At 42.1% G+C, this 118,508-nt stretch overlaps 2 protein-coding genes across 11 annotated transcripts; both read right to left on the reverse strand.

Moving 5' to 3' along the window:
* Nucleotides 1-51,242: 51,242 nt before the first annotated feature.
* Nucleotides 51,243-53,407, reverse strand: LOC115203056 (ras association domain-containing protein 10-like). The gene has a single exon (XM_029767364.1). It carries the CDS (start codon nucleotides 53,113-53,115, stop codon nucleotides 51,721-51,723), a length of 1,395 nt encoding a protein of 464 aa, XP_029623224.1. The 5' UTR covers nucleotides 53,116-53,407; the 3' UTR covers nucleotides 51,243-51,720.
* A 2,621-nt stretch (nucleotides 53,408-56,028) lies between these two features.
* On the reverse strand, nucleotides 56,029-113,378 carry LOC115203057 (transcriptional enhancer factor TEF-1). 10 transcript variants are annotated; one of them, XM_029767366.1, is made up of 15 exons: nucleotides 113,175-113,378; nucleotides 112,629-112,755; nucleotides 91,293-91,545; nucleotides 72,946-73,010; nucleotides 71,200-71,262; nucleotides 71,046-71,108; nucleotides 68,425-68,436; nucleotides 64,481-64,615; nucleotides 64,156-64,202; nucleotides 63,771-63,832; nucleotides 63,473-63,597; nucleotides 62,042-62,215; nucleotides 60,693-60,833; nucleotides 59,888-60,040; nucleotides 56,029-59,248 (listed from the first exon to the last, which is right to left on the reverse strand). In XM_029767366.1, exons 3-15 carry the CDS (start codon nucleotides 91,492-91,494, stop codon nucleotides 59,135-59,137), a joined length of 1,356 nt encoding a protein of 451 aa, XP_029623226.1. In that variant the 5' UTR covers nucleotides 91,495-91,545; nucleotides 112,629-112,755; nucleotides 113,175-113,378; the 3' UTR covers nucleotides 56,029-59,134. The 10 variants fall into 10 exon arrangements, with proteins under 10 accessions (XP_029623226.1, XP_029623227.1, XP_029623230.1 ...); XM_029767367.1 differs by lacking the exon at nucleotides 113,175-113,378 and adding an exon at nucleotides 112,882-112,963; XM_029767370.1 differs by lacking the exon at nucleotides 71,200-71,262.
* Nucleotides 113,379-118,508: the final 5,130 nt, after the last annotated feature.

Genomic DNA, 118,508 nt, shown 5'->3' on the forward strand with positions numbered 1-118,508 from the left:
CAATCAACATAAAGAAGTCTGTCTGTTTATTGACCTCATAGGCCTATCTACTTTGACATTTTATTAGAAATAGTTAGTTACAGTAATGACCTAATAATTACTGTTCTATTTCTTTAGGAATAACTTGATATGCTACTCTGTAACAATCTGGTGAATATGCAATTATTCAGAAATATTATGTTTGTGTATTCTTGGAAAACAGAATTACAATGCACCAAAGCAATGTAGTTCAATATAGTTACAATGTATAGTTACAAAAATATGTAGTTACAGAGCAAATATCAACAGAAAATAACGAATATCTAATCTAATAAAGAACCATCACTGCCTGTCTAAGTAAAATCTGTTGCCATACGAACTGCCTAATTGAAATATGAGCCACAAACAGTGCATTCTTACCACATCACATTCTAAGACAAGACAAATATCTATCAGATGAAACATGGAAAGTAAATGTTACCAAAAACAGAGAAACAATGCATATTCAAAGACCTGGCATGGTTTTCTAACATGTTGATGAGTGGAGGTTCTTAACTTTAGGGCCATTTCATGCTTCCACCACAGATGGGCAGCAGAGTATAGCGTATAGATGTGAACAGTGTGGCCAGTTGTCATTTCACATTTACACACATATATGGCTGGCCGCAGTATGTCTCCTTAAACAACTAAGCTATTTGCAGATATAGGCTATTCAAATGCAATAGAGATGTTTCATGTTCCCTTAGGATGGTTTCAGATGCATTGCAATATGACTATTTCTGAGGCTTGCTGAGATTTCTGTTAAAGAAAAGCTTACATACTCTATTTTAATTTACATAATAGGGGATTATGTTAAGCAGATCTCAGGTAGTACAGTAGACTTCTTGTATGGTAATCCCCAAATATGTCTCAATTTCAGACGGACTGGGCCAGAATTAGCCTGACTATTGGAGATGGGCAGGTCAGTGGTACTTGTGAAATTGTTAATAGATAACAGATTTGGTTTGGCATATCCACTGACATCCACAGATTCTCCTTTTGATCTCTGCACTGTGGAATATGATGACATATTAAACTGCACCTGGAGATCAGTTCAAAGTGTATCAGCTGCTTGGAAAAGGTGCTTGTGTCCCAGCTTGACTTGACGCCTGCTGCATCACTGAAGCATTTATTTTCATTCGCCCCATGTGAACCCTGTCCCTGCATACCCCTCAGCTCTCTCCCTGCCACACAAAGGGGGAAGGCATCTTGTCATCTCCTGCCCATAAGCAGAGCAGCTACAAAAGCTCTTCACAAGCAGAGCCTTGCTGTTATCGCCCAACCTGCAGCTGCCACCCAGCCACATATTCAGCACAACATGGGGAAAAGAAGAGATTGTGGAAAGATTTATTCAGGCTGCCATTGCAATGAGGGCATGAAAAGCCCCTGTTCCCCTGCCCTGCCCGCAAAACGGTAAAGGGGACTTGCTGATCCCTCAGTTGCTGTTCCTGTCATTTGTGCTGCCTGACAGTCTCTCAGGGGATTTGTGTCCCATCCGTGATGATTCAGCATATGTCTCTCATGTCTCTGCAGAATGAGTCCAGACGCTCTTCGTCCCAAGAGGCTTAGGCAGACTGCAGTGGATGAACTAATGTACCTTTTCAAGAATTAAGCTCTGTGGTGGTATCATAATGCATCCCGTGTTTAAACCAGCTTTTCGGTGCTCTTTCCCATCTCCCTTCCTCTCTCTGCTCAGGGCAGCTGGAAGGGAGGTGGAGGAGTGTGAACTACTGTATGTGTAGTGTGTCACACAGTTTAGCCTGGCGATGTGAAGCAGCAGAGCGGCAGGACGGGCATAGAGAGACAGCTGCGTCCAGCCAGGTCATGCAGACAGGGAAGGTTCAGGGGAGGTAGTCAAATTTCTACACCCCTTACCTGACTCACATCTCAGTGCGTTATTGTTCCTTGACAGACACAGCCCATAGTAATATCGTATCATGCACAAAGCTTTTTGTATGTGAACAAACCCAGATGAAAACATAATGCTAGATATGAGTGGTCCACTGCAATGACCACTCTGGCCATGTAAATGGTGAAGCTGTGTGGGGTTGTATGGCATAGGCCATGACCTGCACTGTGAAGACCTGCCCCTAATAACGGCCACCTAGATTGCACCTGTCACGTGCCAGTGAGCGCAACCTTCTGATAAGCTGTTTCCATTTTCTATCAATCAACCTTTCACCTTCTTGTGGTAGAGGGGTCTGGTGAATTCCCTCTCCAGTTGCATGCCTGTGCATTTCTCCTCCAGACCTCCATAAGGAAGAGTGTGGGAGGGTATTTAGCAAATCTTGGGAATCTTAGACATTCTCTGTTATACAAGATTTATGTAATGACTTAGGAGCTTGTCATGTTTATCCATCCACTAACTAAACGTTGGCGTTATAATGAACGTAACATTCAAATTGCAGATTGTGTTTGCTGTTTGTTATTAAGTCCGGGTTTCACAGCTCGGGCAGGTGATTTGTGCTCATCATGCATGACTGGTCTGCTGGAAAACCGGCTCATATTGAGCGCTGCTTTCTGTGCCACTGAACTCACACTCCTGAACTATGACTGTAATGTGAGAAACACTCATTTTATCAAATATATACTGTGTACTTGTTGTTCCACATAGGACAGTAGGGTGAGGGAGGATTGGGTTGTATTTCACACCCCAAATTTTTGGGGGGAGTAAATGGGCCAGTCTGTTGTAGGGCCCAGATGTTGGATCAGCCATATTAAAAGTACAGTGAGTAACAGGAGGCAGCAGGATCAGGTGCAAAATAGTATCCCTTTTATTCACAATGAAAATGGTGTACAACTGAAAGACGAAATCCAATGGATATTTACATAGGTCTAGAAAGCTATTTACAAAATAAACAGATTTCAAATACTGTTAAAACATTGAATGAATCAGCCTTACCCCAAGCCAACTATAGCAGATTGGAGTATACCATTCCTATTGACCCACAGCTGTCACGTCCTGACCAGTAAATGGGTCATTTTGTTATTGTAGTTGGTCAGGACGTGGCAGGGGTGTGTTTGTTTTGTGTGTTTTGATTTTTTGGGGGTTATGTTCTATGTTAATAGATTTCTATGTTTGTTCTAGTTCTTCTATTTCTATGCTTCGTTTATTGGGTTGACCTTCAATTGGAGGCAGCTGTTCCTCGTTGACTCTAATTGAAGGTCCTATTTACTAGGGGGTTTTTTCCATGGGTTTTGTGGGTAATTGTTTCTTTGTATAGCTGTGTAGCCTTTCAGGACTGTCGTTCGTTTTCTTGTTTTGCTTAGTGTTCACGTTTAAAAAATAAAAGTTAAGTATGGACACTTACCACGCTGCGTATTGGTCCGATAATTCTTACTCCGCAGAAGACGAAGATTATGACAACAGCTTCCCCACAACTCTCATACCTGAGCTAAAACAGAACTGAAGTACACCTGAAAACAGGTATCTTTATACAAATGGCCTCTCTCATATGGACCATACCATTAACTCATACCATACTCTTAACCAAAAACATTCATTACATTATGCAACAGGTATCTTCAATGTATCCACATTTAAATAGAAAACTTGTAACATTCTAGGAGTAAACTCAAAGTGAGAACACTTTTAATAAATTAATATACATTTCATAGTACTGCAGGACAATAGGCAGCAAGGTAGGACTATTACTAGCTGCACCTGTCAGAGCCCAACGTGTACGCTTATGCACAGCAGTGTTCTATAATATTGGACTGTTGGCTTTTATACTTTCGAATTCTCAGCGTGGCTCAAAAATTATTCCAACTGTGAACACATTCAAATGAAAAGAGGACATGTACAGTATGTGGAGCCGCGTTGGTTGGGAATTTTAGTGAGGTGCGTGGATGTTGGTCGAGCCACATAGCTTTCAGAAATGAAAACTTATTCAAACACCATTTTACCAGTATTATAATTGTCTTTGATTTGTCTAGAAACAATATCTGATAATGGTTGCGATCTTTCTATTCAGGAATTTATATATTTGTTATTTTTCCCAGACAACCATAGACAAATGCAATTTCCATCATGTCATTAAACATCCATTTTAGTTGAAAATAAAATACAATTTATTTATAACATATTTCTTATACATTTGTACATAACTTGTATTGAATATTCTTTAAAGTGATTTTTAAGGTTTTCCTAATATTAATAATTCAACACGACGCCTGAATGTATAAACTTGCCTTGGTGACAGCTGAAAAATGTATTTATCATGAAAAATAAGATATTTCCACCCAAACTTTTTGTGAGATCAAGATAACAACCATATTATTTCCCTATCTAAAATAAAAAATTCAATGTAAATTATACATAATATACTAATTTACTTCAAAAATATGGGTGTGGTGGAAATGACAAAAACGTATGAAAACAATATTTGATTGCAAACATTTTGAACAACCATTGTTAAACATTTCATTAATATAAGACAAAGTATGGTTCCATAACACTGGAACTAGCACCTTTTCAACATGAGAACAATGTTTTGGCTACACTGTCTGAAGAATGGGACCAAGGCGCAGCGTGTGTATCGTTCCACATTTTATTTTAACTGTGAAACTATGCAAGACATACAAATAAACGTATAAACAAAACAACAAACCGTGACGACGAGGTGCAACATACACTTACTCAAAAATAATCTCCCACAAAACCTAGTGGGAAAACCAACAACTTAAATATGATCCCCAATTAGAGACAACGATGACCAGCTGTCTCTAATTGGAGATCATCCCCCCCAAAAAACATAGAAACACAGAAACTAGAACCCCACATAGAAATACATAAACTAGACAAAACCTCCAACATAGAAAAAAGAAACTAGAACCAACATAGAACTAAATACTAGACAAAACCCCCTGTCACGCCCTGACCTACTCTACAATAGAAAATTGTTTTATTTAATGTATGATTTTATGTCCTGCTTTGTATGTACTGTATAGTGAGTTTCCAAGGGTATCTAGAAAGAGAGCTAAGTTGCTCCCAGACAAATGCATCCAGCTCCGTGTGCCTTTTGGTCACTGGATGGGGCTCAGGGACAAGTCCAAGCGCATGCTGTGGTCTGTACCATATGATGTCATCTCTCATCTGCCAACAAAAAAAAACCAGTTGGGGCCAACAAGAGCACCACTCTCTGCGTGAATGTCTTGCACAATACCAGGGTAAACGTTCTGATCATACTCCACCACACTACTTTCCGATCAATGCTTCACTTAGATCTTCAATGGGCTGGACGGCGCTGTGAGATGTGTTGGATTTTCCGTCTTGGTCTGGCTCTGTTCTTTTCAACCAGAATCAGTCTGTGGGCTGAAACAGCTGCAGTGATGTGGAAAGAAACAGAAGTATCCTCTAAGTTATCTCTCCTGGACTGTCGGTGACGATCTGGAAACACAGAAAATTCTAAAAGTTATGCACATTCGAAATATGTAGTGATCTAGTGATACATAGTGTAGTGATAATATGTTTGTATAACAAATGTGAGATTTGACATAAAATAACCCACAAATATTACCTGGTATATCTTCATTGTCCCATGCATGTTCTCCAGGTGATCTGGTAGGAGGGCCTCCATGCTCGCTATCTCCTCCTCTGAGTTATATAACTGCTTGATAGCTGACTGATCTTTTGACAGTTTCTCAAATACTGTTCTTCCATTTGGGAGGTCCTTGCCTTGTATCATAATTCCATTTGCTCTTCGTTTCACAGCTGTTCCTACCTCATCAGCTTGGCCTTTTCCATATCCGGCTTCTAGGAAATTCCATGTAATTCTTTAACTTTTTTTTTTTTTTACATTTAGCCTTTATTTAACTAGGCAAGTCATTTAAAAACAAAATCATATTTACAATGACTGCCTACTCTCTAGAAGCCCATTTCAAAGGGAAGGGTGGCGAGAGTGGCCCATCACTCACAAAGTGTACAGCAGTAGCCGATGGGCAGAGCTCAAGGAAGTAGGTCAGTGTTTTTGAGAGATGGGCCTAGATAGCAGAGAGGTCATGCCGCATAGAAGAGCTCAGTGAGCAAAGTGAAACTGTATCATTTGTGGTGTATCCAACACAGGTGTGGAGAATCTGCTTGTGATAATCACAACTACCTGGATTTCACTGGTGTATTTACACAGGTAGTTCTCTGCAAAGTCTATATGCATGATGATCTCCTCTTTCCCCAGATTCTCTTTTAACTTAAGGATCCTTTTTTTCAAATTTTGCCTACCCAAATCTGTAGCTCAAGACCTGAAGCAAGGATATGCATATTCTTGATACCATTTGAAAGGAAACACCTTGAAGTTTGTGGTAATGTGAAATTAATGTAGGAGAATATAACACATTAGATCTGGTAAAATATCAATTTTTGGGGCGTTCTATCATCTTTGAAATGCAAGAGAAAGGCCATACATTGAGATAGGATTCTAGGTATAATTTACATTTTATCCACAAGATGGAAGCAGTGTGTGTGCAAAGTTTCAGACCGATCCAATGAAGAATTACATCACTACACAATATGTTGTATCAAGTCTGCCAGGAGTTTGCCCAAATGTGCCAAATTGGTCAATTTATACATTTTCAAGTACATAAATATAGAGAATATACAAAAATACTATGGTAATACATTTTTTTAGTTTACACACTCCCGGGAATGTCATACATGATGGATCATTAGGTTCACTACAGAAAATACACTAACCTTCACACATCTAGATGGCCGGGCGGGGTGGGTGTGGAGCCAGAGACAGCAGTGGGATCAAACTCTAGAACCCAGTTCCTACATTTGAATATAAAAAATATTTTTTTTCAAACAAAACTACGCTACACTGTCAAATGTACAGTGAGGTTCTCCATGTTTCCCTCTTTGTTTTTCTTCTCTCTCTCTCTTCAGCTTTGTTTTCCACTCAAACCACAATGTCTGCTCACCAGCATCAAAGTCATATGTTTTAAGCTCTTTTGCTTGGCAAAGGGAGCACTCTCTATACATGCACTCCTTCTTCAGGTTCTCACAACACAAAGACTCAATAAGGTTCTCAATCTTGGACTGCTGGCTTGACAACCAAAAATGACGTATTTTTAAGAAATCATAGTAGGGAATTTGAATCTCTGAATATTCCCTCTTAAACTTCTGATACAGGTTCTGAATTGCGCCATTCAAGAAGCGCTTCTGCTTTTTTTCTTGTTCCTCATTAGTGTCCTTTTTCCCTGTTGTTGCTCTACTATTGTCATCACGTTCATAGAATCTAGTGATTTTCTTTTTGAAGACTTGATGGCCTGTTTTCATTTGCCCTTCTTGCTTTTGCTGAAAATCTAAATTCTTGACCAGTCCATACTAGCAATCATGCTAGGTAGTGCTACACTCTTAGGAAAAAAGGTGCTATCATATCATACCGTAGGAGAACCCTTTGAAGAACCCTTTTTGCTTCCAGGTAGAACCCTTTTTTGTTCCTTGTAGAACCCTCTGTGCAAAGAATTCTACATGGAACCCAAACAGTTCTACTTGGAACCAAAAAGGTTCTACCTTGAACCAAAAAGGGTTCTCCTATAGTATGATATGATAGCACCTTTTTTCCTAAGAGTGTAGCACTAGCTAGTATGATTGCTACCTTGCTAGCACCCGTATGAAGGTGAAGCTAGCGTAACTAGACGAGTTACTACTGTATATCACCAGAGATTTCCACTATCAGCGATAAATCGGATAGCCACGCTAGCTTCACCCACATTGGGGTGCTAGCAAGTAGCAAGAATGCTAGATAACGCTAGATATCAACAGCAATTCAGTAATGGCTGGAAGCTATTATTAGCTTTGATTGGTCAATCGCAACACGATATCACAGAATATTTGCATAAAGTTCAGCTTTCCCCAACAAACAGAGTATTTCTACATGACACGTTGGGGGGAATGAAACAACAAAGCCCCATTAATTTTCAATGGAGGGAAGGGAAGTCGGCGGGGGGACAATTGGGCGCTGGGAGCATGGTTGCGGGAGAGTGAACAGGGTGGAACCAAAGTTGGAGAAAGCTGAATTTATGCAAATACGCCGCGATATCGTAATGCTATTGACCAATCGAAGCTCACTATAGCTTCCAGCCCCTACTGGATTGGCTGTTGATACCTAGCACTACACTCTTAGAAAAAAAGGTGCTATCTAGAACCTTAAAGGTTTCTTCGGCTGTCCCCATAGGAGAACCCTTTAAAGAATAATTTCTGCTTCCAGGTAGAACCCTATTAGATTACATGTAGAACCATTTCCCCAGAGGGTTCTACATGGAACCCAAAATTGTTTTACCTGGAACCAAAAAGGGTTCTACCTGGAACCAAAAAGGGTTCTCCTATGGGGACAGCCGAAGAACCCTTTTGGAACCCTTTTTTCTAAGAGTATACCTAGCCTGCTTGCTATCTTGCTAGCAATAGCATAAGGGTGAAGCTAAAGTGGCTATCCAAATTATTTTGTTATGTGGAAATCCCCTCCCCTGTTCATGCTCCCTTGCCCATGCTCGCATCGCCCAATGGTCCCCTCGCCCACTTCACTTCCCTCCGTTGAAAATGAATGGCTTCATCTCCCTATCGTGTTCAACACAGATCGGTGGATCTCGGCAGTTGCTGACTCGCGAGCGCTCCTAGTACGCACGTGACAGACACTGACAGACATGGAGCTCCGAGATGCTCAAATTACAAACAAAGGAAACAAACAAACTGTATTTTTTGTAAGCTCAGAGTGTGTTCATGTGCACCTAAATATCACATCCACTTCGAGGATGCAAACAGGTAAATTACTGCATTTAATAATGAAACTGAAATGTGCCAAAAACTTGACCAACAATTTCCTCAACACATGTAAATACTCATGATATTGGCATGAAGATCAAAAGAACAGCAATATTAATTTGGGAGAAAACATTTATAAGGGGATGTATTAAAAAGCGTGCGAGCGAGCATACCATCCCCACTTCATTTTAAGTCCATACCCACTTAATCTTGATCCTACAATGAAAAATCTCAAAACGTAATTCCCATTGAAATATTTATTTTGAGTTTCTGACTAAAACCGGGAATAAGCTTACGTCATCCATGGTGTGTGATCTCTCGCTCTATCTCTCTCTATATCTCATTCTCTCTCAACAGCTGGGCAATAACAGGCTCTTATATCCTCTAATTCAATATTTCTTCAGACAGAATGATGAGAGCAAGCAACATTATACAGTTATTTGATTATGAGCTACTCTACCCATCTGCTCTTTTCGGAGTGAAAGTGTCATATTACTTATCAGGGTAACAGTGAATTAAGTGGCTTATATTCAGTTATAGATATTTTGTAACAGACCAATCATACCGACCAGAAGCAATATTTTGAATTTCTTGATGCAACTTGTTGCAGTCCATTTTATTGCCATAGATACACATGGCCTGCCCATTGCATTGAGAGGCAGGTTTACAAAACAAGCCAGTCAGTGAACACAAAAAAGGGATTGTTAGCTGCAAGTACTGCCATTGGGGACCACAGGAGAAAATGAGATCCAGTGCACTTATCCCATCTTCAGTTTCTTTTCTCTCCATTCTTACTTAGACTCATCTCTTGTAAGAGCGCCCTGAAAGAAATGGCACATCTGAATGGCCTCATGTAGATAATGCTCTCTTTCTTCCACCAAAATACCTATTAACCAAGACCATCTGAAGACGTCAAGTTTGTCGTTGGTAACTCACCCCTACCTTACCATGTAGTTTGTACACTATAGGAAGTATTCTAGGTAATGAGCCTTATAGCAGTACCTCACAACATGTAACCAAATACAAGGCTGGTGGACAGAAGTGTTAAAGTCTGACAGATGCAGCATGACATGGCCTGCTGTCCACACTTTTGTCTTTGGTGACCATGCCTTAGGTAGAGTTGACAAAGTCAAGCAATGTGTTCAGCAGGCTCTATCTTGTCTTTCTGTGGCTCTTTTCTCCCTGAGAAATGTTGAAGCCTTTTTTACATGACCTCTAGGGAGGCAGGCACAAAGCTGTCTCTGTGTGCACATTTGTTTGGTAACACCCAGCAGCACAATGGCAAAAGGTTGCCTCAATAAACCATGAGATGAAAAACTGTTCTCGCCATAAAGTTTTCTACAGAGCCAACAATTACATACGTCGTATGTGGAAATGATAACTCTGATATAGTATGTTGGTGTTTTTATCCTTGCATTTGATATTTTCCAGTCATAGCTTTGTAGCACAGAGGACCTGTCTGGACAGGTTTGTTTGAATACAATGAGGCCCTCAACCCTTTTAGACCCCCCTAATGTCCATCCTTCCTAAGACTCCTGCATTACTGAGGCCCTGCCTCCTTTCACCCCCTAAACCTGTAAATTAGGAAACATTTTGTTAGGAGAGATTTAGACAAGCTGTCAATAGAGATCCCCATGAGTTTTCAGGTGACTGCTCAGGTGTCTCTGAGTCTGCACATCAGCTGCTGACGGGAAGTAGAGGGACACAATAGTGCTTTTCTTCTCTCCTCATGTAGCTTGACTGTAGTTTGTATACTACTAGTTATCCTCCTTGTAGATCTAAAGGGCATTCAAAGCTACGATGACAACTCTACAGATGGATAAATGTCTGTGCATGATCACAAAACACACAGTTCAGACATGTAAATTGAACATGTTAAATTCATTTCTAATAGGAGCCCAGATTCCTGCAGAGCAAAGCTGTGTATGACTTCCATCTCCTTCCATAGAAGCTTCAAAGGCCATCAAATATATTTATATAAAGCTAAGGTTAGTAATTTTTCTATAAGACAGTTTTACAATAGGTCTAAAGAATTATCTATGCTAATTTTAACCTAACCATAGTAGCTTACCTCATATAGAAATAATTGAACACAGTTCTGATTATATATGATCCATTTACTGGTATTTTATATTCTCTAGCTTTGACAAACATACTGTTGCATCCCAGAGAAAACTATTACATCTTTGGATTTGGGCTATTCTATGCAGGAGTGCTCATGTATCATCCCACCCAGACAAAACATTATCTCAATGAATCCCTCTCATTCCATTTATTAAAAAGCCTGGGCGGCATTCCCCCTGATATCATTGTGGCTTAATCTTTAGCAGGGACAGCAGTTCATACACTGTCTAGACAAAAAAGAAAAGTCCCAGAGGCTCCTCTTGGAATCCAAGGGCATGTTGGGATTGTTTTGCTGAAAGGGTTGTGGTGCTAGAGGAATCCTGTTCGCACAGAGCTAGAGAAATGCCAGCTCTGGTAACTGGGCCCAAATTGTGCCCGATGAGTAAGCTTTTCCATTGTCTAGCATTGTCTGGCTTTGGGAGAACTCATAGTGATAAATAATAAATTGTGTCGTAGACAATCTGATAACAAGTCAGTCAGTCAGTCAGACTCAGTCATAACACAAACCTCTCCTAAATGAAAGTGCATTTGCAGACACATGCCCCACGGTTTGCTTTGTCTTTGATTTCTTCCGTATCATATGGAATGGAAACATTTGATTTCTTCCGTATCATATGGAATGGAAACATTTGATTTCTTCCGTATCATATGGAATGGAAACATTTGATTTCTTCCGTATCATATGGAATGGAAACATTTGATTTCTTCCGTATCATATGGAATGGAAACATTCGATTTCTTCCGTATCATATGGAATGGAAACATTCGATTTCTTTCGCATCATATGGAATGGAAACATTTGATTTCTTCCGTATCATATGGAATGGAAACGTTCGATTTCTTCCATCTCGCATGGAACAATTCTGATGCAAATAGATTTTTTTTCTCCAGAGGATGATCAATTTGTGTTTTTCCATACACGATCGCAAACAAGAATTTCATCCATCTTGGCTTCGGAAGATTTAGTAGATTTGATCGTCATATGTTTGACTATTGGTATGTTAAAACCAGAAGGAACAACGAGGAGTATGGTGATGAAGTTTTCAGTAGTTGCTTATGAGGCATGAGATGTAGTGTCGTTGATCTCTGTGCTCTGAGAGAGATGTCACATAACCCAGCTGCCAGAGAGACAGGACAGGACAGCCTAGGTCCCTTTCCTTCTCTGCTAATGGGAATTCCTGATGAGATCACTCAGCAGACCCTCTCCAACAAGCCAGCTTTTATCAGGCTGATTACAGCCAGGCCTCACCTGCTGTGCAACAGGTCCATAGTCTCTTTTGATGTCGGCTCACCTTGAGCCTGCATCCCTGAGCTCACTCGCTCTCTGGAAGGGGAGTGTTGACTCTAGATAGAGATGTTGTCTTTGACAAGTTAATGAAAAGTGAACCCAGATTGTATATTTTACTACGATCTGAGGATTTAAATAACAATAACTTTTTGTCAGCCCCATTATTTGCATATTTTTGTTTTCCTTTTTAACACACAGCTACACACAGACACACATGGTGCACACGCAACCAGTCCTTGCCACTGTTTATAACACATGTCCATTCTCTTCAGCATATCGGGGCTTGAACCTTTGCTTCAGGTCAGAACAAGGGCTTAAAATCTGCATTCTGCAACCTGCAATCTGTGTGTATTTGTTTCACAACACTGACATGACAGAAAGTATTAGCAATGACCCTGCAAATGCTATTGTTTTTGTTGGGTTTAAGTAAAGGATTTAAGTGAAGGTTATTGCTCCCAAATGAGAATGACGGAGATGTGCTGATCCCTTGGACATAATCAGATGTTAAAACGCTGAGAGAATGCAATCTATTGATATAATACTACTGTTTAAAATGGTCTTTCTCCCATAGCAGTGTAGGGCTAGGATGTTCACTCTTCAAATGTATCCACTGGGTCATTACTCCAGATGAGTATTTTGTAGTTTTGTTCACACACCAGTGTTTGTGAATTTGGTATAATTAATTAAGTGATAACGGGTCAGAGACATTGATATACAGATATTGTGAAAATATCCCAGCTAACGTGGTGCTGTTCGACCTCATACCAAAGATGGTTTAGTATGAAGATATGTAGAAACTGATTCTCCAACACAAACCCCTGATCACGATAGTAGCGATAGGTTCATGCGTAGAAACACATCATCAGGTCTAACGGTTGTTTTCCGCTGAACTGGGCATGTGCAGGCCGTTAAATCAAAGGTGCTCCTTCGATATAAAGGTGTTTTGACAAAAATGAAAACATGTCAGTTTGTCACTTTCACGAGGTTGGGGTTATAACATGTTCAGCTACTTGGCTCCAATCTAGGTTGTGCTTCATTGACTTCTCAAACCTCAAACCCCATTCTGGCCTGCCGAGTCTGCTTCCCAAGCATTCTTGGATTTTGGGCCTCTTGGTTTAGAAACTCTTTGCTACTGCTCATACCAAACCGCATTACATTTTTGTTTATTCCCCCATGGTGTCAATAATCCTTCTCTGTGGGGTGGCCTGTTGTCTACCAGTCCAAACATGTATAAATGCAGGTAGAAAACGCTCTATAAATACTGGGCGAGGCCTGAAATACAGAAAGTGACAGTTGAAAAGCCAAGGCTCTCTAAGACATACCCTGGATATTTCTCCGGACGCAATAGTAATGCTGATTTAAGTGGGTGGTGACCTTCTTCTCAGTGAGTGCAGGCCTTCCTTTTTTCAAATGTAGAACTTCTTCGGACACACATTGAGTAACCATTTTATTTAATCTCTTCTATAAGTTCTCACAGATGCCCAGACAACAGGTTGCCAGGACAACATGTTTGACCTTTTTACCTCAAAGGAGGCCTTGGCTTTTAATGACAATAGGGAGCTATGCACTCAAGCACATTGATCTGACAAAAGGTCCCAGTTCCCACTCTATATTTGCAATTTCAGTAGAAATGCTACATATGTGAGTCAAAGTTTCAAAGTATTTCTCAGCTATAGTATACTGGAGCCCGATCTTGAACTGCACTGTTGGAGTGGGCTTGTAAGTAAGCATTTCACGGTAGGTCTACATTTGTTGTATTCGGCGCGTGTGATAAATACAGTTTGATTTGAAATGTAGTACACTGTTTTTACAGAGGTGTATTTCCTCAAGTATATTGGTGTCTGTGAGACAGATAAGTCAGACTTTTGAGAAGTACTGAGATAAGTCAGATGAGTATTGAGAATTTTGTTGAACAGTAGAGCAGGATGGGGCGGAGCTGTTGCTGAAGTATCATCTCATTTCATGATTCATTCCATCATCAGAGAAACCAGCTCCGGATACCCCTAACCTTGCCCTTGCCTTTCACTGATTAACATGCACTCAGGAATGGAGATAAAATACTGTGTGGTACCAAGATTGTGAGAATTATAGGGAAACTCCCAGGTCTTCTTAACAGCTCTTTTAACGGGAGGGGGACAAGGACAAAGAGAAGGAGAGCGAGAGGGAGCACAGATTAGATCAATATCTTGGCACACGTTTCTGTTAGATGGCAGAATGTCTGAGGGCTTTAGATCAGGTTTAATAAAGGTACAGATGTAGGATCTTAATTTGATCACCCTGTTGCAGGAGGACTTAAAACGTGTAGTGTATTTGAGGTTTAAAAAGGCTTCTGAAGTTTATAATTTCCACTTAGACATTTCTGACTTGATTTTACCTTACGAAAAATGTATCAACCTCTCCAAAAGGTCCATTAATTATAATCCACATAATTATTCACATTTCCTGTTGCTGCAGAATGTTTTTTTTGCTGTAGCAAACTGGCTGAAATTAAGATTCTACATCTGTAGAATTGACATAGAATTTATTGTGTTTGACAGGGCGTGGCCTGTAGCCATTGGCCCAGAGAGTGCACACGGGAACAGTCTGCACTGTGCAGAGCACGTTCATTTCGTCCTCGAAGCGCTAGGCTACCACTGGTAAGACTGCCAAGTCAAGGTCAGAAATCATATTCGTATTTTCATTTACACAATGCAAGATTGATTCGCTCAGTGAAATGTCAAGCAGGCCCTCTAGCTGGGGGTGAATAATTCCATTGCCATGTGTTCTATGAACCTCTCTGTTGACTTGATCCCGGTCAGGTCAGTGTGTTTGTGAGCGTGTCATAGCTGGGGATTGGATTGCTTGTCTTGGAATGTGGAGTTCTCTAGAGTTTCAAAGAGAGCTGGAGATATGCCCTCCAGGCACTCAGGGACTCTTCAAGGAGGGGCTTGTGTTTATCTGTCAGAAGGCTTCTCTGAACTGGATGAGTTCAGGACCCTAATTAGTGTTCACCTATGGAGTACACATCACTAAATTTGAACAAAACAATGCAATGCCATAACGTTGGAGAATATTTTGCATTACATGTATTTGTTTAGGAGACACCCTTATCTAGACTGAGTTTTAGTGTCAGCGGTATGTTTTTGGAACTTGAAGGGAGTATTGTTGAATAGTGTCCTGCATACAGTTTTCTTATGGGACTAGTGGTCCAGCAGCCATCTGTATGTGAGGGATGTGGATGTGGGCTGCACTACCCACTCTTTGAGGGTAGTGTGGATGGAGGTACTACAAGGCTCCTGAAATCTGAAGTCACTTTGAAGTGAATATGCAGGCTTTGAAATCTTATCCACAACAGAGTTTTGTTTTTTCTTTAGTCAAGCCCACATGGGTACTTTAGATCTTTAACCATATCATTTTCACTTTCCTGCACTATTGAGACCAAAGAAATTAGGGTAGAGGATGTGTTTTGCCAAATCATTTCCAAGGATGCAAATGTGCTGTAGATAGTAGGACAACTTTTGTTAGTCTTCAAGGAGACAGATAAATGCATCATACCAGATCATCATTGGCCTTCTCTCTGCAATGCATCTATACCAGTATAGGCTGCTGAGGGGAGGACGGCTCATAATAATGATTAGAATGAAAGGTGAGTCTCTGATCCACCTCTACGCAGACGACACCATTCTGTATACTTCTGGCCCTTCTTTGGACACTGTGTTAACAACTCTCCAGACAAGCTTCATTGCCATACAACTCTCCTTCCGTGGCCTCCAATTGCTCTTAAATACAAGTAAAACTAAATGCATGCTCTTCAACCGATCGCTGCCCGCACCTACCCGCCCGTCCAACATCACTACTCTGGACGGTTCTGACTTAGAATATGTGGACAACTACAAATACCTAGGCGTCTGGTTAGACTGTAAGCTCTCCTTCCAGACTCACATCAAACATCTCCAATCCAAAGTTAAATCTAGAATTGGCTTCCTATTTCGCAACAAAGCATCCTTCGCTCATGCTGCCAAACATACCCTCGTAAAACTGACCATCCTACCAATCCTCGACTTCGGCGATGTCATTTACAAAATAGTCTCCAATACCCTACTCAATAAACTGGATGCAGTCTATCACAGTGCCATCCGTTTTGTCACCATATACTACCCACCACTGCGACCTGTTGGCTGGCCCTTGCTTCATACTCGTCGCCAAACCCACTGGCTCCAGGTCATCTACAAGACCCTGCTAGGTAAAGTCCCCCTTATCTCAGCTCACTGGTCACCATAGCAGCACCCACCTGTAGCACGCGCTCCAGCAGGTATATCTCTCTGGTCACCCCCAAAGCCAATTCCTCCTTTGGCCGTCTCTCCTTCCAGTTCTCTGCTGCCAATGACTGGAACGAACTACAAAAATCTCTGAAACTGGAAACACTTATATCCCTCACTAGCTTTAAGCACCAGCTGTCAGAGCAGCTCACAGATTACTGCACCTGTACATAGTCCATCTATAATTTAGGCCAAACAACTACCTCTTCCCCAACTGTATTTATTTATTTATTTATTTTGGTCCTTTGCACCCCATTATTTCTATTTCTACTTTGCACTTTCTTCCACTGCAAATCTACCATTCCAGTGTTTTACTTGCTATATTGTATTTACTTTGCCACCATGGCCTTTTTTGCCTTTACCTCCCGTATCTCACCTCATTTGCTCACATTGTATATAGACTTATTTTTCTACTGTATTATTGACTGTATGTTTGTTTTACTCCATGTGTAACTCTGTGTTGTTGTATGTGTCGAACTGCTTTGCTTTATCTTGGCCAGGTCGCAATTGTAAATGAGAACTTGTTCTCAACTTGCCTACCTGGTTAAATAAAGGTGAAATAAATAAAATCAAAAAACTGCTGTAAAGGTGGGGCTGCAGTATCAAGCTGACAAAATGAAACCCATCCCAACCTGGGACACTGAGTGCTTCTATGCACGTGTCTGCACGCCTAAACAAACACTCTTCTGCCATGGGCTGAGGACATTTCTGTGTGACTTGGATTAAGGCTGAGCAAGTGATAGATTTGTCTAACGTCAGACGAACCAATAGTCATTCCGTCCGTATGAGTGATGAACATGGATGTGGAGATTTATTCCTATACCTGTGCTGTTTTGGTTGTTGTTTCTATTGCAACATCGGGAAAAAAACTGTAATAAAACTGTTGTGCTGAAATGGTTGAGACTCTATATTTCCACTGTATTTCCACTGTGGGTGGAAATATTCTGTATTTCCACTGTGGGTGGAACCTGATAACAGGTGATAGATTCCTTTTTACATAATGTTGGTGGGAACCTCAATGTATGCACAGTTCAAGTCGGAAGTTTACATACACTTAGGTTGGAGTCATTAAAACTCGTTTTTCAACCACTTCACAAATTTCTTGTTAACAAACTAGTCGGTTAGGACATCTACTTTGTGCATGACACAAGTCATTTTTCCAACAGTTGTTTACAGACAGATAATTTCACTTATAATTCACTGTATCACAATTCTAGTGGGTCAGAAGTTTACATACACTAAGTTGACTGTGCCTTTAGACAGCTTAGAAAATTCCAGAAAATGTTGTCATGGCTTTAGAAGCTTCTGATAGGCTAATTTACATCATTTGAGTCATTTGGAGGTGTACCTGTGGATGTATTTCAAGGCCTACCTTCAAACTCAGTGCCTCTTTGCTTGACATCATTGAAAAGTCAAAAGAAATCAGCCAAGACCTCGGAAAAAAAATTGCAGACCTCCACAAGTCTGGTTCATCCCTGGGAGAAATGTTTTACGAACACCTGAAGGTCACACATTCATCTGTACAAACAATGGTACGCAAGTATAAACACCATGGGACCATGCAGCCGTCATACCACTCAGGAAGGAGATGCGTTCTGTCTTCTAGAGATGAACGTACTTTGGTGTGAAAAGTGCAAATCAATCGCAGAACAACAGCAAAGGACCTTGTGAAGATGCTGGAGGAAACAGGTACAAAAGTATCTATATCCACAGTAAAATGAGTCCTATATCGACATAATCTGAAAGGCCGCTCAGCAAGGAAGAAGCCACTGCTCCAAAACCGCCATAAAAAAAGCCAGACTACGGTTTGCAACTGCACATGGGGACAAAGATCGTACTTTTTGGAGAAATGTCCTCTGGTCTGATGAAACAAAAATTGAACTGTTTGGCCATAATTACCATTGTTATGTTTGGAGGAAAAAGGGGGAGGCTTGCAAGCCGAAGAACACCATCCCAACCATGAAGCACAGGGGTGGCAGCATCATGTTGTGGGGGTGCTTTGCTGTAGGAGGGACTGGTGCACTTCACAAAATAGATGGCATCATGAGGCAGGAAAATTATGTGGATATATTGAAGAAACATATCAAGACATCAGTCAGGAAGTTAAAGTTTGGTCGCAAATGGGTCTTCCAAATGGATAATGACCCCAAGCATACTGTTGCAAAATGGCTCAAAGGACAACAAAGTCAAGGTATTGGAGTGGCTATCACAAAGCTCTGACCTCAATCCTATAGAAAATTTGTGGGAAGATCTGAAAAAGCATGTGCGAGCAAGGAGGCCTACAAACCTGACTCAGTTACATCAGCTCTGTCAGGAGGAATGGGCCAAAATTCCCCCAACTTATTGTGGGAAGCTTGTGGAAGGCTACCCGAAACGTTTGACCCAAGTTAAACAATTTAAAGGCAATGCTACCAAATACAAATTGAGTGTATGTAAACTTCTGACCCATTGGGAATGTGATGAAAAAAATAAAAGCTGAAATAAATAATTCTCTCTACTATTATTCTGACATTTCACATTCTTAAAATAAAGTGGTGATCCTAACTGACCTAAAACAGGGAATTTTTACTCGGATTAAATGTCAGGAATTATGAAAAACGTTTAAATGTATTTGGCTAAGGTGAATGTAAACTTCCGACTTCAACTGTACAGTACAGCAGTCAGCTGAGATATACAAAATTCCCTGTTTCTAAAGATTAATGCGTCACAAAATGTCACCCTTTCTCCAGTCATTGAGCTTAACATTAAAGGAAAATATGAAATAACTATATTTTGGTATTTGTTTCATTAGTCTATTGTTGATTTAGTCCCAAAATGTTTTGCTTGTCAGCACTCAAGTTTTCAAGATATGTAACGCCGCAGCATCAAATGATGCAAAATGCATCATATGGGGAAGATTTCTGTATTTTGAGTGCTGACAAGCTAAACGTTTTGGGTCTACGTCAACAATAGACTAATGAAACAAATACCAAAACTTTTGGGAAGAATTTTCCTTCTGACATATACCAGACAGGTGCGGTGAAATGTGTTGTTTTACAGGGTCAGCGATAGTAGTACAGCGCCCATGGAGCAAATTAGGGTTAAATGCCTTTCTCAAGGGCACATCAACCAATTTTTTACCTTGTCGGCTTGGGTATTTGAAACAGCGACCTTTCGGTTACTGGCCCAACACTCTCACCACTAGGCTACTTGCCACCTGAACGGCCTAATTTCTTCTCAACACAGAGACCTACATCAGATTGAGCCAGAGGTGGATTGTGTTAAACACATCAAAGAGCAGGTGTGAAATTACAGTCATATAGAGAAGTGCCAAAGGGCCTTACTTCGACTTCTCTCTTCTCTTCTCTCTCCGTGTTTATTTATTTCTCTCACTCTCTCTCTCTCCCTCTCCACCTCAATCTTTTAAATTGCTTCTGTCTGCCTCTATCCCCCTCTCACTCCCTCTTCCTCTGAAAATGCAGGGCAGGCCAAACTGCCAGGTATTAATCCAGCTTTGTCGATGTGCCAGGTCCCCTCCATCCCACCCCCAGCCCAGCTCCCAGATGATATTTAGGATGGTGAAAATTACCCATAGCATACACAGAACAGATCACAGTGTTCCCACACACAGACAGAACATCCTCAGCCCAACACATCCAGACACTAAGAATTAGGACAGACAGAGCCCAACACATTAAGGTTAAATTATTCCAGAAGCCCAGCTTTTGCTTTTTATCCCACTACTGTGCAGTGTTGTGGCTATGGCTGCTGCTGTCTGTCTCCCAGAGCCATGCTGTGTGGAGAGGCTGCTGGGGGTGGAAGATACCCTGGTTGGGGATCAGGGGTCATTCGTCATCAGTCTCCCTGGATCCTTCTCTAAGCACTTTGTCAGTGTCAGCCATCTCCTATCTGGAATATGTACAGTATAAACAATCCAGTGCCATCCCTGCCTTCTTCAGAACAGTAATAATGATAGGAGTGATGGCTTTTTATCTTCACTGGCCTACTATAATCATTCTTATGATTGCATGACCAAGTTCTGTTTTGTATTGTATGTTTTTTCATTGTATGTTTTTCTATTGCTTTCATTAGAATGATAAGTATGTTATCAGAGTTTACAGAACTGTTTGGAATGTTCTGTATGCAAACATAAGGGGGCCATACTAATGTGAGCATTAGAATAAGTTTAAGTTTAAACTTTTATTCTGTCTCAAAATGCGCATCAGCCGATTAATTAAAAATCGTTGACGTAGTTGCACGTGATCAAACGCTATGTTAGCTGTTCCCATCAGATAACCTGGCAGATTTAGCCCTATGCTAACCTACACAGCCATGATTATATCTGGTTCAAATCCCGTGTCAGCCAATTAAAATTGTTTACGTAGTTGTACGTGATCCAACACTTGTTCATGAAAGCGTCCTTGTCCAACCGCAGGTTCTGAAAATTAAAGCAACTAGATCACGTGTGTTTGACTGACAAAAGGTCAAATAACTCTCTGTGTAGAGTGCCTAGCTCCATGTAATTGTCACAGATTGTGGCCCTTTGAAATGTAAAATTTGTATTAGTGTGTTGAGAAGAGAAGTGCAGCCAAAACCTTGTTATTTACATTTTACATAAGATTTCAAATTGTGGGAGTCCCTCTTGCAGACTGACACATAGGTTACTGACACTGCTACATAAATCATTTTCACTGCTATAGGCTATATTACATAGACGTGTAGGCTACACTTACATGCATAATGATTAATATGCATTATTATAATTATCCACTTTGTCACATATGCTTTATTTGATTTGAGCATCGAGGACCAGCAATGAACAGTGTTTTCCTTAACAAAAGTGGTTGATGCGAGGAGGGCTTGAACCCATGGTTAATGTGTACTGTCATTTATGAGTCAACCACTTTAGCTGTGTGTGCCACCAGGAAAATTTAAAATAGACCTCTGGTGGCCTATTTTAAGAAATGCAATTGGTTGGTGGATATAAAGCTTAAGATCTTTGATAGGCTTATACGGAATTTGTTACAGGAAATAATCACTGCCAGTTGGGTCAGGTTAGCTTAGGGCTATGTGGCAGGTAGCCTAGCAATAAGGAGCATTGGGCCAGTAACTGAAAGGTTGCTGGTTTGAATCCCCGAGCTGACTAGGTGAAAAATCTGTCTGTGCCCTTGAGCAAGGCACTTAACCGTAATTGCTCCTGTAAGTCTGCTAAATGAATGAAATGTAAAAAAAAATATTTAAAAAAAATGGCAGGTTATCTCATGGGGGAAAGCTAATATGTATCATAGTTGACCAAACTACCAATTACTTCACACTGGAAGTAGTTAAAGCTTCACGAAAACTACCCTTAATAAAAACATAGTTTACTTAAATAAAGCTACCTTAAAAATCAGAACATCCAAGCTACTTCATGAAAAATTATCATATTTAAATCTCAAATGTTAAATATTTGTTTTTCCATGTATGAATCTGTTATTCACTGTGTTTCTATGGGCTAATAGCAGTAAAGCCAAATTCAACGTTTTATCAAATATTTTATTTCTATACAGTACCTAAAAAAAATCTAAATCTAAATGCTGAAAGATCCTTGCTATGACCATCTTAAAACAATTCCATATGTTAGCTTAGACTCTTAAGGATTAAACACAAAAAAAATATGTTTCAAGTTAGAATTAGGTTTGATTAATACTGACAAATTATGGAAATTCTTGCCTACTTCACCCATACTTTATTTTAGCAAAAAAAGTAGTGTGTAGTTCCAGTAGTTAGCTACACCGCTACATGGCAATTAATTACTGAAAACACTGCCAAGATTTGAATTTAGTTCAACTAATTGAACTACGATTACTAATTGAACTACATGTAGTACACTACTCCCCACCACTGTCGTTTGATCACGTGCAACTACATCAACGATTTTAATTGGATGATATACATTTTAAGACGGAGAAAAAGATTAAACTTAAACATATTCTAATGTTCGCAAGTATGGGTGGGCTCCCGAGTGGCACACAATTGGCCCAGCGTCATCCGGGTTTGGCCGGTGTAGGTCGTCATTGTAAATAAGAATTTGTTCTTAACTGACTTGCCTAGTTAAATAAAGGTTAAATAAATTCAAATAAATGTAAAAAAAATGTGGACCCAAGGTGTTTTTATGGTCTTATCATTGGTTGTTATATTTCGACAGGATGTCAGTTAACCATACCAGCCTTTAATATATGGGGGAAGTATTATTGTGATGCATTTATAAATCTTTCTTGATCAAACAGTCTCCCTGCATGTCAACAACACAGCCCACAATGTATTATACTGTACTTAGATGTCTATTGACGTTGGCAAATATCTCAGCAAGGATGCTATGGGGTCAGTTATGCTAAAGAAGATCATAGGCAATGGACATCTGAGTTTTCCCTTTTGATGAAGATACTGTATATCATAGTTAAGCCACAAACCAAATATTGAATTTAGAGAGGTTTAATCTGTCATACACAACTTAAGTCTTCATAAATCTGTTGCCTTTACATAATTAGTTATACAAGCAAAGCTTAATGGTGTAATTTACTATTACAGATGTAGGATCGTCATTTGATCACCCTGTAAATTACTTGTAGTGTATTTGAGGTTTACCTTTGCTAAATTTGAGGTTTAAAAAGACTTCTGAAGTGTGTAATTTCCACTTAAAAATATTAGACTTGATTTTCATGAAAAATGTATCAATCCCTACAAAAATGTCCATTATTATAATCCACATAATAATTCACATTTCCTGTTACTGCAGGATTATTTTCCTGTTGTAGCAAACTGGCTCAAATTAAGATTGTACATCTGTACATTTTACCACATAAGACATATTTGACATGAGGCTTAAAATGGAAAAATATCTCATGCCAAACAGACATTAAGCTATTGTCTATGAGCAATAAGTTAGCAAACAGCCTCCTGAACAGCCAGTTACTGCCATTGACATCTGTGTATACAAGTACGTTATCTATAAAACAGCCCAACACAGCCCCTATTCTAACCCATTTTAAGTAGATTGTAAAGGGAAGATGGATATGAGATACCATTGTGTATTCATATGTGGAGGTGTCATGCCTGTGCTTTCTAAAGATATCTTTGTCTTGTCAGATGTGTTTGCTTATGACTGGGTGGGGTAGTCACCCTCTTTGTGGCTGGGATAGCTTGAGATAATATATGCTTCTTGTGTAAATGAGATCACTGCATATCAAAACTAGCCAAAGATTGGACCCCAATATTTTTTAGAGATTTTAGCTTCATTCAGGTTAATATCTTGAAGGTCAAATGCAGTTGTTTTTATCTCCCTATCAAATCCTTTCTGGGTAACAATTAAGAACATTCCTGTGATTGTTTTTCAATTAAAATGGTCAAAAAGAAACACAAATAGCTTCTTAGCAAAGAGCAATTTCTCAAGCAAGAATCTTGCTAGGACTATCTGGAAGTGGTCTGAGTGGGGAGGGGAAAACTGAAAACTAGCTGTTATGGGCAAAGGGTTTGGAACTCTCTTTCTTATTGGTCAATTAAACAGGCTGAAATTTCAGGTCGGTCTTTTCAAACAGCTCTTACACTAAAAGGCCATTATCATCATTTTCACAATAAGTTTCAAGTTTTGCCGTCACATGCAGTGTACAGTGAAATACCTTTCTTGCAAATTCAAAACCCAACAATGCAGTGATCAATAACAATGTACTACAAAAAAACGGTAGAACAAAAACACACAATAAATAAGAATAAGATATAAGAACACAATAAAGTAAGTAAGCAAGCATACTATATACAGGGCCAGTTTGAGTAGCATATTTACAATGTGCAGGGATACTGGAGTGATAGAGGTAGATATGTATAGGGGTAAGGTGACTAGGCAACAGGATATAAGATAAACAGAGTAGCAGCTTGTATGTGAGTGGGTGTGTGTGTGTGTCCCTCAGTCAGTATTAATGTATGTGCATAAAAAATGTAAAAAAAGATAAATGAATGAAATGAAATTATATGTATGCATTCACAACTGTAAGTCGCTCTGGATAAGAGCGTCTGCTAAATGACTAAAATGTAAAAATGTAAAAATATTATGTGTGTGTGAGCAAATTATGGAGCGAGTGTTTGTGTGTGCGTTGGAGTGACAGTGTGTGTGACTGTGTAGGGCCCTGTGAGTGTGCATATTCCAGCCTCATAGTGTGGAAATATATATAAAACACAGTAAAATCAAGTTTTTAACTGCACTGGGCCTTTAAGGTAGTTCACAAGTGAATATGTATTGTTTCATTATTCACTTCAGAATAGAGTATAATCATACACAAACATCAGCAGTATGTGTCTTGAAGATGTGGACACCTTAGGTTAGAACTTCATCAATGTCTTTTTTTTAATCCTCCCTCGCAAAGTCAACAGACAGCAAAGGAGGACGATTAGGCCCTGGCTTATGGTTCTGTGTTCAGGCAGCCCACAGTCACATTTAGATTAAGAGCTACTGAATCCTTCCACAGGTGCCTTTTGACCCAGTTCGTTGACCCATTATGACCCTTGACATGATTTACCAACCTTTTGTTATCTATTAGCACATTTCATTTTATTTTATTTATTTAACCCTTATTTTACCAGGTAAGTTGACTGAGAAGACATTCTCATTTACAGCAACGACCTGGGGAATAGTTACAGTGGAGAGGAGGGGGGATGAATGAGCCAATTGTAAGCTGGGGATAATTAGGTGGCCATGATGGTAAGAGGGCCAGATTGGGAATTTAGCCAGGACACCAGGGTTAACACCCCTACTCTTACGATAAGTGCCATGGGATCTTTAATGACCACAGAGAGTCAGGACACCCATTTAACGTCCCATCCGAAAGACGGCATCCTACACAGGGCAATGTCCCCAATCACTGCCCTGGGGCATTGGGATATTTTTTTAGACCATAGGAAAGGTTGCCTCCTACTGGCCCTCCAACACCACTTCCAGCAGCATCTGGTCTCCCATCCAGGGACTGACCAGGACCAACCCTGCTTAGCTTCAGAAGCAAGCCAGCAGTGGGATGCAGTGGGATTCATAACAAAAGTGTTAAAATCTACATGGCTAACATCAATAATTTACAGATAGAACAAGTTGAGTGAACACACCATTCATTTAGCTGAACTGACAATAGGCATATATTAGGCACCAGTGGGAACTGTGGTTGATATCCTGGCTCCAGCCAAGCTTTCTTATCCAGTTCCTTCTTTTCCAGTGAGGGCTGCTGGGATGTGTCTGGGGTGTTATCAACAGTCGCCCACCCATGCGTCAATGTAGACTAGATGGATGAATTGGTTGCCGTGGTGAAGGCATATCTGGGGCATTTACCCAGCAGGACCTTCCTCTCTCACAGATGGAGCAGATTCCCTCATTGAACCATCCATCAAAACAGTACAACCAGACTCTTACATATTCATAAAGAGTTGTTATATCAAATCTGTTATGTCAAGCTGTGAGCAACTGGGCTTTATTATCATGTGTTTATTTGGACTCAGTCTAACCGAGTCAAATTAGATTTTGTCATGGGAGAATATATTTTGATACAGCAACATAGACTGCTTGGTGCAGTCCAATGGTTTCTCTGTTTCTCTAGCCCGCAGGAAACAAGTTCTAGATGTCCCTCTTTCAGAGTATGCCCATCAGATATCCAACAGTTTGAAGCATGTCCAATTCCACATACCTGTGTTCTATCTCAGAGCAAGACTTTTCATGGACAGTTGATGTGTGATCAAAACATATTTGTAAGATAAACTATCTGAAATAGTTTGGAGAAAATATGAGAAACTCGTATGTTTGTACGAAAACATGAGTATCTGGGAATGTGTGTGTGCTTGAATGCACCTACATGGTTCCCATTACAGAGAACAAAGCCCTTATTTGTTCCCAACAGCCTCGCTCAGATGAAACTTCAGACAGTTATGAGAGCTACTGAAGAATTGGGGGCTTGGGTTAGCTACATGTGACTCTAGCTAGCAGCCTACCTTTGTTTCAGCCTATTGGAAAGTATGCTGTGTATTTACTGTAGGGGCGCACCAAAAGTCTTAGGATGCCTGAGAATGTAACACCTACCTATTAAACTTGACTATGTTCTGTGGTCAGTCTCAATGTTTGGGAAGATGGAGCCTTTGCCAACCAGCCATACCAGAGATTTTGGTGGTCTGAGCATGACATGCATGTCATATCCTCTCTATGACACCAACAGCACTGTCTGCCCCACCCCCAAACCCAGGAGCAGCTGGGTCTTAAATCCACCAGGCAGGCATTGGAAAGACTCCAACAATACAGCCATAGAGAGAGAGACGGAGAGCGAGAGATGGAGACGGTGTGTGGCGTGTCCCCCCGCCACTGAGGCCCCAGGCTCAGCGTGTCCCCCCGCCATTGAGAGGCCCCAGGCTCCTGGCTCTCCTGGCTTCCCTAACAAGCGACACAAACTTCAACTCAGATGTTTTCTCATGGCTGCTAAAGAGCTTTCAGCCTACTCTCAAATAGAGCCCTTTAGGAGGGAGCAGCGGGGTCCGATTTGTCGTCTGTAAATACTATTTGGCATGCCATTGTCAACAGGGGCCGGTCCATCTGTGGGAGGCAGAAGGTCTTGATTTATCCCCTTTGTTACCCAGTTGCAGATGCATTGTATTATTTTTAAGCGTGGGAACACCTCTATGTGGAGAACCTCTTCAGGAAAGGGCTCATTTGAATGGCTTAAGAGACTAGTCAAAATAAACAGTCAAATGAAGGTCCAATGTGGAGGAAACTGAACAGAAGTGTCATTCCACTGCACTGAGAATAGAGTTGAAGCAAAGGCAACGTCTCCAAGGAGCAGCCATGATGACAGCTCAATATGAATTTTGGAACACCAACATCATTCCACAGTTTAAAAAATATATATATATATTTCACAGCGGTTTAAATGGTACAATGATTCTTTACACTATACTTGCTTGTTTTGTCACAAACTGAAATTAGGTGAACAATTCAAATTTTAGCAACCAGGAAATGGTGGAGCGATTTCTGCATAGTGCATCTTTAAATGTATAAAGTGGATATTCTTATTTTAAATGTATGTAGTTCTGTCCTTGAGTTGATACCTAAGTATTTACTGATATGTGTGTGTGTGTGTGTGACTGGAGGATGCTGCTGGGTGTGAATGTGGTGTAGGGGAATGACAGTGGAAAGATGTGAGGTGGAAACCATTAAGTAGAAACTTTAGAGGGAGGAAACTACACACTTTTCAAGGTTGCTGCGTTCACGTCTGTTAACTCTGAGTCTATACTTTACCCCAATGTACCCATTAATGGCGCTAACTACGATAGCTATGGAAACAAGGCAGCTTTATTCACGTCAGGGGAATTTATCGAAACAAGGTTGCTGAGTGTATGCCTAATTGCAACGCACCTCCTTGTTATTGCATTCCCATTTTCCTTTTTGGGTGTTGCACTTGTATTCAGTAGTGTCTATGAATAACATGATTATGAAGACATAAATGTATGAGTGTGAATACCTATTTTTTTATGTATGTAGTTCTGTCCTTGTGATGTACCTGTCTATAAAATGTTATGTATTATGTCATGTCTTATGTTTTGTGTGAACCCCAGGAAGAGTAGCTGCTGCTTTAGCAGTAGCTAATAGGGATTGTAATGTAATACTAAAATACCACTCATTCACACACACGTACACATACAGTATTTCTCAAATAAAGAACATATGGATTATACACACAGGGTTATGACATCATTAAAGATAGACTCAGCGAAATGACGTTACCACGAGCAGCACCACAGATATTGAGATGAGCGAGATGCAAGACTTCGCTTTCACACAGTCACACACAGTATCTGTGCAGGTGCATGGGTTCACTTCACGCTTTTTTACAGCGTGGTTGCCAAGGTACCAAAACAGCGGAGAAGTTAATTCTCCTGCTTAAGAGCTCTTAGTTGTTGTGGAAATTGACCCACTATGCTGTTTACTTTCTGCATCTACATAATATCACTGAGTCTACCTATAGCTTAAACTCAAACGCTGGAACAACTCTGGAAGAAGCCTAGAGGCCATTTTACAGCGGCTGTGGCAGATGATCACACCAACCTGCTAATTAGAAAGTACATACCACAGATTTTCAACATGTTTTGCAAAGAGTTTTAGGGACAAATTACTTTACAAGCTTTAACTGAAAACACATGTTGGACGGAAGTGTATTGCAATCACCAATCACCATTGCTAGACAGCCATTATGGGGTATTGCGTGTAGGCCAATGACACAACATTTCATTTTCATCCAAGTCAAGGGGTGTGAATACTTTCTGAATACTTTCTGAAGGCACTGCAGGCTCCAGATATAGGCCTGCAGTAGGCTTAAATAGTTTAGTCAGTACAAAAGTCTGGTTAACTCAAATGGAGACCAGTAAACAACTCTATTTACCACCTCAGTGACATGCTTAACCTTTAGAGACAGCTCTGACCTCTAACCCTGGACCATACCACAGGCACCAACAAATAACAGCTTCTCTAAAATCACACCTGATTATTACATGAGATTGCATAACAATGTGAAATACTCATTATAGAAAACAGTTACACTGCCTTTACTTTGTCTGGGGATCTGAGGTGCTCACTCTCAGAACATGTTGTTTGTGTGTGTGTTTATGGACCTCATTTGCTCTTCATGGGTGGGGGTTTATAGGACTTGCCCTCTCTTTAAACAGTCAAAGCACATGCTTTTGCAGCTCAAGACACAGATGAACACGAACCTTCCACTCAGACGAGCCTTGACGTATTTGTCATGTCACAGAGCATGGGGACCCGCAAAGCACCAGTCTCAACGTCAACAGTGAAGAGGCAACTCCGTTATGCTGGCCTTCAAGGCAGAGTTGCAAAGAAAAAGCCATATCTCAGACTGGCCAATAAAAAGAAAAGATTAAGATGGGCAAAATAACACAGACACTGGACAGAGGAACTCTGCCTAGAAGGCCAGCATCCCGGAGTCGCTTCACTGTTGATGTTCACACTGGTGTTTTGAGCGGTACTATTTAATGAAGCTGCCAGTTGAGGACTTGTGAGGTATCAGTTTCTCAAACTAGACACTAATGTACTTGTCCTCTTGCTCAGTTGTGTAGCGGGGCCTCCCACTCCTCTTTCTATTCTGGTTAGAGCCAGTTTGCGCTGTTCTATGAAGGGAGCAGTGTACAGCGTTGTACGAGATCTTTAGTTTCTTGCCAATTTCTCGCATTGAATAGCCTTCATTTCTCAGAACAAGAATAGACTGATGAGTTTCAGAAGAAAGTTCTTTGTTTCTGGCCATTTTGAGCCTGTAATCGAACCCACAAATGATGATGCTCTAGATACTCAACTAGTCTAAAGAAGGGCAGTTGTATTGCTTCTTTAAACCTAACATTCCATACATCAATAATACTTTACTCTACTGAGGCAGGCCTTGATATCTTGATGTCACTGCATCATGTTCTTTAAACAACCTCAGACATTCTCACAACACCAGTTAGTCAGTGAGCTGAACAGACTATCATATCATTCAGAGCATGACTGAAGTCCTTACCCTACTGAGGCTTTGCTTACATGTTTTCTCTAAGCAGGCCCTGATATCCTAATGCCAAGGGCATATCTTATCTTTCATTTTAACCCAAACACCAGATCTGCTCGGGAGGGAGATGCTACAAGCTATTTAGGTCAGAGGCGTTGTGCTGTGATGTGCTGTTTTATTCCATTTTTAAAGCTGCTTTTGTTGCTTGCTTGAGTGATTTGAGATGGTAGGGAGGTCCATGCTATCATGGCTCTATATATTACTGTGCGTTGCCTTGTATTTGTTTTGGCTATAAGGACTGTGAAGAGAATTCCGGTTGCATGTCTTGTGGAGTATGAATGTCTTTCAGAGCTGTATGTTAGTTGATTGAATAGACAGTTTGGAGTTTTTAACACAATAATATTTCTTACAAAACGAGAAGTGTTGCAGACATTCTCTCCTCAACTTTGAGACAGGAAAGATCAACATGCATTTTGTTGACATTAGCTCTATGTGAACAATGCAGGGCAAGACGTGCTGTTCTGTTTTGGGCCAGCTGTAGCTTTATTATGTCTTTCTTTGCAGCACTTGGCCCTATTACAGTAGTCAAGATAGGATAAAACTAGAGCCTGTAGGACTTGTTTGACTGAGTGTGGTTTTAAGAATGCTGAGCATCTCTTTATTACAGACAGACCTCTTCCCATCTTTACAACCATTTAATCGATATGCTTTGACCATGACAGTTTACTATCTAAGGTAGCACCAAGTAATTTAGTCTCCTCAACTCGCTTAATAGCCACATTTTCCATTATCAGATCCAGCTGAGGCCTAGACCTTAGGAAATGATTTGTTCCAAATACTATGCTCTTAGTCTTAGGACTAATATAGGACTAATATAGTCTCAGGACAAATGTATTACTGACCACCCATTCTGAAACTAACTGCAGCTCTTTGTTTAGCTTTCGATCCACGATATGGCAGAGAGTGTAATGCCATAACACATACATTTTTCCGCTGACATTTTATGGTCAATAATATCAAAGGCTGCCCTGAAGACTAACGTTACAGATCCCACAATATTCTTATTATCAATTTCTTTCAGCCAGTCATCAGTCATTTGTGTCAGTTCAGTACACGTTGAGTGACTTTCTCAATAGACATGCTGAAAGTATGGTGTTCATTTGTTCATAGAGAAATAATATTGTATCTGCTGGTCAGACAAATAAAGTCTAAACATTTGCCAAGAGCCGGCAGTGGACTGATTGGTCAGCTGTTAGAACCAGTAAAGTGGAATAACTTTAGCTTCCCTCCAGGTTTGCGGAAGAAAAAACATGATCCAGGCATGATGTGTGTATGAGGTGTGTATGAGGTGGTGGTGTTAAGGAGGTGAGAACATGCCAGAGTAATTCAGATTACAATGTTCACTACAGGTTTGATGCCATGTCTCTGTTGTTTATGTCAACAACACGTTGTGGGCTCTGCTTGGAGAGATGCTCTACCACTATCACACATCTCAGATTTGTCAGAGCTGATGCATGTGTCTGTCTGCTACGTTCACCCCGAACTGTTGGCAGGAAGGATATGCAACTAGCCACCATCATAGCTGTGGTAGCTGACACTGGAGGAACTGCCTCAGGTGACCATGTGTCTGTTTAGTCTGTCCCTCATTGGCAGCTGCAGCCTCACACTCTGTGTCCATACAAGTGGATTTGACTCAGGATGTTTGATACCACAAGGGCGTTTTATTGTGTCTCCACGGTTTCCCCACGTACCAACAGACATGGTTGTTTTGGCCAGATAAGATCCTGAAAGAATATCCACAGACCAGGGCAGAGCTTCAGTTAAGCCACCAATAACAGGACCATGAGAGAGGCCATGGAGCTGCTTAGGAAGGGGTCATGAAGGGGTCACTGAAGACCAGTAGTTGGTGGTGTTGTTACTGCTGCACTGTGTACTGACTGTCATTACTGAAGCGTGCATTTAGTCATATAACCATTACTGTAAATGTATTTATGTTCTGCTATTCCTTTATTGTTCTGCGATGCTTTAGCATATTCCTCCAGTAATAACAGGTGTTCTCTGGTTGGCCGTACCCATCCTTCAGCTCCAAGGACTTCAGCCATGTAGGTCTCTTAACACCCAGGATTATGATTATCTCTCTGAGCACTGCTTTACAACTTATCTGATTTGTAGAACAACTGTTTCTGTATCTATGTTCACTTGTTAACATTTGCTTTCTTGTTGCATGCACAATACCCAGCTAGTCCTGAACCTCATTCTGAAATTGATCAATCCACAGGTGTCAGGAGATGATATATCTAAAATGCATAGCTAATATTTTCAAGCAGCTGAAAGGATATGATTTTCTCCTGTAATAAGAGGGTATGTTCATGCTAATGACTGATATTTCCCATGTCTGCATGCTCCTCCACAGGAGACCTGGTGAGGTCTGCACCTGGTTAGAAAAGGTACAGGAGAGTGTGTGTCGCTCCAGGGGTTTGACTTGAACCTGTGACCTCTCTATAATAACACTAATCACCTACACACGCAAGGATTTGTTCAACTATTCATGGCTTAGTTCTCTCACCTGATTAGAGACACAGGTGTAATAGGGTTGCAAAGGGAGTGTATATTACTGGAAACTTTCAAAGTTTACCAGTAAACTACTGGAATTTTGGTAGCTTTCAAGGTTTTTGGTGCCCGTTATTATTTCTGGCCCTCTGTGTGGCCTTATCACATGTACAATATATACAATAATAGAATAAGATGATTTTAGAATACAACATTGAATGACAAAGCTGTAAAACATTATCCTAAATATAAACCATCAACTTAGTGAATACCACTGGTGTTTAATATAAGGCTTTCAACATAAAATATCCTTTTTATTTTTTTTACACACTTTTATTTATTTTACTATGTCCATATGTCTTTATTGTAAATGTTATGTCATTAATTAGGCTATTTTCTCTATTAGCCTATCCACTAGAAATCCATGGACAAATATAACAAATGTATACTACATAAATTAGCAAAGTTACCATAGATTACTGAAGATTCTGTTAACTTTGGTAAATTACCGGTAACTTTGCAACCCTAGTCTGTAAGTAGGACACTTAAGTAGTGTCATAACAAATGCTTTTCCGCCCAAGTGCAGTTATGATTTCTTTGCTTGATTATGCTTTCCCCATCTGTGGAAACTTGCCTCAAGCAAATCCAAGTAATTTTGGAAGTCTGTTTTTTATATTTTATTATTACCCATATTTGAAACAGGGACAATGTACAGCTAAACATAAGTCTCAGAAATGGGAAGTGATGTGTTAGCTAACGTCTATTGTACACTGTGCATACAAAGTGTTTTATATTGTTGAAACTCTCAGCCTATCCATTGTAAGCCTGTCCCTTGCTCTTGTGTCTTTCTAAAATACACCTTCGGGGATGAGTGTCCCCAGTATCTGCAGCCAAAATACGAAAGCAACAAGGACATTTTCACTGGAAATCATCAAAGGTAATGACATTTTTATTTCCGCATTAGTGTTTAACTTTAACATCATAAAAAAGGTACCACATCCACCATTTTGGGATCCTATTTCAACCCTGCCTGCACATTGTCAATGTGCCTGAACGCTAAAAGAATGTGCTCCACAAAAATCTTTGCAACATGATACAATGCCATTGTGAGTGAAACCAAACTTTCCCCCATCAGGTGATAAACATGGGGGCGACAGCAATTGTTCAGGTGCAAAATCTTGTGAGTTTTGCCCCCGGACAGAATCCATTCACTTTTATTATGGAGAGGAAGATCATTCTGTGAGGTTGAGAAACACCCAGAAATGTTCATGCGTTTTTATGTAACTTATACCAAGTGCACCCATGGAATCCTCTGTTATGCATGATAAGAGTACACCTGTGTGTTATTGGAGGAGATAATTCAACCAAATGCTCAGCTGCAAATTGGCTACGATCAACCTTTCTTCACCCATAGGTGTGGTTACCAGTCTGTTACACATGTATCTTCCTCCTTGGTTATTGAGCATTTCCTTACACCACTATTCTCTCAGTGACTCCTTAGACAGTGCATATGGGCTGTCAATGTATGAAGTCTTTAATCTGACAACAGTCTATCAAAGAGAATCCATGTTGCAGCTGAACGCTGAACTCAGGAGTCTCTACAGAAGCGTCTGGAGCAGAACTCGTTTTCCATAGAGGCGGGATAGCTTTTGTTCTTTTTCGGAGTATTTGATCCTGCTAGCAGAGAATGGCCATAGCAGATGAGCCCTTTAGCCTTGTTGTACACATCAAAGAAGTTAGGTAGTGTCACTGGGTAAGCCAGAGCAAAAGCCTACAAGCTGCCTCAAGCGTGCATACAAAAACATACTGGATGTGTTTCAGTATTTAAATCTGATCTGTAACTCTGATCCGCAATATTCTCAACATTCAACGCTTGGGCAGTCTGACAACCCCAGTGAATAGGCTAACACAATAATGATGAGACATGAATAGGGCCTGGAGTATTTCCTTGTTAGGTCACAAGGTCAGGAAAGACTTGTGGCGTTAAAAATGATCAAATACTTCTTAACTGAGATCAGTACTACCCTTCCTTCTGCATGATTGAACATATATAGACCTTATGCATGCAGGTGTATTTTTTCTTTTGGCACAGGCAGTAACACTCTCTCACCATAGCAGACACACGTCTGTGAGCACAGACAAAACATCCAGAGTTGTCCGCTTCCGAAACAGGGCACATACCTGACATTCCCGCTCGTTCCCATGCCAGAGTTGATGAGTGGCGGAAATGTCCTAAATGAGGAGCGGGTCGCTAGGTGTCATGTTCAGGATTATTACATTGGGGGGAAACAAAGATTTAGCTCCTCTCTCGGCTCATTGTAGTAAAGCCTTACTTGCTTTTCAGCACAGTGGCAGTCACACAAACACTAATAATCTTAAGCGTCTTAATCGCTTCCGAGCATGCTGCCCGCTGCCATGGAGGGCTGGGCGACCACACAGTGACTTAGTAGGGCCTAGTGTACTAATCACAGATTACATTTACAGGAGAATGGAGAGTGACCACAGAGAGAGTTTGTGGAAGAAAACATTATTTCCTTAACCTGCCTTCAATGATGCTCATTTGAAAGAGGTCCTCTGTCTTTAGCTTTTGAGGTAAACTCTGGGTTGCTCACAAGCTTGGAGACTGGTTTATATTGAGCTCTAAAATACCCCCATAAACACTCCTCTCCATTTAATTCAGTAGCCTAACCTCTGGGTCTGCACCCACTGCCCTGACCAGAGCTGCCCAGTGAACGAGTCCACAGCCTGGGACACGACATCCAGCGTTGCAGGTGCTGTTCCTCCCTTCCGCCCGGGGGCCCTACATTGACCCCTGAGGCGGCAAGGGGAGGGTGTCAGTCAAGACAATGGTGAGAATGAGTCACGACCGTGAAACCAAGCGGTGTCTGTGTTTTGGTTGACCCTCACCTTGTTGTGGCTTGGGTGCCAGCTGTCATCTGTCAGCAGCATGTGCAGTTGATTAATTAAATCAAGCATTGAGAGACTTTGGGGTGGTAATCGGGAGCATTCAAACTTGTAAGTGCAGGTTACATCAGGTGAGCTCCACTTGGCACTCTGATGATGCTAGTTTCCCTGCAGCGGGGCAGTCAAGTGGATCTGCTGCAGTTGACATTCAGTCGTTGTAAATGGGGAGTGTTGCATTCAAACTAGGAGCTGTGCTAATTGCTCCAGGTAAGAGACTGTGTTAAGCTGATTAATATGTAATAGCACATTAGAGATTTGAAAGTCATCCTAACACGTGGCTTTTAATCTCCAACTGTCCTCTCATGGCTGGCATCACACTGCAACAAAGTTTCCCCAGCATCTCTCCCCTCTACGATGACAAAAAATAACCTTTGTTGAGATGTCCATTTTTTACTGTAGACCAGAGAATGAATGACTGGTGGAACCAGCGTGGTTGTGATGCTGTAAGTCAGTCAAAGCAATAGGGTTTTTGTCCCTCCAGTTTTGTAGACATGAATCACATGCCATCTTTATTTGCTTATCGGTTCAAAGTGATATGAGTCATTTAAAAAAGTTACATCACTACAGAAACAATGAAATCTGAGTCCGTATAACAGCATTACTGGGCCCTCATGTCCTGAGAGCTTCTGTAGAACTTTTATTCAGTACAGAACAGCTCAACAGTGTGTGATTTCAATACTGCCTTGCCATACCTATAAAACCCAGTGAGGCGTGAGCCAGTGGGCCTGGCTGTGTCGGTGGCAGGCCTGGGACACGTCTGCTCCTAACGGATGTGACAACCCCGGTGTGAGTAGGAGGGGCCATATAGCACCACACTGTGCAAGAGGTCAGAGGACACATCACAAACCTGCAGGATTAACACACCTGTCGCTGGAATAACTAGTCTTAATGAGCCTAGTACCGCTGGTCCCAGTCTGATACCAGTGGGCTCCTGAGTGCCTCAGCCCAGAGTGCTGGGGCAGAGTGGCGTTTGGTGGAACCTTAATGGACAGCTTGGCTCTCCAGTCCCTTCCTTCATTAGTGACTCCACCACAGGGCTCTTTCTGCAGGGGAACAAAGGGACCTAGCAACACAAAGTGACACATTCCAGGGACTAAGGAGCGTTGAAAGATTGTGCTGTTAAAAGAGACAATATTTCCTGACGTGAGAGAAATGTTTTTTATAGGATGTTCAGTTTAACACAGTTTTTTCTCCAATCTACTGTAATTTCAAGATATATACTATATATATATACAAAAGTATGTGGACACCCCTTCAACTTAGTGGATTCGGCTATTTCAGCCACAACCGTTGGTGACAGGTGTATAACATCGAGCACACAGCCATGCAATCTCCATAGACAAACAATGGCCATAGATTGGCCTTACCGATGAGCTCAGTGACTTTCAACGTGGCACCGTCATAGGATGCCACCTTTTCAAAAAGTAAGTTCGTCAAATTTCTGCGCTGGTAAAGCTGCCCCGGTCAACTGTATGTGCTGTTATTGTGAAGTGACATCAACCCCATCGAACACCTTTGGGATGAACTGGAACGCTGACTGCGAGCCAGGCCTAATCACCCAACATCAGTGCCCGACCTCACTAATGCTCTTGTGGCTAAATGGAAGCAAGTCCCCACCACAATGTTTCCACATCTAGTGGAAAGCCTTCCCAGAAGAGTATTGTAGAAGCAAAGAGGGGGCCAACTCCATACTAATGGCCATGATTTTGGAATGAGATGTTCGACGAGCAGGTGTCCACATACTTTTGGTCATGTAGTGTATATGCAGCAGTAGAAAGACTAGATATGGCTATCTGAGAGAGTTGTTATAGCCCTGTGGTTTTATTTTCTACCTCTGGATGGGCCTCAACACGGGAATAGCCTTTTAAAGTGTAGTTAAAACAGGACAATATGTGGGGGACCTGGGTCTCAGTAGGCCTGTATCTGCATCACTGTCCTGTGGCTGGGACAGGAAAGCTGTGGGAGTTTGGTGTGGTCGGACCAACCCTGGAAAATGACAACAATCCATCTTCCCATGCACTGATTTCCTTTTAAGTTACACCTCCATTAGATACTAAATGGACTTGGATTCTAAATTTAGAACCAAAGGTGACCTCATCCTACAAGCACCATGACTGACACAATGATTACCATAGATACTGGCCTTTTAAAAGCGTTCTTGAACTGAATTATGACATTTTCTCTCTGGCTGTCATCCTAATGAGACAGAGAGGTGCGTAAGAAGTTCCTGTCTCTCTTTTAAAGAGCTGATAAACTGACATGATGAAGTAGTGACCATGTGGACGGCCTGGCTCTGAAGGGCCAAAGTCAGAGGGGTCCTGGCCCTCAGATCATGCTGCCATTATACACCCCCATTTCCCAACTGTTACCCCCAATGACCCTGGAGCAAATAGAGACTCAGGGCTGACCTCTGCCTCTCAGACCCAGACCCCAGAACAAAGCCCTGGCCCGTGCCATTGTGTGCGCCTCCCATGTGTCCGTGTGTGTGGAAACTCGCGTGAGTGTGTGCATTAGACACAAAAGTCTGAGCTTATACCTGTGTGTGGGTAGAGTTAGAGTACAATGCCGGCAGACGAGGGGATGTGGAGAGGGCTATCAGAGAGCCCACTGGGGGAAACACTGTTGAATGTGTTTCGGTTGGAGGCTGCTGGGAACCCCAACCTCATTAAAGCAGCCCAGTTCAGTGGAATGTCTGAGAGAAGAAGACCAGACCACTCCAGATTCCTTCACTGCCTCTCAGGTTGCTGTAGTGGTCTGCAGCCCCTGCCATAAGGGACCACCCTCTCCAGTAGCGTGGGAAACAAACACCAGAAGAGTCACACCTGTAAAACAAAAGGAAAAGAATACACTCATTATTCGCGTGGGTAAAATAATGCATCCTAATCTGACTAATCTGACACAGAAAAGGTTTCCTTGTCAAGTTCTGTGACAAAATGATGTTCCTATGTGTACCAATGCGTGCAATGGAAACAGAGCCACCTGAGGGAGTTCTGCACAGTGAAAAGCGTTTGTATACGTTTTTTAAGAAGCAGGAAGACTACCATTCACATGCCATGTGATACAGTACTTCCTCTTGTCTGATAATGATGGTGCTCCAGATTCTCCACCTTTACCATGCATTTTAGATGGCTCAGGTTTCTCTGAGGAGGCAGAGAAAGGAAATGAGAAGCCTTGGTTATGTAATGCAATAACTCACAGGGCTGAGGAGTTCTCTTCAACGCAGACACCTGGGAACATGTACTTACTTTCTTCTCTTTATAAGTGCCAGGGAGAACAATCAAACTGCAACCATTGCAGTATATATACAGTATGCACTAAAAGTATGTGGTGTCGTGGAAAATTCAGTACTGAGAGAGACTTGGACAATTATTCAAACCATCACCTTTATTCAACATCGATTAATTATTGCAATAATGAGGCTGGTCGACCCCCCCATCCTTGAGTGTTGGACCAAGTAACCTAACTTTTACACAAATGCAGAGCACTATATACGTATAGCTTACACTAAAAATGCTTAGTCATGATTGGTTCCACCAATCCCATGCAGATTGGGGCATCAAAAGCCACTCTGGGTTCATCCTGTCATTATCTGCACGTGGGTTGTTGTCTTAACCCCACCCTGGCTTAGTTTCCCAGATGCAAGGAGGATTTTGAGACAATGAGGGATTGTTCTGTCCCTAAGCTATCCCTGGTAAAACACATTATTGTCTATGTAATGCAGTCTTTAAATCATTCGTCAGCTAAAGCCATCTCTGGTGACCATATGCCCAGATTAGCTGCAGGGAACTTGAGTGGAGCCCATGAAAATACAGACACTACCAGGACAGAAGTGTCTTACTATTAGTTAAATTTCAATTGTTCACCATTAATATCAAATAAACCAGGTAAATATGTAATTTTTCTTTCACAGTGGACACCTGCTCGACGAACATCTCACTCCAAAATGATGGGCATTAATATGGAGCTGGTCCCCCCTTTGCTTCTATAATATCCTCCACTTTCAGGGAAGGCTTCCCACTAGATGTTGGAACATTGCTATGGGGACTTGCTTCCATTCAGCCACAAGAGCATTAGTAAGGTTGGTCACTGATGTTGGGTGATTAGGCCTGGCTTGCAGTCAGCATTCCAATTAATCCCAAAGGTGTTCGATGGGGTTGAGGTCAGGGCTCTGTGCAGGCCAGTCAAGTTCTTCCACACCGATCTTGACAAACTATTTTAGTACGGACCTCGCTTTGTGCACAGGGGCATTGTCATGCTGAAACAGGATAGGGATTTCCCCAAACTGTTGCCACAAAGTTGGAAGCACGGAATCGTCTAGCCCGAACCATGAAAAACAGACCCAGACCATTATTTGGTCCCGTTCTATGAGCTTGTATGGCCTAGCACTTCGTGGCTGAGCCGTTGTTGCTCCTTGACTTTCCACTTCACAATAACAGCACTTACAGTTGACCTGGGCAGCTCTAGCAGGGCAGAAATTTGACGAACTGACTTGTTGGAAATGTGGCATCCTATGACGGTGCCACATTGAAAGTCACTGAGCTCTTCAGTAAGGAAATAGCTGAATCCACAAATTTGAATGGGTGTCCACATACTTTTGTATATATAGTGTGTATATATACAGTACCAGTCAAACATTTTGGAGACCTACTCATTCAAGGGTTTTTCTTTATTCTACATTGTAGAATGAAAGTGAAGTCATCAAAACAATGAAATAAGACATATGTAATCATGTAGTAACCAAAGAAGGAAAAAAAAGTTGCCACCTTTTGCCTTGATGACAGCTTTGCACACTCTTGGCATTCTGTCAACCAGCTTCACCTGGAGTGGTTTTCCAACAGCCTTGAAGGAGTTTACACATATGCTGAGCACTTGTTGGCTGCTTTGTGCCTTGAATTCTAAAAAACATCACTGACAGTGTCACCAGTAAAGCACCCCCACACCATCACACCTCCTTCTCCATGCTTCACAGTGGGAACCACACATGCGGAGATCATCCGTTCACCTACTCTGCGTCTCACAAAGACATGGCTGTTGAAACCAAAAATCTCAAATTTGGACTCATCAGACCAAAGGACAGATTTCCGCTGGTCTAATGTCCATAGCTCGTGTTTCTTGGCCCAAGCAAATCTCTTCTTATTATTGGTGTCCTTTAGTAGTGGTTTCTTTGCAGCAATTCGACCATGAAGGCCTGATTCACGCAGTGAATGTTGAAATGTTCCTTATTGACTGACCTTCATGTCTTAAAGTAATGATGGACTGTTGTTTATCTTTGCTTATTTGATCTGTTCTTGCCATAATATGGACTTAGGGCTATCTTCTGTATACCACCCCTACCTTGTCACAGCACAACTGATTGGCTCAAACGCATTTGGAAGGAAAGAAATTCCACAAATGAACTTTTAACAAGGCACACCTGTTAATTGATATGCATTCCAGGTGACTACCTCATGAAGCTGGTTGAGAGAATGGCAAGAGTGTGCAAAGCTGACATCAAGGCAATGGGAGGCTACTTTGAAGAATCTCAAATATAAAATATATTTTGATTTGTTTAACACTTTTTTGGTTACGACATGATTCGATATGTCTTATTACATAGTTTTGATGTTTTCACTATTATTCTACAATGTAGAAAATAGTACAATAGTACTTTTGACTGGTACTGTATTTCTGATCATATTCTATCTATTTATATTCCAGAAGAGGAGTTATAAGTTCCATTCTGGGCCTATCATGCATGTTTTACCACATTCCCTCTTCAGGCCAGGGTAGCACTCTCACAGGGCTGGGAAATATATTGTGAATACTTGTATACCGGTATGGATTTTGACAATACTGTCTATGAAAGTTCAACAAATTGGACTACTTCACTGTCAGTTTTGGCCAAGATTGGTTGAGAATAAAACCACCAGAATGGAGAAAGCCTATTAAAATCACTTAGAATTCATTTGTTGCCATTCTAGGGTCATGCACTACTCATAAAACATATTTGTAACTTGTATTATTCAGCAGTATAAAATACTGTAAAATAGCGCCATACTGTCAAAAACGGGGGGGAAAGATTGTCATATGATATTTTGGCCATATCGCCCAGCCCTACACTTTTAGGGTGAACATTTTCCCCACAGTCATCATAAAAGCTTCCCTGTTACTACCGAGCTGAGATGTTTTCTCTACAAAGAGGCGTAGTCCTACCTGGCTGTAGGATGTTTGAGGCATTGGAAATGTACATGTTATGACTACGTCTCCTTATCCACAGGTTGCAACCTTGACTGAACTTAAATACATGTAGCTTCCTTTCAAGATGAAGTCTGTCCTGATCACAAAGCAAAACAGAAATGACTATAAAGATCATGATGATTAATGGATTGAGGCATTTCTTGTAATACAGCAGGATCATTATTCATGGTTACTCCTCTCTCTGGTATGGTCCATCGAGGGTCAACAAAGATAGCGGTAATGTTCCTCTACTGCCCTGGCTTAACTGCCAGATTCAATATTTTGTGACCTGAGTTTGCACAAAGTATATTGGTTTATTGACAGGGTTATAATTCTCTGGGACTTTCTCAGGGACATGAAGATCCAAACAGACATCCCACCCTGTCTGCACTGCCTGTCCCAGTCAGATCACATATGGCCAGGGCAATGTGTTTGGGTAGAGTAGAACTGGCTTCTCTCCCCTCTTCCTAGTCGGTGGTAGGACCAGGTCTGTCTCTGTGACTCATTTCTTTTTTTGGGCTGTCAAAAGGCATTCTGTTTTCTGTTCTCTCATTTCCACCTTTTACTTTTCGTATTCTAATTCCCTTTCCATTTCTCTCTTCACTGAACCATTGGATTGGCTAGCAAGTTGAGCTGAGCTCCTGTGGTCCATTCAACAAGAGCAGATGTGGAGCTTCGCACTCATTCCATCAGCATCAGGCTGAGGTGTGTCTGGGGCTTAGAGTTTGTAGTGGTATTAGAGGCTGTGTGTATGGTCCATTTGCTTGGTCAATGGCCTGTCCTGCTTATCTACCCACAACGGGCCTGCACAGCCTGCAGCCGAAGAGCAGCTCAGGTCTGCATGGTCATTTCTCTTCACATACCGTGGACTGCCAGACAAAGGGCAGGCAGCCTGCAGCAGCTGCTTAACATGACACGAGGCTGCAGCAACTGCTTAACACGACACATTATCAAGTCAGAGAGTTGTGGCAAAAGAGTGTTTTTCCTCCGAGGCCAATTATTCATGAGATGCAGCAGAGGAAGCAGTCAGGTCTCAGCAGGCAGAGGGGATATTGGAAAATGTAGACAAACTGAGTGCAGTGCCTGTGACAAGTTTCCACTGCACATGGGTTGTTTTTAACCCAGCTTTTATGTGCGTGTACTGTATGTCACCAAACCACTTCATTCATAACGTAGGGCCATAAATGAGGGAGAACATAGATTGTCTACTGTAACTGTGAACTGTTGAAACGTGTTATACTAAACAGGAAAGTTGGTATATAAGATGTATATAATGTCAAGTTCCACCATCTTGTTCTCTCAACACTCTCACAGACATTAGTGCAAGTTTTATTGATTATTACACAAGTAGAAATAAGGTGAAAAACATCCCATGTGACAGTCCATCTAGATTCTAGATAAAAGCAGTATTATTATGACTAATCTAGGATCTAAGAGGAATAGTGGAGTGAACCCCAAATCCCCAAATAAACCACACATGATGAAATCCTGCCTTATACTCATAATTTGGTTCTTTATTTCCTGTTGCCTCCCTGAAAAAAAGCTCTTTCCTGTTGTATTTCTGAGCTGCATTTCATATTCAGTGTCTTTCAACTGCATTCTGCATTATGCTGAAGTGCTGTTAGTGCCTAAAGGGATAGGACACCTCGGGACTTCAGTTCTATGTGCAATGCGTCTTCTATTATTCAGGGTGGTAATGCAACCCTTTATTTCAAGCAACACTGAGACTTTTAATTGTCTTTATCTCTGAACTAAAATAACTGTTTACTTCAACCATCAGGTGCATTCACTATCAAGAAGTACAAAATACTGGACAAAAGATCCATGATACTCCAACAGGTCATTTTATTATGTTGTGTGTACTTAGAACCACTTAGAATAGAAAAGGAAATGGAATGAATTGATTACGTAAGGTGGATGTACCTGTTGCCTAACATTCACTTATTGTTTTAACTTCTGCTCTGGTATTGGTTCTGCCAGTGTGGGATCCTGAACTCTGACTCAGTCCTGCTTCACGTGCATTCCCTTTTCACTGAGAGGCACACACAGTATCTCGCTGGCGCCACTGAAAGCCACATTGTTTCATGCATGTTTGCCTGTCGCCCCTCTCCTTCTCCTACTTGCTCTGCCTTTAGCACACGTTTAGAAAGAACCTGCTTGCATGCACTGCAATCACTTCCTTTTTTGTCCCTTTTATACGGAGCTGTCACCAAGATGTCAATTGCTAAGCGAGACAAACAACACATCCCAGAATCCCCCAGAAGTCACAGCCTCTGAGACATGAGGGGTTCAAGACACATTGTTCAGTATGAGCTGGCCATTGCACACTCCCCAAACTCTTTTCAATTATACCACACAGTGAAGCTGCATTGTGAGGGTCCAGTAATGTAATCCCCCTAAATCAAAATGCAAATCAGGCCTATTCTCAATCCTGCACGCTCCCTTCTTTTTTTTGAAGATGGCTAGCTGGGATGGTGTTTTTGTGCTTTGTGTAGGAAGAAACCTTACTTTTACCATTTAAGTCAAGACACAAAACAGGCCATAAACTCTACAAGTTCACTCCCTATGCCACACAGTTGTCAGTATGGGGGAAAAAAACGAATTCTAGTACATCGTCTGGATGTATGGTAATATGATTATTGATAATAGCACATGTAAACAGTATATAATGTTACGGTATTGGAATGTTTGCCATAGAATGTACTATGGGACATAATATCACATTTTATTCTGTCACAAAGCGATTAAGATCAATATACCAATCATTTACTGCAGTTAACATTCCAATACCAATATAAACAAGAGATGTTGTTGTCCCCCATACAGCTCCAAACTTCTTCAGAGTGATAGGCCCACCAGGCTTCATGACATGCCATGCGAACACTGTAAACCTCCCATTCAGCCAGCCAGCTATTTACACAACTGACTGAGTGGCCAGGCCCGGGTGTTTTCATACACTGATAAATGGTGCAGAGACGAGGAGGAGATGAACCCTGCACCACCTCGTGTGTTTTTCTCAGTGGACCTCATGGTATATGGCACCGCTGGCAGCTCCTTACACTTGGGTCCTAATGAGCTCCATAAAGGGAGGGGCCCCTCCCATGCCTGGTCAGGTCCATAGGGTTTCTGGTTGTTGTTTCTGTGTGTGGGATGTTGTACCCACTGTAGCCATGTCAGAAGATCATTAACATGGAAGCCAGATGGAATGGATGTTATGCCATGACTTTGTAACCCTTTATGTGGGATCTGGGGTGGAATTCCTGTAGATTGTTTGTGTAAACCACTGATAGGATTAGATAGATTAGATTTGTTTATTAGTCACATGCACAGAGTCGCAGATGTAATCGCAGGGTACAGTGAAATTCTTATGCTCCAACAGTGCAGGTTAAAAAAAGAGATGTGAATGAGACAATAATAAAAAATGCAATACAAATATATACACATTTAGAACTGTAGCAATGATAAGTGTCCATTGGAGGGTGGGGCGAGGATAAATGTCCATTGGGGGGTGGTGGCACTGTAAGGGTCCATTGGGGGGTGGGGGCAGGATAAGTGTCCATTGGGGGGTGGTGGCACTGTAAGGGTCCATTGGGGGGTGGGGGCAGGATAAGTGTCCATTGGGGGAGTGTAGAATATCCATAGGGAGAGCAGCAGGGGGGAAGTGAGAAGTGGATGAGACAATAATAAGGGGGACAGGGATTTCAGATAGCTGCCTAGTGGTTATTCAGTAGCCTGATGGTCTGGGGGTAGAAGCTATTGGTGTGTCTGACAGTTTTTGCCATGATTCTCCTTTACAGCCCACGTCTGAGTGATGGAAGTGGGGAGAACAGGCCGTGGCTCGGTTGGCAAAGGAGGTTGTGCTGTCTAGTTCATGAGTTCTGGCTTTATGGGTTTGGGGAAATATTGCATTTGGTGGATTTGACAAGCACAGTGGATGGTTGTCTTCTCTTCTAATACAGCCCATATACTGAGCATAAAAACGTTCAACCTGTTTGAGGTGTGTCCCAGTCTGTTGGACCAGTCTGAAAACTGATTCATTGTTTTCTGAGCCAAAGGTATTAAAATGTCAACATTACCTCAGGGCCTGTGTGTTCTTTCAAAATGCAAAAGTCAAACAGCATAGTAAGTTATGAGAAATGGCAGATGAACAGAGAACTGTGAAAGATGCCGATTGCATAACAAGAGAAGAGGGGTCATTGTTCCATTTAGAGTTTTGGCTTCAGACTAATCCCCCTCTGACATGTTAATTTTTTTAAATTATTTTTTACCCCGTTTTCTCCCCCAATTTTGTGGTATCCAATTGGTAGTTACAGTCTTGTCTCATCGCTGCAACTACCGTACGGACTCGGGAGAGGCGAAGGTTGAGAGCTTTGCGTCCTCCAAAACCCATCAAGCCGCACTGCTTGGTAACCTGGAAGCCTGGACGACGCTGGACCAATTGTGCGCCGCCCCATGGTTCTCCCAGTCGCAGCCGGCTGCGACAGGGCCTGGACTCAAACCCAGAATCTCTAGTGGCACAGATAGTGATGCAGTGCCTTAGACCACTGCACCACTCAGGAGGCCCTCTGACATGTTCATAAGTCCGCTGGAGTGTCTGCCTTTGTCAAATATGCAAACACAAAGGAATCAAACTATGAAACATAGTATTTTCCAATACATTTGTTTAGACTGGTAACGTCAGGGTGGCTGTCTAGATCTTACAGATAGATGTCAGTTCTCTCTCTGGTTCTCTGGGCAGTTTGTTACAGTATCACCATTCCATCCCAGGTCTGTACTAGTAGTGTAAGGTGAGAGATATCAAAGCAGGTAACAATAGAGAGGTGGATGGGTGATGTACCTGTGGGTGAATAACACACATGAATAGGTTCCACATGGATAGTGTCTTGTCTCAACGCTAATTGCTGTCAAAGTATCAGATCCCATTTTATGGTTATCAAGTATCTTTGATGTTGGATAAAAGTTTTCTAACTAAATCTCAATGGAAGTATTGTGCATGATCGGAACATAACACCCCTCTGGTCTTATGTTCTACACCCCAAACGTACATACCAACATGCTCGTGTGACTTATTTAGCCAACTTAGAAAGAATGCTTTTAATGCACTCGTACACTCTTCATCCAATATTTTATTTTTATTTTATTTCACCTTTATTTAACCAGGTAGGCTAGTTGATCACAAGTTCTCATTTACAACTGCGACTTGGCCAAGATAAAGCAAAGCAGTGCGACACAAACAACAACACAGAGTTACACATGGAATAAACAAGCGTGCAGTCAATAACACAATAGAAAAAAATAAAGTCTATATACAGTGAGTGCAAATGGTGTGAGGAGGTAAGGCAATAAATAGGCCATAGTAGCAAAGTAGTTACATTTTAGCAAATTAACACTGGAGTGATAGATGAGCAGATGATGATGTGCAGGTAGAAATACTGGTGTGCAAAAGAGCAGAAAAGTAAATAAAAACAATATGGGGATGAGGTAGGTAGATTGGGTGGGCTATTTACAGATGGGCTATGTACAGCTGCAGCGATCGGTTAGCTGCTCAGATAGCTGATGTTTAAAGTTAGTGAGGGAAATATAAGTCTCCAGCTTCAGCGATTTTTGCAATTCGTTCCAGTCATTGGCAGCAGAGAACTGGAAGGAAAGGCGGCCAAAGAAGATGTTGGCTTTGGGGATGACCAGTGAGATATACCTGCTGGAGGGCGTGCTACGGGTGGGTGCTGTTATCGTGGCCAGTGAGCTGAGATAAGGCGGAGCTTTACCTAGCATCGACTTTTAGATGACCTGGAGCCAGTGGGTCTGGCGACGAATATGAAGCCAGACTGCATCCAGTTTGCTGAGTAGAGTATTGGAAGCTATTTTGTAAATGACATCGCCGAAGTCGAGGATCGGTAGGATAGTCAGTTTTATGAGGGTATGTTTGGCGGCGTGATTGAAGGAGGCTTTGTGGCGAAAAAGGAAGCCGATTCTAGATTTGATTTTGGATTGGTGATGTTTAATATGAGTCTGGAAGGAGAGTTTACAGTCTAGCCAGACACCTAGGTATTTGTAGTTGTCCACATATTCTAAGTCAGAACCATCCAGAGTAGTGATGCTGTCACAGTGTCCACAGAAGATGGCGCCCCTCCCCGGTCGGGTGGTGCTCGGCGGTCTTGTCGGGGGGGGGGGTATTTAGTTTGTCTTTTTGTTTGGGGAATTCGTGAGGGATTATTTCATGTCATGTGTGAGTGGCAGTTGGTATTCTGCGCTGCCTTTTACTACGCAGCGTACTTTAGATTATACATTCGGATTGCCGGGCTGCGCCCCGTGCGTTTTTTTTTAGTTTTGGAGTTGTTCTCCTATCGTGTGTTTTGCGCACCCTGCCTTGTGGCTACCTTATTTATACAGTGTTTAATAAAACATCTGTGTTAACGGACCTCCGTCTCCTGCGCTTGACTCTGCCCCTTTCCTGCTACCAAGGATAATGTTGACAGATGCTAGTCGGGCGGGCGGGTTTGGGCAGCGAACGGTTGAAAAGCATGCATTTAGTTTTACTAGCGTTTAAGAGCAGTTGGAGACCACGGAAGAAGTGCATTGTGCCATAATAGGCTTTGTCTGCATTATAACCTTGAGGTTCTCACTAGACATCCCAAAATAATTACAGAACTTTCTCATAGCACCTCTGTGCATTTATACGATACATTGAAAATATTGAATAGCCATTGTTAGTCCTCTGGTTTTGATTTATCCAATCATAATCAAACACATAAAACAGAGAACCTCCTGCCAGGCTTCCAGGATGAGGCAGTAATGTATACTGCTGCTATGTCTCAGATCCAACACCTGACACTGGATACCTACTGTATACAGGTACAGTGTGTATACTAAACACTGGTTGGTTTACAGTGTGTGTGGTATCTAGGAATCCATACAGTAAGGAGTTTAGTTTAGCTATAATTCGTCTTTGTAGGAAAACTGCTGGAACCACCAAAGTAGCCGACTGTATATGGTGGAAAATCAGAACGTCATAAGAACCTGGTCAATCTGGTCAATATTTAAGCCAACAGTGGACTCCTACTCCAGGATGTTAGAAACAAAAGAAAATGTGGAAAAACCTCAAGTAGTTTCTCCTTTTGAGTTAGTGCGCTCAGTATGCTTATGGATGGGGGTGCTTTCGTGGCTGCGTGCATGCTGTGCTTGGCTTGTATGTTGTTGTCATGGTTCCTGTATACAATGTTCAATGGCTCTGAATGCCAAATATAAATTCTATCCTACTGTAAAGCAGCCAAATCAGAGAGATGGGTGATTGTAGTGAGTGTCAGGATGATTGGAGCCTTGCTTATTGGTCTGGAAACTCAGTTTGGCGCTGACATTTTTTTCTCCCTCTTGTTTAAAACACAAACAAACATCCCCCCGAGCAATGCAGTGTCCCATGACCATGACTTGATTGACACCTGCGCCCTATTTTGGGTTCATTTACTCTGGAGTCACTGAACCTTCAAATATTGGAGTTCTGATAGTGTGGTAGTTCTCTCTCTCTCTCTCTCTGTGTGTGTGTGTGTGTGTGTGTGTGTGTGTGTGTGTGTGTGTGTGTGTGTGTGTGTGTGTGTGTGTGTGTGTGTGTGTGTGTGTGTGTGTGTGTGTGTGTGTGTGTGTGTGTGTGTGAAGAGAGCCTCATGAAAATAGTGACATAAGCTACAACAACAGTAAAATGTCATACTAGTTGGGTGGCCATTCTTGTGTGAGTAAAAATCGAACCTAGCCCCTATAGTGTATATCAGTGGAAGACATACACTATGTGTTCCTGAGCCTGTACAGCCAGGAAGGGGGTTTTACAGCATTCCTCCTCGCTGGTGCGTCACGGATCCTTGACTTTATTACTGAGGAGGGTACGAGAGGTTCCCATAAACTCTAGCAAGTGTTTCTGGACCGACATTAAAAAGGGATTAGCATTCTCTATCTGTTGTGACCTCTGAGTGCATCCACTAATGCATCCAGATCACGTACTAGTTCATTCAGTGGTGTGCTGGTGGCATGCTAATATCAATTTCTGAACAGATTTAATGTAATTGAGAGTGATTGGAATTATAAAATCATTTCTGAAATAGCATGGTTAGAGAGTAAAGTAACCCTACCACTGAGACTGGAGGTTTTCATTATGACTGGTTTTCGACCCACATTATAATCCAGCCTTATTATAATCTCATATAATTTTGTCATCTGGAAAGGCTATTGGCCAAACGTACAGTATGTTGCTTTAATCCATGATTACCCTGCCCAACCCGAGGTGTGGTAATACTTTAGTCCAGATGTTCACTGGCTGTGATAGATAGACAGAAATACTATTTGGGCCATTGGAACATATTACACCCTGTTATGAAATTCTGTAGTTTATACATATGTAATAACAATATTATCTGAATGATTAAAATGTTAATATCTGTTAAGTGTTCTGCATAAATAAACTATGTTGCTACAGTGGTGAATGTGAAGTAGAGCCAGATGTAATGCTCTGACGTTAGCTTTGCAAACAAACCTGATGATGTTATTTGTGACAGTCTGAATGCATCTGCAGCTCTGGTTTTATAGCTACAATCCTCACACTGCTCAACAGACAACACCCAGATTAACGCCAACAGCAGGCCTCTGATTACAGCTAATGGTGGTTTGATCTAGTGTTCAGGGATGTGTTAAGAGCGTACTATAGCAGGGGTACAGTAGGGGTGGGCAGGGGGGAGGAGAAGGGGGGGGGAGGAGAAGGGGGGGGGGTGTCTTATGAGACCCTGGCTGTGAGGGACTGGATCTGAAGCCTGACTGAAGACCAGTCAACAGTGAAATACAGTAGCATCATGTGATACCCCACCTGGGCCAGCCAGCCAGCCTCACACTCGCTATTGTGGGGAAATGCAATGTAATGCCATACTACTGTGTCTCTCTGTCAAAGGCATCTCTGCTGCTTCTCCCTGTGTGGTTTATGTCAGAGGAAGTGTTCACCCCTGGCCTCAGTCACATTGATTGGGAATCCCCTGACGCCCATGGATATGAGCCCAAATCCTTCATGCCCTCCCTGGCCTTTCTCACTCACACTGTGGCACAAACGTCCTGTATGTAACCCTGATCCATTATGTACTGTACAGGCTCTGGTTTGCGCTGTGAGCCCAGCAACTGCTTGGAGTTTTCATCCCATTGCGTAACACTGCATGCCACCCCTTACCCTACCCACCGTCTCTCTCAAGCACACATGCACGCAAGGGCATGAACACACACACACACACACAGTGATGCATGCATCCACACACTCTCACACATACGCACATGCATGTCACACATACACACACATACACACACACACACACACACACACACACACATACATACACATACATTGTTTAACATCATCCTATACTTTTCACTCTTCCCAAACTCTTTCCTGATGCATACAATTTGCAGACTTAGTATTGATTAGGCAAGGCAAAGTCATTTTCTGCACATTTCAATGAATCAATTGCACATAAGCTTTGTAAATGATGTTTATTTTAGTATGTCATACACCCTTCATATTTAAGACTCATCAGTGTGTCCACAGAATCACATTCCAACCAGAATTAGCACTTGTGCAGTGTTACACTTAGCATGGTCTATTTTAAGTCTGTTTAGTCTTGCAAACACAAAGACTTCCATCCCTTAACCAATAATAATCTGACCGATAACACTGAGGTGTGTCTCATCCTGGCACAGGTCAAAAGGTTTTTTTAGAGAGAAAAGGCAGCAAAATATGCGAATAGCTATAAGTGCGTATATTTAAGTGACCAAGTATTTTGACTCTGTATTGGGGTAAGCTACATATTAGTCAATACATTTTGGGACATTTTTGAATACATTGTATTGTGTTGTTCATTGTGGGGATATACTCTGTCAGATCCCTGAGTTTTTAGACAAACAGTAATAATGGCCCATAATTGTCAATAGAATTTGAAGCATCCTGGCAAATTATACCAATGACTCGCACACAGGTGGGTTATCTGAGTCCTGACTGTGCATGGAGCTCAGGCCAGTGTCTGAGTCGTCATCGTTGGCATTGCATGTCTTTGAAAGCCCCCTGGCTTGCTCCACCCACTCGCTTTTCGTCTCCAGGGGAGGCATCATTGCTGCCTCAGTAACCACAGAGTTGCAGTCATTGTCCTCGCCTTGTGTCTCGTCATCCTCTATATACAATGAGTTCACTTTCTCCAGCAAATCCCGTATCTCCTTTTCTTTCGCCCCCCAAATATCCTGGGTTACATTCAAATCATTCCTGATAGCCTCCAAATCCGTGTTCAAGCGCAGTCCAATGTATAAACTAGTATCCAGCTGCGTTTTGATCCTCTCCTCCTCCAGAAGCAAATCGTTCTCGAATGATGTGTCAGCCTCTAGGGCTAAAGTGTCTGTGTGTGTCGCATGGGCTGTTGATACCCACATAGCGGTCTCTCCCGCGCTGGGTTCCACCTCTTTACTTGACAGCTCCTCTTGCCTTCGCTTCATCCACCTCTGGTTAAGTTCCTCTTGGATCTCCACAGTAATGCTGTCCATGAGCGCTTCGTGCTCAGCCAATTCATCCTGAAGTCTAATCACCTCCTCACGCCGTTGGGCATACTCCTCAAACTGGGCAACATCCTCCGCCGAGCACGGCTTCTCACCCTCCTGCTTGGAGAGCCCGTCAGAATGCGCATCCACTAAGTATGTGTCCTGCACGTAATTGATACCATGCATTTTCATCCTGTCAAAATGAACTTTAGCTTCATACCTTTCTATCTCTCTGTCCAGTTCTTTAATTCTCTGGATCTGTTGGCGGATTGTGTGGTCCTGGGATATGACCAGGTGAACCAAAGTTTCCATTTTCTCCCCAGTGGGCGCATCCTTGGACACGGTTTGCGCCCTCTTTTTATTTATTTTATCCAACTTTCTGAAAGCTTTCCTAACAATCCGACGTTGTTTCTCAGGTGAGAAGCCCATGGTGGCTCTTGCTGTCCCCTTGTAAACGCACGGGCTCTCCTTGCTGAGCACCACACGGGCCTCTGCGCTCCGGGGTCCGTGGTTAGCCAAAGAAGCCTCATTTTTAACCAACACAAACCGCACGTTCTCCTGCTCCTCTCCCCACGCGCCCCAAAGTCGAAGGATCTTTGTTTTATTCGGCAAAATTCTCTCAGATCCTCTCCATTTTTCTACGATGCAATAGGATTGGGGTGATCCCGAGAGCATGGCTGCAGAGACACATTGTTGCAAGTTTTGATCCTCTAGGAGCACATTGACCACATCTGTACAGGTGGTGCGCTTTGACAGTCCGGAGACAAGCTTCTCCTCTCGGCAAACCCACACAGATATCTTACTTTCCTTGGACTCCATCATAAACTAAAACGAAACGATATTCCCCTTTAGATAACCATTCAAATTCCGTTGAGGCTGGAAACGGATTGGAACAGTTTTGTCATTTAAGTGCTAAATTAGTTGTACATCTGCATACGTTAGAATAGAAAGCAACATCCAACATTCTGAGATAAATTGTTCATTTTACGCGTTCCCTCAAGTAGTTGGTAGCGGATGGGAAGTCCTTGCTATCACTGTCTGTGTCCAAGTAAGCACACTCAACTGCGCCCTTTGCGCGCTGTGCTTACAACCGGAGACTCGCTCTGCTTTGATCACATGACAACTGTACAGTTCCAAAACACTACAAGTAACACCGCCCATACAGTTTGTTACTATCCCAGAGAACCTGATTGCGTATTTTGATAAAACGTGATAACAATTTATATTTAACTAGGCAAGTCAGTTAAGAACAAATTCTTACTTACAATGACGGCCTAGGAATAGTGCCTTGTTCAGGGTCAGAATGAGAGATTTTTACCAGATTTTTGTCAGCTCTGGGGTTCGAACTAGCAACCTTTCGGTTAATGGTCCAACGCTATAACCACTAGGCTACCTGCCGCCCCAATAACAATAACAATAACAACAACAACAACACTATTATCCATGAATAACAACAACAAACGACTAATACTACAACTAATAATGATAACAATAATTACAACAAGTACCACATCAATAACAATAGTAGTAAAAATTATAACAATACTTGTAATAATAATTGTATAAATGCACATGTATTATTATTTCTAATATTAATTTATAATAATTTACTCTAGTAAATGTTTATGAATGAGACCCAATGTGTAGGCCTATTCATCTTTCATTTCACCCCTCAGGTAAACATCATATTATATCATGTGGTACCTTGGATGATGCCAACAGAAATGCAGACAGCCCTGGGTTGTGCAACACTTCGAATAGTGACAGAGGAGTGAATTAAGGTACTGACATCCCTAAATCAGAAGATGTTATCTTACTGCTGAGCATCTATACTTTTTTTAAAACCAAATACATTAGCATGCAGTGTACAAGGTAAGACTAATTTACACACATCTGCATAGGAGGCTGTAGCCTAATACATTGCACAATGCGTCTTCTCTGGGTGACACACATATGTCACTTGACTAACAAACACCCCAACAAACAGATGGTAAAAGAAAAGTGGTTGTATTGAGCCAGCTTCGTGGTTCCACGGTACATTGCCTCATCTCACTTTTCTATTCCTACATGTTCATCATCAACATCAGTTTAACAACCCAGTGGGAAAAAAACAGGTTGAATCAATGTTGTTTCCACGTCATTTCAACAAAAACGATTCATTGTGATGACGTTGAATCAACGTGGGAAACGTAACGGAATGTCATCTTTTTTTCACCTAACTTTTCACCTAAATCCAATGACGTGACATTCTTTGTTGATTTTACGTTGACTTCTCATTAGATGACAACTCAACCAAATGTAAACCAAAACTAGACGTTGAAATGACGTCTGTGCCGAATGGGATGATCACTTCCTGGTTCATTCAGAAGGCAGCGTTCTAACCTTGATCTCAAGGATTTATCTGGAATTAGAGCGAAATTCTGACCCCCTGCTGGTACCTGTCAAGTGAGGACAGCTACACCATGAATCAAGACCATAGTAGGGAACATTTCACACCCATTATGAGAGTCCAGTATTCTTGTACTCTGATACAGCTGTGTAAATGCCTCCCTAGAAACAGGAAGTGTAGTAGTCCAAATCTGGCAGGGCTCTGACCCCTGGGAAGATTACACTGGTACACTGTGCATGGATTTAAACATGTCTCCATAATCAGATCCTCTCACACACATGAGCCAGACAGACAGACACACATCTGTTAGATATTATGTGGACAGTGTCAGTGGAGAGAGAGGATAGGGAGAGGTTATTCTGTAGACGGACGAGTTGTTCTGTCTGATTATTTAAGCACACTAAACTACTAATGTTACAGTCATTACAACGTAAAACCATTACAAGGTATAACCGTTGTGTGAGTGAGTGAATGAGAGAGCAATAGACATACCTAGGCTCCAGGTTGAAATATGCTAGCACTTTTTACAACAGTGTTACAGGATGAGCATGTCAGTGCAACAGCTAAACAGCAGCACCACGGCCTTCAGTCTTTTTTAAGTCTTTCATTTGATAATAGCTCCATCTGGTGTTAGCATTCAGTATTACCCATGATAACTGTTATTCAAAAAGGAAAGTGATACATTTTACAATGACACTAATGCTTCATAAGTTATTCACAAAAAATGTATATAATTAAGTGCAATAGTCATGCTAGATCTTATTCAAAATGAACGAAGCACAGAACTTTAGCTGAGAGAGAGCTGTGCTCTAGGGATAATAACATTGGGCGGCAGGTAGCCTAGCGGAACCTTAAGAGCTTTGGGCCAGTAACTGAAAGGGTGCTTGTTCATGTAGTCGGCTGGGGGATTCGAACCATCTGTGGATGTGCCCTTGAGCAAGGCACTTACCCCTAATTCCTCCTGTAAGTCGCTCTCGATAAGAGTGTCTGTTAAATGTAATCTTTATCAAAGAGTGCAGCCTGTGTAAGTGGCTTCATTATTGTTGTTATAGGGGCTTATTTTGTAAATTGTTGTCCCAGTTTATGAAATCTAGTTTCATATTTGAAAATACTGCCACATGACACACTGTAACAGTATGGAGATACTGTAACAAGGCTGGCACCAATACAAAAGTCAGGGAATAGCTCCCTCTGTTGTGTATTTGTGGTTAGTACAGCTGATGTGTTCTTACATATTATGTTTATTCATCTAAAGGCTTAGTTAGAATTCAAGTGTTAATGTGGAGATGCTCCGAATTTCTTTTTGTTGCATTCTCACTGTCAGTTGTTCACAGAATAAAAAGGGAGACCATATTTTTCCAGATTTATTTAACTTCAATATTGTATACATACAAAGTATCTAGAAAGCTACAAAATATCGACCACTTTATCAAGAAGGCATCAAAATGTTACGGAGCAAAGACAAGACCATATGCAGTAGAGAACACATACACATAGCAGGTTTTATTTTCTGTCCCTTGCTCCAACGCTTTACTGTCATGGATATGAAAAGATATCACACTTCTGTACCAAGAAAAGCCAGGATATATAATTTTATACAAAGCACCTTTTTACAAAAAAAAATCTCTGCACACAAACCCAATAGTTGTTTTTATGATACTATCTGAACTATTTAAAAGTTCACTTTAAAGCCAACATCTTAAAATGGTAATAACCAACAAAAAAGGTACCAGTACCTACATTTAGACAAAATTACAAACAAATAACAACAAGAGCTAAACTGCTGATATGTTTGTGTGGAGATTCTGTTACACATCCATGCTTTATGTCCATTTTATTCAGAGTGTCCTCTAGACATCCATGCTTTATGTCCATTTTATTCAGTCTCCTCTAGACATCCATGCTTTATGTCCATTTTATTCAGAATGTCCTCTAGACAATTCATCTGATCAAAGGCAACAGTCTTCTGTTCCCCAGAGATGTGGGAGGTACAGTCAGCTGTTCCAGCTTGGAGCTGACATGTCAAATGTACCAGCAGTGTAGCAGTAACAGCATCACCACCCTCTTGGGGCCTGGAATATACCCAAAATGTCATCACAAACCATCATATACATGTAGAACAATAAAACAGGAACACCTCAGTAAGTCATTCATTAACGTGAACTAGTACACAGGGCAAAAAGGGAGATAAAACAGTCAACAAAGAAAAAATATATATGCCTACTGAACTCCAGTCTCCATAGGGCTGTAGCAAAAATACTGAGCAATTGAACCAACTTTGTCTGTATCCACCAGAAACATTTTCTGCAATGACTCAGAATAAGACGTTCCCATAAATAATTTAGTAAGAATCAGAAAACATGTATCTCTTCTTAAGGTAAAGTTGTAAGCCTATGTGACTTCACAGCTGCTGGAATGAGTCACCAGCATCCATTCTATCAGTTGCTGTCTGGTCAAAGAGGCCTTTCACAGACTATAACTTTACACACATGTATAGTACAGGTACTCTTCTTAACAGATCATTTCTTAAAACCAAATTATATTAATATATCATTTATTTCACCATGGATCGACTCACTCACTGTCCCTTGTCATCTAGTACAAACCTTCAACAAGGCAATGTGGTGATTGGTGTCATTACATCTCTTTTTGGTTTAGCAACACTTAATTCAGAATATTTAGTATTTTCATTGCTGGAGATTCTAAACCAAAGGCACTTCCATGCTACAGTGCAGGACATGACTAGAGATCGTATGTATCTCTGTATTTTTGGTCTTTCAGAACAGGAAAGGCAAAGTCAGTTCTTATTTATGTTAAAAAGTAACTCAGTTTAACTCGTGTGTGTGTGTGGTAAAATTTTGTACCAATATGTATATTGGTGAGTGATTTAATATATTTTTTTGTGCGTGTTAAAAACAAAATACATTCTTAAAAGTGAACCAAGGCCAGTTTGACACCATACAATAAGGCACTGTACACTGTTACACTTTGGCAGATTGTACTGTAGTAGAATTCCTACAAAATGTGAAAATTAGTCACCCAGCTTAGGAAAGAGATCACAGCTTTAGTGGCATCTTTTGGAATTCACACGTCCGTAACATGTTTAAGGCTCGGAATTGGTGTAGGCCACAGATTCATGGGGTGGTGTGAACGTAAAGGCAGCGACATTGGCTAGAACTTAGTAGAAATAACACTGCAATGGCCAGAAAAAAATGCATCATCTGTTTAGAGACAATGAAACTGCATACTGAACACAGCCCGCTGTCTAAGAAGTGATCCATTTTCTCATGGTTATTTCAGGATATCCTAAAACCTTAAATCACACATCTAAAAGAAAAAGGTCAAAGTTAAAATTGGCATGTCCTAGAAGGGGAACCAAGTGCTTAGGACAAGGTGGCAGTCCACTCAGAGTAGCTAAAGTAGTGCGTTCATGGTTTTTAGAATCAAATCCATTTTAATGACTCCGTCGGACACTGGAACAGGACAGATGTTTGGATTCCTTATTGCAATGTAAGACTTGTAAGCCCTGTCTGAGGCAGAGACACAGGTTGAACTAGGCGTCCGAAGCGTAATCACAGTGCATTCATTCTGCTGTTAGTGTCTAAGACCGTGGATTGTCCAGAGGGATCGGTATCTTATTTCCCTGAAAGAAACAGATGTTTTTGTAAAGCAATAACTTCACTATCATGACGCCCACAATCACCTGCCTTCGACTAACTTTCGTGTAGCAATTTTATTATCCCCAAAATGTTTTTAAAAATGCTTTTCTTTGGAAAACCCATTGGTCAAGTGTATATGTACGGTTTGTATATCTACACCACAGGAGGCTGCTGAAGGGAGGACGGCTCATAATAATGGTTGGAACGGAGAAAATGGAATTGCATTTAACACCTGGAAACAGTGTGTTCGATGTATTTGATACCATTCCACTGATTCCACTCCAGTCATTACCACGAGCCCGTCCTCCCCAATTAAGGTGGCACCAACCTCCTGTGACCTATACGCTCACAAATCAACTACAGATATACATGTAGTTTACAGGACCCATGGGGAACAGACAACATTTTCCTAGTGTTTTCTAAGTGTACATTACAAGATCAAAGCGGAAGAAGACAACACACACATAATGTCTGCTGACCAAATCAAACCCAACCAACTGATTCCTTACATACTGCCTTTTTTATATGTACATCCTACAAACAAAGATTGACTTGCCATCCTTAAAATGAAGAATTTATCCTGTATCAAAACATAGAACAACTGTACCGCAATTCACAGCTGCAGTCAAACATCAAATACATACATTAATATACAAAGAAATTAATAACAATAGGCCTCGCCCAAAATGTGACCGAAAAGCAGTGCATGTGTGATTTTCAGCTAGAGGCACTGTCACTTTGTTTTGAGGTTCTTTAGTCTATGTAAAGGGAGGATTCAGGGGGTTCAGGAGTCTCATTCCTTCACCAGTCGGTAGATATGATGCTGCGCACCGTGCTCGCTGTTCGACACCTCGAACACACACGCCATACACAGCAGAGTCTCCTGTGTGTCCCTGTTCGTCACCACCTGGAAGAGACAGAGATGTCATGTTAGTCATTCGGGACCTAACGCAATCCCACTCCATGCAATGCAATGAGCAGTCTCTGGAGAGGAATATGGGTCTCAGGAAAAGGACTTTCCTATGTTAAAAGGCCCACGGACAGATGTCAATCAGCAAACAGTGTGACAAAAACAAGTACATTTGTAAATCTAAGGAATTTAAAGGAGTGTGTGAAGAAAATGAAACAAACAAAACCGGGGCAGGGTTGAGAGTGCACACCCACACATGCATTAAAAAGAGCTCTCTATGCAGTGGAGAATAGGACTTTAAGCCCCCATGTGATGGCTAATAACAGGGGTCCCCACCCTCTCTGATCGCTCCCCCCCCTCCTCCTTTCCTCTCCCCTGCAGATGATAAGGCTCCTCACACTGCGTTCCATCCCCTGTGGAATGTTAGGAATGCAGGAGCATGGAATGATGCTCATCTCAGGCCCCAGTCAGAGCTTCTCTTTTCAGGTTCGCTGGAGCCAAAGGAACCCAGCAGAAAGCTAGCATAAAGGAAAGGGAGGGTCCTAGCCACAGGTTAGAGTAGTGGGAGACTGGCTTTTGTATTTGCCTGCTTTAGGAAGCAGTAGTAGGACGGACAGGACAAGAAGTAATCCTTACCAATAGAATGGTGAAGTTCTCCAGGACACTGTTCATCATGTATTTTTCAGGCAGGTGTTTGAGCTTGTGGATAAAGTTGATCATGTATTCACACATGGGAGACCGGCTTATCCTGTACACAAAGCGTCCGTTCTCAAACCGGGCATACTCCGTCTGGAGAGAGAGAGAACCAACATCCAGAAATGTGTGCCGCATATACTGATAGCTATGTCACACATACTGTATACCTTCACTATATCTGCATCGAACACGTCACCCTCCCTAGGAGAGGGGGTGACCTTGACAATTTATTGTTAAAACGAGAGACCGCCTGGATCTTTAATTTAAAGACACTTGCTCCCTTCGGTCTCATCGTAGAGTTTGATCTGAAGCCATTCCTGTGATGATTGTGTTTTTGTTATCCATTGTAAATAAAGTGTTTGTAGGCCTATATGATATAGCCTAATTGTATCTGTGATCGTATGTAATCCATTCATGCTTTTTTATATGTTCTATTGATATTTGTAAATCGACCAATGAAATCATGCCACAGCTGACCAGGATTACAGACACCTGTGTGTGTCCTTCCAAACTACATAAACTAGTGACTCGCAGTGTTTGTCATGAAATCCTGATGAAGACAGCTTGGCTGTCGAAACCTTGGTAATAAATAATTTCATCTGAACTCCTAAGAGTGTGCGGCTCACCTGAGAACCTCACCTAACCAGGTGTGCGCTTCTTCCATCTACACATATACTGATGACTGAATATGTAATTTACAGAATACGATCATTTTTTGGAACAATAAGACTGGTTGAGTACCCACCTCCACCTTCTCGACCACCTGCTTGCCAAAGGAGCACACCTTAGTTGAGCAGGTGATTGTCATGTTCTCGGAGCTCTCATACTGACTGGTCACTCCATAGAAAGCCCCCGCTTCATCCTGAATGTTGCAGTTCAAGTCAGCCTGGGAACCACAAATAACACAATATAAGTTGTTGGTAAGACATAAATGTGTTCCATTTCTTCATCCATATGAGGTGAGAGAAATGTGTCTTAGCTCAAAAATGGCCATCATCACAATACTGCCCCTCTAAGTGAGAGGGCAATGAGATGACCATTTAATGGAATGCAGAATGTTGTATGGATATGCACCATGCAATGGAAAAATGACAGTGTAGATTGAAAGTCGTAATTTATCTTAAATAAATAATGATCTACACCTGTGAATGTATGACCATCTAGTGGGGTATCAGTGATCAAGTGAACGGATAGTCTTAAATAAATAAAACACTTCTTAGCCACCTCTGAATGACTATGTAAATGTAATCCATATTTGGAACTAGATTATAAGGGAGATTAAATGAAGTTATGTTAAGAGGATGATTCATGCTAGTGAAAAGGAGCAGTGCTCTGAGGGCAGCTCTCCAGGTCCAGGACATCATGTTCATTATGGGGACAAAAAGAGCACATCTCCTTCTATAGCATCCTCCTCCTTCATTAGTCAAAGCAGTTACACTTTAATTATTGTGCAGATTGTGCCTTTCATTTGAAATTCAGATTGGCCGGTCACTTCAAAAGGAATTTGAGCGGGCTGTTCTGGCTGCGATGGCGAGCCCCACTTTGTTGGCTGCCGCTAGTTAGCATTTTCCATTGGGGTAAAATACATGCAATGTTTAAACAGCCATTAAGAGTGCAACCAGGTCACTCCATTGTTTTGAGATATTACACTGAATTAGCGAGCGCTTTGATCACAAGTTCTCCTGCTATGCGAGGCCAAATATAGCAACATGCATTCTGCAGCCATCTTCAGTGTTTAGCCTCTGATTAAACCCGTTCACTAGAGATGAAACCAAACAAATTCCGTTTTCTCTGGGTTGTAAAACAGGAAATGCTTTATACCACAGAAACAACATGAGAAATGATATACAATATATATTTATGGAGATACTAATGTAGAACAAAATGCATTCAATCTCACCCGTTTCATTTCACAAGCTAATTAATAGTAAGTAGTTATGTGAACATATTTGTTTAAATATCTGTTTGAGTTTATTTTTCTTCTCCATATCTTTTCTTACTTCTTTCTTCATACAAACACACTGGCCTACTGTACACACTCAAGTGCTATTCAGTCACCAGACCAGTGCAGACACTTTGCAACGTGACACTCACCCAAAATTTTATGAGGAAGAAGGAATTCTGGGGACCCTTGCCAAAGAGCTCCTTCAGTCCTCCTTTCTTTTCAGGGAATTTATCATAAATCTGACGAATGTCCACTGACTCCAGCAAGGCATCGCTGTAGGAGTGGTTCGTCTGTCCGATGTGCACAAAGAGGTGCTTGTTGTACTGGAAGACAGTAAACATGAGGATCTTACACAGCTAATATCAGAAAGACACATATGTAAATCATAAAAAAAATGCTTTTGAGTATTGATCTCTCATGCAGAAGTTGCAGTTTATTACTGTTCTGTTTTCAATAACTGTAGAACATCTGGCTGGCTGAGATCCTCAGCAAAACTATTCTAATTTACAGTACCAGTCAGTCTGTTGTCCATGTGTATGAGATATAAAAATATAAATAAGATATATAGTCATAAGACAAAAAGGAGAAATGCCAGCAAATCCGGGAATATCTTCACAATTAAATCTGTACTATTGTCCTAATGCTCTGGTTGTGAGAGAGTCAAATCTTATCATGAGGGTTATTTCAAAGTCACTGTTGCCCTTTACTTCAGTACCAGAGTGCTGCATGGCCTCTCCAGCCTAGCCTTAAGGCCATGTAACCATCTCAAATATTCAGCTAAATACAAGATTAATGGCTGTTGTCATGCGATATCAATAACAAAATAAAATACTCGGGGGAATGCAGACAAACCAAGACAGATCGCTCACGTCCAAACCAAACAATAAAGAATGTGAGGCATGAGCTTAGGGCTGCTGGTCTGTGTGCCTTTTCACATGACGTGACATTGGTCTGTGGTCCATCTTACTTTCCCTAATCCCAGTGTTCTGTGTTTGTGTATGGTCGGTCAGAACTAGCGAAGGGAATTCAATCTAGTGTGTGCATTCATTCTCGTCTCTTTGATCCTCGACAGTGTGCAGCTAGACCCTCTGTGTGGTGAGAGGGGGACAGAACTGGCCGATAAGAGCTGGAAATGAGTGACAGCTATGTCTCATGAGAGTGGCCATGAATACGGACAATACCCTCCCTATCTTGACATGCTTTTACATGCTTTCATGAAAAAGAAGAGCTATAAGAGCGAGCGGGTATTTTTTCCCTCAACATTAAAACCCCATAAAAAACCCTGAGGTAGTGCCAGTCTGGATACAGTGAATAGGTCAGTGGCAGGGTGTAGTGGTGATGAGTAGCCTGGTAGAGTGGTACATGAAAGATACATATGCAGTGGTGATGAGTAGTGGCAGGTAGCCTAGTGGTTAAGAGCGTTGGGCCAATAAACAAAAGGTTGCTGGTTCCAATCCCCGAGCTGACTAGGTGAAAAACCTATTGATGTTCCCTTGGGCAAGGTACTTAACCCTGATTGCTCCTGTAAATCGCTCTGGATAAAAGTGTCTGATAAGTGAGTATGGGGCCCTGATACTCACTGAGTCTTGGTCTCTCTGCTGCTCCAGGAAGGCAGAGAACTCCACCAGCCGGAGCTTGGATGTCCCGATGGAGCGGCCATGCCACGCTGGGACTGTGGGGGCTGGGGCTGACGTGGGCTCATAGCCTGCATCACAACCACCATGAGCAACACTCAGATAACACAACTCTCTCTCTGACATATCATCAAACTGAATTTATCTCCATAACTCATTATAATGTCAGATTTTAAACAACGCTACAGGTCTACGTATTTAAAAAAAAAAGGAAATTGGTTGTAAGCATGCGTGAAAGCCTTACTGGAAATCGTTGTTGTTACTCCTGGCTGGATGGGATATGCTTGTTGGGTGAACGGCTTGATGCTAAAACAGAGGGAGGATCCCATTAGAAAAATGCAATGGTCTGGAACTTCTACAGAGCAACATATTGAATATATCACTACTGACAAGCATCGAGGAAGAAAGAAGGCTGACTGAAGTATTTGTACGAGAGCCCATTCATTTCTATCTCTGGAACATATAGACCCTTCAACCACTGCACCCACAAAGAAAATATTGGCGAGTACGTGACATAGAGAGCGACAGAGCGAGAGAGTGAGCGGAACAGCAAGAGGGTGACAGAGAGAGGGAGAGAAATGGAAAACAGTCACGTTCCATGTTTTCTGAGATTAGAACACGATACTCACTCTTGTGATGATCCAGGTTGGGCTGTCGATATCATGCCCTGCCAAAACTAGAGAATTAGATATATCAATACAAAACAAAACATCCAAACACATCACTGAAAAATACATCCAAGCAGCACAATTAACACATGTAGTTATCTCGACTAGCATTCGTTTTGATTGTGTGCTTATCAGATGTGGTCAGTTTCCATAAAGCCCTGGTGTGTGTAATGTGATTTGGATGGGACGTCAGCTGTGTTGGCTGGGGAGCAGGGGGCCTGGTGGCTGCCCTCTGTGGTGTGCTGGTCTGAGTGGACCGATAATGCGTTGCCGGCGGGCCTCTTACCCCTGCCGCTCCGGGGAAGGCTGGGCGCGGGATGCCTGGCAGGCCCAGCTTGTTGTGGATGGCGGTAGCAGAGACGATCTGAGCCGAGGACATGGAGGCCATGCTTTGGAGGGCTTTGTCCTTCACGGTCTGATCCTTCAACAGCCGTCACAAAAGGCTTAGCACTCACAGACGGCAAGATGGGGGACATAGAACAGTGATAACAACAGCCACACTTCTAAACACACAAGCACACACACTCGCCTCCAACAACGACGGACAGCATGCATGTTAAAAGCAAACATATTGCGGCAGCCATTAAAGAAGTGGATTGTTTCAAAGGAATGTGCCACAGAGTAAAGTGAAAATTGAATTCCTGTATAAAATGGTAAGTGTAGGCATGCACTTAATAAAAGCAAGTTTCCTTGTTGACAAATCTATCACTAACACACTTCCAACCATATAGAATAGGTAATGGAGTGATTAATAATAACTCCTTTCTCTGTTATTCCTTGAATATAACATAATTCAATAGTTCTTATGTCAAGGTTGGATTTGTCTGCCTGACAGAACACAGTTAACCATAGAAAGAGAATGACTAAAGTAAGTCTGAAGGACGAAAGCTTTGGTTAAGAGTTCCTTTCATGGCTCCTCTCATCAAGTCCCCCCACTCTTCTCCTTATGACCAAAACTGGGATATGCTTAACACCCCGGCCGTCCTACAATCTAAGCTAGATGCCCTCCATCTCACACAAATTATCAAGGAACCTACCAGGTACAACCCTAAATCCGTAAACACGGGCACCCTCATAGATATCATCCTGACCAACTTGCCCTCTAAATACACCTCTGCTGTCTTCCACCAGGATCTCAGTGATCACTGCCTCATTGCCTGCGACCGTAATGGGTCCGCGGTGAAACAACCACCCCTCATCACTGTCAAACGCTCCCTAATAAAACACTTCAGTGAGCAGGCCTTTCTAATCGACCTGGCCTGGGTATCCTGGAAGGATATTGACCTCATTCCTTCTGTAGAGGATGCCTGATTATTCTTTAAAAGTGCTTTCCTCACCATCTTAAATAAGCATGCCCCATTCAAAAAAAATTGAACTAAGAACAGATATAGCCCTTGGTTCACTCCAGACTTGACTGCCCTTGACCAGCACAAAAACATCCTGTGGCGAACTACATTAGCATCGAATAGCCCCCGCGATATGCAACTTTTCAGGGAAGTTAGGAACCAATATACACAGGCAGTAAGGCTAGCTTTTTCAAACAGAAATTTGCATCCTGTAGCACAAACTCCAAAAAGTTCTGGGACACTGTAAAGTCCATAGAGAATAAGAGCACCTCCTCCCAGCTGCCCACTGCATTGAGGCTAGGAAACACTGTCACCACTGATAAATCTACGATAATCACGTATTTCAATAAGCATTTTTCTACGGCTGGCCATGCTTTCCACCTGGCTACCCCTACCCTAGTCAACAGCTCTGCACCCCCCACAGAAACTTGCCCAAGCCTCCCCCATTTCCCCTTCACAGATAGCTGATGTTCTGAAAGAGCTGCAAAATCTGGACCCCTACAAATCAGCCGGGCTAGACAATCTGGACCCTCTCTTTCTAAAATTATCCGCCGCAATTGTTGCAGCCCCTATTACTAGCCTGTTCAACCTCTCTTTCGTATCATCTGAGATCCCTAAAGATTGGAAAGCTGCCGCGGTCATCCCCCTCTTCAAAGGGTGAGACACTCTAGACCCAAACTGTTACAGACCTATATGTATCCTAGCCTGCCTTTCTAAAGTCTTCGAAAGCCAAGTTAACAAACAGATCACCGGCCATTTCGAATCCCACCATACCTTCTCTGCTATGAAATATGTTTTCCGAGCTGGTCATGGGTGCACCTAAACAATATCATAACCTCCATCGATAAAAGACAATACTGTGCAGCCGTCTTCATCGACTTGGCCAAGGCTTTCGACTCTGTCAATCACCGCATTCTTATCGGCAGACTCAACAGCCTTGGTTTTTTAAATGACTGCCTCGCCTGGTTCACCAACTACTTCTCAGATAGAGTTCAGTGTGTCAAATCGGAGGGCCAGTTGTCCGGACCTCTGGCAGTCTCTATGGGGGTACCACAGGGTTCAATTCTCGGGCCGACTCTTTTCTCTGTATACATCAATGATGTCGCTATTGCTGCTGGTGATTCTCTGATCCACCTCTACGCAGACGACACCATTCTGTACATTTCTGACCCTTCTTTGGACACTGTGTTAACAAACCTCCAGACGAGCTTCAATGCCATACAACACTCCTTCCGTGGCCTCCAACTGCTCTTAAATGCAAGTAAAACTAAATGCATGCTCTTCAACCGATCGCTGCCAGCACCTGCCCGCCCGTCTGACTAGCATCACTACTCTGGACGGTTCTGGACGACTGTAAACTCTCCTTCCAGACTCACATTAAGCATCTCCAATCCAAAATTAAATCTAGAATCAGCTTCCTATTTTGCAACAAAGCATCCTTCACTCATGCTGCCAAACATACCCTCGTAAAACTGACTATCCTACCGATCCTTGACTTTGGCGATGTCATTTACAAAATAGCCTCCAACACTCTACTCAGCAAATTGGATGTAGTCTATCACAGTGCCATCCGTTTTGTCACCAAAGCCCCATATACTACCCACCACTGCGACCTGTATGCTCTCGTTGGCTGGCCCTCGCTTCATATTCGTCGCCAAACCCACTGGCTCCAGGTCATCTATAAGTCTTTGGTAGGTAAAGCCCCGCCTTATCTCAGCTCACTGGTCACCATAGCAGCACCCACCCGTAGCACGTGCTCCAGCAGGTATATTTTACTGGTCATCCCCAAAGCCAACTCCTACTTTGGCCGCCTTTCTTTCCAGTTCTCTGCTTTCAATGACTGGAACGAATTGCAAAAATCACTGAATCTGGAGACTTATATTTCCCTCACTAACTTTAAGCATCAGCTATCTGAGCAGCTTACCAATCATTCCACCTGCACACAGCCCATCTGTAAATAGCCCACCCAACTACCTCATTGCCGTATTGTTTTGTTTTTTTGCTCCTTTGCACCCCAGTATCTCTACTTGCACTTTCATCTTCTGCACATCTATCACTCCAGTGTTTAATTGCCAAATTGTAATTATTTTGCCACTATGGCCTATTTTTTGCCTTACCTCCCTAATCTTAATACATTTGCACACACTGTATATAGATTTTTCTACTGTGTTATTGACTGTACGTTTGTTTATCCCATGTGTTACTCTGTGTTGTTTGTGTCACACTGCTTTGCTTTATCTTGGCCAGGTCGCAGTTCTTAACTGGCCTACCTGGTTAAATTAAGGTTAAATTTTAAAAAATAATTTTTTTTAAATGAAAGGCTTCAGCTCAATACAGTACACGAGGACTACTCTCAGCCTTTTTGTATCAGAAAAAATGTAATCACATTTAATGTTGATATCAAGCAAGGTTAATTAATCGATAGCAGGTGTAGTGAGTTAGGGAGTTAGTGTCTGAGGGAACGGTGGAAAAGTACTCGCTAGCATCAGTTCCACCCAGTAGTCTGCTGTATACCATCCAGCTAAACCGTATCTATGGCATTCTGTTTCTACTGTGTTTTCACAGCAGCACAAACGAACAGAAATGTCGTTTCTTATCCCAACACAAGTAGAGCAGTATACAGTATGACTTCTGACCCATCCCTACAGAACTAGGACCCCCATGAGAACACATGCAGAAGCTGAGGGTGAGGGTGAGCATGCTGGCAAGAGCTGTACAGTATCTGTAGATGCAGTGGTGTGAAGCTATGACAGAGGCCCACAGACTAGACAGTCACTGGGCTGCAGCAGCAGCTATGGTACTATAGCAGAAGCAAAGATACTCAACCAGCTGACAGGTCTGGCAAGAGCAGAGCCAGGAGCTTGGACGGATAATTGATACTTACCATGCTTGTAACCTGAATGCAAACAAACAAGGTTTTATTGTAATTTTACAATCTATCTGGACAACAATCCTGCTTTAGCAAGATGTAAAAATTTATGTTTTATCAATCAGCATTTTGATTTCAATGATCCAACACACAATACCCTGATAACAAAGAGCATTTCTAGAAATCACTTTAATCAATTTGACAATGTAGGTGAAAGTTGTATGATTTCATTCAATTAATAAGATTTCAGTTAATCAGATTTGATTATAATAATGCTTGCAAAATTATATGAATTCTATTGAATCATATTTTAGGACATTATATCCTTTGGTCGTAACAAAAATGTAAGAAAACCTAGACTGACAAAATACCATTGTTAAATGGTATAAAATATTCAAATGTGTATTCAAAGCAAACTGCACTTTGAAGTATTCATGCCATGTCCTCTGTCAAAACATTACACTGAAATAATGTATCAGTACAGGAACCTCAGACTCATTAACAACTAGCACTGCTGTCACACTGAAATTTGGATAATAATAATGTGGGGTGGAACATTTTGGAGAATGTGGTGGACTTGGAATGTCTGAGGATTTGATCACTATGGTCAGCTATGGTTTGAGAGAAGTAGCACAAAGAATGGCACCATAATGACTGTCATTTCACTCAACATGTCTCAGATAAGAAAAGAGACAGAGCAGATTTACAGAGATGTTCCCTGTAAAATGGAAGGGGACGCGTGCCTTTCTCTTTGCTGCTGATCTCTAATTTGCTTTAGATGAGAGTAGACAGAGACCCGTACAAAAGATGGCTGTTTTAACTCAGACAGCCGCACTGTGCCTGAAAGACCAGGCATTCACAGCTGGCTGATACTCACTCTCTCTCTCTCACACACACACACACACACACACACACACACACACACACACACACACACACACACACACACACACACACACACACACTAATGAGGGGTCATTAATCCATCTGAACACTGGGAACAGGGGAAAGTCAAAAGATGTAGTCATCCCCTCATAAAGACGAGAGAGAAAGAAATCTGGTCCTTAAACACACATACATTACCAAATGACCCTTGGGGAAAAAAATTGAATTACAGGTACATGTATTACAAGATTACACCTTTCACAATATATTTTATTTCACAAGACATTTTTGAAAAGGTATGTTTGGTGTTAGCCCATGATTTTCAACACTGATAAAATGAGTCACAGAGGAAGAATGTAATAGGACAGCTACACATGTACACAGAGAAAAGAAGGCAACTGATAGCCATGTCAATGTGATAGCCTAGAGTTATCAATATGGAGGGTTGGCACAACAGCAGAGAGGGCAGTTGAGATGCTGCTTCCTCATGGTCTTAACTCAGCATTGACAGGGGAAGATGATTAGGTTAAAACAGAAAAAAAAGAGACAAAGGTTTTTTCATAGACCACCCTTAGTCTTTGAACCTAAACCCTTTTAACATGCAGCACATCAGTGGCTGATAGTGTGTCTGCTTATGACATGTAAACAGACTTCTGCTGATGACCTCTGAACTTCAGCTCTCAGCCACTCACCAACAGCCAATGCATCTTGCCAACATGCTTTCCCACATACAGTACAGATAACACCAGTACCAACCTCTGATTCTGGGTTCACATTGTCATGCCAAACAGAAAGAAAGAAGCAACAAAGTCTACAAACTGTGAGTGCCATTTGCTTTGAGGGTTTTATAAGGATCCACACAGTTGGGCTCATTTTAATTTAACTGAGGAAATGATGACATTGCCTTTCGGATGTCTGGACTAACATGAACATATTTTTCTTGGCAAAAAATACAGAAGAAAGTGAAATTCTTTAAGCTCTTATTAAGAGTGTCAACTCTGAGCTCTGTGGAACAGATTTAGAATATTTAGCAAGCCTTGCTCTCATGAGAATATTGAATTTCTCATTCACATTATATCTATGTATGCTCCCGAGTGGCGTATCGGTCTAAGGCACTGCATCTCAGTGCTAGAGGTGTCACGACAGACACCCTGGTTTGAATCAAGGCTGTATCACAACGGGCTGTGACTGGCAATCCCCATAGCGCAGCGCACAATTGGCCCAGCGTCGTCCGGGTTTGGTCGGTGTAGGCCATCATTGTAAATAAGAATTTGCTCTTAACTGACTTGAATAGTTAGCATTTTAAAATTTATTTATTTATTTATCTATTTTCAGACTTGCATTATGGACACTAGTAATACTATATCTTATATTTTTCACAAACCTAAAATATATTTCTTACGTTTTTGAACAGATCCTTACAATTGTTTTCAAAGCAAATTCACTTATTGTTCAATGACAATAAAGAAAATAGAAATAAAACACTTATGGAGAGGTGTGTGTGTGTGTGTGTGTGTGTGTGTGTGTGTGTGTGTGTGTGTGTGTGTGTGTGTGTGTGTGTGTGTGTGTGTGTGTGTGCGTGTGTGTGTGTGTGTGTGTGTGTGTGTGTGTGTTATATTATGAATTCTAATCATAAGCAGGGGATCTAGGCTACGGGAATCAGAGCGTCAGGCATTCACTCTGTCACCACGGGAAACAGGAAGTAAGACGACGCACAGCAACCACAAGCCCAAAAGCAGAAAAGCGCATACCTTTAGCTTGGAATGAAACTCACGAGATTTCCTTCTGGCAAGAACCTGAATGTGACTAGACACCTGCGGGGTAGGGGAAGGGAGGAAAACAAAGGAACAGCCTGTAACCATGGCGATGAAAAGCCCCCCTGCAACTGGGCAAAGCCAGACGTACCTTGATGGCAGCTGAGATTTCTCGAACTTTCTTTCTTGCTAAGACCTGTATGTGACTAGACACCTCCATTTTTTAAAACAAAAGAAGAGAGAAAAAACAAGAAAACCAAAAATACAAAAAGGATTACACATCTCTTTGTTGAGAACACTTCAGGGGGATTTGAGTTGCCCAATAGGATAATAGAAGCATCTCCAAGCCACACACCAAGCTCACAGCCACAAAGCATTGTGTTGCCTGTTGTTGTCACTTAAGTGAGCTGATTAAGAAGGATGCAGGCCTCTTTAGCACACATTAACAGGGCGCAGATGTGATCGACTGTGTACTGAATGAGAATCGGCCAGTCTTGTATTCTTAAGGGAGCCGGATAAGGTGTTTCAGAGGCCCATGCTGCTTTCAACATTCACACAGACTTGGAAATATGTCATGCTTTTGTATAAAATATTCAGTAGTGTAAATGGTTGGCTATAGTAAGATAATGTGTGGTCAGTCTGTATTTCTGACGGGGGGAGGGACGAACACTTGGTCTGAGGGGGATTTCCTTCCTCTCCTCTCGGTCTTAATCAGGCCAATCACACACAAGTGGCTGTTGAGGCAGTTCACCAGGGAATGATCAACGCCTAAAAGCATGTCTGTTAATAGGGGAGCAGGGTGATGGAGAAGTGCTCTGTTCCATCTTGCCAAAATAAGATTACAATTACAATTCAATCTGACATTCCTTATTTTAATCAACCTATGTCTTGATATTGTTTTCTCTAGTCTCATACAGAACAGGGCTCTTTAGTTAGAACAGTGAATGTGGAAGTAATCATCATATTTCAAATGATGTTAATTAACTCAAATAAATTACCATTATTTCTGATTGAGACTGATTTATTAACATCTCAACACTTCAATAATTAAATATCAAATATTTGTGTTTTTTGGTTGTACCATAAATTACAGCAGGCAAACAACCTTCTATCTTGTGTGATCCCCCATTGAGAGAGTGAATTACAGAGACATAGCACACATGACTTTTCTCTAGCTGGCTGATCAATTCCCACCCAGCTATAGAGTGTCAGTCTGGACACAGTGGTGTTTATCATGGACATACGAGCATGACTTCCTGCTCAACCAGACTGATGGACCTCAAGGCCAGACACCTTCCCACCAACTTATATTATGGGAGCTTATGGGTAACATCTATTTATATCTACAGTCTGTTGCTTACATCAACTGGAAACTTATAACAGACAACAATAATGTTGTTATTAATCAATGTCCTATCATCTATGTCCTAATCCAGTTTCTGTTGTGATTATTTTAAAATACTGAATACATTTTTTTACAACAAATATTGAGTAATGTATATATCTTATAACACTCTTCCGGACGGAACGAGTGTGTTATAGTTGCGTTACTGTAATGTGAGGGTGTCCAAGTCTGTGTGTGTGTGTGTGTGTGTGTGTGTGTGTGTGTGTGTGTGTGTGTGTGTGTGTGTGTGAGAGAGAGAGAGAGAGCTTTTGCAGAGGCATCTTCTCATGCAGGATAACTGTAAGAAGACTAAACACATCCAGGGTCTGGTAAGACAGCCTCCCATCAGACCAAGCATGCAGCAAAGCTCCATGCAAGTGTGTGTGTGTGTGAGTGTGTGTGTGTGTGTGTCCTGTGTTCTCTCCATCAGAAACACAGGCAGCAGGTACATTCAGGTGTGATGGCCTTCTTCAGTTTTAACATGCCATGCAAACGTTTCTGCTCCCCTCTTACCTGCTTCCTCGTCCTCGTCTTTCCAGTCCGAAGCTTGATGTATCGGGCTATCAGCTCATTCCGACCTGCAGAAAGCACACAGCAAGGAGAGAGAGAAAGGTTAGCACAAAATAAGCCATCATTGAGATCCTGGATTTCACGTGTCCTTTTAATTTACAATGACACAAATGAAGCACACAATAGTCAAATATGCTTCATACTGTATAATCATCAGACATTAACATCTCACTATATACATCTCGACAAACAAACAAACAAAAATCCAATTGAAATGTAAAAGCCGCATGTTGCATTAGCATGCGAAAGCCTTACAACAAGCATACAGCCTTTCAAACTCATCTAATTGAATCCCATTCTCTTCAAAGCCTCACGCTATGAAAAGAAACTGACCCAGACATTCATACTGTTACTGTAAATAATGCCACTGGAAATATATTAATTTAAGCAGTGCTGTTCTCACTAAATGATTATTAAAGCATGGGCTTTGTAGTGATTTCTAATTAATGGCAGCTCCAAACATTCTTCTGCCCTCAGCTCGCCTCTAATTGCTGCAGTGATGCACAATGACCCCTGCTTAGCCTTTTCATATGGTAATAACATACCGCCACCCCAAAACTATTACGCAAATTATAGGTAAGGAGCCACTCTAATTATGTGTCCAGCTGAAGGCAACCAATGCCATGGACCTACTTCTCCCTCCCATGTAATGCAACACGTCCTTTAAACAACCAAACAGGCTTTTTTTCTCCAGCTCAATGAAAGGCCGTGTCTTGATATTTCACTTAGCGTCATCAATATACAACGGTACATTGGCTACGGAGCAGTGACTGTGTTCTCAGAATGGAAAAGCTACAACATGTCCTGTGAAAGGCAGTGGATGGACCGCCTAATGCAGATGCTGCACATGAGGATGGTGAATAAAGTGAAGTATAGAACAAGCGTAGTGGAGGTGGTGGCAGGCAGGTCTGGGTTGTTAGGCTGGGGCTGTATGTGCTGCCTGTTGTTTGTGTAATGTCACACCGAGGCAGCCAGGCAGAAGCCTCCACCTGCTGTGAACCCAGGGAGCGCGCTCTGTTCAGGTGTGCCAGATGAAAGGACGTTCAGTCTCGGTATTGCCCCTTGAGTTACTGCCATTAACAACACCTGTCAACGGAGAGGGTCTCTCTCTCTCTCTCTCGCTCCCCCTCTCTCTCTGGCTGTCTCCCTCAGTGTTATTTTTGGATGCCAGAGGGGTTTGGATGCCAAGATGTTTGCTTTCACTATTTTATCAAATGTATTAGCCCCTAGATTCACTACTGGCTCTATATATAAGCATTTCAAATGTTCAGTTTCTTTTGAAAGAAGACACCCTGATGTAGCAGATTTACTAGTGCCTTTTCAAAATAGCACATTTAAATCAACGCACTGATAAAACTGAAGAAGTTAAGTAAACACATGTTGTGTAGCACAACACCTTGCTCCATGTGTCTGGCACACCCAGACAGGTGTTGCTCTGCTGCGTGACGGGGGCTGGGGATTGTTGTGGGCGAGGCACCAGGAGGAGGGGTGTGGCAAGAGTCGTGACCCAAGTCTCGCCTCCTCACAAGGAGCATTTAGACAAGGCCAGGGTGACTGAATCAGGTCTCCTTCCCCTGGAAAAATAAACAGCATCTGGGGATTTCAATCCCGGCCCGGGCCTCCCAGCATGCCTGCACTGTAATCTCTCCCAGATGAACCTCGGGGCCGCGCTGTTTTCAATAATTCACACACTGTGTACACATAACATGACAATAAGGGCATTCATGCAGACGCCTGATTCCTAGATCAAAGCACACAAATGCTTACTGCTGAATTTTCTTTTTTTTCTTGACCAGGCTGAAAAAAGACTGCTCAGCGGGTCTTGGCGAACCTGCTTTCTTTCCTGTGTTTCCACTGCAAAACAACATTTGCTAAAACAGCAACTGGCCACATTCATCACTCTGAATCCACTTTATTCAACCGCTCTCCGACCTACTTAAAATGTTTCTAAGGGGCAATACTGTGTCTCCCGTAAACTAATCAACACTTGTGTTTTACTCTGAGAGATGTGGCGCAGTGCCTGGAGTCGCACGGTAGAGAAGTTACCCCTGTTGAGAGTTCTAATTCAACGTTTTAAAGTCTGGCCTTTTCATTTCCCTGGAACCTAAGCAATGCCAGATGACTTTCTTTCTCCCTCTCTCTCTCTCTCTTTCCTTTTCATTCACACTTTTCAAGTACAGTTGTGTTTTTAATTTCCTCTTTTAAAAGCACATAACATAATTGGAAACAATTGGCATTGGATCAAACAAGCTTTTCGATGCCATGAACGTTTTTACTTAACTAAAGTGAAAGAAGCAATTCAATTCATACAAATGAGAACAATCAATTCAAAACAGATTAGCAGATTATTTCAATAAGAATCAACAGATTACTATGCCCTAAACAGTGAGAACCAACAGCATTCAGAGAGTTGAAAGTTGTTGTGAACCAAGATGACCCTTTTCTCCACATGAACATCAGGCTCCCAGCTCTGCTTCATCACACATGCTTATTTCAACTCTGTGGGAGGTAAGAGTCTGAGCTGACGTGAGCTGTTCATCTTATTTAGTGAGGTATACGACTGGGATGAATTACTACCCCTAAAGACGCTGAAGCAGCAGCCTGTTTTACTCCACTGTCTGTCAACACGTTGGCCAACACCTTCTCCCAACGCAAGACCAGACTTTTACGCTGGTTACGCTGGCCTGGCTTCTCTGCATCTCTCCTTCAGAGGTTTCCCGCTCGACAAAAGTAACCCTGCATCGTAACCGATGATGCCCTGGGCATCCGCCTGAGTTACAGAGCGCTGGAAGGGAATTGCTGAGGGTGAAGCTCTCAATCTTTAGGAGTTGGGACCATCGTAAGGACACGTGATTTCATTTTCACTCAGGTTGACGGGTGGATAGTTGTGCCCCACTGGAGGAAAACAGGGAAAGTAATGGCGAAGGGATGGGGGTTGACTGAGGGAGTTAACTCTTGAAGGAGGGGTTTTGTTGTCACTCAAAGCAGCAGGAAAAGGATTAGATATTTATGGTGTGATCCCCAGAGTAGAGTCATGCTAATAGGTATGCTCTGTGGATTCCTTCCCCCCGGTAAGAATGGTCTCCTCTGAATCTCAATGACCCTGAAGGTCCTGGGCCATATCAATGGCACTCAAACCACCGCACCACAAAGAGCCAGTTGGTCCACTCTTCCTGGGATTGTCCCCCAGAGCTGATTCTTCATTCAGTCAGAAATCTAATTTGGCCCTGAGCATCCTTCCTCCCTGGGAGGATCCTGGAACAGCCTCACCCTGGTCCCTAGCCCTGCTGGGTGTTACAATAGTAGTAGAGAATAAAGTCACAGTCCACTCAAGCCTGACCACAGGAATGCACTTTTTCTGCCCCTGCAATCAAAAATCTAATCAAATCTTATTTGTCACATGAGTTGAATATAACGGGTGTAGACTTAACCATTAAATACTTGCTTACGAGCCCTTCCCAACGATGCAGAGTTAAAAAATAATCATAAAAAGAAAAAATGTAACACAAGAGGAATAAAATACACAAGAATGGATCTATATACAGGGAGTACCAGTACCAGATCAATGTGGATCTATATACAGGGAGTATCAGTATCAGATCAATGTGGATCTATATACAGGGAGTATCAGTACCAGATCAATGTGGAGCTATATACAGGGAGTATCAGTACCAGATCAATGTGGATCTATATACAGGGAGTATCAGTACCAGATCAATGTGGAGCTATATACAGGGAGTACCAGTACCAGATCAATGTGGAGCTATATACAGGGAGTACCAGTACCAGATCAATGTGGAGCTATATACAGGGAGTACCAGTACCAGATCAATGTGGAGCTATATACAGGGAGTACCAGTACCAGATCAATGTGGAGCTATATACAGGGAGTACCAGTACCAGATCAATGTGGAGCTATATACAGGGAGTACCAGTACCAGATCAATGTGGAGCTATATACAGGGAGTACCAGTACCAGATGAGGTATTTGAGGTAGATATGTACATGAAGGCAGGGTAAAGTGACTAGGCATCAGGATAGATAATAATAAAAGTAAAATAGTGTGTATGTATGTGTGTGTGTAGTGTAGTGTAGTGTAGTGTGTGTGTAGTGTATGTGAATGTTTGTGGGTTTTGCGTGAGAGTGTCAGTGTCAGTGTAGTGTGTGTGTGAGTGAGTGTGTATATATAGTCTTGTGAGTGTGCATAGAGTCAGTGCAAGATAGGGTCAGTGCAGATAGTCCGGGTAACCATTAATTAACTATTTAGCAGTCTTATGGCCATTTAGCAGTCTTAAGGCTTGGGGATAGAAGCTGTCTCGGAGCCTGTTGGTCCGAGAGCCAATGCTCCGGTAAGGTTTGCCGGACGGTAAGGGTGTACAAACACACTTTTAAATCAGTATGTGGTGGATGACCTGCTGCTTAGGCCTATTAGCTGTCATGGTTCATACAGCAGCACCACTTCTTTCATGGTTTGAAACATCTCAGGTATGTAGTTATTGTAGCACATAACACGTTCCACCATTAAACTGTAAAAATGTTTTTGAGTGAGACTGCAGTAGTCAATGAGGTTAACTGGCCTAGCTGGAAAGTCCACCCCCCCCCCCCCCCCCCCCCCCCCCGCTCTATCCCTCCCTGGACTGTTGGGGTTTACACAGCTGCTGTGTCTGCTTGCTCCTAGCCCCCATTGAACACCCCCCTACCGCCAGCCCCCATACTGCCTCTACCCCCACCCCACTCATACCCCCTCTGGTGCTGCTGGAGCCTGCTGCCCCCAAAAATAACAGACTCCCAGTTTATTTACAACTCCTCCACTTTCCCTAGGCGTATTCTGACAATGTTCCATCACACTACTTTGAGTAACATTAGCATTACTCTGAGTTGAACTCCCTCTTCAGTAATAATTTCCTCTGACCTTTATAGTCTTTCTCAATGTTTCAAAAATCCCCACTGTGTCATTTTTTGTCGAGCGCTCCAACTCCTTTCTACCTTGAATGAGTCCTTTTGGAAGATTTTCTTGGTAAGCCCTTCGCATCATTTATATGTCTTGACTGTCTCTCCTCTTCCGTTCTCATCACATTACTTTCTCTGTATTCAAACTAATCACTGCTAACAAAACGTCCATCATTAGCTGTTCTATGGAAAGGAGAGAATCTGAGTCTTGCAGGAGATACAGTATATGGATGTTTGAGTTGAAGTTAGTTCATCCCACTTGTGTAGACCACATGTCCTTCTGCTTCAGCCCATATTCTAAAGTGTCCTGCTACTTATGAGTGGTGAGTGACACCGGGGAAAGACAGGTGGTGCTGTGGCCTGACTATTGTCACCTGCCAGGAGAACAGCAGTGCTAGAGCCTCATCTGAAGAAGGGAATGAGATAGATCAATAGCCTGGGTCATGTGGCCATAATATCCACAGAATATATATGGCATGAGATATTAATTTAGCTCGAAAATGGTGCTGACCCTCCAGAACTTGAACTCAGCCCAGACACACATGTTCTCACCCATGGCAGTGATGAGATACATTTCTCCAGAGGGTGAGCTGGTCAATTATATAAGTATAAATGAACTTGATGTGCATAAATTTGCCATTGATCACGCACCCAGAGGCTATTGTAAACGAAGCATCTCCACTGGCATATCAATGAAAAGATCATAAAATCTGAAAAGGCCCCAAAGCAATGCACCTGCACATGATAAACATTGGAATAATTTAGGTTATGGTGTATTAAACGTTTTAACTGCCTTGGTTACGTCCTTCGAGTGGTAATAACAACGCTTTGCTGAAGGTTTTTTTCCTCCTTTTCAAGGCGCTCATTTCCTGTAGCAGCACTTTTGTTTAATGCAGGCACAACCACAGTCACATCTGGTCCGGCGGTGGGCGATGATGTCAATGGATGTTGAGACCGTGCTGGGCCTGGCTCCATGTCAGCCAGCGGTGCGCTCACTCATGTGGTTTTAACTCTCTCCTCTTAGTAGGAGCACAGGACACGCCTTGAACAGCACAGGGGGCAACCTCTCGCCGACATGCCCCGCCCCACCAAACACGTCTATCCTTCGTTCTCATTACAATGTCATTTTCTCAAGTGTCACTTGTCAAGGCCCAAAAGGAACCACCAATGTAATTTCGCCCAGGCTTAACCAGAATTAGACCTGTGAAAGCTTAACACGCTGTAAGATGTTAGGGCACTGCTCAGTCATTATCTCAACCCAATATTTAGAACCTTGTGCTGTAGGAAACTACTGGGTAAAGCACCTATTACACATTCCCCAGTCTCAAAACATTAATTTGTAAGTCAGGGAGCACTACAGGGGACTTTCTCAAACCAGAGAAAGTGCTTCTATCCTATCCTATCCTATCTCTCTCTCTCTCTCTCTCTCTCTCTCTCTCTCTCTCTCTCTCTCTCTCTCTCTCTCTCTCTCTCCCTCTCTCTCTCTCTCTCTCTCCTCCTAAAGACACAGGCATCTATGTAAGTATTGATTACATGAATGCCTGTCAATGTAAATGGCTTGACAGTTTTCCTGTCTGGGCAGAGTTAGAGCAGCATTGATCCTTTTCCGTTGGGTTTCCTGTCCCAGAATGCAGTGTGGGCCAGAGGCCAGCCTCTCTCTCTATGTGGATGGAGTAGCAGGTTCAGATAATAGGCCTGAATTCCTTGTCATCCCTGATAGATGACTCAGGGGTTTCAGGCTGACATTAGCATTACAATAGACTAAACCAACAATCTGGAGGCATTCAGCAGGATGGGCCCTGGCTGGGTTAGGGTGTGGGTAGAGGAGGCAGAGAGCCTTTAACTTGACAAGAACAGCGGCACACTGGGAAACAGCGCTTGCCAAGAGGAGAACCTGTCACTACACTAACAATAAAGGAGACTTGAGGCCTGGAAGTTGAACAGGTGACAGACAATGTTGTCCTACGTTTGGCTGTCAGTTTCAAGTAACCTACATTTGAATATGTACAAAATAATTTTTTTAAATGACGCAACAATAGCCCAGTTTTATAATCATTAAACATAATCACACTACAAAAGTATGTTGTTTGTATTGGTGTTAATTGTACAAAAACAATTATTGCTGAGCTGCCAAGGTGAACAAAACAATAGGTCTGTCCTTTGAGCAAGAGGCTAGCTGAAACAATTCCAGTGCTTCTAAAAAATAAAGGCTTGAAGTTGCTAAGATCCTGCAGGTGTTTCCCCATGAAGGTGTGGCTCAAAGAAACTCCCTCCCCTCCCCTCTTCCTCCTCCCACTTTTCTTCAAATCTCTGCTCTCTCATCAGTAATAATTAGGGTCAGAGGGAGAGGGGGCTCAGCCCCTTATGCCAGTGAAATCCATTTAGAAAGAGGATAGCGTCTGCTGATCCCAACATCTGACTCCAGCCAACCAGCTACTTATTCAGGTGGCTTTACCCCCCCTCCCCGTATTTAAAGCGTGGGGCCCTAAGAAAGACTTCAAGGCCAAAGTTGGCACGTCGACGTTCACACACACTCGGGCCATTCTTAGGGTCACAATAGTTTACCCCACCCCCCACGATGACAGACACACACGTCCCACCCATCCCTCCTGGCTTTTACAAACTGAAAGTTTAAGCCTATATATCTTCCAAAGAGGCCGTCTGTGCGTGCGTCCATCTGCCTCCTGCTGAGAGGGCAAGGTCACACGCAAACACACGTATACACATCCTCTACATTCTACTCACTCAGCTTGCTTTAATAATCCATCGCATGGTGCCATGCTGCTGGGTAAGAGGAAACAAGGATTAATAAAGACCATATGTTCGTTTTTTTTGTGCAAATAGTTTTCAAGAATGTTTTTAGGAATTATTTTAAGTGAAATATAGTAAGGGATTCTGATTTGTCATCTGCAATCTGTACATTCATTGTAGCCTCCACCCAAAATTCCACAATCCATGATTTGACTATTTGATTTGTAGAGCCTGCTGTGTGCCTGTGTAAATGTAGGGCAGGCTCCTTAATGTCTCTGGGAGAAAAAATAGAACATCAGTGGCTGTTTGCTTTCGGCTCTGACCTCGGCCCCAACACTCAACATGTATTTCTCATTCATACAGCCACAGATCACAACAATTCAGAGCTCATTTGAAACAGAAAAAAAATTTAATAATGAAACCAATCCATGAGGGCACTTAGGTAACACTGAAGAAGAAATGTGGTTGGTTGGAATACTCATTAAGTAATGTGTCCCCCTCTTCAGGACTTCTGAAACAGGCCGGTAGGGCAGACAGAAACCACAGAGATTCATATCACCCATTTACAAAACATGAATGTCCTCGAATAACTCACTAAACTCACATATGGGTTTACACGAACAGATTATGTTTTTAAGATGATGTTTACATAATATCATGTTTAATATTAAAAATGATGTATAAAATGAGCTCCACAAACAAAAAGGCAAAATCCAGTCCACTTTCAAAGACATAGATATAATGATGTTCCCAATCTCTTACATAACCTTTAGCATACAATGTGAAATGACAGAAATAAACATTCAAATGTAATGACATGATTGTCATTTTAGAAACAGGCCTACTATTACTCAAATACATTTACAGTATTTCACTAAAAACGATGTGCTAGTAATCTGTTGCAGACAAATACGTTGCAAAACTACCATAAACCTATATTTTAAATACTTCTGTCTAAAATGTATGTATCTATGAGAAGACAAGATCTTATATTTGCTGAGGTATAACCTCATTTCCTCTTAGATACACTATGATTTCAAGTGATTCATTTATCCCATTTCTGCAGTTTGTTCATTTGTGGTTTCTAATGTGAGGACTTTGCTGATTGGTTGAGAAAATAGAAGCAGTTCCTTCTGATGATTAGGGCTACAAAGGGTGAGCTCTTCTATGGAACGGCTAGGCTATATTTGTGGTCATAAGCAAACAAAGAACAAACAGAGCAGCAGACCCCAAACCTGAGTAATGTTTCTCATTCAGTCGTCGAGCCGTCCAACAATATCCGCTACTTAATCATTGTCATGTGATATAACTGTTGTTCTACAGTGAGTAACAGCATGGTATGCAACCAGGATCTACAAGCATTCAGTGGTAATAGACCATCACTTTCACCCGCAGAAAGTGGCCAGCTGAATAGGCTTCGCCAAGTTCTCCCGACTCCTGATACACATTCATAATTCAACCCAGTGGAGGCCGGCGCTCACAGACACTCAAAAGCACTGTGTTTAGTCTTCAGGCCTGATTAATGGATAAAAAGTCTCATTCGGTGGCTGGAAATCTGACTGCTGATCAATTAATATCTCCTTATAATGTCTTTGTATGTAATTAATACCTCTTTAAAAATCTATTTATATCTGCCAAAACCAAAAAGAAATCAATACTTAACTTTAACTGACCTTAAAGTGGGGTAAAAGCCCAGTGAGTGGTTGAGGTAATGAGTCAGGTTAACCGTGAGAGATTAAAGGTGGGGTATTTTCTCTCAAGCTAACGGCACATCAGATATCAACAGGTTACTGACCCGGGTCTTCATGGAGACACAGAGAGGATTACACCAGCTAACCTCTGCTAAATGGCGACTATGTTTCGGACAGGGGCAAGGAGTTAGGGGCGCCACCCATCACGCAGTGGCCCTGGCTGGCTCTACGTCCTCTCTCCCTGACCTGTACTGCTTAGGCGAGCCTGCGGCTCAGGCCTACTCCCCCCTCTCAGAGCAATACATACGCTCACCGGGGACCAATTAACGCAACCAGCACTCGTCTGAATCACTCTATCAATTAGAAGCCACTGAGTATATCATCACATACATTACTGCAGAGGCAGGCCTGGCCGTTGGGTCGGGGTGTGTCTTTCAGGAGTAGTGGGGGAGGAGGAGAGAGAGGAGGGAGGGATGAAATAAACAACCAGGGAGTCAGGCTACAGTCGGACTGGCTGCTGGACTAATCTGTGAGGGCGGCGGTAATTAGGAGTCCCCTGAGGAACTTGTAGCGGAGCGCGGCCGATGTGTGAACATGACGCTGGCTGGCAGGCAGGGAGGCACCCCCACCTGCCCCCTCACAGGGTTAAATCAATATTTTCAATCTCTCAGGATCAATCCGGCATCTGAACACAAAGAAAAACCTGTTAGCGGCGACCAATATGTGTAAATGAAAAGCCCAACTTTGTGGCCCTGATGTGGTCTGCCTCTCCTTCTCCCTGTTTGCTTCTCTTTAACTCACACAGGCTGAAAGTAAAAACCTTATCTCTCAAAGTTGTGAGGGAATGCTATCATTTTCCAACAGAGAAATTGCACACAATCCTCTCTGTCAAGGCTGTAACAGTCTGACAGCTCCAATCAGTCTAGAAGAGATAGCTGCCTGTGATACAGACCAAACACGATAGTAAATGACAATAAATGATAGTAAATGATAGTAAACATGCCCAATGTGATCATTTCTCTGCTGTTGAGATATGAGTATAGAAGTCTTCTAAGAGCAGCTCCTTTGTCTGCTTCTCTGCAAAGAACACTGTGCAGTATTGGCAAGGCTAGCATATCTCCTACCTGTTCTTCATGATCCTCTCCATGAACAGACTTACAGTTTCTACAGTTGAGAATCCTATAGGCTTTACCTTGGACATACAATCACATGCTTCAACATCTGCTGCCAACATTAAATGACAGGCTTTAGGAGCACTGGTTGAAAAATATAGAGGTACAGTACAGATTCCATTCTTACATTGATTACACAGAATGGTTTCATCAGTGTAGAATGGTTGGTCTCATCAGTAGAAAGGGTTTCATAAATATAAAATGGTGCCATCATCAGTGTTAAACTGATGCTCTACATGAATGGAGAGCATAAGACACTGCAACTTTAAGAAGCCCAGAGTTCCAGCGTTTTACTCAAACAAAAGCAGCCAATTGGGAGCGTGCAACCTGAAACCAGCCCAGCTCTAAAGAAACTCACACAGGCTTCCCTGCTGGGACACACCCCATAAAGTCCCTGACACACACAGGCAGCAGAATATTCCCTACTAACCTAACCCTGCTCTCACATGCAAACATTTCCTGATAAAACGTTGAGCAAACCTCGCCATGGTCAAATCACAACTGAGCACACTGTAAGCCTCTGTAGTCTCTCTTCCCTGCAGGTCAGGAATTACATGGCACCTTTAGAAAGCGCTCTTTCTTCTCTTGTTAGAACAGGATGGGACTTGAAAACCTGATTGTGTCCTTTATATGGGAAAAACAAACATTGTATTTTGCACAATCATTTAATGACAAAAACAACCTCAGTGTTGATCATTTTAGGACACAGATGTCCGTGTTTATGTGTGCGCTTCTGCGTGAATGTGTGTGTGTTTAGCCTACATGCATGTATGTGTGTCTGCTTTGTCTATGTATAAATGTGTCTGGGTTCTCACAGTCTCTAAGAAAGCCATCTGAGATTCCATGGTAGATTCCATTCTGATGAGGAGCCTGTGTCTGGACATTGATAAACCAACTGAGATCCTGACCTACAAAAGACAAACTGAGACTGCTGTTCATAACAGACATACCAGCTACTGTATGCTGATGGATTTACATGAATATAACAAAAAGTCCCTAAATGTCACGAAACAAATCCAGCGGAAAGAGATTTACAAGGATTTTCCTTCGTCTAACCCTGACATATGGATACACCAAAAGTATCCCCAATATTCATAAACGTTGCATGCTATCTCAAATCAAATCTCCGTTCCTATTTCTGCGTCTGCGAGTAAGCCGCCTCTTTAGCACTAGTTAAGCTCCTGCCAATAGCATCCCGTCACCCACTGGTCAACAAATAACAACAACAAGAGCCCAGGGCCCATTGTTCTGGCTGAGCAGCCAAGCGTGGTGCAATACCCCAACAACCTGAGGCTGGTTAACGCAGCAGGCAGGCAGGCAGGAGACAGGAATCTACGACAAGCGCCAACATGCCATGCCTGGTCACACCTCACACACAGGGTCACTTCAATAACAACACAGGTTAACACTGGGGTCTACATGCTGGGGAGACCCCTACTAAAAATAATAGTACTGATCATCAAAAAAGCGGAGAATCTCGATGAAAATCCATTCGAATGTAAATTGATTACATTACGATTACATAAGCGACATGAAATCCAGTTTTAAATATAACTCGACCTGCTTGTATCACCTGTCCTCATACTCTTCGAGCTGGGCGTATGGAACGAACACATACACACACGTCTCTCTCTTCATTGCCACGGGCACAAAACAACAACAGGTGCAGGCAAGCAGCAGCAGGATTGTCAGCGTTGAGCTTGGTTTAAAGTGACAGCACAAAGAGCACATATAAAAGGTACCCTTCCTTGAATTTTAGAGGCTGAAATGTCATGTGCCTTTGAGTCTCGTTATACTGCAACAATCTCCCTTTGAAAATCCGACAGAATTTTAAGGAGCAGACAATTGGAAGCATTGTCCCTGAGAGTAAACTAAATATAATGTAGTGAGTGGGGCAGGGCGGACGACAAACAAACAGAGAGACGGGCAGATAGAAGCAGAAACATCTTTACTGACTGACCCAGAATGACTACATAACTTGGTGTGTCAACCTATGAACTCATGACCTTTAAATCCTTTACATTATTCAACACAACCCCCTGCTAGTCTCACAATGCCAACATTCAGTCCGTCCAGACTAAACTCAGATTACACTTCAAGAGTTCCTCTTATCAGGAGAAAAAATATAATATAATATAATTGGAATTTTTCCTTCATGTGTGTAAAAACACAGCAGTGCTCCATTGCCACAATGGCTCAGGAACAAAGAGGGGATTATTGTGGAGGTGTCTGATGTCTCTCCGGCCTGAAGTTCCGCACACTCCAATCTGTGTGAATGCAGGTGACTCAGGGAGCCTGAGCTGATCCCAGAATTCCTCATTATCCGCCCAGTGGGGGATCTCAGGTCCGCTCGCTGTCTCTGGAAGCACTGCAGGGCCGGTAAGGCGGGCCCCAGAGGAGCACAGAGCTGGGCCATCGGGGGTGAGCCAGGTCTGCTCATTATGCCTAACTCATCCTTGGCATCCCTGCAAACCAAGTGCCACTTAGTGCCCATAGGAGGGGCATGGGTCGGCCCACTGATGAGATGACAGAGCACACAGCATAGCAGTAATGGGAAAGCTTTGTTTCAAAAGACAAGAAGGACAAAGGCATACGTGGACTGTATGTGGACTGATAGTGTCGCCAATCTCCAGAATCGTATGTAAAGCCCCGTCTTACCTGTACCTTAGTCATCAAGCTGAAATTACAGAAAGCCGTAACATTTTCCACCTCTAAACTCAACAGATGCAGTGTGGTGACTGACCAGGGTCAGATAGGGCTCAATCAGACAGCCTCCAAGAGCAGAGCACCTCTGAGCTCCCCAGACAGATGGTCGTTTCACACATCATAATCATTACTGTTACCACGGCTTCACTGCTCCAACACAAACATATTGTGATATTTAGACTGGTTTATGATAGCTGTGCCAGTGCTTTGTCTACATTGATGTAAAGTGGAATCATTTGCTGTGGTATGTAACACACACACACCAGAGGAGTTAAACAGCTCTGCTATGGAACACAAGAATTAGATACAGCCATCCTTTGAAAGTGATGGGTGTAAAATACAAGAAATGTCCCTATAGGCAACACCTGGGAAAAATGAATGAATTCAGATATTCTTTGCCAGCAGTAAAATGGGAAATATTCACTCACTTGTCATGCAAGGCAAGCGCGTAAATGCAAATATACAGTGAATACATTCATAATGTGGGGCATGTCATTTCATGCGTCAACCTTATTTCTGGGCTGAGTTAAATAGAGGTTTGCACAGCAGGTGAATTATGTAAGCAGCAGTGTTAGGAGCTTGGGGCCACAGCCACTTTCTCACTGGGCTTTCATGATCCTCTCATCAGCCAGCCCAGGGCCAGGGCCAGGCTCTGCCTACCATGCAGCTGTGCTGTTGTTCACCCCAGTCACAATTAACCTCTGAGACTGGGCACGGCGCCAGCCCCGATGAGACTCAGGGCACCAGAAAGCTCTTCAGGTAAAAACCGCCACGATAGGCTAAGAAGCCGAAATTAGACATTGTTTTGAACCAAGAGGCAGTTGCTATAGAGACTGTTGCTAATTAACTGCACTCGGCCCGGGGGTACCAAAGGGCTTAAGGGCACTCAGGACGGTTCCTCTTGTGATGGGTTTATGCACGGTACCCAGTACTATCCCCAGGGTCTCTCATCACCAAAATACCTGCGTCTCCACCCCCCACCTGTCACAGATGCCATGAGAGGGTCTGTCTGTCTGTCTGTCTGTCTGTCTGTCTGTCTGTCTGTCTGTCCGTCCGTCCATCAGGACACAACCCTGTGGACCAGGATTACAAGGCTGTGTGAGGGGAGATGTTCTATGGTTAGCAGGGCCCGGCTCTCCCTCTTAAAACACAAATCACTGTGGCATTTCAGACCAATCAATGCCCTCCATCAGCACTGAAGACCACTTCATGGCTTTCTCATCATCTCTGGTGGCATTCTGAAGTGTTACCCTGCGAGCTAGAGCACCTCACTAATGGAAATCTGTAGCATGCAGGGAAAAACAGACACATATCTAACATCGTAAACAAAACGCTTCAGTTTTTCTAGGGGAAATGCAACAGGTCGGTATGTCTAAAGATGAGGCTCTTGCTGGTAAATCTGCTTTCACAGGGGCTACCTCTAGAGATATCCCCTTTGTTCTCTGTTTTTTAAAGAATGACACCGGCATCATACAGATATCCCAACAATTCATGATTGGTGAGAAAGGAAGGAAGGTGTGAGATTCCTGAGGGAGATGAAGAGGCTGGGTTGTGAGATTCCTCTTGGCTCTCCAGCCAGACACAGGGTCTCCTGTGAGACAACATTGCCTCATTGAGAGCTGCATCTCTCCACAGTGTACAACACAACTACCCTCACGTTGGCATTCTTCTTCTAATAATAATACAATTTCAATATTTCATCATTATTTACATTTTTGTGAAAATATTATTTCTTAATAAAACAATAACATTTGAGTGAAATTATTTTGGTAAAATTGACTGAAGGTAAGATGTTTGATGTTTCTTACTATTTCCTTAATTACACAGTTATTATATGTAAACAAACACTATACCCAGGTTTTTAAACATCAAAACAGTCCCAGTAAAAAGGCAGCCTATTTTCCATACTGGGCAGTGCTACAGTCCTCTTAATGGCTCAGTGAGTATGAGTGGGGTCACAGTTCACGCTATGATGGGTTTGGCACTAGGACCCAGCAACAGCTGCCGGGCTGAACAGAACAGCTAGCCTTGCCCCCAGAAAAAGCCCACTAAAACACTGAGACCAGTTCCAATCTGCTCCCCTCCCCGCCCGCCCGCCCGCCTCACTGTCCCACCAAACTTTGTGTTAGTTAGGCACTGAAAGAAGACCACGCCCCCCCTCCTCCCTAGCCCCCTGAAAAAACAAAAACAAATCTTCCTCTACACACTGTCTTTCAAAAGCTCTTTCACACAGCTGAACACTGGCACTCGACCCAGTCTATTTCCAAGGCACAACAAACAACCTTCTATAGAGCTTTCATGTGCAGCATGTAAGCTTGTTGTCTTCACATCTTTGGATCCATTGGCCATTGTGCTGCAGAAAAGCAATTGAATTATGCAGCATGAAAATGAAGAGTGTTACTCACATAATACATTGTCCATTAACACATCCCTTGATAAACTTCAGTGGTACTTGAAGCATTATTTCAATACAAGAAGGATCATCCCACTAGATTTACACACCTACGCAGGTTGCCTCCAGAACAGCCTGACTTCTTTGGGGCATGACATGCTGTGGTGTTCAATCGTTGCTCAATTGGTATCAAGGGACCTAACGTGTGCCAGGAAAACATTCCCCACACCAGTACACCACTACCACCAGCCTGTACTGTTGACACCAGGCAAGTCGCTTAGGTCACTAGTTTTTTTGCCCATTCTAACGTTCAATCAAACAGTAACTGAATGCCTTGATGCCTGTCTGCCTGCTTTATATAGCAAGCCACGGCCAAGTGACTCACTGTCTGTAGGAGCGAACCATTTCTGTGAACAAAGTTGCGTACCTAATAAACTGGCAACTGAGTGTATATTTCCGTCAAAATATTTCACTGTGGGTGGCTGACAGCTCTGGCTCGGGGCACAGTGAAAGGCCAGTCCGGGGAGACAGTGGATTGTGCTGGTGAGTATATATGCAACCGGATACCCAGCACATCTGGCATGGTTGACCTTTGCTCAATCCCCCCGATCTCAGGCAGGTACATTCAATACCCCCAATAACACAACCACTGACGGAATAGCTGTAAACACCACTCTGCATGGCACTTCCCTTTACACAGCATTGAAAACAAACAGAGCTCTCCAGACAATGAATTTTCATGTAAATTAATAACCTTGAATCAGCTATTATCATATTCTTTATGCATCAGCAGAGCCAGCAAAGGTCTATCAATTCTCCCAAGGTTTGCATTTGACACAAAACATGCTGTGTTATGTGAAATGCTGTTTTGTGGAATTTGAAATGGTAGAAGTACCTGAGCTAAAATATAAATGTCTGATGGTGGCCATTAAACAAACTGCATTCAGTAAGGTGTTAAATCTCTCCTCCAAATCGAACTTTTATTTCACCTAATTTGATCTTTTATCGGAGAGAAGAATGCGTCCAACCAAAAATGAGACTGGCATGTCCAGTCTGCACCAGTGAGTCTTGTCCTTAGCGTTAATCATTTAAAACTTGCTAGGCAAACCTATTTGTTATGCTCTAATCCTGAGCAAGGAGGGTGTGAGTGAGTTTCTTTGGCACTCCCATTCTGCTTGTAGGAGAGAGGAGGTGGTGCTGGGGTGGTGAGCTGGTTGGTCATGTGGTCTGAAGCCTCTTTGTACCGGCAGCTGAGGGGGCTTCGCTGCGACTCCTAGACTTTACATTTGGTTTGGCCGGAGGGGTCACATGACAGCTGCAAACTAACACCCCGAGGGGCTTTCTGCTTTCACTTGACACTGACAGGCTGTGAGAGAGTCCAACACTGCAGAAAGAAAATATTCCCTCTTTCCATGACATCACCCAGCCAGGGATGGGGGAGGGGGGACACAGCTGGTGGCAGCCGCAGTACCATCTGCCCCTGACTAATAGTTAATGCTGCTTTACTTATAGACTCCTATTTCTGCAGAGAAGGGACATTAATGTATGGCCACAGCCAGGGAGGCCTGCAAGTCCCACAAATGAATTCCTGATTGACATTTTCACTTCCAGTCTATTGTTTCACTTGTGCTGTCCCTTTTATCCACACTGAATCTCTCTGAAAATCTTCCTCAGTCACTTTGAGCACTTTTTAAGGTCCCATACCAAGATTATTTGAGTGTGTAATGATGATATGCAATTGGTTTTGAAAGTGAAATGTTGTGACTAACATCTTAAAAAATGTATGTAAAAAATAGTCATGTATAATTACAAAGGAGGGTATCCTCGCTCTTCCTCCCATGTACCAACCCACATCCCTAACCCCATTTACCAACCCACATCCCTGACCCCATGTACCAACCCACATCCCTGACCCCATGTACCAACCCACATCCCTGACCCCATGTACCAACCCACATCCCTAACCCCATGTACCAACCCACATCCCTGACCCCATGTACCAACCCACATCCCTGACCCCATGTACCAACCCACATCCCTAACCCCATGTACCAACCCACATCCCTGACCCCATGTACCAACCCACATCCCTAACCCCATGCACCAACCCACATCCCTGACCCCATGTACCAACCCACATCCCTGACCCCATGTACCAACCCACATCCCTGACCCCATGTACCAACCCACATCCCTGACCCCATGTACCAACCCACATCCCTGACCCCATGTACCAACCCACATCCCTGACCCCATGTACCAACCCACATCCCTGACCCCATGTACCAACCCACATCCCTGACCCCATGTACCAACCCACATCCCTGACCCCATGTACCAACACACATCCCTGACCCAATGTACCAACCCACATCCCTGACCCCATGTACCAACCCACATCCCTGACCCCATGTACCAACCCACATCCCTAACCCCATGTACCAACCCACATCCCTGACCCCATGTACCAACCCACATCCCTGACCCCATGTACCAACCCACATCCCTGACCCCATGTACCAACCCACATCCCTGACCCCATGTACCAACCCACATCCCTAACCCCATGTACCAACCCACATCCCTAACCCCATGTACCAACCCACATCCCTGACCCCATGTACTCACCATACATCTTTCCCTCGTCAGATAGAATGATCTTCCTGCGCCCACAGGGGGGATAGATGGCCAGCGCCTCCTGAAAGCTCTGCTCGATGTCGGGGCTCCATACCCCCTCGGCGTCATTGTCCAGTGGCTTGTCTGCCGAGTCGCTCATCCTCTCCATGTCCTCGGCAGGGCTCTCGCTGCCGCTCCAGCTGCTGGGGTCCATGGTGGAGCTTGGGATCTCCAAGCCGAAGCCTGGAGCACTGTAGAGAGAGATCTGGAATTCCCAAATAAACAAACACAAGCCATCCGTCACTCTCCACAGCACAGACATCTGCCTCCAAGACGACAACACACTGCTCATGGCCACTGGTCAATAGTGTGGTGAGCCAAACAGGAGAGGATTCTTGGCCTTGCTATCTACCTATGATGTTAGGATGACTGTGGTACAGTTTTACTAGTTGCCATGGAAGGGACTGAAACGTTGCTTTATACTAGTTTTTGTACGACATTTTAAATGGTACTATTGAAAATACTTAATGTTAGCTCCCATTTAAAACAAATATGTGTGATGGAGGTCACATGTAGCGACTTCATCACAGGATACATTTTTAGCTTGTTGTAGTAGATTCACCTCCTTTACTTTCCAAAATAGATAAGCAGGCAAATAAAAATACAAGACTGCAGATATAAAATATATAATGAGAGCATAACCCTAAAACACATCCAGCGCACCTGGTATTTCCTGCACAGGAGCAGTTGAAGCCTTTTTATACCAGCTGTCAGGACTGTCAAATAGACTGTTAAATCTGGATGAAATTCATGTAGGAGAACTGTAGAAAAGAAATAGAGAAGCCCACTCAAGAAAGGACGCAACCATATCTGTACCACTTTACATTTCAAACTAAAAAAATATCCCCTGTCCTCTTTGTTCAAGGAAAGAGTCTGTTTTCCACATTGTGAATTCCCTTAACATAGAAAATTCCATTGTGAGGTTCCTCTTTTTTTTTTTTGCATTTATGCTGTGTAAACAACCTGCTCTGAATTAGATCCCCATTAAAAACTAATTCAAACTGCTAGATTGTAAGCAAAGAAGGAGGAAATCACATTTAACATTAAGTGCTCCTACACCTGCATTGCTTGCTGTTTGGGGTTTTAGGCTGGGTTTCTGTACAGCACTTTGTGACATCAGCTGATGTAAGAAGGGCTTTATAAATACATTTGATTGAAATTTGATTGAATTAGAGGCAGAAAAGTAGCTAAACTGAAAGTGTCCATCTCTCCTCAATCAAAACTATTGTCCACAAAGTGACTCATAAAAGCAATGTAGGTTCTAATGTATTGCTGTAGACAATCATGCTGAGTTGTATTTTAACGGTGAAAATCACAACTGGGGAGTTCATTCGGTGGATGTTTTTGTATCACTCTAGTACCCCCCCATCCATCCCACTACCCAGTCTCCCTCCCTATCCTCCCCTCTCGGTCCACCGTCTCTCGCCCTATCCTCCTCTCCCCTTCCAGACGACCGCTCCCTCTCTAGGCAAGATTCTATTCAAGCAGCACAAGCTGTTGTGAAGTGGGACTAGCAGCATATGTTTCTTCTAGAATGTCGGTTCGTGAGGGGGGATGGGAGCAAGCTGTTTGGGAGGAAAAAAACTCCCAGAGAGCGGAGGGAGCGTTTACTGAATTCCGTTTTTGTGAGCTGACTGCTGACACTGCAGAACTTACTCACAGACTGATGAGGGAGGGGAAAAACCGCCCATTTCGACCACTAAATGGCTTGGGCTTTTTCTCCAGCCTTGCTCCCCCCACCCAGACTGAATAATAAACTACACCGGTAATCACTTCCAGCACGGTCATGATTTTAATACTTGATCTCAAGCAAGATTTTTTCTTTACTTCTTCAACAAGTTAAATGGCTGTGAATGCTCTTTCCAGGGGTTCACCATTCAGAGAGAGAGAGAAAAATATTTTTAGAGAGAGAGAAAAGAGCGAGAAAGAGTGAGAGAGAGCGAGAGAGAGAGAAAAGAGAGAGAGAGAAAAGTGAGAGCGAGAGAGAGCGAGAAAGAGCGAGAGCTAACGTGAGTGTCTGGACAAAAAGAGGGAAACAACACTGACATTTGGAGGGGTGTTTAGTGAGCTCATGGCCATGTTCATCCCACAATGGGCTGATGTTTCCCCGCTCTTCTACAGGTGGTTTCCCCTGACGCGCCACACCAGGAAATGAATACTGTTACACTGAAGCGTGCAATGAATTATTGAATCCACCACCCCACCCCCGTCCAACAACAAAACAAAAACTCTCAACCACGACTAGCATTTACCACTAGGGAAGGGCAGCAGAAATCCTTGGTCTATCATACTGCTACATGAAAAGAATAGAGCAGAAAATATTTTGGGTATAAAGATGTAGGGGTGGAGGGGTAATACATAACATTGAAATGGTATAATAGAACCTGGTAGGCTAATTAATTCCTTTTAAGTGGTACTCTTAATTAATGTTGTTAATATAACCAGTATAAATAAGTATTTTCTCTCTCCTCCATCCAATGCTGAGGATGGTGTGCAGCCGCAGCTGCTGTAAGATTACTCTGAGGGGGGACACAGCAGTACACACTCCATGCCATGTAATCACAAAGAGTTTAAAAGACTGAGGCAGCAAAGGGGCTCAGGAGTACCTCTCTTGGCCAGTAGAAGCACCCACATCGTACAGCTGACAGATCTACAGTAAGTCAATGCTCTTTACAAATGCATGTACTTAGTGGCAGTTACAATGTGATATAATCAATGTCCGCATAATTCTTTGGTGATAACTACACATTTCTCTTGTTACTGGTACGTTTATTGCCACCATTCGCCAAAGTAAATTCAATAGAACAATACATTGTCAAGGGTGTTATTTCCCACCAAGACACCACAGCCAGAAGCACTCTACAGTATGTCCCCTGAATGAATGACTTTACCCTAACACTGTCATTAGCACGCTGTAGTCTATTAACCTGAACAAGTGTTAGAGAACAACAGATAAATCTATTGAGTTAAAACAGCTTAATCACTGGGCATGGCTGAAGTCACTCTGCAGTCATTTATCTCAGTGATATATCACCCTAAATAACTGACCCCTGTCACTATTTCATAAGGAGCATGTCTCAGGAGACACCTCTACAACCTGATGAATTCTGGGTCCAAGCGGGTGATCACCTCCTTGAGCATTCTGAGGAAATATGAAGTCAATTAGCCAGAGTTTGATGTGTATTTCTTTATGTTTCAATTACTGATAACCCTGTGTTTCGTTGATCTCTCGACATTGACAAGTGAGTCGTTCTTGCTGTTTTGAACAGAGTGAGATCATCATTAGAGCATATCAGTAGACATTGTTTGCTGAAAGTTTGCTTTAAACACAAGACGAATATCATAGAACACCTTGACCATTCTTCTAATGAACATCCTCTAAACTATGGTCACTCAGCTGTCTTAATGGAGAAACAAATGGCAGGGGCATGTTTGCAAACAGAAAATAAAACACTTCTCTTGATAGGAGAGAATGGAGGATTTGCTGACTCCCAAGACTTCGGCTTTTCATCCCTAAAACATTTACATGACTAACATAAATCATTGCTGTCCCCTATAGACTTGAGTAATGAAAGGCAAGGGAAAGAAATTCACCAATACAACATGTAGCTGAACTGAGCCAAATCTAAATGCACACCAGGCCAAGAGCATAGGAACCTAACAGAGTTACTGTGCTGTTAAGAACTTTTTACAGCAATCAAACGAGTGTGTCTCTAATATTTAGTCTATGTTACACAGCCTTATGTATAAATACACTCATAGGAGAATGTGCCTGGGTGCTTTAGCCATAACAGGTATGCTATGCTGAGCTGGCTGTGTGTTTGGACCGGGAGAGAGACGAGTGTTGTGATTAGTGCAATATGTCTCCAGATGATGCTGAAGTGGTGATGTTTGTCCAGGCCCCAGTGGCAGATGGGAGACAGAGATTAGTCATGCAACAATATACTGTGGCTGGGCTGCTGTCGCTACACCTCGCTCTCAAAGCAGGGGAAGCATTTCAGACATACCCAGAACAAGGACACCATAGGCTACAGACAAATCCCATTCCCACCCAGGGAGAGGCGCTTTCTCTCGATCGTACATCACTCAAAACAAAATAGCCCACCAACAAACATGATCATTTCATCTGGTGTGCACTAACGATGGACTATAAGCAGGTGTTTGCTGCACACTTTTCAATAAAATGATGGAGCTAGACTGGCAGAGCAACATTGCATTAGCTGCCCTACAGCATGCCTACAAAGCAGAAAGATGCTTAATAAATATGCAATTGGCTGTAATAACGGAACTGTATGGTAGATGGGAGCTTCTCAATCTGGCTCCATTCATATATTTCTGCGTAATAGTACAAAAATGATGAAGCAATACGAACACCTGCAACCTTCAGCAGGTAAAGAGCATTGTGGCTTTTGTGAGTCATTATAGTTAATTGAATGTCTGGAAATATTTCTGTAAAACTCTAATCAAATTCCCAACTCAACTAAACCCAACTGTTCCAGTCATCATAATGACAAGACTAATGGACAAGAACACAAGACATCAACAAAACCCCACATGAAAAGTATGTGATGACTATAATGCGACCACTTTAAATTAATTTGATACATTTAATTCCCAAAAATCGAATCAATGATGAAACAACAGCGTGTACTCAAAGCGTGTACTTTCTCCTCACACATATTCTTGTAACCCTCTTCACATACAATGGATGATTTCTTGCATCGTCTCTACTCTAACATAAAATTGGAAATTCCGATTTCCCTTCTCTAAGGGCCCAACACTGTGGATGGCAAATTATATGCTTTTAAACCTCAGTGGCACGGTCATAAGCCAGGCCTATGTTTATATAATGTTTTATTAATATGCTTATAATATCATAGTGGAGTTCAATAGCTTTCCTCATCAAAAGGTTGTGTTCATTGTATCTGTGTGTGTGTTCACAGGTTCTCCTGAGGCTGTACCCCTCTCTGAAAAGTCTCCCAAATCATTTCAGCCAGGATGTGCCCCTACACACCTCTTTCACAACTCACAGACATCTCTACACACACACACACACACACACACACACACACACACACACACACACACACACACACACACACACACACACACACACACACACACACACACACACACACACACACACACAGGCACACAGGCACACCAAGAGTTCCAGGATTGGGGATTTGGAACTGTAAAAAAACCGATGGAAGCTTAACAGGATACACCACGTGGCTGTTGTTTGATGGCAGGATTTCTGGTATCTGTTCTGGTTGGATGATAAGGCACTGATGTGTCTCATCCATTATTACACAAGAGAGATAAAGAGGGAGAGAGAGAGAGACAGTGAGAGAAAGAGAGAGCGAGAGCGAGAGTGAGAGAGAAAGAAAGGAGGGAGACGGAGAGAGAGAAAGAGGGAGAAAGAGGGAGAGAGAAAGAGAGAGAGAGAGAGAGGGAGAGAGAGAATGATAGAAAAAAGAAAGTGAGAAAGCAAGAGAGTGATAGAGCGAATCAGGGCAAAAATCAATTTATCAACATGCATAAACAAAGAAAATTACAACTTATACCTCAGAGAGTTGAGTGATACGGTTGACTGATGGGAACCCGGTTACTGAGATTTCTCGGGATTTACCGCCCAAAACCACTCCCTTTTCCCGGGATGAATAACTAAGAGAAACCGGTAAATTATAATAAATGATTTATATGAACAGCATGGCGTGAAATGGAACTGTTAAATGAAATGTGATGTCTAAATCTTCCTTCTCTCCGGCCTCTGCATGATGAATCAACGCTGAGGGTGGGGGCAGACAGCCCATCTCAATATGGAGCGCAGTTCACAATGCATGTAGACCTATCATCTCATCATGGTAACTCATCATGGTAACAGGTAGGCCTACATTTGCTGCAGCATAGTCTATGTTACAGTAATATAAAGACCGAATGCACGTCTAATTTACCCATCTCCATCTGGCTTTCGGGGGTCAGCTTGTTTTTCCAATTGTAAAGATTATAATTTTTTTTATTGCAGCTGCAGAGCTTAAAAAAAGCCTATCACTCGAATATCGTTGCTTTAAATCAGTGTACGCACAAGCACTCTCTCGCCTTCTGTCTCTCTCCATCTATTCCATTCAAATTGTATCCCAAATATATAATCCTGTTCTACATTGATATATAGCCCTATATATAAATGTCCTAGCCTACTACCTCTTTCAGGTAATACATTCAATGCAATATTAGCTTTATATTTAGCTAATTAATGATGGGTTATGCCTAATAAGCTTCTAACTTATAGCCTCTGTCTCTTGAGCAATACGCAAGCACCTGTGCTCCGCTGGCCTCTCCTTAAAAAACACTGCTTAGCGCTTGGAGTCCCACGGAAGAAAATCTACACTAGAATAGCTTTAGCATTTCTTATACCAATAGACTATTCGAAGAAGGACACAAGCTCTTTTTTTGCTGAATGTTAGATACAGCATCCAATAGACGTCCCGGGTAGTTTGAAGGAAGAGCGAACGAGCGATGGCGGTAGGCTATAACAGTTATTTATTCAGACCCATAACCATTCAATCTTCGTGAAGATAAGTGAATGCCTTCTCTGCATCTAATTCTAGTCCTATATTATTCATGGGTGTCATTAGAATGATGAAGGTAAGGACAACAAAACTTATTTCATTTAACTGTTAAAAGTGAGGAATGAATGAAGCAACAATAGAGAGAGAAAGAGGAGGTAGGCTAATAACATTAGGGGAAATATTATGAAAGGTATATATGCATCAGCCTACTACTTTGAAAAATAGGCACCATTATATTTTGAAATCCAAATCAAATTCGCTAGCCTATACTTGTAACTTTGTAGGCCACATGTACTGCACCAGAATCGCATGTTCTCCTTTACTTTATCATTGGTTTGAACGATGTGTGTAATTCCAATCCATATAATACAGTATAAAACAATACAGTACAGTAATACAGTTCGAATTAAAAACTATTAGCCTACTGGGGCTAGTTTCATTTATTTACCTAAGAGAGCATATAGCTAGCTACATCTATGGGCTTTTATGTTTTTCTGTCTTGAGTAATGTGCAGTAGTTTATATCATATACAGTGCCTTCGGAAAGTATTCAGATCACTTGACTTTTTCCCCCATTTTGTTAGGTTACAGCCTTATTCTAAAATTTATAAAATAGTTTTTTTCCCCTCATCAGTCTACACACAATACCCCATAATGACAAAGCAAAAACAGGTTTTTAGAAATGTTGCTGATTTATAAAAAATAGAAAACTGAAATATACATTTACATAAGTATTCAGACCCTTTACTCAGAACTTTGTTGAAGTACCTTTGGCAGCGATAACAGCCTTGAGTCTTCTTGGGTATGACACTACAAGCTTGGCACACCAATATTTGGGGAGTTTCTCCCATTCTTCTCTGTAGATCCACTCAAGCTCTGTCAGGTTGGATGGGGAGCGTTGCTGCACAGCTATTTTCAGGTCTCTCCAGTGATCGGTCAGGTTCGATCAAGTTTAATTCCGGCTCTGGTTGTGTCACTCAAGGACATTCAGAGACATTCAACTCCTGCGTTGTCTTGGCTGTGTGCTTAAGGTCGTTGTCCTGTTGGAAGGTGAACCTTCGCCCCAGTCTGAGGTCCTGAGAGCTCTGGAGCAGGTTTTCATCAAAGATCTCTCTGTACTTAGCTCCGTTCATCTTTGCCTCGATCCTAACTAGTCTCCCAGTCCCTGTCGCTGAAAAACATCCCCACAGCATGATTCTGCCACCAGCATGCTTCACCGTAGGGACCGTGCCAGGTTTCCTCCAGATGTGACGTTTGGCATTCAGACCAAAGGAGTTCAATCTTGGTTTTATCAGACCAGAGAATCTTGTTTCTCATGGTCTGAAAGTCTTTAGGTGCCTTTTGGCAAACTCCAAGCGGGCTGTCATGTGCCTTTTACTGAAGAGTGGCTTCCGTCTGGCCACTCTACCATAAAGGCCTGATTGGTGCACTGCTGCAGAGATTCTGGAAGGTTCTCCCATCTCCACAGAGGTACTCTAGAGCTCTGTCAGAGTGACCATCGGGTTCTTGGTCACCTCCCTGAACAAGACCCTTCTCCCCCGATTGCTCAGTTTGGCCGAGCGGCCAGCTCTAGGAAGAGTCTTGGTGGTTCCAAACGTCTTCCATTTAAGAATGATGGAGGCCACTGTGTTCTTGGGGACCTTCAATGCTGCAGAAATGTTTTGGTACCCTTCCCCAGACCTGTGCCTCTATACAATCCTGTCTTGGCACCCTACGGACAATTCCTTTGATCTCATGGCTTGGTTTTTGCTCTGACATCCACTTTCAAATGTGGGACTATATATATGTGTGCCTTTCCAAATCATGTCCAATCAATTGAATTTACTACAGGTGGACTATAATCAAGTTGTAGAAACATCTCAAGAATGATCAATTGAAACAGGATGCACCAAAGCTCGATTTCGAGTCTCATAGCAAAGAGTCTGAATACTTAAGTAAATAAGGCAATTCTGTTTTTTATTTGTAATAAATGTGCAAACATTTCTAAAAACCTGTTTTCGCTTTGTCATTATTGGGTATTGTGTGTAGATTGATGAGGATTTTTTAAAAATCCATTTTAGAATAAGGCTGTAATGTAACAAAATGTGGAAAAAGGTCAAGGAGTATGAATACTTTCCGAAGGCACTGTATGTTTGGATAACGGCATTTGGGCTTTTTGGGGCTTGGGCTCATTAAATGTCGTTAATGTAGGGCTCATAAAATTTACTTAATATATTTCTCATCAGGCTCAGGTAGCATCAGGTTTGAATTTTCATGCTGACCAAAGCTCCAATCAAACCCAGATATGCTTTATAATGCTTTTGAATGACACTTCCGGTTTTGACGGGAAATACCGGGTTTTGTAAACCCTATTCTGTAATAAAACATGACACAAACTATATCATGATTGATATGTTTAGTCCCTAGAGAAGTGAACTGTCTAATCTGGGTGCTTGCCAAAAACTCCCTTACTGGAACTCCAAAGGCGATAGCGCTATCCAAAGATACAAAGACTGGGCTCGCTGCACTAGTAATATAGGATGGACAATTCAAAAGATGTTGACAATCATCAAATTCCACTTTTTACGTGTCACGCTCTCTCAAGGTCATTGGAAAAGATGGAGGAAAGAGATTTCCCTAAAGAAAGGAAACCACTACAGAACAAAGTTTGAGATTGTCAAATGTACAACATTCAGAAGAGGGAGACATTCTTCGCATAATTGAACGTGTCCTGCTTTTCCTTAGGAATGACAATACAACTACAACAATATTACTTTTGGACAGATAATAAACATCTACACTGAGTATAGAAAACATTAGGAACACCTTCCTAATATTGAGTTGTCAGGGCATGTTGACTCCAATGCTTCCCACAGTTGTGTAAAGTTGATTGGATATCCTTTGGGTGGTGGACCATTCTTGTTACACACGGGAAACTGTTGAGCGTGAAAAACCCAGCAGCGTTGCAGTTCTTGACACAAGCCGGTGCGCTTGGCACCTACTACCATACCACGTACAAAGGAACTTAAATATTTTGTCTACCCATTCACCTTCTGATTGGCACACATACACAATCCATGTCTCAATTGTCTCAAGACTTTAAAATAATGTTTTAACCCGTCTCCTCCCCTTCATGAAGTGGATTTAACAAGTGACATCAATAAGCGATCATAGCTTTCACCTGGATTCACCTTGTCAGTCTATGTCGTGGAAAAAGCAGGTGTTCCTAATATTTCATACACTCTGATTCCAATGTCTTTGTAACCCTAGTAAACTCCCAAGCCAAACCCTAAATGGCTTGGTTTGACATTTCATTTACGATACAACTATGCTGAGTACATTCCAACCCATATGTTTTAAAACAAGCTTCTTGTGAATAAGGTTATTGCCAAGGAATATGATTAAGGTTCTTGCATTAATTCAAAAGGATTTCTACAAACTACAATCATAAAATGTCTATTCAATTAAGCTGACCTAAAAATAACCCCTTTTCAACCTCCACTGACCCTTCACATTTATATGGCACACATCTGTGTGAGAGTGTGCATATTTTGTTGTGTCTGCTCACTCCTTGATGAGTGGGTCTGGGTTATTTTATTCCTGCAGAAACTCTGTGGTAGTGGGAATCATTATCACCTCATCACACAGGCTGTCATGGAACAGACCCATCTCCTTGTTTATTCCTGTTACTGGTGTTCATAGACTCCACATAGCCCCAGGACACCATGTTACACCTTGTTTATCACCAAACCTCCAGTAGCCACCAGGTCCACAAGTTAGAACAGCCATTACTGATGCTGTTAGAAGGTGCTTTTACTTTTTAACTCTGCATTGTTGGGAATGGGCTCGTAAGTAAGCTTTTCACTGTAAAGTCTACTACACCTGTTGTATTTGGTGCATGTGACCATTCAAATTTGATTTGATTCGAAGGTAATAGTGTGATAAATAGAGAGCTAAAAGATGTTAGGGATTAGTAAATACATTATTTTCGTGTTAAATACTTCTGAAACATGGATTGAGTGACTGCATCACAGAATTCATGCTCAAAACTAAATACGCCCAGATTCCATCTCTCCATCTCTGTCCCCAGATGCCAGGTCTTCAACACCATGTGGCATCAATCAGATGGTGGAAGGTTCTCCCATCTCCACAGAGGTACTCTAGAGCCATTACTGTCCTGAGATGTGAGAGGGCCATGGGGACTGTGAGGTTTCCTATTGAGCTGGTCTCCTAGTGTCTGAGAATCTGAACACTAATTATCCCGGCCAAAGAGAGAGGTAGGAATGTCACCTGTAGAAACACTTGGGGCCTTAACAGATAATTGCATACTCCTATCACACCAAGGTCGGAACCATGGAAATGGTCTTATTAGCAAGATAAGGACGAAAGCGGGCAACAAGTGAATGCAAACGGCAAGGGTTGGGCCATAGTTGTGACATGGCATTATGGGAGATGACACTTATCGGCAGATTACATAAACCACTCTCGTTCACGCTAAGTTGGAATCCAGCTCCTTAAATTAAAAGAACCCATTTCACCGATCATACAGACCTGGGTAATGAAATAGCAGATGAGAGGTCTCAAATGTAATTTTCCATGTGGAGTCCTTTTGTGCTGTTATCTCAGAGGGTGCAATAATGATACTGTGAATGGCTTTTGCGCACCCCATAATGACCCCTAGTAGTTAAGCCTGCACTGTGGAGAACTATAATTACCATGTCATTACAAAACTCAATGGTCGCTGTGAGTTTTAAAGGCGTACCATGGGCTTCGGCTAATTATTTCAGTAATGTTGAATGTATGCCAAAGCCCTCATGTTTGGAACAAAAAATATCCAATTATGCATATTACCATGATGGGACATTACTGAGATTCCATTTACAGTTTGCTTCATCAAAACATGTTCATTGTAACTGGAATGGCATGTATCAAGAATGACGAGCAAAAACCCTTTCTGTAGTATGGTATGGACCTTGAGATATAAAGTAATAGAACATTCATGAAATGATACAATTCAAACATTCAGAAAGCTTGTCTTTACATTTCTTAGATGAACACACCTAGCAACATATTACGCTCGTCGTAAAGATTGGACCAAGGTGCAGCGTGGTAGGTGAACATTTTACTTTTATTTAAAATAAACACCGACAAAACAACAAAATACAAAACGAATGTAAAGTTCTGCAGCCTACACAGCAACTATACAAAAACAAGATCCCACAAACTAAGGTGGGAAAAAGGCTGCCTAAGTATGATCCCCAATCAGAGACAACGATAGATTGGGAACCATACCCGGCAAACAAAGAAATAGAAAACTAGAATGCCCACCCAAATCACACCCTGACCTAACCACATAGAGAAATAAAAAGTCTCTCTAAGGTCAGGGCGTGACACAACATAGAAATAAGAGGCTTCTTCTGTTAGACATCTATTCTTTCTGAAACAGGCACGATATTTGTTCTGCTGTAGCCTCTTTAAGGAGAGGAAAATGACAAGGTGTGCAGGGGAACACAAGAATGACTAGCCGTACACAGGGACAAACCGATTGATCTACGTAGTATTGGATTTTTCTCCAGGTTTCATGAATAAATCTGCTGGGTATGGAGTGCTGATAAATGAATGAACAAGGTTTTCAATACCAATCTCCCAATGCAGAGAGCAAAAGGTTCAGTAGAGTAGCTCGGTAATGCTCCCTCTGTTATTGGCAACGGCCAAGCGTTTATTTCATGCCTCTTTAAACCAGCAGGCTTGGGTGCAGTGAATCTGTCTGATAATATCCCACTCAAATGTGAGGTCTGGAGCCTGCCGCCCAGCGCCCGACCAACGGGCCAGCCGCTCGGGGATCAATCTCTACTCGGTAGAGAATGGGATTGATTTACAGGCACTGTCAAAGAAGCTCTACCAGTCCCCACCTGCCTCACGACGTATCAGAATCAAGTAGCACCTTCTAGACCTGGGCATCACATCAGATACAGTGGGAGTTCAGGGGACCAGTTTCCATCAGTCTTTTACTGTAGATGTCTATTCAGAAAATTAGCAAATGATCTGCTAAAAAATGTGCCCATGATATATTCTTCAAGTCAGAAATTATGAACTACAAATCCATGACATAAAAACATGCCATCCAACCGCAACAATGTTGGAAATCAATGCATTCGACGCAATAAACTTCTGTTTGTCAAAAATATGCAGGGCATTCCAACGTCTGCACATGGTCACGTCACACTAGTGAGGAGAGAAGGGGGAGCGCATAAAGCGCAGGAAATTAAAGCTGTAAATAAACGTCCGGCAGATAAAGGATCCCCTGACAGTTATGAGAGCAGAGCAGTCTGGAGGCTTCAGGCTGGGCGCAGGCTCAGTCAGGACACTGTGGATAGGCATGAAAAAACAAATCAGTGATGAGCATGAAGACCACCATCTGCATCCAGCTCCTCCACACCACACTCACCATCACAGATGCCTCCATCTCAGGAAGGATGTCTGTTTGGGCCTCCATCTGCCATAAACCAGCCCCTACTACCAAGGTGCTACTGGCAGAAAGGTAAAATGGAATTTTCTAGAAACTATTTTGTTTGCTGTTCATTGTGTGGCGGACGCGGTCCAGTTTATTGGTACTTAAAGGAAAGCTTGGCCAGATGTGACACATCGTCCCCATGAAGCTCCAAGGTAATTTGATGGAGAAAATTCCTTGTTGACCCGACTTAGTTAAGTACATATTGAGTCACTGTATGAAACAAATACCATATAAATCTGCCAGTGCCAGTGTCAAACAAAAGCTCAAACCTCACTCAAGGTTTTCTCAAACTCTGATTTACTCAACTGAATTTTTCATCCAACTTCAGCACAAAGCTTTAATTCATTTCATGAGCTTTTCCAATTAAGCAAGCAGTATACACAAACAAAAAACCATTGAACTATTGAAAGAAACTAAGTTTCGCATTGACAATGATTATTTCCCTATTTGAAGCCCAAAATGTAAGGCGGGGAACTCTATTGAAGTGCTTACCTTGTAAAATAATTTATTTGTCAGGGCAAAACGACACCAAAACACAACTTTGTCAGAACATTTTGAGACAACATTTTCAATAAATGCTAGGAATGTCTCAACATGCTGTAGTCCATAGCCACATCCAGCATCAACGCAAAAATGGATCAAAGCAATATGTGTGGTCCTCAGACGGAGCAATTAAACTGTTTATGAGGTGCAATCATATTAGGCCAATGTATCCCAGCTTTCCCAGCCAAACATGCTTACAGAAGTATTTACATACACATAGATCTAAGCCGCAAAGAAACCTACGAATGCTGTGCTTCGGGCTACAGTTCAAACTCATTCACTGGGCACAGAGTGCATACTAATGTTGGGAGCTCACCCAAAGTCTATCTGTGCCTCGGCTGAATCCAGGACAGCTTCAGGGCAGAGCGAGCCTGCCTGATCTCTGTCGGCCATGATAACAATACAGCAGCCATTAATGAAAGGCCTTGTAGGGATTTATTACAAGAGAGGACTGGGGAATACGGTGCCAAAGAGCCTGGACAGCCCACATTTGAATACAGACCACAAATTATAAACAGTTTCAGTAAATGAAGTGACTGAGGGCCTTTGTTCCACAGGCGTACATCTTCCTATTGCTAGTGGGCACTAAACCACTAGCATAGCCTGCACTGGGAAAGGAAGTTATTGAAGCCTGGATTTCCTGATTTCGGCTGTGGCCAAGAGCTTGAAGGTTTATAGTGGTTTCAGGAACTGACTCATCTAATGATTCATGGATTAGATATTGCTTCTCATGTGTGTCTGGTCATGTGGTAGCTCGTTTAAATGACTTTTCCCATGCAAAAAAGAAGAGTTAAGAGAATGTGAAAGTAGGGAAGGTACTTATAACAATTTCCCAATAACTTCCAAATCATTACAGTTTAATAAGACGTGATTAAGACAGAATTTGTATCAACATTATTTGCTTTCCTGAGAAACTGACTGAGGCTGACATATGGTACGAATTATGAGACTATAATTGTAAAGTGCTGAAACAGTGGTTTCTTTACTGTATGACTTCTAAAGATGAGGAAAGCTCTTACATTTGATGTTTCTCTTCCCTTCTTATTTTCCCCAGATTTCCTGCAACAGTATGGCAGTATAATGCTCTACAACTTTGTTTTTTAAGGTTTCATTGACTCTTTGACTTATCTAGAGAGAAAGTGCTTTGGTCCTTTTGAAAATTAACATATGATGAGGTAAAGGTCAATATACCAACAGACAAAGCGGGACAAACAAATGAATACAAAAGCTGTTTGCCATAATTATACATATGGAGAAAAAGTGAATTACGCCTTGCAAAGGTGGTTGACAAGGCCAAAGTGCACTCTAGCTGGCAGTCATTTTATGACTGCAGTCCTGAAGCAGATTTACTTAGATGATGTCAGTGGCTTTGAGGCAGCTTTCCCTTTTTGGTGGCACTCTACATTGGCCTCTCTGAGGCCTTACTGAAACTGTTGAGCACCAGACCATACTGCAAAATTCTCTTTCTAGAACAGAGTTTACCTCAGGGTGCAGAGTGACTGGAACCCAGCAGTACGGTAGTGTGTTTTAGCGAAGCATGCTATCCGATCACAGACACAATGATGTGACGATGAGTCCCTCCCCTGCTAAATGTCTGGATGTAATTACACAATTAACGACCCTGTGTCCAGATTAAATTACAGATCACATCTTTTTTACTCGCCCTACTCCTCTTGTTTTGTGTAGCTATGACAAAAGCAGCATCCTTTCATTTCATCAATTCTTCCCTTGATTAGATAAAGATATGCTTTGTGCCGTTCAGATTCCCACAAGGCATTTCTCAGACTGTTAGCATACAGGAATATAAAATATTTGTTGGGTATTCCTAACTGTGCTTTTGATATGTTTAGGCCTTTATTCCTAACAGCTGTTTCCATTTCTTAAAGAATGTAACAAATGTAAGAGGATCAAACAAGAATAGAGTTTCTGAAGAAAATAACATTTCTTCCATGCCAACCTTTACTAATAAATAAATACATAAAATGGCATTGTGAAGGAAAACTTGATATGTGGCACCAGCCCAAGTACAATCCCCCTGCACAAAACCAACACACTCAAAGATCCAACGGTTTCCATGGCATTCTTTTTTCCTATGATAACTCTTAATTAGTTTTGATGGATTTTAATAGGAAATGATGACTTAGTAGTATATTAAAACGACAGGACGTGCCTGTTTGCTTTGGGCTGTAATCCCACTACAGTTTACATCTTCACAATGACCCATGACCACAGAGGGAAAAACCAGCTTGCTGATTGTAAATGATGTGGTAATGCCCATGTGTGGTTCATTCATACCTACTGATGCCTTGACTAGGTGAACTTGTGTACAAAACTATGAATGTATTTGTTGTTCGCTTCAACATTTATGCTTAGTAAACCTTGAAGTACAATTCCAGGCCAGGAATTTCATGGTAAGACGAAATCACGTATGTGCACAAATACACATACACACACATGCGCTCACCTACAATAACTCACACACACACTGTCCTACAACAGCTGGTGAATAAAATATGAAGCATATTAAACGCTATTGATAAGGTAAGGGAACAGATAGTTTATCGGAAGCATACAAGAGCCATATGGTGCCAAAGCCAGTACAGCCTGTTGCTGAAATAACAATGGCCTGGCCAGGACGTAGAACCACAAGTTGACTAATGGTCGTTGGCATGAAATCTCAGAGCAGTACAAGCTAGAGCAAATGTTGATATTTGCATTTTTTCATACAGGTGCAGAAAATGACCCAAGCAGATGCCAATGAGAACGGGCTTGTTTGCACTCAGCAGCTCAACAGCCTCGCACACATTCAGTCTTGACAACAGGAAAGACAATGGGTCTCTCTCTGCTCCCAGAAGTAATCCAATCCACTCAATGCCTCAGCAATGCACATATTCTCTCCACATTTCACAAGTGAAAGACTATATTCTTCTTTTCCCGGCCCTGAGACTTCCACATTCTTAGCCAAAACATTGCAGGGGTGGGATCTATAAAAAGGCATGTGTATTCAGAGAGAGGTGGTCTGTGTACAACTACTGCATGTTGAGGTTCAAAAACTCACATTTTTTAGCATGTTTTAAAGCTAGAATCCTTAGTTGCTACATCCGTTTTTTAAATGATAAATTAATGATATACCGTACAATCGGATAGTATTCAGACCTCTTGACTTTTTCCACATTTTGTTACATTACAGCCTTATTCTAAAATTGATTAAATAGTTTTTCCCCTCATCAATCTACACACAATACCCCATAACGACAAAGCAAAAACAGGTTTTCATTATTTTTTGCTAATTTATTGAAACAAAAAAACTGAAATATCAAATTTACATAAGTATTCAGACCATTTACTCTGTACTTTGTTGAAGCATTTTTGTCAGCGATTACAGCCTCGAGTCTTCTTGGATATGACGCTACAAGCTTGGCAAACCTGTATTTGGGGAGTTTCTCCCATTCTCTGCAGATCCTCTCAAGCTCTGTCAGGTTGGACAGGGAGCATTGCTGAACAGCTATTTTCAGATCTCTCCAGAGATGTTCGATCAGGTTCATGTCCGAACTCTGTCTGGGCCACTCAAGGACATTCAGAGAATTTGAAAAAATAAAAAATAAATCACCTTTATTTAACCAGGTAGGCCAAATGAGAACAAGCTCTCATTTACAACTGTGACCTGGTCAAGATAAAGCAAAGCAGTGCGACAAAAAACTACAACACAGAGTTACACATGAGATAAACAAACGTACACTCAGTAACACAATATAAAATCTGTATACAGTGTGTGCAAATGAAGCCACTCCTGCATTGTCTTGACTGTGTGCTTAGGGTCATTGTCCTGTTTGAAGGTGAACCTTCGACCCAGTCTGAGGTCCTGAGCGCTCTGGAGCAGGTTTTCATCAAGGATCTCTCTGTACTTTGCTCCGTTCATCTTTGCCTCGATCCTGACTAGTCTCCCAGTCCCTACCGCTGATAAACATCCACACAGTATTATGCTGCCACCACCATGCTTCACCGTGGGGATGGTGTCAGGTTTCCTCCAGACGTGACGTTTGGCATTCAGACCAAAGAGTTAAATTTTGGTTTCATCAGACTAAAGAATCTTGTTTCTCATGGTCTGAGAGTCTTTAGGTGTCTTGTGGCAAACTCCAAGAAGGCTGTCACGTGCCTTTTACTGAGGAGTGGCTTCCGCCTGGTCACACTACCATAAAGGCCTGATCGGTGGAGTGCTGCAGAGATGGTTGTCCTTCTGGAAGGTTCTCCCATCTCCACTGAGGAACTGTAGAGCTCTGTCAGAGTGACCAACGGTTTCTTGGTTACCTCCCTGACCAAGGCCCTTCTCCCCCAATTGCTCAGTTCGGCCGGGCGGCCAGCTCTAGGAAGAGTCTTGGTTGTTCCAAACGTGTTCCATTTAAGAATGATGGAGACCACTGTGTTCTTGGGGACCTTCAATACAGCAGAAATATTTTGGTACCCTTGGTTTTGATTCATCCTTGGGAGCAATTTCCAAACGCCTGAAGGTACCACATTCATCTGTAACAAACAATGGTACGCAAGTATAAACACCATGGGACCACGCAGCCGACATACCGCTCAGGAAGGAGACGCGTTCAATCTCAGTCTCCTAAAGATGAACGTACTTTGGTGCGAAAAGTGCAAATCAATCCCAGAACAACAGCAAAGGACCTTGTGAAGATGCTGGAGGAAACAAGCACAAAAGTATCTATATCCACAGTAAAATGAGTCCTATGTCGACATATCCTGAAAGGCCTCTCAACAAGGAAGAAGCCACTGCTCCAAAACCACCATAAAAAAAGCCAGACTACGGTTTGCAACGGCACATGGGGACTAAGATCGTACTTTTTGGAGAAATGTCCTCTGGTCTGATGAAACAAAAATTGAACTGTTTGGCCAAAATGACCATCGTTGTGTTCTGAGGAAAAAGGAGGACGCTTGCAAGCCGAAGAACACCATCCCAACCGTGAAACATGGGGGTGGCAGCATCATGTTGTGGAGGTGCTTTGCTGCAGGAGGGACTGGTGCACTTCACAAAATAGATGGCATCATGGGGAAGGAAAATTATGTGGATATATCGAAGCAACATCTCAAGACGTCAGTCAGGAAGTTAAAGCTTGGTCGCAAATGGGTCTTCCAAATGGACAATGACCCCAAGTATACTTCCAAAGTTGTGGCAAAATGGCTTAAGGACAACAAAGTCAAGGTATTGGAATGGACATCACAAAGCCCTGACCTCAATTCCATAGATAATTTGTGGGCAGAACTGAAAAAGTGTGTGCGAGCAAGGAGGCCTACAAGCCTGACTCAGTTACACCAACTCTGTCAGGAGGAATGGGCCAAAATACACCCAACTTATTGTGGGAAGCTTTTGGAAGGCTACCCAAAACGTTTGACCCAAGTTAAACAATTTAAAGGCAATGATACCAAATACAAATTGAGTGTATGTAAACTTCTGACCCACTGGGAATGTGATGAAAAAAATAAAGGCTGAAATAAATCATTATCTCTACTATTATTCTGACATTTCACATTCTTAAAATAAAGTGGTTATCCTAACTGACCTAAGACAGGGAATTTTTATTAGGATTAAATGTCAGTAATTGTGAAGTAGGCTACAGTAGGCTACAGTCTATCTGTGTTAAATGCCAAGTTCAAAATACATGCAATACAGCTGATATACATTATTGAATGCCTCTGTAGCATATTTCCATAATGTACATTGACTTGTTCTTTTTTATTAATCTTATATGTTTATGTGATTGGGTTTCAACATAAGTTTAGATGGTATTACTTTTGAAAAAGAGAAATTCCAGATAATTATAGTAATTCTTAACTTCACACACACTTGGGGTTCAACTGATATCATCTGGTAAAATTGGAATTCATAAGCCCACATTCAAAAGCAAAAACACATGGAGTCAAGCAAAGACAATGTACAATTCTTGCGCTTGAAAATGCCATGCAGGCTAGTGTCCAACAGGTCCACTTGTTGCATAAGCAGAAAACAAAGCATCTATTGCTGTTCCTGATTTCCCCCCTACAGCAAGCAGCTTTACTTCTCAACATCATGACATATCAGGGGTTAAGTCTGATAGAAGTCAACCTATTTAATGTAGTAAATTATAATAGCATAGTTAGAGGAATCAACCAATCTTGCTGGCCCCTAATTTTCAAGGGAGACAAACTGAAATATAAGATGATAATTAACTGCAAGACAGAGGTTTTTCCCCAATCACACAATAGGGTTAGGGTTAACCCTAACTTGTATTAAGAGCTGAATTCCACTCCATAGCAGAGAACTTGCACAGCCAAAGAATACCCTCATACAGTTAGGTTTATTTAGTTACGAATGAAGTGTATATCACCATGCATCGAAATAACCAAGACATTTCACCTTCTATATTTACCAACAAGCATATACAGTTATAATTGAAAGGTTTACATTCTTTTAGATACTATAAACAACACTATAAGTTAATTACACAATAATTAAAAAGGCCTACTCTATAAAATATATTTGCTTAAATATCAGACAGCCTATATTGGAATTGTATCTGATGTTGTGACTTTGATGACGTTTAGAATTTGGTTCAAGTGAGGGCAGTCAGGCTAGATAACCTATTAATATTCATATGTTTCAAAGCTCTGCAATAGCATCAGCGCAAACCACTACATCCACATAGCCTACAATAAAAGGCAGTGCAAAGTTTCCCGCAACAAATTCATCTTTAAAATAGCAACAGCTGAGCATCTGTGTAACCTATTGGTAATGAATGTATATTACGAAATTCTAAAAGAATAGAAAGCTCCATAATCTTAACCTTGATCAAGACTTTCCTGAGATTAACGGACTAACGTTATAGGCCTATATTTAATAGGCATCGGATCACACCGTTTCTTCGGATGCGATGAAACTTTGTAACACATAGAAGTGGCTTTGGCTACATAATGCAACCCCAGTCCCTGTGACTTATTCAGATTTTAGCTGAGCAGGAAACAATGTATGCCGAAAAAAGGCGGATATGGAAAACAAGGATCGAACAGAGCAATGAAGCAGACATTAACATAGCTCAGAGCCCACATTAACCTACTTGTACGAATTTATTTTTGAAATAGTTAAAATCTATATTGAATTACCAATTGTTTAAAAACTAAACAGACAAAGGGAGTCGCAAATAAGAACTGGGTAGCAATGGTCTTTTCTCTTTTTCTTTTTTGCAACGTTTCAACAGTGTCCGAAAGCCAAGAAAAACCTGGCTTTGAATCCAAACAGATATCAAATGTTTTCCTCCACTATCTCTAGAACACCAAAATTATGTAATAACATTTTCAGATTATTTTGTAAATGCAACAGATTGTGCTTTATCAATTATATTCTCTAAAAGTATGTTGCCCGGCCCACTATCCTACACTGAGGGCACATGGGCAATATGTGTTTAAATGTAGGTCAATATGTGTTTAAATGTAGGCCAATATGTGTTTAAATGTAGGCCATAATATTCTACTGTCAGAGATGATCAAAAGTTATTATCTTAAAAGACACATCAATTCGGCAACATTGATGGATCTTGCCTATGATCTGTTGAATCAATTCCTCATATGGAAAATGGAATGCGAAGAATTTGATGGAATTTCTGTAGCCTAAACCCGATAAAATAACAAAAAATATACTTACAGTGACTTCAATGGACGATGGATAAAATACACGACCAAGGGTGTTGGAGCAACAAGTCTTTCAGCAGAATGTTTTTGCACTGCTCCGAAAATGTTCCACTGAAATCTCCAACTCCCGGGTGAGCCAACTAAGGAGAAGAAAACAGCAACATTTTGATCCGTCATCTTGTCCAAAATTGTCATTCATAAAATAATGTACGTCCAATCGTATCCGGAATCCTGTTAGGAGTTTGAGGTTCATGCACTGGACTTACTGCGATATAATAGGGCGTATGGTCGGGCTTCTTTACAAAAATGTGAAAAATGTCAAAGATTTTCGTGTCAGTCGAATACAACACTGAGTGGACAAAGTGAAAGCACCCTGTTGCAACAGCGACAAGAAACGGCAACCTAAAATCTCACCGACACACTTTTATTGTAATGTTAAAATATGCCCACTCATTCTAATACCATACATTACTTCTTATTTCTAATGAAAGGCGCAACTTCATCATAACAGTGTTAGTCTGCAACCATTTTGCATATCATTAACTACATTGAAACTTACCTCAAACACCTCCGTTATTGTTATTTGTAATACAATTCGTCCCCCTTTGTTTGTCTAACGTGGGATATTATATTTTTTGTAAACTGTGTAAAGTTATTGTTGTGTTTCTGGGCCAGCCGGATATGTGTACGTGAATCGACAGCGCACGGACAGAGATGCGAAGAATGCTCGGAATGAGAACAGGAATGAAATGAACGCGAAGAGCGAGTTTGCATTGGGGCGGAGCAAAGGTGGCGTCATCCCGAACCGAACAGCCCTAGAAAGGAGGGACAAGGCGGAAAAAAAACAAGCAGAATGACCTCACAGGACACGTCGGATTCAAATTGGTGGGAGAAAGAAGAGGGAATTTCTTTGTGGAGTTAGTTCATTCTATTGTAATCATCTACCTCAACAAAGCTGAATAAAAGTACAAGTATGATACCTTCATCACAACCATATCAGTCATTTGAAATGTTGTTGCTAGATAAATATCAGATGTGAATACAACACTGGCATTTTTATTTGACACTTCCACAGCTGGGACATGAAATGGAGCACGTTTAGAAACTGTCACCCGCCTCTCATACTTCTGTAGCTGCATGTGTTGTAAATGTAACATCAGTAGGCCTTATATCTTCACAACTATATCTTCAATACAGTATCATCTGAGACAAGCAGGATAGAACTGTTGGCTAGACCTTGTGAGCCTGTGGAGAGAACCATGCCAGTGCCACCACACAATCAGCGGTACAACCTGGTAATATGGGAGAGCAGACAATCATAAGACATGTCAAAGACAGCAAACCTTGTTTGGGCTATATGTCTGATCGTGTCTGTGCAAGCCATCCATTAGGAGGCAATGTTTTGACACCAATTCTTATAAAGAGGGATCTATGAAGATGAACGGCTGGCCTGTTGAAGACATCCATCAACATTTGTAACACCTGTCTGTGCATGTTTAGAAAAGAGAGACAGAGAAAGAGAGCGAGCGAGAGGGGGGGTTGAAGATGGAGAGAGGTGGGGTTTTGTTCTTGAACTATAGATAGTATCACACACACATGGATTGCCAGTCAACAACATCCTCATTTGCAGTTTCATTTAAATTGTGGTTCACTGCCATATTCCATATATCAGGCATTCTCAATTGCATCATCTTGGCGGAGCTCTACTTTAAGCTGTGATTCTTAACCACCGGCTGCATGTCTGCTTTCCAAGGGCCCCTTATCTTATCAGCTTCTCTCTTCTCCAGGGTGGTGTCTGTTCCCTCAATACCAACCTATTAACCATCAAACGGGAGTCTTATCTATGCAAATGCAGCAAGCCCTGGAGGAACAAACTCTGCTAGCACAGCACATGTGACACCACCCCAACACCTGAGTACAGTCACAGCGGTGATTCATTCACAGCCATGGGGTCATCTGTCGACAGTGTTTCACAAGCTCCTTGTTAAATATTAGCCCTGCATATCCAGGAAGCCCACCGACGGATCCCAGCATAATGGCAAACTGTAAAATGGTTCATAGCCTTGCAGCAGAGCCTGTTCTCATTGCCTTATCGGGCACACGAGTCTCCTGGCAGATTGCATCCAGGAAATGTGGCCATATGAAAATGTGTGTGTTGTGTGTGTGTATGTGTGTGTGCGTGTGTGTACCCAGTTGGGAATGTATTTGACAAGGTACAATATTGAACCAACACTCATTTCAGTGTAGAATGTGTTGTTATTCCTTATTCCTTCCTATGTGTAGGTGAACAAGTTAAACTGAGTTAATAGTATACATTTCAATAGATATTACATGTCATAATGAAGCCATAAAAGTGTTATCTGACACCATGTGTGCGTGTGAAAACGTAACATCTGAAATTCTCGTGCCTCTCCGCTGGCAAATTATACCAACTGATGACTAATCATTGAATCTGTGTGCATCTTTTCAAAGGATCACTGCATGTGGTGAGGGGAGAAGACAGTGCTCAACACGGCTGAACTGTTTACCCCAAAACAGACATCGCAGGTTTCTGTCCCCACCCCCCTATCCACACACAGCCTTCAAACTCTTTTACGACTGGGTGTGGCCACAGAGCAATAGGAGTGGGGGTGGAATAAGGGAGGACAGAAACCTCACATTAAGGATTTTAGTGGGGAGGCCAATCCCATAATTCAGGGACAATTGATGGAACCAAACAGATATGCCTAATATAATTGTAATTGTATCAACAAAAATCTATTGGTATTTGAGCAGTGGACATCAATATCCTGTTAGATTCTATTTAGCCCTAATTTGTAGTAAATATGTATTTGTTCACAGATCATTGTTTTTAACAATGACATCTTACAAAAGTTAAAAAATATAAACTTTAACAGGACACTTTTTTAAATTACATGTTTCTCATTCAGTGTTAATTACATAGGTCTTACCCCAGATATGGATTTGCACTCTACAGTACCATTTGTCACTACAGAAGCATCCAGGGATAGCTGCCTGCTGCCTGACACCTGGGCAGATAAGGCCCTACAGGTCTGGTGTGGCAGGGCTTTGAACTGGAGCCTTCTGGAGCCTCTGCTCCAGGGGAGGCCTGGGGTGCTGCTGGTTTGGGAGGATGGGGAGATGTTGGGGGGAGAGGTGAACCGGCTGCCCTGCCCTCCGACCTCTCCTAATCAGACGGCCCTGGGAGGCCAGGTGCAGATCGTCACTGGCTCTCTGCTCTGACAGTGCACCGATTGGCTTTATTAGAAGATAGGAGAGGGGTTAGCAAGGAGCTGAGGACCACTCTCTCTGGTGGAAAAAGCCCACATTATTTCAATCAAACTATATAGAGAAGTTGGTATTACCTAAGGTGGTTCTGGGTTAATTCTATTAATATGATCACTTACACTTCATTTGAAATAAATGTATCTTGCATAAAGTAAAATGTTTTTCTGAAAATGAAATACCAGAAATACCAGAATGATTCCTCAATTATTATAACAAAACAGTATATCATAGTGTGTGGCCATTTTGGTGTTGACATTGGCCAAAATTTAACATGCGTTGGAGTTTGTTTGGGAACTATAGACATTCAAGTGCATCACTCAAACAAACCAAATGTGTTAGCAGATGCCATCTTGTGGTCACTTAGAAACAGTGCTTTGTGAACATACTAAGGAACATTGAGCGAGCTGCGAATATCGACTACTACAGTATGAACATGCCATAGTAGAGCCGGAGCTCAGTCAGTGACTTACACATCATTGCAAAATGTTTTCTCTCTAAGGTCTAACTTCATATGACCTTAAAACGTAAAACACTGTACACAGCCCTCACTTCAAATTAACTTTCCACGACCAATCATTGTGATGTATTGAACAATGATAAATTGAAGACAACTGAAAACAATGAAGTGTGAGGATGTCATTTTTTCAAGTTGGAAAATATATTTATCTGTGTTTATAAATGAACATTCAATAGTAATTGACCACAAAAAAGTGCCTTGACAAAAGGCCAAATTGCGACAAAGGGCCAAACATGAATTACTGCATACTCCAGCAGTGAATTCAGCAGGCAGACTGAATTACAGACAGTCGATAACAGGGTACACCTGGGCCTCTCACAAGGAGGGGCAATTTCACTCCTTGTGCATTCTTACCCTCTGTCTGTATGTATGTCAGTTCAGTCTGCCCATCCATCCATCCATCCGTTCGTCCTCCCTCTCTCTCTCTCTCTCTCTCTCTCTCTCTCTCTCTCTGTGCAGACACTTAGCCGGTTTCGCTAGTCTCCAGGCAACAGCTGAGGTTTTGATGTCTAAATGTTTGTGCACTAAATGTCTCTTTAATTCAATTCCGTAATGCAGTGTTTGAAGATACGGATCAATGCCTGCTGCCTTTGATGGTCATCCTGGTACTCAGAGGCATGTCATTGTACCAATCCTGCACTACAGAAAACAACAAGGACCCCATCACATGATGCATCCAACGTGGCCGTGCAGATCCTTTCATTGTTGTCTCATCATAGAGGACTATGTGCTATTTCTGAATCACATCACATGAAGGATAAGTGTGCAACCATGTGGAGAACATTTTCTTCTTTGAGTACAACTCCTAAGGTACTGCAAGACCATTATACAGTAAGCATGAATCCTACCAACCCTACCCTGCACAGCCTGCATTAAGAGAAGAACAGACCAGGCACTATCTTAATTCACAGATCTTATCTCTTCATAATTACATAATTACACCCTCTGCCAGATCAATACAAATAGCAAGGGAGAGAGTGGATGAGTTAATCAATTGTCTGTTTTGTAGTAACCTGACACAATGTGAATAGAACAAAGAACAGCTACAGGGTTGTCTTGGAATTTGATTACCCCCCACAAAGGATATGAACTTCTTGAAGAGGTAACTGGTAATCATTAAATAAGACACCTACATCCTGGTCAAAACATTATCCATTGAAATAGTTTTTTTCTTTCACAGCATCGCATGTAAAACAGATAGATTAATCTAAACCGAGCAGGACTTTCCATTGACAAACTTCACTGTCTATTCAGCAGAAGGTATCTGCCAGTAAACCACAACCATTAGAGAGAAAGTTTATGGCATAACCGATTTCTAAAATGTGATTAAAACCAGATGGGAGCGGAGATTGTATGAGGCAGAGGGTTTTACGGTATCACACAAAAGCGTGTTTTTAAAGCAGAGTTTCATGTCCTGCCATCTAAAAAAATATATAACTTTAGTGCTGCACATCTCTTTAGCAAAAAACAGGAATGATGTGTCTCTAAAAATGATATGTATTGCTGCCTATCTGCTAATCCCTTGACCTGATTTAATTACAGAAAACCCCAAAACTCTTACCACACATAAATCAATATTTTCAATCTATTGTTGAAATGTGTTTGAAGAATCATGGAAAGGAATAAAACTGATTGCACACAGGGAAAATGGCTTAAGCAATCTTCAGCAAGAAATGCAACAAACCATCTATACAAAAGGAGTACAAGGTAAAGCCTTTACACCCATATACTTCATAGAAAAAAGGAACTTCAATGAAGGACCAATTCACTCTTTCAGATCATAATCCTTGGTGCCAATCAATAGATGCCAACAGAAAGTGCCAACCCTGTAATAACTATGAACCACTTATCAATCGTATTACTCACTTCTTGCCTCACCTTTTGTGTGTGTCTGTGTGTGTTTTCTCAGCATCTTACACTACGGAGGCAAGAGAGTATCATGTCTGTTAGTCATGCGTAGAGGCTTATTTGATATAATGAATGGAGGGAGGGATGTAGAAGATGCGATGGGAGGGTAATTACTTTAATGGCTGCAAAAGCTCCTGTTCAAAACACCTTTGCGCACGATGGTTGATTATGGATGGTCAT

This window comes from Salmo trutta, chromosome 12 (genome assembly GCF_901001165.1).
Source record: "Salmo trutta chromosome 12, fSalTru1.1, whole genome shotgun sequence".
Lineage (NCBI taxonomy): Eukaryota > Metazoa > Chordata > Actinopteri > Salmoniformes > Salmonidae > Salmo > Salmo trutta.

What these genes read in the sequence shown, in the direction of transcription:
- LOC115203056 (XM_029767364.1), bottom strand. Translation starts at nt 53,115, where the DNA reads ATGATGGAGTCCAAGGAAAGTAAGATATCTGTGTGGGTTTGCCGAGAG.
- LOC115203057 (XM_029767366.1), bottom strand. Translation starts at nt 91,494, where the DNA reads ATGGACCCCAGCAGCTGGAGCGGCAGCGAGAGCCCTGCCGAGGACATG. An exon ending in AGACGAGGACGAGGAAGCAG is followed by an intron (nt 71,263 to 72,945) that starts GTAAGAGGGGAG and finishes TAAAAAATGGAG; the next exon opens with GTGTCTAGTCACATACAGGT. An exon ending in AGAACTTCACCATTCTATTG is followed by an intron (nt 59,249 to 59,887) that starts GTAAGGATTACT and finishes TGTCTCTTCCAG; the next exon opens with GTGGTGACGAACAGGGACAC.